Source organism: Taurulus bubalis, assembly GCF_910589615.1.
Source record: "Taurulus bubalis genome assembly, chromosome: 5".
NCBI lineage: Eukaryota > Metazoa > Chordata > Actinopteri > Perciformes > Cottidae > Taurulus > Taurulus bubalis.
The window spans coordinates 4,763,714-4,885,609 of NC_136593.1; the positions used below are offsets into that span (position 1 = coordinate 4,763,714).

Below are 121,896 nucleotides of genomic sequence, written 5' to 3' on the forward strand. Positions count from 1 at the left end.
GTGACCCATCGGATATCTGACGATTGATACGCGTCTGAAGGCAAGCGGCTAGTTTTCAGTGAAGCCAGCGGCTATCTTGACCAAAACCTAATTTTCCATACGCTGCATGTTGCCAGCAACTTGAGACTGGAGTTGAGACAACGCATTGTTTCACAAGTAGCCAGTTCACAAGATGGATTTCAAGCCATTCAAATGCTAAATTGTTGTCCGATGCTTTTGCAAAATTGATTTTTCATGATTGAGCCTTGCAGTTCCTGTCAAACCAAGGCTGTATTTCAAAGCATAGAATAACGTACTGCATACTCAATCTTTATATTCCGCTTATTTGGTTGACGCTTCAAGTAAAATCAACCAATACGTTTGTATATTGATCACGATGTTGGCCAGCTAGCTACCATTTAATATAATCTTCTCATTTACGAATGTAAATCAACAATACCTCTTCCAGTTTCATATGTTCTAGTATTATTGGAAAGGCAAATGAAAATTATGAAATATTTTGGTGTTAAGTATTTTTCTACGGTACATTATGCGAGCTGTGTTTTTCCTTCAAACTGCAACTGTGTTACTCTTGGTATGAATAGTTTGTTGTGTTGAATTGTGTTGTTACCTCCCAATCTGTAGTTGTTCTCCAACGTAGGTCACCAAGCCTCTTAATGCAGCCTCAAAGATGCAAGGATACATTTTGCTATGCTACTTTCTGGCCAGAAAATATGTTGTCACAGGGTAATGATCATGAAAATGTTCAGTATTTAGCAAAGTTGTCCTTTTTTTTTTTTTTTTTTATAATAATCCACAACACTGGACCAGATCGTGATGCTGAATTTGACCTCTAGGTGTCAACAGCAGCTCCACCAAAACTCGTAGGAGCAGCTTGTCACTAAAACGAGAATAGCTGGTCCACTTAAAGGTCAGCCCACCTTACCTGGGCCGAGGTCAACGTTATGGTCGTGGCTAACCCTCTTCAATTAAATCACCAGGTGGAAACCAAGATGGGGGAACTCTGCTTGGGTCTTGAAGAGTTGTAGCATTTATTCACCAACAGCCCGAACTCGATTGACTGAACACCGTTCACTAACGTTATGGCCCGCCAGGTCTGCAATACATTGGCACCCCCCACCAAAAAAACAAACAGGAAGTTTCTGGTAAACAAACAAACAAAACCTCCCCCCCATCAGCAATTTATTGTGACCTAGCTGACCTGTCTGAGCTTGTCCATACAGCCACTACTCTGTAGATCAGGGGTGTCAAACTCATGTTAGTGAAGGGGCCGCATGCTGCCCAATTTGATCTCAAGTGGGCCGGACCAGTAAAATCACAGCATATAAACGAATACATAATGACAATATTTCTCTATGTTTAAATCATTGGTGAAGGTTTTTGGATGATAAACCCTATTTTAAGGTATTTTTACAATAAACTAGAAACATAAAGACCAAAAATTCAGACATCAGCCCACTGTTTACCTGCCTGGGCTCTCCTCTGCAGATTCCCTCGCAGTTGAGCAATATTTATAGTAATGTCAGTGGTCTAATGAATTCTGACTCTGGGTCAATGTATAGCGTGCCCTAGGGCTGGGCGGTATGGCCAAAAATTCATATCACGGTATTTTGTAGAATTCTGGCGGTTTCACGGTTTATCACGGCATTTTTTTTTCCAAATAAACACATTAATTTATTGACGTTGAAAAGGGCCGTCACCGCCATCGTTATTCACCACTCGCTCGCAACTGGCCAGCAGCTGTCTTGATTGGTACATAGGGTGCTAACCTGGAGGGATTTAGGACCCAGGGGATTACCTTGATACTAGTGGCGCATGCGCGGCCGTAACGACTATTGTCATTCTTCAGCCAGCAGCAATAGTTAATGTTTACAGTCACAGATACATGTACAGCGGTCTGAGCTACTTACGTCTCACGGGTATAAGTTGACTCGGGGTGTGCAAGACATGACATCGCCAAAAGGCATGATGGGTAAAGCCCGCCCACTGTGCTGCACAGGAAAATGCTTCTTCCTTCACAAGAAAAGTCTTCCTGTGTGGGCGGTGCCATTTACCCAGCATGCCTTTTGGCGATGTCATTTTTTGCACACCCTGAGTCAAATGAGTTAACATGAGACGTAAGGAGCTCGGTCCGCTGCTCCTTCAGCTTCAAGCTGTGAACATTATATATTGTTGCTGCCAAACAGCGGTGACTGGTTTGACGGTATGTGAACAATTCATACCGTACGCACAACTGGGACTGGTGTACCGGTCGCACAGCCCTAGCGTGCCCGTTTATCAATCAGTGGTCAGTGGTTTGAGACCCAGCTTTCTTTCTTTTTTTCTGCAATTTTAACAATTATCCTGCGGGCCAGACTGGACCCCCTGGCGGGCCGGATCCGGCCCGCGGGCCGTATGTTTGACACCCCTGCTATAGATGGTAGCGTAGCAATCTACTATGCATACGTGTGGAATAAGTCCTCCAAGCGGACGGTATTTAACTGAACTACTACGTCTCTGCGATACCCAAGCTGGAAATGGCGCCATGGCGCACAGGTTCCTGAGGGAGGCTACTTTTTATTTTTCCTCAATATGTCATGACTGGCAAAACCGCACATTAACTCCTGAATTATGAAAATTAAGTTACTTGTTGGAAAATTGTTCCAGCACTCCTGGCTGGCTAACATACACATTCCTGTGAGAAGCAGCAGCTAAGAGGAAAGATAATTCTAACAGACTTTATAGGTTTGTATTAACACCAAGTGTTTTGTATCCACCGCCTTCCAGTACTTTGATCTATTAAATGGATAGTAATGGCTAATTTGGCACTCTAAGCTAACCGGTTTTGTTTAGTCTTGAGAAAAATAAACATTTCCATCATTACTTTTATGTTGTATAGTTTATGACACTTTTTATGACATACTACATTATGACTTTTTCATGACACACTATACTATGAACCTTTTATGACTTATTTTTATGACACACTATACTATGCATTTTTTTTTTATGACGTACTATATTATGACTTTTATGACATACAGTCATAGCACCGTTTCTGGCTTTTTATGACATACTAGGCTATGACTTTATAACGCACTACGTTATTGCTTTTATTTAAAGACCAAATTACCAAATAATAATGGTTAACTCTTCACTCTGAATTTACCGGGTGGGTCAGAATTAATATTTTCAACTATTACTTTTAGTACATTTGTACAGTTTGAGCCCAAAAAAAAACCCCATAATGCATCATTGTGGTTTATTTTCTTCCACTGATACGTGTGCGCACTTGAGAATACTTTGAGGTCAATTCTGGTTATCAACCATGTTATTTACTGGCATTTAAGATAGACTTTCACCCTGAAGTGGTTGCCCTGGCTAATTTTAGAATTGGGTCGAAATTAATGTTGATCGGTTGTCATTCGACGAACAGTTTGAGAGAGTCACGAGTACAATCAGACAATCGGATAGATTTCGGATTTGTCCGAAATTTGAATTTCGATCATGGCTGCCATCAAAAGATCCATCTTAAACTGTTGTGAAACAGCTGGGATTTTAAGTATATGTTAAACTAGGGCTGGGCGTTATACCGGTTGAACCGGTTTAAAATTTACATACAGTATGAATTTTTCTTGTACCGTCATACCGGTGGTGCATAGCCGTAACAACTGTTGTCGCTCTTCAGCAAGCAGCAACATTTATTGTTCACACCTCACCACTTAGCAGTCGAAGCTACTTACGTGTCATGGTTATAACTTTAGTCATGGTTATAATTTCCTAACAACCATTAATAACCCACAACTAACGCTTTAACAGGGTAAAACACCACGACACAACAGTTTGTGACAGACAATTAGTAACACTAATAATTTTACATTTATAAAATTACAACGCCGAACTGCATGCTGGGTACAGCTCGCCCACTATCACAACAACAAGAAACACCGTCGCTACATTAAAAAACAGAAAAGAGCGATGCAGGAGGAACAACGAGAGACCAAAGAAAAAAAACTACAACTAAACTTTGTTTTCACCTACATTCCCCTGGGTCCTAAGTCCCTCCATGTTTAGCTTCCTAGCACCCTCTATGTACCAACATACAAACAGCTGCTCACCACTCGCTGGCCAGTTGCGGGCGAGCAGAGAACGGCTTTTCGAGGTCAATGAATGAATGTGTTTACTACTGTGCAACCGCCAGAATCTTACAAAATACAGTGATATGAATTTTGGCCATACCACCCAGTCCTATGTTGAACTGCACATCGCAGAACAGGCGGACCATGTTTGTATCTTTTTTCCGTAGACTTGAAAGTGTACGTTGCCTTTCTCTCTCTCTTTAGGATGCCGTTGTTGGATTAAAAAGAGTTGTGTAAATCTTTACGTTTTGCTATCGTGAACATTTTGTCTGTTAACTAACAAACTCTGGCACAGAAATGTGAAGGAAATATTTGATGTTAGAAAGTGTCTCCATTGCATAGTTTGTCCACCAGAGAGAACCGACAAGTTTATTTGAACTGACCGATTAAACTGTGCTGACAACGTTTTAGTTTCTTTGTCCCTACACTCCAGCAAACGCATCACTTTGCCAGCTTTGTTAAGCTGTGCTTTGTCCTGTAATTACGCTTTGTGACTCGTGTCGAGGTTGTTTGTCTTTTAATAACCACCTTTTAACTGTTTTGGTCGCTGTGAAATTGTACTTGATTCAATGATCAGGAATGAACACCAGAAAAATAAACGTTGCCCAAAAACGACTTGAAAAAATCCAAAGCTGAACTTTTGTTGGACGATTTGTTTCCTTGAGTGCGTCGCAATTGATAGCTGCTTAGTGAAGTTGAAATAAGGGGTTATCTACGTTACCTTATCAGTTCACTACAAAACATAAACGTGGAGTCGGCTAGCTAGAGGGAGATTAGGAGGGAGATTTCATTTTCAGTAAATATCACTTTTTAAAACGTGTATTTTACTCGCAAGGGCTAGTACTACTCGCTAGGGCTGTAATGTCGCTTTGCTTTCATAAGCACTGCCTCGAGCAAATGCCTCTTGAAGCGATGTCTGACACTTTGGCTTCACTGATCCACTCGCACTGGCATGACTGGCTGACTGTCTCGAATCCGAGGACCGTAATCGCATGCACTCTTCGTATTCCAACACGTGCTTTCTGCTGAGGTAATGGAGTAAATTGCTAGTGTTGCCGCCAGATTCAATAACAGCGGCTCGACAAACTTTGCAATAAATCGTTTTCTGATCTACGTCGGATTTTTCAAAACCAAAAAACCTGCAAACGGCAGACGCAGCTCCTCTCTTGGGCACACATTGTATTGGTGCATCTCTGGTCTCTCGTTGTTCCTCCTGCGTCGCTCTTTTCCGTATTTTAATGTAGCGACGGAGTTTCTTCTTGTTGTGATAGTACCCAGCATGCAGTTCGGCGGTGTAATTTAAAAAAATTACAATTATTAGTGCTACAGATTGTTTGTCACAAACTGTTGTGGTGTTTTACCCTGTTAGTGTTAGTTGTGGGTTATTAATTGTTGTTATAACCATGACACGTAACACGAGTAGCTCCGACCGCTGAGGGTGAGCAATATATTTTGCTGCCTGCCGAAGAGTGACAACAGTTGTTACGGCTATGTATGCCGGTATATGAAAAATTCGTACCGTATGGGAAATTCAAACCGGTATACTGGTTGAGTTCTCTGCCAACATTAACTTGTTGTTGCATTATTCCTCGTTCAGTTTGACGTCATGCCGAACAATTTGTAAACGGTGTTGTGTTTTTTTACTGCGGAATTTTTTGTTTGCAGTGAAATTGCCTGAACCTTCCAGACTCCAGATCAATCGTATTATATCGTCTCAATATCGAGGTATTTGGTTTAAAATATCTTGTATATTTGATTTTCTCCATGTCAACCGTCCCTCGAGTGAACAAGATACTCAACTAGGCCTAACTACAACTTTTTAAAATGTCATATCAATTACGTGTCACCGGCAGCACTGATTTTAACACACACTTGGCTTTATTAAACATCCGGCTTCTGGCAGGCTAAGCATTGATTAATGAATTAATTATTGAGCACAATCTTGATTTTATGTCTTTAACTAAAACTTGGCCATAACAAGATAAAAGTGCTTATTGAGTCAACCTCTCCCAACAGCAGTTTTATTAAGACAAGAAGTAGAGTTGCCATTTTGTTTAATAATACTATGCAAGCAGATGCCTTATGGGAAATTTGCCTCTTTCGATTTGTTATATGTTGCTCTTCAGTTGAATTCCTCATGTCAAGCTGCAATCTAAGGGCCTGTGTCCACATTTTTTTTTTGAAGGCCAGCGTCTTTTTCCAATTGTTCCAAATGAGAAGAGAGGATAAGCGGCTGCCTAGAGAAAAGGCTCTGAGCGCTTCAAAATAAAAGTCCCTGAACTTCTCAGAAAAGCGATGATGACATCACTTTAGACACAGGCCCTTAAACGGCTTCGGGCCGCCTGAATACAGTACACCCGTTTCTGATTACTTTGTCAAGCTGCTGTCTATCATCTGCATGGACTTCTTAGTTATTGTTTGCGATTCTAAAATTCACGTTGACAATGTCCAGGACGGCAGCACTAAAGAACTATTGTATTCTGGATAACTCTGGACGGAATCGGCATGTGACGGAGCCCACACAGAGTAAGAGCCACACTGTGGACTTTGTCATCTCAAAGGGTCTCGACATCGGACTAAACGTGTGTGGTGGCTGATGGTACTCTTTGTGAGCATTGATGTGGGTTTTTTGGAAGACTATCTCTGTTCGCACAAATGATCAAATTATTCATTCAGGCTTTCTCTTCCTCACTTACCGTCTTTTGGGTCTCAGCCAACCGCTTTTTTCATATCCTCCATTTGTGGTTACTCAAAATTGCAGACGGTTGAGCCAATTGTCAGAGGGGTGTTTTTTTTTTTTTTGGGTATCTAATGAAATATTATGCTTCAATCCGAATTTGTTTGATTGGCTTTTCAAAAACAACATTTCGATGCAGACTTTTGAATGTCTCCAGCTTGCCCCAGCAAGTTATGCAGGTAATGTGGCAGTCTAGCAGCAATCTAACACCACCAAAACAACAACAACTATAATTTTAATTTAACCAAATAACGCAAAACGATATTCTCCAGATTTTTAAGCCTGCATTCTAGCGACAGCCATGGCACATGGCATACTGTTTTCACCTGGGCCCTATTCCTCGTACCTGGCTTACTGAGTTAGCCGGATAATTTTCAGGATAAGATGACACAGGTCAGGCTTTTCGGTTCTACGAAGCAAGTTTGGAAAAAATCACCATAGCAACACATCCAAATCCCTTAACCAAAAATGCCAGCTCCCTTCCTCAGAGATGAAGGAGTTATATTAGTTTTATAGGGAGAGAGTTCTTCCAGATCGCCAAGATCCATTCTCATATCATGATGACTTCCAGTACGAGCGCTATCGATTCTGCCGACAAGGAATCATTTATTTACGAGAGCTTCTCGAGCCGTCCATTGAACATCACACGGCGCAGCCGAGCATTGGCCGTCTCACAGACTGTATGCAGAGACTGGATCACAGCCTTGCGCTTTTTTGAGAGCGGTACATGTTTGCACAGTGTCGGCGATTCAGAGAACATCGGGAAAGCAGCTGCCGTGCTGTTCATAACGTTTCTTTAGTGCTTAAGAAATGTATGGATGTGTTGAAAGCACTCATGCTTATGACAGTGTTACTAGTACACCATACATATCATTATTGTAGAACATGATTAAGGTGGACTCATGATAAGAATACAGAGAATCACACACAATTTCTTTTCACTGCTTCAATTGAATTTCTGATTATGAATAATACATACATACTGATCCGCCCATACACATATTCAAACTCCTAGTTGTATGTTAATCTACACATACATGTGTATGTATGTATGTATGTATGTATGTATGTATGTATGTGTATATATAGTACATTATAATACAGTACATATATCCTCATAAGTATATATTAATTTGTATCAATTAGATTCTCTTTGGGCTTGTTTTTATCTACTTATTCTGAAAGCCTACTGCCAGCAGGCACATTTAAATAAATATAAATCTGATTGATTGCGGTGATGACACACTTAAATTTAGCCGATACATTTTCCCAACACTTAAGCATTTAACTCTTATTTTGCCATATTTTTCCCTCACAGCGGTGGTGTTAAGCTTTACACTTTGCCATGATTGTGCTCTTGACTTCCTCATATGCGTTCATGATCATCTCCTGCTCTGTACAATTGTGTTCCCCAAGGCTCCATTGTTGGGCCTCTTCTGTTCAACATATACATGCTCCCAAAATTGCGTGGCATTATTATGCAGACGACACACAGGTTTATATAAAGATATCACAAGGCGACTATGGTTCCTTTGCAATTACTGGATGTGCCAGAGAATACATTTGTCCACTCAAACAAAGATACCATTTTTATTTGTTCTCAGTTTCAACCTTAGCGGTAAAAGATCACAAACCAGTCCAGAAATGTTGGCGTAGTCTTGGACCTACATTTTAACATCCATATTAAGATGGATGCTGATGAATTTTCGATCACCTGAAGAAAGAATTTAACGACTGGCAGGTTCATGAAGCAGCACACTGAATTCAGAGTTGACAAATTCATACATTTATACAATTCGATATGTTCTTTTTGTGGGACTTACTGGGGAGAACATACCACGAAAACTATTTGCTCTCTTCCATACACTGTTATGCCACTAGCCCTTTCCTTTAATCATGTTTGGAGTTGTTTTCCACAACATAACGGTATCTTATCTCGTGCCTCTAAGTTTTGTTTCTTTGTCAATCCCTCCCATGCATTTTCCCAAGCTTTGCTGAATCTGAAGTAGTTCAGAACTCAGTTCTCTAACCGACCATTTGACTGAATGGGACAGTGTTCGCTTTATCTTTGTAGAATGGGGTTTATCATTTTGTCCATGTCACTCCCACATTTTGAACAAAAAATACAAGACATTGTGAAACACATCTTTCCTGTTTCTGTACCGCCATTTATTGTTTTGTAAGTCTGACTGAATTCTTTTGTTTAAGAATTTTACAGAACATGTTTGAAGATCACCATATTTTATCTCAAGCTGCCCATAAAACAACTAATCAGATGAGCCCTTTCTCTGCAATGGAAAAATATGCTTGAGCCGGCTATACCAGTGTTAGTACTGAGACTACAACGCCTCTCCACTTGACCCGGTAATGCCAACATACTGGTAGAGATGTACAATTACCAAATATGAAATTATGCTTCTTAGGGCAACAGACAGCCAGCGTCTGTATTTTCATTTGTCATGTGAATGGTTCCTGCTTTTTCCTAGATGTAGATCCTTTTTTGCGTTTATAGATACTCAACATTATAACAGATGTTTCTTCTTCAATACACCTCACTTACAATGTTATTATATTGAGATATTCATTACTTTATATAGTAACTTTGCTGTTTTAACTGCTGCTGCTCTAGAAACCATATTTAGTTTGTTTGAAATTTAAATAAATTCTAATCTTGCTGTGAATTTATTCAATATAGCAATTATTTAGTGCCGTAGAAGAGCAGAGTATTGATGAGATTAGCTCCTAGTAGTAATACAATCCTAAAGATAATTACCTGAAGCCCACTGTAGTTCTCCAGCACGCGTAGAAAGCACGTTGGTTGCTATCTGCAGCCTCTGAATCTTACACACTGTTCCTTCCAATGTTTTTGTTCATCTTCTGTTGTTTAGAAACGTCCGATTCCAAAATATCAGTGTAGCCTAATCTTTATCTGCAACTGTGCAGAAACATTCCCTAACGACTAGATGTGCAAAAAGAAGCTGTGCAGCATTTAACATGTTTAGAATTTGATTGTCAAGATTATGAACTAAGCTTCAAAGATGCAGACTATTCGATAGAGCCGTAGCCGTCACCACTGATTGGTAGCGAACGTTGTAGCATCGTCTGGTTAAAAAAAGATAAAAATTGCAGCCACATCCCCCACAATTCAGTCCATGTTTTCTGTGTCGCAGAAATCATAGGACCCCTACTGATACCAGGTGGGGATGGGAACTCTGCAATCTTCTGTTTGTGTGTGTGCGGTCCTTCTGTCTGTCTGGCAGCAGTATGGACACGTTGTGTGTTGCTGCCTCTGATTAATGGGCCTGATGTTCAATTGCAGAGTCGCCAGAGATCTTCTTGGCCTGCTTTTCTTCTGCAAGCTGCGCTGTCTTCTGCGTTGTTTGATCTGCAAAAGGAATAAATTAATTACTCGTGTTTTTTTTTCGGGGGGGGGGGGGGGGGTAGACACAGAGCAGTTTGTTACCTGATGAGCTAATATGTTATGATCATCTGCAGACTTTGTCTCGTCTACCAGGCAGCTAATTAGCATCTCCAGGTTCGCTAGTGTAGGTTTGTCTTGTTTTCTCTACAGTTGATGGCTTTCTGGAGCTTTAACCACATGAGAAGTTCCTTTGACCTCTGTTGGTCTGAAAACATACACCGTCTAAATATAACAAGTTCCCCCAGTAAAAATAAACAAGTAGCAATGGTGAGAAAAAAAATAAAATAATATTTTGCAGTTTCCGTCCCTCGAGGCTACCATGTCAAGTTTTTGTCTAGGATCCTAGGGCGTTGTTTCTGCGGTCTCAAAGGTCCTGGTTACCATGTTAGTTAACGAAGTGCGTTTTAGGTTGAGGGTACAAAGGTGTAAAACTGCTGCTGAACTGAGAGATGGTGCAGTTTTTAACGAGCCAGCTGGGGTCGTTCTCCCAGCAGATCGTGGAGCTTTATTGTTTCTTTATATTCACTGCTGTCTGCTGGTCCGGCTATAGGAGGTGTCGGACTACCCTGCTGCTGACGGTAAACTAGCTTCTCCCCCAAGCATTAATCTAGCAATTAAAGAAATCCCCAGCCTGTGTGTTCACAGCTGCTACAGTACATGGTCACGTTAACATTTTTATATTCAGGTGACTTAACAACATGTCACCTCAGAAGGTCTCGGCACCCAAAACCAGCGGAAATGATGATGGGAGAGAAATGTTGAGGAAAGACAAAAGATGAACCAAAACCGATTTGACACAATTAGCCTCAATCTGGCAGCCCTTTGGATTCAGTCATACTGCAGTAAAAATTGAAAATGCACATCATATGTAATTAAAGCAAATCATCTCCAGGAATCAATGGATCTCGCTTCTTCCAGTGACAGCAGTATCTCTGATGTGCATCATGGAGACGTTACCATGAGGACAGAAACATGGTCCACGAAAATATGTGAACGCCAATGCAAGAAGGACCTGTAGTAAACCAACTACGTGTGGAGGAACACGCACTGCTGTACTTAGTGCACAGACGGAAGAAAAAAGTAAAACAAACGTTTGGGTGCATGTCTGGATGAAGATGCAACGAAGTGTCATAAATATGCGTCTGCCTTCGCATTTATTTGAAAATATCTTCTTTTTTTTTTTAGGTAAATTCCTCCCCTTTTGAACAGAAAACGTTCTTCTATTTCTGTGATTCAGTTTAACCAAATGCTTTCTGTATTCCCGGCAGGACTAGAAACATGGCTGAGGCGGCGCGAGGTCCCGTGGTTTGCCGCCCATTGGCATTTGCCAATGAAGACCGGGCAGTTCACTCCTGGTCCCGGATCTCGTCAGCAGGGCACAACGTCCTCCTGGATGCCCTGAAGATCCTCAGCCCGATGTCCCGCGACCTCTCGAGCAGCGAGGAGCTGGTCACCTTCTTGAAGGAGCTGGGCGAGGAGGGCCACAAGCCCACCGTGCTGCGCAGCAAAGATGTGTACGGCTACCGCTCCTGCACGAACCAACCGCTGACCGCTGACATGCTGAAGCCGCAGAACCGGAACGTCAGACCCACCACCAAGAGGAAGGGAAGGAAGCCCCTGGTCAAGAAGAGAGAGGTGCACCCGTCCTGGAACGCCTATGAGAAGTGTAACCCCAAGATTCAAGGGGTCCGCCCTCCAGAGCTGCTGGTGGACCATCGTGCCATCGTCTGCAGCCGGACACCCAGTCGGACTGTAGAGATGTCGCAGGCGCTGGAAGTGCGGCCGTGCCTCAGACTCACCAACATTGAGGGCCTATCTGGCTTCCATACGGCGAGACTCCAGATCCACACTTCCTGGGACCCATCCTCTGAGGCACCCTCTGTTGCCTTTTCACAGCAGCAGCACCCTCCAACGCTTTCAGGAATACCTTTGCAGCCTTCTCAGAATGGTGGTGGGGCGCCCACCAAAGCCGTTGCCTTGTTCAGCCAGAAGAACCTGTCCTGCCCCATCCGACTGGACGGCGCCCTCATCGGAGATTCTGCACCGGTCTTCTACGCAAACGGACGGGCGTTCCCAGAGACTCACACCGAGCTCACCAGCAACGGCTGGAGGAGCAACGGCGTCCACCGAGATTGTCGGGGCCCCAAGGAACTTAACATACTGACCCGGCAGAGAAACGGCTGGAAGGACAAAAATAGTCTTAGGTGGAAAATTGTAAAAGTGGATGACTCTCGCTCTTTGGCTGAGGCCCGCAGAAAAGCTCAGAAGATCCTCCAGGTCAACCTGTCTCCAGTGATTCAGATCCAACCTCTCAACTATGTGCTGAGAGACTTCAGATACCAGAATAAATGACAATACCCCCACAACCATTGTTTCCTTTAGCAGATGTTAGTGTTTTACATCCATTAGGCTGTTCCTGGCTGAGCCCCAGTATTCATAACAGACGTCCGACATGGGTTTTTGGGATCTCTGCTGCGTGTTGGAGGTTGAGAAGTCAGAGTCCGTCTGTGGAGGTTCTGGTTCCTGACGGAGGCACTCGGGATTTAAAGGCATTTGAAGTCAGGTGTTGCTTTTCTCAGCAGGCTGGGAAATAACTATCGGCCGAATGCTGGTACATTTTCACGGTCTTCTTTAGTTTACACTATACAAAACTTCAACCAACCATCCTTCTGCTTTGAGTTGCTCGCCGATGTTGTGGATGTAGTTTAGGACACAGCATCCACTGTGACTGTTAGGTTAAAGGTGAATTTCCTGTCCTTCAACAAGACACTGGGCTTAAAAGAGTATTTATAACTAATTTGAAGTATGCCGCTGTTTGGTTGAAAAGTATTTTTTACTTGTAGCGCCGACAAACAGTGCCGCCAGTCTGCAGCGCCCAATTTTCCGCTGGAAAGAAGGAGAAAACCTTGTGGTGGGACCGGATGAGCTGGTTTCCAAAGCCTTCAGACGAGCAGACGTGGTGGTTGGTTGGTCGGTCCCAGCAAAACAAATGAACTAAACAAAAAGGGGCCGAGGGGAGGGGGGGGGGGAAGAGAAAAGTGTTTAGTTTCTCTTCCTTTTTTTGTATTTTTGTTGTGTTTCCACTGGAAATCAGGAAGGCTCTGAGAGGGAGCACAGCGGGGAATCAAACCCGTGGCCCACACGGAGATGGATTGATTTTGTTTGTCCATCACAAAGTGTTCCTTTTTGGTTTAGTTTATTCACACATGGAAACAAAAGACTTGGAGGATTTTCAACTGTTGGGTGATTTGATGACTTACAGTAACAAAACGCATCGATGAACTGCAGAAAACGGCGAGTACGGACGGGGACTTATTATTATTATTATTATTATATTATTATTACATACAATAATTCTGACTTCAATCTTCAGACCTAAGTTTTCTCGATCTCAGAATCTTATTTAGTTAATACTGCTGCTCCAGATTTTCTTTTGTTCAATACATATTTGTACTTCACAAGCAATCAACTGCCATTTGGAGACTTGATGCGAGACATTCGTTTGGCTGATTTAAGAAGAAAGAAATATTACAAATGTTTGTGGTGACATTTTGTACCTTGAGCTGCAGGGCTGTTTTTTCCGACCGGTTGAATTTGAAACTGCAGCAACAGAAAGTTGACCCTCCCATCAGTACTCGTCTAAGCTCTGTTGCGTCTATGGCAGGAATTGCACTTTAAGAGTGTGACAGTGCGTCATTGTCGCCCGTTTCCTGAACATAAGTCATTAATGTTCTTATTTCCTGCATCATGTCGAAAAGAATATGTGAAAAAAATATCAAAAAATGTGGTTTGACTTACATTGAGCCCACACTGGTTTTTGCAACAGGTGCTAACTTTGCGACGTTGGTGCTGAATTAAATGACTGGCACAAGAATGTCATCATGTTTCTGTTTTTTCTAGTTCAGATTAGAGCATTTAGAGGCTATGACTTCAAGTGAGTTATTTTCGGAGGGACTTGTAGCACTGTTGCCCTTTGCAGATTGGGATGAGCGTGCGAAAACCGCCGCGTGTGCTTTCCAAAGGGTTTCTACTGTGAGCAGCCACCTGAATCCGTTTTCATCTTATCATCCGTGTGGAACCCTTGTGAATTTCCCTAAAAAGTTTTGTTTGCGGTGTTTGACCACATTGCACGAGATAAACGTTTGGTTCGATCGCACAAAACGATGCTTTAAGCCAAAATCCTAGTCTTTTAGTCCTCGTGCTAGCTTGCGATGGAGATTTTAACTCATCTCAAGACCATTCAATGTGAATGAACGCTCTGGGGAAAGCCAGTAAAAGGGGACCTTTTTGGAAAAAAAAGATTTTATTTTATTTTTATTTTTTCAAGAAAAAGAAAAACCCAGATCTTTTCAGTCAAATGTAAAACGAATAAAAATGACCCATCAGGTCCGTGAATGACGGGACACTTTATTCCAAAACCACAAACAAGATGATTCCCTGTTTAGATGCTGTAGGTAGAAGCAACAAACCAAGTTTAAAGTGGAAATCTGTGCTTTCTGGTTCAAAGTCCATGCATCCTTCTGGAATAAGCGATCTGTTCCCCTGTTGACACTGAGGCCACATCAGTGTTTGGTCGGCTTTTTCTCTGTTCCTGTGAATCTTCCGTTCTGGAAGAGTCTTGGTTTGCTTGCGCCCCCCTCTGCGATCTGCCTACGCGGTCATGTTCATGCCCACCGACGATTCCCTTTTCTAGGTCTTCTATCTGTTAGTCTTGTTTGTGCTACACTTGTATAATATTGTATTTCCTACATGATCTTTGAAAACTCTTTTTGTTCAATAAAACTGATCTGAAAATAATTGTTTTGAGCAAATTTTAGTTTCATTACATTATTTTGATCATATTGTTCATGTTCTGAGACTCCTGAATCACAAAGCAACTATTGAGAATGATCCACATGTAAATTACTCGTTTCTTTTCCAATTCCGACTTCTTCTAAGAATTATAATTGACAGCGACTTTTGTCCAATGGAAAATTCAATTTTATGTTGTTTCTCAGAGAGATCAAAGACCGACTGGCAAAAGATTTAAAGACGGTCGTTCCAAATAAAAAATAAATTGCACGCAATCTGCCGCAGTTTGGGAAAATTCTGAGGTTAGAATTTCAACTGGAACGCCGCCGTAGCTCAAATTTCTAATTCCCAAGAAGTGCGATCCATTGCAAGTCGGAGGTCGATGGTTCAGAGTCTGTATCCTCGACTTCCAGCCTGAATGCTTCCCGGTGCGTCTGCTTTGGAAAACATGGCCACCTGCAGCAAAAGGAAGTCTCTGAGCTTCACAAGCCTCTACAGAGAGAACCTGCATCACTTCCCACAGCACCATTAGAGAAACACTTAATTTAATAACCGGAGAATCTTGTGGGGACACATTTCTGGAAATCTAATTTAAGACATTTCAAGGAAACCTTGTTAGAAGAGACTGGAGCTCAGTAGACGAGTAGCGCACTGCAAGCGCCGCCGGTCCGTTACACTTTTCCATGTCGGAGATCGTTTTTTTCATAAATTCCGGGTACGATGGATTGCAGCATAACCACTGAGGGGGCGGCGCTCCCTCAGAACTGGGAAGTTGGATTCTTCAAGTTCCCAGCTGGACGTTTCAAATGATTTCCGATGCTGAAAGTTGGGTCAACCTCAAAATCAAAGATGGCTACTTCTGTCATATTTGTTGTTGGACATGTTTTCTGCGTAAAATACCAGCGTTTTATCAACTGGTATTGCTATAAAATGACCTACGATGGAGGAACCCCCATCAAGGTTTCCAACTTGTAGTCCAGGAACACAATCAACTCGGGTGTGTTGATACCAACTCCAGTTTCCGAGGCAGTTGACACGCTGCAATAATTTAACAGGAAACAGACTTCAACATAGTTGTGTTTGCTCGGCCTGCCCGATTGGCCCAAAGTACAGATGATGTCACACATTATGATTGGCTGCGTGTGGGAGAGACTAAACTGACCCGCCCCTACTCGTCCGCTAATTGGCTAAAGTTAGCGTTTAGCAACAGCCTGGAAGGCTATAGGGCCTGTACCCTTCCAGGCTGTTGCTAAACGCTAACTTTAGCCTACAGGACGTCCTGAGAATTCTTGAAGCGAGTAATCAACTTTGTAGTTCAAGAATATTGGCAGTTTTTCAGACATTTTGAGTCGGGTGATTTATGCATCTATTGTCGGTGCCCGTCCTTCCTCCTCCGGATGCTTCCCCCCCGTCCCGTCCACATGATTAATAGTGAACACTCCCGTCCCACAGGAATCTTGGGAATCCCGTTATCAGCCTCTACTTTGTGTCCGATCTAGCGAGGAGTCGGAGTGGGAAGGTCACTCAGGAAAAGTAGGAAAGAAAGTAAACTAAATTTATCTCTACACCTAAATATGGAAATAAAAGAGTTAATAATGCACAAAGTTGAACGTAAAGGGATTAAACTCATGGATTACAAAACAATCTTCACAAACAAGTTGTGGAAATCTGGTTTTGAACGTCCACTTATCTGGCTGCTGAGTTATATTGTATATATTAATATTTTTATTTACACTTTTTTTAATACCTTTTTATATACTTGCTGTTCTTACCTGTTTACATGTTCATAGCCCATATATTTATTAGTCTACATCTACTTACGCATTTGCATTCATGTTTACTGTTTTTTTCCTTCTCTTTGCAATCAATGTACATTGTCTACCACAAATATATATATTTTATTTTGTTTTATTAAATAAAATAATTTAATAATTTAAATAATCTATTTGTTTGATAATTATTGGAGTGAGCCTGAGATCTACGTGTTTCACTGCCAACTACTTCCGCTTGGACTTGTAGTTCCGCCACATTACCGTTGGGGGCGATATTTCTCCCGCCCGTCTGCCGTCCGCCATTAAAATAAGACGTAGAAGAAGAAATGGTCCACGCGGAAGTGAAGCCAGGTGACGTTCATTAAAAACATGTGTGAATGCCTGAATTCACCAGTAATTTATTCAAGATCTGGTAAAAAGCAATCTGTAATCCTGCCTACTTTTTTTTTATTAAATTATTTATCCACTATTTCCTCACATAGTCATCGTTATCGAATGAAATAAAATAGTTTAGATTAATCGACCTGTGCTTTTAGTTCACTCAGGACCTGAGCTCCATAATGTTTCTTTGCTTCTGTTAATCAAAATATTATTATTTCAGTGCCTCGATTTAGCTTTGCGTAATGTTATTAAAGATATAAATCTCTTTTCACGCCCCCTGTGGTAGCCATTGAGATCAAATATAATGATAATCAAGACACCACTATGGGTATTAAATGGGTTCATTTATTTAAATGTTTGGGTGAACTGACCCTTAGTGGTGATATCATAATATTCTATTCAACTGTGTAAAAAAAAAAAAAAAAAGCACAGGCCATAATAAATCCTGCTTATGTAAAAATGTGTTTCCACAATCAACAAACCACGCGGCTGAGTTTGTGGACGCTGAGGCGTGACGTGTCGGAGCGCTGGGCTCTCTGCCTGGAGCAGGTGGAGAACCACATATCAAAGCCAAAGAGGAAATAAGTGACATTTCGGTGTGGAGAGGGGATGAGTGAAGCGAGATGCTCAGCTGGCTGCTTTTTGACCTTTTTGACTCGCAGCTGTTACATTTGATTCTAATGAGAGTCGCCGTACGGAAATGTCAACATATCCATTAGAAACTTCTCCTTTCATGTACGTCTGTGTCGTCTCGTCTCTCTCTTCCGAGTGATCAAAGTTTCCCCGCAGCAACGCTATACAAACAAATCCTGTGCGTCTCCCTTGCCACAATGATTTTCTGCCTAAATTGGGAATCCGGTTGAGTTTATTTTCAAAGCTACGGAGAATTTCTCTTTCTCTCTGAGACTGAGCTCATGGTCTGTGTTGTGTGTTGTAGATCAGAGGAGGAACAATGTCGGTGCCGTCCATTAGCTTGACTTAAAATGAAGACTATGCCGTCGTATGAAGTTTAGGTAGGCGGCCTCCTCCGGTTCTCAAAGGTGACGCCGATGAGGAAGTGTCCTAAGCTTGTATTCTCTCTAATGGCATGATGATCATTTAGTAAATTATGGTCCTGTTTACAGTAAAATAAGCCAAAAAGCAGGTATGCTTTAGGGCGGGGCTACTGTGATTGGCAGCTAGAAATATGGTCACCTCTGGTTGCAAAAACACAACATTCAATTCAGTTTATTTTGTATAGCCCAAAATCACAAATACAAATTTGCCTCTTAGTGCTTTACAGTCTGTACACATACGACATCCCTGTCCCGGGACCTCACATCGGATCAGGGAAAAACTCCTCCCAAAAATTGAAAAAAACCTTTCATGGGGAAAAAAGGAAAGAAACCTTGCAGCCAACATGGCGGTGGCTGTAATCCAAGTTGGCGACGCCCAAACACCGAACTCAAGGCTTCAAAACAGCAGTTCACAAACCAATGGGCGACGTCCCGATGACCACGCCCACTTCCTATATACGGTCTTTGGGTTCAGGTCTCAATTTTAGTTTCATGTGGACGTCTGTTGCCTTTTCAAAATTCTGACGCTCCGCTTGGAGTGGTGTCTTTGGTGATTGTTTGGCGACACCGGCCGTGGCTCCGTGTCCTCCACGATCACATTGTTCATATATGTTCACAATCTATAATTGTATCATCCTGCTTACTGTAATTGTACTCGGGCAGACGTGCAATAGATGTCATGTGTACACACTGAACGTAATACAATTACTGCATAGTCAATTTATGACAGACATAATACATATAAGGAGTAGTGATAGCAGAAATAATAAAAGAAAAATGATTACTACAAATAACAATAGCAGCAGAGGATTATAATAGAAGGTCCAGGCGTAACCGCTGCCTTTTCTTCTATTAGTCTCGTATAGTCGCCATCTTTCTCGGCTCATTTCCAGCAGTAGGAACTGACCCACGGTGGCGCCTGCATCACATCAGGAACGTCTGTGTTGAAAATCCTTTTGATGACATTGGTATCCCACACTGCCGAACACTGCCCAAACCTACAATGGAGGCGTTTGCCTTTTTTCTTGGTCCATCAAGTCCACCTGCACACACATTTGGAGATTCAAGCCAAACCCTGGACATCTGGCTCGGCTCCCTTCCTGGTACGAACCAGCAGTAATACTTTACCTGCAGTGAGACGCTTGACTGAGTCATGTTTGACTCAAAACAGGTCAAACTGGTGTTTTCTGTGACTTCAGTCCTCAGGAATGTTTGTTAGACGTCCTCGGTTAAGAGGTTAGGATTTTCTCACAACAGACCGGCTGTAGTCTCAATGCCGGCGATAACACTGGGGGCTTGTTTTGTTTCTCAGAACGTTCGGGGAAAACTGCACAAAGAGCAAAATAATGATCTTTAAGTAAATCAAATTCACCAAAAATGTGTCTGTATGCGTCCAGATTAGAGACGAAGCGATTGTCCCAGAACGTCTTGAGGAATAAATTCAACCGTCGGAAATTGTAAATGTTATTATATTACTATATATATATTATTTTCACCTTATTGACCTCTGTTGTGGTTATTTGCATAAAAACACCCAATATAAATGATTAGGAAATAAGTTATTGTATTTTGCAGCTTAGAGCTCGTGTCAGACAGTTAAACATGTGTTAAATACCTATTTTATATTGCTGTGAAAACATCTCCTTCAAGCAACTGCATTTATTAAAGTTTACAATTTTAACACATCACGATAAAGTCGTAATTTACCTTCGGCCGATGGAAATTAGAGCTTGAACGCATCATAATGTAACTCAATGCAGCCTCCGTTAGCCGGTTAGCTCCGTTGTCAGCAGAACTGTGCAGCGACATACTCTAGAGACGCTTTCACTGCTTCCACTCTGAGCAGCATGAATGGGAATGAATCTGATCCACGGCTCATTGTGGACGGCCGTCGCACCGCGACAACACGTGTGTAAATCTGACCAACACAAAATATGTAAGCGGTCGCCGGGTCACGGTCAATCGGCTGAATATCGCCCCGGTTTCGATCGGCAGCCGATCGATCGCTGCTTGATTGACCTCCAGATTGATCTTCAGGCGTGACCCCGCCGCGCTCGCCGAGTTCTGCCATTGGTCGTGTCTGGTGATTTGTATTTCAGTAAAAATAAATGAGCTCTCGGAGGTTTCATCGGGTGCAGTCAATCTAATCGCTGTCGATCAAATGTGTGCAAACCAACGCAGAGACCTGATCAGGAATGAGCCAGAGCTGACGGTTATTCAGGATACTGGATGGTTCTGGTGTCCGTGCCTGTTTTTGGAGGAACAGTGTCACTGTAGCTTTGATCTTTGGTATTGATCCGTATTCCGAGGCCGTGAAGTTCATGCTGACCCCATAAGGGCAGCAGACTTTTGGTGTTTGTCACCTGTGCAACAGGGTCACTGGTCAACTCGACACATGGAGCTGAAAGCAACACCTCTCTCTCTCCAGCAGATTCTGTAAAGTATTGACCTTAAGAAAAGATGCACCAATCCAATGTTTTCAGTCCTGATTGGGTTTTGGGTGCCGATCCGATGCCAGTGTTGAATCAATGAGCCGTGTTCCTCTCACAATACAATCTCATATCCATATCAGATCGTACATTCCTAAACTCAAGAACTTCCACATGTTTTGGCAGGAGGAGCTGAGATCTAAATTTAGTTCCTGGGTTCTAGCTCATGTTCGGAGAAACTATCCCGGCGGACTGTTGCCATGAATAATTTGGACATTAAACATTCGTTAGTATCAATAATTAACTATTTATCTAATTATCTGACTTCCGGACTGAGACCTAAATAGAGGTGTTGTGTGATCTTGAACGTGTTGAAACATTTGCCTACAGAGTGTCATGTGTCTCCCATGGGACCTTATTGGCGAAAGACACCAACATGGCAGTTACCTCGGATTGCTAGCTAGCTCGTTAGCTTAGCTTTACCGATCCACAAATGTAGCGTTACCTGATGTGTTTCATCGAGCTGCTATTTTCCTCAGGAAAGGAAACGCACCGTAGCTTCAGAGAGAGACGGTGTGTTGTCTTTCTAATCAGTTCTACAAAAAAATGCTACTTTAATGACGTTTGTCAATTCAAAAGAAGATTTAACTGAAAACACTCATCAGATTATCACCATCACTAATGACATAATACAAATACTTTCTCCAGTAATATCTGTTCCATGACACTGAACAAAAACATTACAAAGCTGTAGCTTCTAAAACCTTGATGGCTTACGTTTGTCTTCAGATGGAGATAAACGGGAATCCATACAAAATAAATGAGTCCTTTTACACTAAATCTTGGCAGGAAGTAAATGAACGAAACAAATATTTACAGCTGCGTCTCTCAGACATTTGAGATAAATGTAGTGAATCAATGAAGCGAACAGAAAACTCCACACGTCTCCAAACAGAAAATCTCTTGTGTGTTTTATATTCATTTCTGCTGTAGAACGTATAGCTGCTTTGAAAAAAGGTTAATGCGTCTCATTTATCTTCCTTTATCTTGAGGCCCGTCAGGAAGCTAACTACGCATTACTCTCTCGTCTTTATATTGATTCTAGCAGCAACACACGGCTGTTTGACCAATCAACGCTGTTCCTTCGGCACCAGGAACTAAGACGGAGGAACTAAATTCAGCCCCTGGTTCCTCTGATCAAGAGCGAAGTGAAGTTCCTCAAAAGGTTCCTGGTCTCCTGCCAAATGAGCTAGTAGTTCCTTTTTAAAGTCCCGGGGACTATTTGGTTAGAAAAGGGTCTTTGCAGAATGCCTCCACTCAACTTCTGTATGAACTAAACTGACTGACAGGAAGTCACGGACTCGCTGAGGCTTTGTTGTAACGATTAAAACGAGCAGCGGAGTAACGTAGAGGGAATGATTAACAACTTAGTGCTTCATCTACACTCCTGTCGCAGCGAAGGAAAGCACATCGCTATTTTGCTTTACTCATGTTATGTAGCATTGAAGCATGGTGGAACTGGCAAGCGAGCTAGCTGGCAGTTGGCTAGTTTAGCTAGCATGCTAAGTCCACCATGCTTTTATGCTACACTGGTTTTAGAATTACCCTAACAGCGGGCCGACGCTCCCTCCGCCTCACTCCTCGTTGCTCCGGAGAAGGACAGGCTGCCTCTCTGACCAGCCAGTCACCCGTCCGACATCACTGACGTGTGTCATCACCGTAGCGACTGACGACAATCGCCATTTTCCTTTGTGATTTGTACTAGGACCACAGAAAAGTTACGCAGATGCAGTAACCAGTAGTCCACATCAACAAGAACCTTTAGTCATTTAGTTATGACAAAACATGACAAAACAATCCAACAAAACTGCGGCACTAAAACGCTGCACACTCAAGAGCACGAGCCACGATCAGAAGGAACGATATTAATTATATAATAAAAACAACACCATAGACACTGTGGCGGTGGGGCTCAGCTGCAGAGGGTGTGGTTCAGGGAATAGGTGCCGGGATGAGGTGTAATCAGGCTCAGCTGGGGACTCTCTGTGTGTGTGTGTGTGTGTGTGTGTGTGTGTGTGTGTGTGTGTGTGTGTGTGTGTGTGTGTGTGAGGCCGTGAGCGGACACACCAGACAGCCAAGACTGTACAGCTGACATAAATAAAAGCTATTAAGAAACCTGAAAATCCTAGCGTGTTGCCCTTTGTGCTGCTCGGGTAACGGAGGTTCTTTACAGACACATTAACACAACGCTAGTGCAGATGTAAAAACACAACAAGCAGTTCACTCACCCATGCTGTTCACTTAAAGACAAAGTCCACCCTCCTCTCTTTGTTAACAAACAGTTCAATGACGCGGTTGTGAAGTTCATCGGTACGCTTCAGTTCCAGTAACAGGTCCTTGTCGATGGCCATGCACCAGTGAGGACAGTTGAGCCGCCCAGTTACTGTTTCTGGAATAAGTTTCCATGCGTTTTAGGGCTGAAAATGTCCGCTCGACAGTGGCAGTCGATATTGGGATTGTCACCGCCAAACATGCTGGATTCTCCTCCTCCTCCAGCCATTGAGTGTTAAAAAAACTACACCAAGAACACTAAAAATGTCATAACTCCTACTGAGTTCTGCTAGCAGCTAGCTAGCTTTCTGTTGACAAAAGTCACGCTGGCCCACTGACCAATCACAGCGCATGTTAATGCTGACGTACTTCCAGGCCTGGCACGTCAAAGAATACGCCCAGCATGTCAAACTAAAGATCTGATTGGTTGAAGACTATGACTATCAACGATAACGTCCCCATGTACTTTAATCTGCTACCTAGAAGGCCTCGGGCCGCTCTTCTTCCATAGAGACATAGAGGTGAAATCTGATTGGATAAGAGCGCTCCTTCAAACAAGCTGCACTGGAAGCAGCGCTGCAGGCTGGAAGCAGAGCAACAGAGGAAGACAGGAGCTGTGCAATGAGACAATGAGCTAATAGGGAAAAATAATTATAATAGATGTAGTGTATTTGTAAAAAAAAATGTAATTATAAAGTAAAAACTGAACCGCAGAGTTTTTGTTCCTACATTTTATTTGGATTTCTTTTAACATAGTGAGTGAGTGAGTGAATAGGAGTCAACAACAGGAGTCAACAACTCCACAACTGCGTGATTAAAAAAAATCGACTTCATTGTGCGCCAGTATCGTCAACATTCGAAAATAAACCGCACAAAGAGACCGACTCCTTTTTTTTTAAAGTGTGAACACAACATTGAAAATGAGCTCTTCGGTTTCCTCTCCACAGAAACCAGCTGTCACGTTCAGCTCTTTGAACTCGAGCGTCGGCTCGGGCCAAAACATCCGAGCCGATCGGGATGCGTCATCAAACAGGATGTCGACCGGTTTTAAATGAGGTCTGCTGCGGCGGCTTTCAGCCAGCCAGCCTGCAGCAGCAGCGGAGGTCAGGGTCTCCGATCTCCCCTCCCCTCCCCCGTATACTTCCCCCCACAGCGTCGCTTCTCAGTCAAAACCGTTCCCAAGCTGCTCTGCTCTGCCGGCAGCGCTGCCGCTCAGCTCTTTGTGTGTTGGGGGGAAGGGAGCTCAGCAGGCGAAGAAACAGCCGGAACGGTAACCTCCACGACTGCTCGCTCTCCATTTTGGAAAAAGGTTAACTCGTCACAGAAAAGTCTAATCTCAATACGGCTTCAGTGTGTAATCGCACCGCTTCATGTGTGCCGCACGGTCCGACCAATACAATCTGAGGGAGGAGGTCGGGCTGGTTTTTGTGTGTCTTGAAAGCAGAGAAGGAAAGCTATTTAAAGTGAAGGTCTTCAGAGAGTGGAAGCATTTGGGGTTTTTCGGTGCGAGCCAGCGGTAGACGCAGCAGAATAACAACGATCTCTCTTCCTGCCTGGAGATGCGAACGGGAGGAGGAAAGAGAAGGAAACCAACTGGCTCCTTCCATCATAAACAACATGGCTGCTTTCACACAGAAAACCTGAGTGTTGTTTAAAAAAAAAATATGTTAACGAAAGCCATTTGTTCTGTTTCGAAAGCCATGAGGAGAAACACGAGCGTGAACAGAACAGATGTGGAGGCCAACGGCACATTAAATACAATCAGAGGGAAGAGGGTCTCTGTGGTTAAATTAAAACTACAATAAAAATCTGTTCTGGCAGCAAAGAAATGGAGAAGCCAACAAAATAAAATGACTTCCTGTTTGTGTTTTAACAAATTAGCTGATTAGTCTTTGGCTTTAACAGCTGTTGAAGATTAAGAAAAACTGAACCCTGAAAACTCGTCCTGTCGACACCAACAAATCTTTTACTGATGCTGGCAGCGTCAGCGCGTCGTTGGATCCATCCCTTTGATCCTGACTGAAATGTCTCAACAACTGTTTGATGGATCGATGTGGAATTTGTACACATTCGTGGCGTCCAGAGGAGGACGCCAGGTGAATGTGTGATCCTTTGATGTTTTCTCTCTAGCGCCACCATGAGGTTTTTAGGTTTTGTAGAGAAGGTTTTGAGCAAGTGTTAGAAATGTATGCCAGATTTCACGGTAATCCTTTTTGTTCTGCTCCGGATCAATCGTAACCTTTAATGTCGCGCCGCCAAAAGGTCAATTTTGACGCTGACATACTATACTAAGACGTTTTTATGACCATTTGTTTTAATGACATACTATACTATGATGCCATTTGTTTTAATGGCACACTATGCTATGATGTGGGCGACTGTGGCTCAGTGGTTAGCATGCCCCTCTTTCAATCAGAGGATTGGTGGTTTGAACCCCAGCTCCGCAAGTCCATGTCGTTGTGTCCTTGAGCAAGACACTTAACCCCTAATTGCTCCCCGTTGCTGTGTCTACGGTGTATAGAGCAAACATGTAAGTCGCTTTGGATAAAAGCGTCAGCTAAATGAAATGTAATTTAATTTGTTTTAATGACACACTATGATGTCATTTGTTTTAATGACACACTATACTATGATGTTTTTATGACACAAGCAGTAGCTCAGGATGGCGTGGTACGTTGTGTTTGGCCCATTATTTGTGGGTTTATAGCATACAATACTATGACTGACATAAAAAAAGTAAACACATGACTTTTCTCAGTTTATTATGACAGAATGTACTAGGACTTCTGTTAATGGCTTTTATCACGCTAGTATACTATGACTTTTAGTTTCGGGGCATACTTTACGTTTAATATTTGAATACATTTTTTATGACTTTTTAATGACATTTTTATGGCAGCTATGTGTCCAGTCGGTTTTCTGAAGAGCAAACGATCAAAGCAAAACTAGGAGCTAAAAGAGGCTCAAACGCATCACAGAACCGTTTACCAGAAACCTTCCCATTGAGAGAAACATTTGATCCATTGCTGGTTTAAAAAATAAATTAAGCATCTGGGTTAAGTTAACTGACTTTTATTTCTTATTTGGATACAGATGATCTGAGAAAAAGTTGAACCATGTTAAAGCCAACGGGTTATTGTGGTATGTAAACAGACCGCTCCAGTCCTACTGGTCCAGGTCCAGAATCTTTGGAGGTTCTTCCGGTTCTTCTGGCTCCAGCCCCTGACCGGCGTCCTGTGGGAAAGCAACCGCACAAAGAGTATGTGGAGAGCTCGTCGTAAAGGGAATATTTACCCCGATTCATCCCCTTGAAGTGGACGCCAGATTTAAAGTTGGTCTGACCTCAGACCTTCATAGTTTCATAGAGGTTATGACCTCTAGGGATGAACATGAAAGCCAGACTAGGGTCTAAACTACAGACTGTGTTTGAAAGCTTGGAAATAAGCTGCTAAAAGACGGCAAAATACTCAAGTACCCTGTCAAGGCCCCGTGGTGAGAAGTACACATTTCCGTTAGCTAACTTATACTATGAACGGCGTGTTCCTACCGGTTACCGGTTGTCATCCCGTCTTATAGTTTTATAAACCGCTGTGCAGAGTCTCTGTTATTCAAACTGGACTTCATTGTGAATCGTACTGCGATCGCGTCCTCAGCGGTTTAGTTTGGGAAGCAGCTCAGACCTGAAGGTCTCCGATTGGTCGACTCACCCCAAACGGCTCGCTGAAGGCTCTGGAGCCGTTGTACAGAGGGTTGGGGATGGAGACCAACGTGGGCTTCGTCCTGCCGCCCGGCGCTCCGTCCTCATCCTCGTTCTGTCGCGGAGGGAAGAACAAATTAATCGGACATCAAGCATATTACAGTATTATATTTCAGTGTGTATGGAGGACATTCTAGGTTTATTTATTCATGTAACCAGAGACTAGAAAGCTCAATCAAGCTAAGAACAGAGATTCTGATGGAGCAATTTACCACTAAATATATATAAATTAGAACTTTACGATTCTTCAATCGGTGCGTTTACGTGCACAGACGTATCGGGGATACAGCTTCCTCCAGCGAGATGATTTATTTTTAAGTTATGTAAATGAAAACCAGCTTTCTGTAATCAGAGCAGGGGATTAACGAAACCAGATCTTCGCTGCTGTGTTTCTTGGTCATGTACAAATACGAGCGGCTCCTTTTACCGGCTCTTTACGAGGACGCTTTTATTAAAAATAAAACTTGAATATACAGCAACCAGGTTACTACGAATGTTCCATTTGCTTCTTCTCCGTTTTGGAGTTTATTGCTGTGAGATTCGTCTTTTACCGTTTTACACTGTGTTTGTGTGTGTGTGTGTGTGTGTGTGTGTGTGTGTGTGTGCGTCTGTCACCCTAAAGTAGTGGAAGCGGAAGGCGTCCGTCTTGTGTTTGAAGACGTAGTAGCCGAGTACAGCTACCACACACGCCAGCAACACCGACACCAAGATGGCCGACACTGTGCCGCTGGAGTGGGCGTGGCCTTGAGATGCATGATGGGGAATCTGGAGAGGAACGGTATGACAAACACACACAATGAGAACTACTTATATAAGAACATCACAGTAAACCTTTCGACCCTCACTGCTGGATACACACACACACACACACACACACACACACACACACACACACACACAGTCCAGCTCTAATGACACAACATCCGCTGCTCTGACGCAGAGACATGATTCTCTGTTTTTATGATTTTATTTTTTCACGACTTACTGTACTTTGACATTTTTATGGCCCGTGTGACTGTTTTTTCCTGTTGCCATGGAGACGTGACTGCTTCCCTTTCCCCGGAGGAAGATGAAAATTCAACCAATTAAAATTAATAATTTATGTTCACAGTCCAAATGGGGGAGGGGAGAGAAACCAGGCTGCTCCTCCCGATGACCGACTCTGGCAGCCATTTTGTTTTTCCTCACAGGAAGAAGAATGTGGAGGAAAATTAAGTCATCAAAGATGAAATGTTTCCAGGTTAGTAGTTTGGGTTTCGTTCACAGGAAAAGTGACATATTATACTATATTATATACACTATAGTATGACCTTGTTTCAGACGTTTTATGACATTTTATGTCTTGTATGGCCTCTTTAATTGTTTTTTTTAACATACTACGCTATTACTTTTTAAGATACTTTACTGATGCAAATTAAGTATGTTTTTGTTTGTTGTTGCTGTGTAATCTCGTTTGCATTGCTTCTATTGTTTTTCACCATATAAAGTACCATTTTTATGTATTCTATTTTATGTAATAATACATAAAAATGTGACTCAAAATTGTATTTCTTAGTATGTTTTAAAAAAAAAGAAAAAAAAGGAAAGACTTGACCAATCAGATTCAACTATTTAAATAAAGCTCCTTCAACAGACGTGTACACATTAAGAAGGGAGAGTATTCAGACACTGAGCTGTTGTTTTTAGCTTCTGCTGTGAGCTCAGACTGCAGTAAACTGTTGTTGGAGTCTGTGACCTTGAGCGATAACTAGAGACCATAAAGCTGCAGCTCTCTTTCTGGTTCATCCTCCAGGTTCCCGGTTGTCTCTACTCGTAAGGAATGTGCTGAAAATAAAAAATAAACATCTGTGGATATTTGGGAGTGTTTGTTTCAATCTGCAGTAAACCTGTGACAACAATGAAGGGTTTGAGTGAACGGGATTAAAATGTGTTTTCACAGTGATGCAAACCTTTTGTCCTAATAAAGTTTTATTTCAGGCACGTCAAGGAAAACATGTTAAAAGTAAAAAAAAAAAATTAAATGTACCCATCGACATCATTCAGAGAATTAATAAAAAATGCAAAAACACATGGACATTACTATTCTTAGACTCCACTGATGCACGGCAACGTGATAATTAATTGATTCATGAATTATGTCATTTAGTTTTTCCCCCCTGTTTTCTTTAGCTACAGCTCATCTGTGTGCGCTGTGACATCACAGCAGGATGTGACCTGTGTCAACATCCCGGTTACACTGGAGCTGAACTGTTGATTCAACGTGCAGCATTGCTTTGTAGTAACACGCTACTGACTTGTACACACTAGTTTTTAACCAGCTACTTGATCCACATACTGGAGAGCATGAAAGACAGAACAAAACGCGGGCGTGACTGTAAACAAAGACGATAGAACGACGCAATTTATGTAGTTGAATAAATGTCTTCGTCAAGAAGCAGAAAAGCGGACGGCGAGTGTTGGGTTCCGTCTCTTCAGAGAGGGAAATGGGAAGCCAAAGCACTCACTTAATGCTCAAGGAAAATAATCTTCAATTTGAAAGGACAAGCAGAGGAGATGGCAGGTTGGAGAAAACAGTCCGTTTTTAGTCGAGATCGGCGAGACTTCTCAAGCTGTTCATTAATTGTGAATGTTTTCAGAATGTACTTCAAGAATTGGAAATGTCATTTAGAGGTTAATATGCGACGCTTCAGCCCACTTGGGTTTAAACTAAAATGAGTAAAACTTGAGCGTCCCCACGTCAGCTTGTGGAGGAGGCGAGGAAGTAATAAAATTATTAATTATCTGAAGGCCTTAGATTAATCTGCTGTGATCTCGTCTTCATCATCATCTTCCTCTCCGTGTGTCCCCGCATCATGAATATTGATTGGGTTTTGATGTTATCTCAAACGCCACTGATTGAATCTTCATTTCCTGAAAAACTTCTGCCAAGAAACCAAAACGGAGCCATCTGCTCCTTGCCCACAGCTGTAGCTGTTGCCTAGCAACAACAGACGGGACGTTCCATTTGGAATCGGAGACGGGAGCGGTCGCCACGGCGCCCCCTAGCGGCCGCGATGGGAAACCGTGGCCGAGCTCACGATGAAGCAAACGCTTCATCTCGTCGTTTAGGAAAAAAAAAAAATAAATTTTTAAATGATGTATTCATAAATAAAACCCTGGATATTTAAATATATATAATTTATAAAAAAATAAATTCAATTTGATTAATTAATGATTTACTGAGGTGGAAGGAATTGACTTATTGATGTAAAGAGAAGGCAAAGAGAAGGCAATCGACAGATTAATGAGTTTCCTACTTTCTTAGATATTTTACAAACTACACAAATATTGGACAAATGTTTTGTACACTTCCTCTTCTGTTTTTTGAGCGGTGGAATCATTTACATTTAGACGGTAACATGTCTGTAATATTTCTCTCTTCATGATTCTGTTCCCGTCATCTCAATTTTGTTATTTTACTCTAACTATAAACGGTAACATGTATGCTAAGCTAACCTACCGTGTATAAATGAAAGATTGAATGACTTTGCGTTTCGGGACACGATTAAAATTTTGCCTGTTTTGTTTCCGTTGTGATTTTAAGTTTCGGCACGACAGTCCCCAGTATCAACGGTAGAAGTTGCCCATCATCAGCAGCTTTGGTTCAACCCCCTGAGGTCTGAGGTCATTTTCTTGATTTTACATAATTTCAAAAGGCCCTTGCATACGAGATACATAGTCATGTGTTATACCTCTTTATAATGAGGCACCGTTGTCCTAAGGTACAAGTGTAAAGAGATAATATGTCCCTAAAGCTGAATAATTGAAGCTTGACTTTTGAAATTCTGCAAACGTCAATTGTTTTTAGGTCTTGAGATTTCCTGAGCGCTCATTGGTTAGTTTCACACACAAAATGTCGACGGACACACGAATCGACAAATCACGGTGAAAGGTGGAGCTCGCTGTGTGAATCACGTTGGATCTCACGAAAACAAGGACGTAGAAGTGGAGAGTATTTCTGTGCTGGCGGAGCCTTGAGAGTTAAACCATGTTCCCTCACCGGTGCGGGGGGGGCCGTCAGCGGGGCCGCGATCACATGGATGATCCCGTTCACAGCAGGAATGTCCCACTCCAGCAGCATCCGCTGGTTCACCCGCTTCGAGTTCTGATCATTAAACAGAACAACGGAGAGACAAAGTCAATACACTTATGTCAATAACCATCGTCGATCGTTTACTTTTATTTCATGGACCTAAGAAGTAAATGTGTGTGTGTGTGTGTGTGTGTGTGTGTGTGTGTGTGTGTGACCTCGTTGTTGCCGTGGGTAACAGTCAGGTTGAATCCGAGCCTTGATATGATGACTTCCTGGTTTCTCAGATCCTTAAATGGTCGAATGCTGTGATTGGTTGAGATGTGATACTCGAGATCTCTACCAGAAAGAGTCTGAGAAAGAGACACACACACACACACACACACACACACACACACACACACACACACACACACAGATTAGATTTCAGTCACAGCTTCGTCCTGCTGGTATTTCGATTGAATTAATTTAGTTCTAAAGGTTAAAAACCTAATTAGGATCTTTTAGATAAAGGTTAACGTGTGTGTGTTGGTGTGGATCCGTCCATTTCTTGAAAATCCAAGCATTGATATTTGCTTCAATAAAATGTTGAAGTCCATGTTCTTTGTTTTTTGGATCAATATGAAATGAAAAATAAATAAATAAAACAAAACACGATAATGCACTCTACATCTAAAATGCTCTAAATATTAACCATAAAATAAAATACAATAATACTAATTACAGTATTTACAAATATCTATACAACAATATGTTTTATAAATAGTTAACTTATGTATTTTGGAATACCAACACAGGAGTCTGAGGACTGTTAGCAGCAGCTCAACATATTTTTGACACCTTAAAAAATAAATCTATATAAAAGAAAAGGACCGTTTGGCAGCAAGATAAAGCTGTGAAGATATTCTATTCTATATTCTGATTTTATTTTAGATGAACCTTACTTTTAGGTGGCGAAAAATATGTTTTAACTGCTGTCGCCAGTAACATTGTATCTGATTGAAGAACATAAAACATAATTTAATCTATAAAACTAACTCTCCAGCCATTTAATTGTCATTGAAAGTCTTAATATTGTTTTTGGGACTTTGACTGATTGCCAAATTCTGTTTATTGTTTTTAAACCGTACGTAATGTAATTGATGTTATTATTTCTTACTTATATATGTTTTTATCCTCTGTTGTGATTCCTTATTTCTAACTGTTGACCATTAAGTTAAGATACATATCAAGTCAATAACATAAAATACGTCTGACTTCTTGTTTAGGTTACTAGTTTTCTATTTATTAAAAATCCATAAAGTTAGTGAACTTGAGATCAAGTAAACTAAAAGTGTGACTAGTGTTGGTAATTTGTAATGTATTTAGTAATGAATAAGTAGTTATTGAAGGGTACATCACCTGGTTTGGACCGAAGCCGTCGTTATGAGGAACAAACAGCGTGACCTCAGACATCCTGTGAGACATGAACTGAACGAGCTGCTTGCCCTCCGAGGAGCGGCCGCTGTAGTCCAACAGCAACTACGGAGAGAGAGAGAGGACAGTCCAGTCAGTTAGAGTTACAACTGATTTCTCTCAAGGCTTCAAATCCAACCAATCAATATGTGATGCATGCTTATATTTTCTAAAACCCTTAAACTGTACAACTAATGTAAAACAAAAGTTCCATTTTCAATTTTGTCTCTTAACGAAAGTTAACTACATATTATATCATATATTTTTGTATTGATAATATAAAAGAAGCTGAATAAGATTATAGCTCGTCACAGCAGTTTGATAACTATATAACCACAAGTTCACCGGTTCTGTCTCATAGCTCCTTTTTTGTGCGGCGATAGTTTGGTCAACACTGAGCCTCCGTACCGACCGTATCAGCTGGAAGCAGCTGCCTTTTTCTTTTCATTAACTTGTTCTTCCAAAGCTCAGTTATCTCCAGGAGGTGAGGTCTGTGTTATCTGTAAGGTTTGATTAACAACGGGAGAGTCTGAAGAAGAAGGTCCTTCCTCTACCTCCAGCGCGTATTGATGGGGACCCGAAGGAGTGCTTCGTCAAAGTTGGTGCACTTTGGGAACGCGCAGCAAGTTTAAATAAACAATAACCAAGCCTCTGTGCAGCGGTGAGGTCGAGGTTTCAGGTCTGCAATTTGAAAATCTCACTCTTTGACGCCTCACAACAGTAGTATGAAAAAAACACCTGTTTGAACGGACGACAGCTGACGAATGAGCCGCTGATGGTGAAATATGAGTAAAACACCCGATCAGCTGATGCCAACACAACACTGTACTTAAGGTTATTTTATTAAGTTATAATGTTGTATTGTTTATCTTAATTTATCAAGTATTATTTATTGTTTATTTTCCATTAACTGCGGCATTCTGTCCCTGTTTTATGTGCATTCTATGTCTATGTATGTATTCATGAAATACAAACAAACTTTTATTATCATTATTACTATTATTATGACCACCCTGTAGGCTTTATTATTAATGACAGGAATGAAAATACTGATCCAAGTTATAATAATCCAGAATGATCTTTTTAGAACCAACTGGTCCCACTCACCTTGTAGAAGATGGAGAAGTTGCTGTACGTTGCGAGGACGCTGGTCAGGACGCCGTTACAGAAATCTCCGTTTCCAATGTAAGCGGCGGGACACTCACACGAAATATCTGCACACACACACAGACACACACACACACTTTTCAAATCTGATGTCTTTCGGACGTCAATATTCTGGAGAATTCGTCCAACAAACTGTGATCAGACTCGCTGCTTCACAAGAATACCATTTTTAAGAGCCCACATTTTTGACGAAGGATAAATAATTTGTTAATAAGTTATTTGTGAAGCCGGAACACTTAATATTCTATGGTTTCAACTTTTCAAATATGAGGATTTTCATTTTTCTAAATTTGGGAGTTTTTGTTTCTTATTTTCTTTTATTTCTTCTTAATTTCCTTCAGCTATTGAAGGTTTTCTCCATCAACATGAACAATGATAAAAACTTGCTAATACCTTCTGTCGCTAACAAAGTGTTGGGTTTCATAAATATATTGTCAATAAAGCAAACCAAATATCGCTGTAATATGAATGCTTTAAATTCCAATATGTCACCTAGAGCTCCGGGAACCTTTTCTTAGATATTAAAAGAAAAAACAGTTCATCCGTTAGTTGAAAGAATAAGTGACAGAATAAATGTATTATAGTAATTGTTAGCTGCAGCCCTGGATTATAAAGACAATGCAAACTGAATCCAGAGGGAGCTCTGTGACGCTCCAGCAGACTAAACAACAACAAATTAAAAACAACAAACGCCGTTCAGGAGCTGAAATCTCCAGCGACACAAACGACAGACGTGCCGCTGCAGTACCGTTGATCCTGTAGCAGTAGGCGTCGTACTTGCTGCTCTGGTCCACGGGCTCTTTGTAGATCACCAGGCCCACGTGGTTGTCTCCACACCGGAGCGAGGGGAAGCGGGTCGGGTAGCCCACCTTCCCCTCCTGCATCCAGCCGGCCACGCACAGATGCATCCCCAGCTGTCGGGACCAGAGAAGAACGAGTCATCGCGAGTACTGAGACAGGAAGTAACACCTAAGTAATACGAGCTGGAAGAGGTCGTTATAATGCGTTGGAGACGTCGGTGTGGCGTCGTGGTTCCATCAACAGGACCAGCACCTCGAGCCTGGAGCGTAAATCTGGCTTCATAGTTCAAACAGGGTTCATACACATTTTGACCAATGGATTTCCATGACTTTTCACCAAATTTTCATAACTTTTAAATTGGTTAATGTGTATGGGTTAACGCAGGGTTCATACATATTTTGACCGATGGATTTCCATGACTTTAAACGAAAGTTTCATGACCAAATATTTTGTGAAATCTCGGTGTAAACATGAAAAAGTGAGAAAATGTAGTATTTAAACTAACAATGAGAATTCCAAAGCATACAGTAAACCTTAAATGACCCAATTTTTTTTAGCGTCTTTCTTTTAAAAGCATATTATTATTTCAAACTCAGCGTAAATGAACGACATGAACACATGAATATAACATGTTTCCATGACTTTTCCAAAAAGGACTTTTTTCCCTGCCTGGAAATAACCATTTTATAATTTCATGACTTTTCCAGGTTTTCCACGACCCTAAGAACCCTGTTCAACATTTGAGGAAACATACTCCGCTTTTTTCCCTGTGAAAGGGTTTTTACTATCTTTACTGGGGGAGTTTTTCCTGATCCGATGTGAGGTCCCGGGACAGGGATGTCATGTGTACATATTGTAAAGCCCTCTGAGGCAAACTTGTTTGCTTTCTTTCTGTGAGTGAATAAGATCAAGACTCGTTTGCGTTCATGAGTTAATGGTTCAATAAACTGTTCATCGGGGTAAACAACCGTATTAAAGTAATTTCCTAAAACAGCTGAGCATTGTAGTTCAAACAGGAGTTAGTAGATCACAGAGGAACTCGCTGCTCTCACTCCCACAGCTGTTGAGGAGAGGAGCTGCTCTCTCTCTCTTTCTCATAAATATGCTGTATGTGTTTCCATGAGTGAGCTGTATTGATCTGGTCTGGGGTCTCTATGGAAACGCCTCCAGTAGGTGGGTCTACCTGCTGTGCGTCTCCGAGCTGTTTAAAGTTGACCAGCGTGGCGCCCTCGGCCTGGCAGGCGGCGTCGGCCTGACTGAAGTTCATCTTGTACTTCCCGTCTGGAGAGCGCAGGTGGAAAACTCCTGCTGTGTTGGCTGGACCACAAGAAACATTCACCGTTACCTCAGATCACTGCAGCGATTTTATCTCTACAAAACAAACTACTGAAATAAAAAAATTATAATAATTGCAACTGCTTGGAATGGATTAAACCACAGCAAAATAAAATCCTGGTTTCCCTCTTTTTATTAAAAACATACGTAATGAACTGAATATTACATATTCACCTAACACATAACTACAACACCTTGATCACTGAGCGCCAGGTAAGAATCACCTGTGGGCTTTAACGAGTTTAAAGGTTTCATATGGAGTCACGTTGTCGGTTTCTGTTTGTAAACACAGCATTACAAATTCCTCCTTTCTGACTCAACGAGCGAGCGAGACAGAGGCGGAGAAGAGAGAGAGAGAGAGGAAGAGAGAGATGAAGAGGAAGAGAGAGAGAGACAGAGGCGGAGAGAGAGATGAAGAGGAAGAGAGCTAGAGAAGAGAGGAAGAGAGAGGGAGAGAGAGAGAGCTAAGGAGGAAGAGAGAGAGAGACAGAGGCGGAGCGAGATGAAGAGGAAGAGAGAGTAAGAGAGAGAGAGAGAGGAAGAGAGAGATGAAGAGGAAGAGAGAGAGAGATGAAGAGGAAGAGAGCGAGAGAAGAGAGGAAGAGAGAGGGAGAGAGAGACAGAGACAGAGAGAGAGAGATGAAGAGGAAGAGAGAGAGAGACAGAGGCGGAGCGAGATGAAGAGGAAGAGAGAGTAAGAGAGAGAGAGAGGCGGAGAGAGAGAGATGAAGAGGAAGAGAGAGAGAGACAGAGGCAGAGAGAGAGATGAAGAGGAAGAGAGACAGAGGCGGAGAGAGAGATGAAGAGGAAGAGAGAGGAAGAGAGAGAGACAGAGGTGGAGAGAGACAGAGGCGGAGAGAGAGAGAAGAAGAGAGAGAGACAGAGGCGGAGAGAGAGAGAGAGATGAAGAGGAAGAGAGAGACAGAGGCGGAGAGAGAGAGAGATGAAGAGGAAGAGAGAGTAAGAGAGAGGCGGAGAGAGAGAGAGAGATGAAGAGGAAGAGAGAGACAGAGGCGGAGAGAGAGAGAGATGAAGAGGAAGAGAGAGTAAGAGAGAGGCGGAGAGAGAGAGAGATGAAGAGGAAGAGAGAGTAAGAGAGAGGCGGAGAGAGAGAGAGATGAAGAGGAAGAGAGAGTAAGAGAGAGGCGGAGAGAGAGAGAGAGATGAAGAGGAAGAGAGAGACAGAGGCGGAGAGAGAGAGAGATGAAGAGGAAGAGAGAGTAAGAGAGAGGCGGAGAGAGAGAGAGATGAAGAGGAAGAGAGAGTAAGAGAGAGGCGGAGAGAGAGAGAGATGAAGAGGAAGAGAGAGTAAGAGAGAGGCGGAGAGAGAGAGAGAGATGAAGAGGAAGAGAGAGAGAAGAGAGAGAGAGGAAGAGATGGTGGTCAAGCGAGCCAGAGAGTGAATGAAGAGAGGGACTGTCATTAGTAGCCGTGAATCAGAGGAATAAAGATTATTTTCTGATGGCTTCACAGCGGTTACGCTCTGAAGATTAAACGTCCACATCTTGAATAACGCGTCCCGAGGCGCGCTCTGCTGTGGCTCGTCTGTCTGGCCCGCGAGCCTCGGGACGAAATGGACCTGAAATGGAGGACGTACACCGACTACAGATACTATAGACTACAGATACTATAGAGTACATATTCTATAGGCTATAGATACTATAGACAACAGATACTATAGAGTACATATTCTATAGACTATAGATACTATAGACAACAGATACTATAGACTACAGATACTATAGAGTACATATTCTATAGACTATAGATACTATAGACAACAGATACTATAGACTACAGATAATATAGAGTACATATTCTATAGACTATAGATACTATAGACTACAGATACTATAGACTATAGATACTATAGAGTACATATTCTATAGACTATAGATACTATAGAGTACATATTCTATAGACACTATAGACTACAGATACTGTAGAGTGTAGACTACAGATACTATACACTATAGATTCTATAGAGTACATATTCTATAGACTATAGATACTATAGACAACAGATACTATAGAGTACATATTCTATAGACAATAGATACTATAGAGTACAGACTACAGATACTATAGACTATAGATACTATAGAGTACATATTCTATAGACTATAGACACTATAGACTACAGATACTGTAGAGTGTAGACTACAGATACTATACACTATAGATTCTATAGAGTACATATTCTATAGGCTAGAAATACTATAGACGATAGACTACTGATACTATAGGTACTATAGACTATAGATGCTATAGACTATAGATACTATAGACTACAGATACAGCCCTACATCAAAACATTCATCCCTTTAACGTATTCCATGTTTATCGAGCCCCACAAGGTCTTTAACAAGCTTTGGGCGTCACCTGCTGTATTTCAGCTGATTGCTTGTTGACGTTTGTTTACGAGTCCCAGAAAAAATTGCTTTCCAGAGCCAGAACTAATAAACAACGTTCTCCATAACATCCCCACGGTACCATGAACACTAAAAAAAGGGTCAACAGCTATCTTTGCCGACTGCAATGGAGCGGGATCGCGTGGCACGGTAATGACAAGTGGAATGAAAGTCAGTAAAGATGCGGCACCATGGTAATGCAGGTCCTTGCAGTTGGCCGCGGGGTCGCAGCCCCCGTTGTCCTCCAGGCAGCGGTCAACAGGGGGCACCGCCTTCTCCAGACACTGGACTCCGTTACCCAAGAACCCCGGCAGGCACTCGCACTTACGCTCGTTCTGGAGGAACCAGATCAGTGAGTGATCATCGGGTTAAATCAGGCGCTGACATGTCAGTGTTCCTGCTTCTCCCCGCTGTCAAACTAGCTGTTTCCAACCAGTATTAGTATGTTCATGTATAACGTATTTTAACCGTTACGTAATAAAGACACAAAAAACTGTATACGCCACAGTTAAAGTAAAAAAAAAATATATAATTATATTTCATATACATTTAGTAAAAATTACGATTATAAGCAGGATGACGATTTTATATTTTTTAACAGGTAATTAGTAATTGTCCGAAAATGCATGCTTAAAGTAACCCTCCCAGCTCTGCATATAAGACATAATGATAAGACACAAATATTTTATTAGTTGTATTTCTTCTCATTTTTCACTTTACGTTGTCTGTTTGCTCTACTTTCCTGTGACTTTATGCATTACTATTGCAAACAGATCAACACACACACACACACACACACACACACACACACACACACACACACACACACACACACACACACACACACACACACACACAAAAAAAAAATACATGTTCGCTGATCCCTGTCGTCATATTGTGCACATTCTCTAATAAAGTATATAAATTAAAAATTAAAAAAGACATAATAGTTCAACTTGTGTTAGTCTGCTGCAGGAAGATCTTCAGTCTAAAAAAATAATCCCTACCCCCAAAAAAAAACTGTCTTAATCCAGTGATGAAAAAAACTAAGATTTTAAAGAAAAGAAGAATAGTGTTTTACTCACTGGACCAGTGAACTCGCAGGTGGCGAAGTCACTGCAGCCGCCGTTCTGCTCTTCAATACACCTGCAATAATACACAGCTTACATTCATATAACATCTCTTTTGATAAAGACAAAGAAAGAAGAAACCTACGGGCCACGCTTACCTGTTGATGGGCTCGCAGGAGTAGCCGTCTCCTCGGTAACCACTGTGACAGGTGCAGTTGACGAGCAGCGCCGTCTGGTTACAGTCTGCGTTTTGGTGACAGCCGCCGTTGTACTCTGAGCAGAGGTCTGGAGCTGCAGTGTTCAATAATAATAATGATTATACCTTTAATTGTGTAGCTCATATTATGCGTGACAAACCAGAAAAACTAAAATATGACAACAATTCATCAGACCATAAATGAGACAATAATTACCTCACTACGCTGTGGGGAGATCTGAATATTCTGTTATTTCATGACATCGATTATTCCAAAATGGTCGACTCCATCTCAGAATTGGCCTCGCAAGATTAGAGCTGATTTAAAATTTCAATCATGAAATGCTGATTTATTTAACAAAATGGTTTTGGTAAGAAATGTCAATATTGACACACTTTAAACACCTGAAAGCTTCCCTCCCACACTCTTGTAACAGCACATTGCTACCGCAAGATTCACCAAGTTTAGTTAAGCACTGATGCTTAATTTCTAGTCCACAGAAAGAAAAGAAAAGGCCGATAGTGTTTACCTGAAATGAGCCAACTAGTTAATTTATTACCATCATGATGCTTTTTTTGGCTTGATGTATCCGTTACGCTGCTACCTGCTATTATGTTGCTATTATAATTAATATCATCAGGCTGACAAAAGGCAGCAGACATTCAGTTTCTTTGGCGGGTAAACGGTCGTCTGCGGTACACTCACGTGGCTCTGGATCGCAGAAGGTGCCGTTCCCCTGGAACCCAGATTTACACTGACACCCAGAACCCGGCACGCAGTCGGCCTGAGCGTGGCACTGCCGGCACTCCTCTGGGATCAAGTCTGGACAGACGGATTAACAAAAAAAATTCATCAAAAAAGAGAAATCAGAAAGGTAAACGGGGCTATAAAACCGTAAAATAATTAGATTAGTAAATTATTTAGCGAGAATCTTCAAAATGTTCTAAATGAATGAATTCATTCTGGGAGTAATAGAGGTTTGTACAATGATGATTCATGTTTCTGTGACAAACAATGTCTGTGAGATGCAGTCACAAATTTATTTGATGTGTTTTGTATTTGTTTTGGTGGGAGTTGCTGGTTCTCGCCAGTGTGACGTCTCCTGGTTCTGAATGTCTGTGTAAGTAGAACCTTTAAAAATGACACTGTACATTTTTTTTGTGGTTTTAAAAGATTTGTGTCTTCAGTAAGAACCAAAAGAAACACTGTTGGTTGTGGACTTTTCACAGGATTTGTCGTCAGTAAGAAAAATATAGAACACCACCAGTCGAAAACGTCCTGCACTTTCATTAATTGCAATCAGCTGCTTACATTCAGGAGGGAAACTCACCGATATTGATCTGGCAGTCATCTCCCTGCCAGCCCGAATTACAGGAACACTTTCCAGAACCTTCAATGCCTTCATCACACCTTCCATGCGACCCGCAGTTGCAGCCTGAAAGTGGAAAAACATGCTCAGCCTCCCAGACTGTGATCATTTAAAAAAGAATCTCACAATAAAGTTGTGCAGATGGAGGAGTTACGCAAGAGGTTCAGCAAGAGTCTGGTTACTTTTCCACACAGACAACGTTAGGCGATTGACAGTTGGAGCTCTTTGATGCTTTGATCGGCCTGAAACTTTCTTCGCTGAATTGTCAGTTAAGACGAGACAGAAGCGACCGTGTTTGAAAAACTTCGGAAAAGTCAAAAGGTAGAAGCCTGCCGACACAAAACATGAAGGTCGGCTTCAACTCCAAATCACAGAACTTCAAATTTCGTCTTGTGTGCTCTCAGCGAACGACGGCTTTTGAAACGTGAAGAAACATTCAGCAGTCGGTTCACTTTCTCATTCTGGATCAGTTTGGGATTAATTTAGTAACCGCAGCTTTGTTCCTCACTGCCTCTCGTTCACGCCTCCTGACTGGCGTCAACATTGAAAATTGATCGTTAAAAACAAAAACAACGTTGAAACCTGAACGGAAGACGATCGGCTGCTGTTCTGCTTCGAGACTCTTGAGTGCTGACAGCTGGCAGGTTTCTCCTGCGCTGGCAGCTCAACACCCAGCTGTGAGTGTTGATGCTCTGGTGACAGACTGCAGGAGAGCTGATGGGGGAAAGACTGTCTGCTGACCAGAATATAATTTAAGGGTTGCTGGTTGCTTTGAGGTGTGCGAGGGAGAAAAAAACACATTAACGAAGGACAGAGAAAGGTTCTCGTGTCCGTTGGGGTCTTATAGCCAGTGGGCGATTTGTTAATTTTGAACAGGGGTGATGGAGCTTCATAGGATCTAGTTTAGAGAATATTATAGATTCAAAACGGCAGTGACAGAAGGGCAGGATTTAGAGAATAAATTGCAGTTAAAAATCCTGCTTCAGCACCACGGACAGCGTCGGGGATTTATCGATACTCAGACCAGTTCGCCTGCTGATATTTCAGAGTCGTGGTCAGGGCCTCAGATTATAACTCACAATATATAACTAGAATAATATATTCAACTCCACAACCCGTCTACCCCGGCACTGAAAAGAAGGATGGCACCCTCCGTCATATCACCTAGTGCCCTTAGCGGCAGTCATAACCCTGCGTTAAGCGGTGACCTCGCCTGCTCATGAATGTGACAACACATCAAGGCCACTGAGGAACCACGCGGAGACAAGAAGTGTGAATTGGTAAGCGCTGCCTGCTTCATGTTTCTGAGATTGCTGACATTGAATATAACACTAAACCTTCTACTCACATCCATGGTTATAGATTGAGTAATAAAAAACAATTGAAATCTTTGTTACCTGACAGTAACTCTAATTTTATAAATAAGTGTTTCATGATGATATAATCTTCAACCGGTGAAAGTAGCAATTTTTTGGCCAATTCTTTCTAAGAACTATAACTTTATTTTTCTATCGTTCTAAGAACTATAACTGTCAACATACATAATTATTTCATAAAATGTTTATGTTAATCCAATAATCAAACAGTTTTCCAAACGTTTTAAGGTTGTTCCTCCACGGCGTATTCTGGACTCGTTACATGTTTTCTACACTCACACAGAAGAACTTCCATACCGACGACATGATGTGTGTGTGTGTGTTTGTGTGTGTGTGTTACTATGCACCGTGCGGACGGCACGTGTTAATTTGACTGGCAAAAGAATCATATATATGTGACCGATAAAGGATCAGTTTCAGTTGGGTTTGGATCTTGGAGAATCTGGGTATTAATCGACCTTTTAAAAGCAAAAACACGATGCAAAGAACTAAAATACATTCATATCTTATGATCATTTTGCTGAGAAAACTGCCCACATTACTTTATTCTGGTATATCACAAGCACAAAGTCTAACTTTTACTTTCAGTGGAAAACAAAACAGTGTCTTGTATTGGCTCTACCTGTGCAGTTGGGGCCATAGTGTGAGAAGGTACACAGTTCACAGGCTGCGCCTTTGAAGCCTTTGAAGCATTTACATCTTCCTGAAGCCTGCATGCCATCGTCGCAGGTACCGTGGTTACTACAAGGGGCCTCCAGGCCACCTGGACAAACTGAAAGAGGCGGAGTCAGTTGAGGACAAACAAAAGAGAAAAGGTGAGACGCAGAGTCAGTTGAGGACAAACAAAAGAGAAAAGGTGAGAGGCGGAGTCAGGTGAGGACAAACCAAATAGGAACAGGTGAGAGGCGGAGTCAGGTGAGGACAAACCAAAGAGACACACCGTCACTGTGCTCCAAACCAAACTGCTCTTCCTCATGGCTGACATTTTGATTTGTCAAACACAGGTGTAGCCAGTGGTGGAATGTAACGAAGTCAATGTACTCAAGTACTGTGCTTAAGTACACATTTGAGGTACTTTCCATGCATCTTTGTACTTCTCCCCCACTACATGTCAGAGGGAAATAATGTATTTTTTATCCCACTACATTTATCTATCTGTAGTTAGTTAACACATTTAGATTTTAGCACACAACACATATATGTTATTATAGTTTTAGTACAGCTGTGCAGTAAAACCTTACTTAAAGGTATAGTGTGAGCCCTTGCCAAAGGGAAAGCTCTGTATTTCTCATTATAACAGCGCTGTAGCGACATTCCTGCTCTGAGAACAACAGAAGAATGCAGATTGTTCTCAGATCATTTATAAACTTAACGCCGTTACATGAGCAACTAAGTCCCGTCAACCAACCTTGCTCACGCTCTTAGGCTTCTTCACAGTCTAGCAGCGTATTGCAGGTCTGTGACGAGGTGACAAGAGTGACTGATCCCAATTAAAGTGAAACTAGGTGTTGAAAGGATCAAAAAGAAAGCGATCGGCGACGAAAGAGCACAGCTAAAGGAGAAATCTATATTCAAGTGACCTGTCCTTTGTGCCACCCTTAAGACAACCTTTACATTAGTAATTCCACAAATAATGAGGCTCTGAGAATGAACACTGGAGAGTCCAGACATCTGGATTATATGAATGTCTGACAACAGGATCATCTTCCCTGTGTGGCTTCCTTACCTTGACAGTCTCGGCCGTAGTGGTTTTTGCAGCACTTTTTGACCCAGGAAGGAGACTGACAGACTCTCTTACAGCCCGCCATGCTGAACGGATTGTCCAAGGGGTACCAATGTGAGTGGCGCCGCCCGAGCGACGGGTGCCTGTTAAAACAAGGCTCCGTCTTTCCCTGGAAGAAGGCGGGACTTACAGTCATCTCGATGTATCGTACAAGCTGCGAATGTTCCGATTTGTTCTTTTATCAGATCTTACCGTGTCTTGGTGTTTGAAGCGGCAGGCTGGAGGGACGATGCAGTGTCCACAGCGAGCCTGAGACAGTTTAAGAAAGAAAGCTTCAGTCCAGCTTCTAGGACACAGATAAAGTCCTGACATCAAAATAATAGTCCCGGCAGTGTGGTGTCTGGATTGTAGCGGTAACTGTCATTTAACAAGCTTGTTAGCGCTGTCGCTGACGTGACTTCACAGTTTATTCAGAGGACACATGTATACCCCCGACTCCTGTCTCAAACCTGCCTGCAAAACATTTCTCTTTTGTAAATAACTATCTACTCTTGACAGAGAAAGTAAAATAAAAGCTAAAAAGTGACGATGGCTTCCTCCATTTTGAAAGATCAGCACTGCCAAGACATGAAGATTAACGCAGAATTAGTTCGGCCACACAAACAAATCCACACAGTAATTCCATTTACGCAGATTTGTGTGACCAGAGCTAATACTATAACTAATATCCCTAGTTTGCAGCTACACTGTAGCAGCACATTATGTATTAACTTGCAGTGTTTTGTACTTTCTGTCATTTGAATGTGTCTTAGCTTTGCTTTTGCTGTTGTTTCGCCAAAACTCCAAACATTCAAACATGTCCTAATCTCATCAGACTATTCAAGTAAAACAGGTAATAATAGTTTATACTACTAATAGTATTTAAGTAATAATTGTAGCACTCCTACAGAAGTGGTTCTGTTCTCCAGGCTGTCGCAGACCGCTCCCATGCCCGGTGGCTCCAGTAACTGGTCGATGCCGTAGGCAATGCCCTCTTTGAAGCTCAGGCAGCGTTCCACTACCCTGGCTGCATTCTCATTAAGCAATACAGCTCCCTGAAAACACACACACACACACACACACACACACACACACAAATCAATAACTTTTTAAGACGATCTGCCACAGAACCAGAACAGAATAAAACACATAAAGAGTTCCTCTGCTCTACATCTTTTTAAGCATGCCCGAAATCACAGCAGCTCCTTTGCTCAGTCCCCCACCCTCCACATATAACTTTGTTTGTTTTTGTTTTTTATGTGTTCTTCATTGTCAGACAGGTGGCACCTTGCATCAGTATGTGAATGACATGCAGCCTAAAAAACACTTTTAGTGGTCAAGAGCCTAGAAAAAAAGTGCTATTTTACTACATGTCCATTTAACATTTACTATTCCTATTTAGCAAAATGGGAGTTCAAACAGCATTTGGTTGCACAACCCTGTGGTACAATAATAATAATAGATGATCCTTGTAACCTTGAAGAAAAAAGAAATAGGAACTAAACAAGAACAGTGTGACGTTTACACCAGAATATACAACATGATGCAGTGAAGCAGTTTGTCTGTGTTATTACAGAAACATACTGTAATAACAATATAATAATATAGTTAGACAGTACAACATTTTAACATAATATAGTGTGATATTGTACAGTATAGTATAGTATGCAATATAAGATATAGTAGAAGGTACAATGTAATACTATAGCACAGCTGTATAATATAATTTAAAATGTAATATTGTATAGTAAATTATACCATAGTAAAGTATATTATGGTATAACGTAATATAATAATAATAATATTACCATAGTACAGTATATATTATTAAACAAGCCTGCTGTGTAAATCATCAATCAATTACAGTCTAAATCACTTCATTATAGCTCTTGGTTTATTGACATGAGTGTTTGTTGATAGCGACCATCGACCATCAGGAGTGTGTGTGTGTGCGTGTGTGTGTGTGTGTGTGAGTGATTTCTCACCACCAGGGTCTTGTCACAGTGGTACTTGATGGTGGATCCGTGCATGGTGCGGAATGTTGAGTATTTATCCGGCTGAGCGATACCCATCATCTAAAAACGCACACGCACACACACACACACACACACACACACACACACACACACACAGACACAGACACACACACACACACACTCATGATGCTGTCTTTCTAAAGCTACAACAGACTCTGTCTCTGCTCTTCATGCTTCACCTCCTCCTTTTGAAGAACAGTTTTAACAACTATTTTGATATCTGATTAATTATTTGAGTCTTGTTTGAGTCATCAACATTTACAGTTTTTTTTTCTTCTTATATCTTAAAGACGGATGTTCTAAATTGACATTTTTTGTGTTTGGAAATTGACATCTTGACTATTTTCAGATTTTTCTTTAATAGACAAAAGGGTTCATTTAAAAAAAATATTGAAACTAATAATAATGAATAACACACATTATAGTTCGTGACAGAACTACACAGGTGATTTTTTTTTTTTTTTAAATACTTGTTTTCCTTCTGGGCTGTAATGAACTTTTCATCCTTTCGGGGCCCGATTTAAAAAAAAAGAGGTTACGCTTGGAAGCCATCCTCCTACGGCCTTCTCCCTCCTCCTCCTCCTCCTCCTCTTCTTCCTCCTCCTCCTCCTCCTCCTCTTCCTACCTTGCTGTTGCGTATGATGTGAGCCTTCATTAAGGAAGCCACTTGGTCTCGGTGAGCGGGGTTGGAGAGCCAGTGCTGTCTTTCAGCTGGCAGGGAGTTGAGGGCCTTGTCTGTGGGCCAGAACACGGTGAACGGCTGATGGATGGACATCTGGAGCATGGGGAGTAACCCCACATCCTGCACAACGAGTGGACAGTAAAGATCACACAATCACATTGCACTACAACACAGAGGCTCCGCAGTCTGAGGACACAACATAACTGTTAACCAGAGGGAACTCAAGATAAATCTCAATATTTCAGCAAAAGGAAACTAACTAATAAAACAGCTATAAAATGATTTACTTCAGACAGACTGCCAGGCGGTGCTCTGGGTCAATAGGATTCCGGTAGTTGGTCCTCTGCTTGTGCAAATCTATTTGTGCGTTATATATTTGTCACATTTCCTGTGTGTAAAGGCCGTAAGTTGTAGTAACATTACGCGTTTTTGTGTTCTCGGCGAAAGAAAGAAGGTGAAACGTGAAGTGAAATTAAGGAGTTGGCATCCGGGAAGAGGTTGTAGGAGGTAGTGATAAAGGGAGGAAGAGATGTGTAAGTGGGGGAAGTGGATTCCAAAGTGACGGCAGAGGTAGTTGTAGGAGGTGGAGGAAGATGTAGAAGAAGATATCAAGCCAGGAGGTGCAGCATGTTTTTTTTTTAATGTTTACCTCCACAAGTTTGTAGAAGCGGCTGTAGCCATAAAACTCAGCTGCTGACGTGAAATTCATCTAAACAGAGAGAGAGAGAGAGATGGAGACGTCACGCTGGCTGTCTTTCAACCCTGATTGATCATCAATGGTTCATTTATTTGACGTAAACTCAACTTACCGTGTTAGACTGGAGAATCGGTTTGTCCTCCAGCCTGTATGGCGTCAGCAGCGTGTCGATGTGGTGAATGACTCCGTTAGAAGTGGTGTAATCACTCCTCACGATCCTCGATCGGTTGTTCACCCAGACTGAACCCTGCAGGAGAGGATGAGGCAGACAGGTAGGAGAGGTGGATCGTGAGACAGGTGAAGACATGGAGGCAGTTGGAGAAAAAGGGTTTTCAGCAATGTTTTGGAAGTTCACCTTCATCACATTCGCTCAAAGTTATATAAAGATATAGAGATTCAAAGCATGTCTAGGCTTTAAACGTGTTTAAGTTGGGCATTTTAAAATGAGAGTTTATGAGGATCGACTCGCTTTTAGAGCCTCAAGTGGCCATTTGAAGACCTGCAGTCTTTGGCACTTCCAAAAGGGTTTTTATCTTTCAGCCCCAGAAGTTGCCACTTAGGGGGGTCTTGACTAATAACGCTCACAATCATGTATTTCTTTGTGAGTTTTTTGTGATGTCGAGAGCAGTTTGGGCTCCGTGGCTGAAGGAGTTGGACAGACATGTTTGTACGATCGACTCCTGTCCTGTACTAACAGCACAGGATAACTTCTTCTGACTTTTAAAGTCAAAGTTTCACCAAAGTTTGACACCAAATATTTGCGCATATTCACATAACCTACCTGAGCAAATCCACTCATCATAGACATTTAAATTAACAGAATATGTTGCAAATCATCTCAAATACTGTTATGGCTTTATTTAGAAGAGCTGCCGTCCTCCACAAATAAATATGCATGTGTGTGTGTGTGTGTTACCTGCAGCAGACTGAAGTGCAGATTGTGTCCTGACGTAGCGACAACGAGTTTGGTGGTTTTGAGGTCACTCAAGGTCAAAACCTCACAGGAAACAATGTGGTAACGAATCAGGTCAGAGAGACGACCAGCCTGCTGCCATTTATCAACCTACACATGTACACACACGCACACGCGCACACACGCACACACACACACACACACACACGTCAATGAGGTAGATTTCATGCACTAGCAACCATAATCCAGTCTTATGACTCACACAAAAATTGACCTAATTATTAATTGATTATTAATGTGATTCTTCTTGTAAATGACGGTAGAGTTTTTCTCGGAAAGACAAGATAAACAAACAATCAAGATAAGTATGGCTATATCATTGTCATGACATTAGATCATTTAAAAACAGCAGATGTTGTACACACGGTGGAGTCTTTGTTTGTTTGCTCTACAGGGACGAAGACAGTAAACGGTCCATCGCCATGAAAACCACGAGTGTTGGATTTCTGAGGAGCACAAAGAAAACAAAGTGATCTCATGCGATGGTGGATCACGAAGGAAGTTCATAGAGGGGACGCTGAAAAGTTACATCAAATGCTTTTTATTTATTGTTAACTCTCCATTGTGCACAGATTGGCCAGCTGTTTTGTCCTGCAGTCGTATATTACAGACCATGTTTTTAATGAGCAGCATCAAATGAATAACTGGATGCAACGTTTTTATTGACTGTGTGGATTTCAGCATGACTCACCGATAACATTTGACGGAAGAAGACATTCTCTGTATTGCGGAACACCTCCTGTAAGACAGACAGACTTCCTGTGAGGGGGGAGGATGGGAGGACAGTTGTAGGACAGAGGCCAGGAGGAAGTCAGAAGTCATGTGACTCACATTGTTGGTGGTTCCCCGGCATTCGAGGCCATCGCCCACGTGGCCTCTGTAGCAGGTGCAGTTCCTCTGACCCTGACCCATGTACTCACAGCGAGCATGCACACTGCAGCCACCATTTCTCTGCACACACACACACACACACACACACACACACACACAAACAAACAAATGTAGCTTTCATTTCTGAAAAAAAGGACAGGCTTGGATGTTTCTGATTAGTTGAGTCATCAGTTAGTCTGTCTGCAACAAAGGTCTCGGCTCAATGCCGCACGAAGCAAACACTTCAAAAGTTAATAAAACATGCTCAGAGCAGCAGGTGGAGTTGAAGTGCGCTTTGACAATAGCCAATCACGTCAGCTCCTTGTTAACCATTTAAAAGCATGTCGCAGATCCATGAGCTGAGAGCTTCAATGGAGGAAACTGCAGGAGGAGTATCGTCCGTATTTGATATGCACAAACCGATCTAAAATGACAATTATACCTGTGCAATGGGGGCAATAACATGCAGTGCGTATTTTCTTCGCTCAATAATTAAATAGGTAGCAGCTAACTGTAATAATCCTGCTGCCACCACAGAATACATTTTGATTATCCAGATGAGCTGCGTTAAAGTTCAACACCCCAAAGGTGATCTCTGTAGTCCAAACGCTCTCCCTGTATAAACTGAGTGGACCAGCTCTCCGTCAGCTGATTTAAACAATCAATGAAGATACCCAACTGTGTGATCTGTTTTGTAAGAGCTGGTCTGCACCGGCAGAGATGCAAGTAAACAGGATTGTAATGACACAGAACAAAGTAGATGACTGCAAGAGAATCGGCAAAATGAGACATTAACATACCGTTCTGCAGGGGTTGACAGGGTAACAGAACCTCCCTGATCCTTGAAAGCCAATCCGACAACTGCAGGCCGTCTGGAGGCGATAACAGAGCAGACAGAGAAAACAGTCAAGTCAATAAAAGAGTCAATTACGAAATCCATCCGTTTCCTCCCCTCCCCTGTGAACAACAAATCAAATAACAATGTCTCCTTAACTCCAAATCACTTTTTTGAGCTGTAAACACATATATTGTTTCCGGAGGGAGGTGACTGTCATGAGAATATTGACATTTAAAATGCGTGTAAAACGTTCGTGAGCATGGAGATTGTGTATTAGATGTATTAGTGTGGATGTAGCTTTACTCGGCTTTACTTGGTCGGCTGTGTGAATGTATTTTCACTCAGTAAATCAACTTCAGAACTGAAGTTTACTTTAAAGAACGCCCCAGGCGCTATTGGACGAAAATGATACACTTCACCTGACCTGAACTGAACCGAGGCACTGAGGTACCATGATGCCTCAGTGCTGAATCAGTACGTGTCTCACCTTGTTGGGGCCTGTTCGGATGCAGTCTGCTGACTTGCTGCAGCCTCCATTGTTGACCAGACAACCGTCAACCTCTGTGAACACACAGCAGGTTGAGATACATTTTTATGACATCATGTGTAAAAAGAAAAGAAAATTGAGGGGGAACGCAAAACTTAATGCAAGAGAACACAAACAGATTCAGAGGCTCCATATTTAGAAACATTTAAGGCCTTAAATTAACAAAATGTAAGATATATATATATCGAGACTTTTCCAGGTCTTGGTAAGATGTCAGGAGGTTCAGGTGAGGGCTCAGTGGTCAGGACTACGTACCCAGACAGGCGACCCCGTCTCCAATGTACCCCTTTCCACAGGTACAGGTCCTCTCTCCTGCTGAGACCCTCAAGCAAACGGCAAATTTTGAACATCCACCGTTAGACCGGCTGCACAAATCCATCTCTGAGAGACACACAGACAGAAAAAGTGATCAGATTTGATATTTGTACAGGGTGTGTGTGTGTGTGTGTGTGTGTGTGTGTATTGTGTGCGTCTTTACCATTGCAGTAAGTTCCATTGCCTTCGTATCCAGCCACACACAGACATGCAGCAGCTGTACCCTTTGGTCCCGTTACACAGCTGCAGCAGAGGACACGTTTGATCAATACTTATGTTGATATATTCTAATGTATACATCGTATTCCTGCACCAAAGAGCTCCATTTAGTCCCAAACTATTTAAAACACATGAATGAGCCACACTGTTGCACTGGGTGACATGTTGTTTGATCATCATGAACACACAGACACACACACACACACACGCTTTAGAAAGAACAAAAGGAGGACTTACTTGGCGTTCTCGTCACATCCGCCTCCACAGGCGTCGTCCTTGATCTCTGAGACGCATCAGGCGATAGCAGGTTAGAGAACATATTGAGTTTGCTTACAATTTCACTGTGTGTGTGTCTTTCTTACCTATAGAGCAGGAAGCTCCTTTCCAACCTTTGTAACAAACACACTTGCCACTTCTTGCCAGACCGTCCTCACACTTCCCGTGGGTACACACACACTCTGCAAAACACACACATACACACACACGTTAACACCTTCCCAGAGCTCATGACCGTAAGTGAGGGGCGGAACGACGGCTCTGCCATCCGGTTCAGTTCCTTCTTCAACACAATCGCCCAGTTTAACGCCAAATGACGGGCAAACTCACAACGAATGGTTCTCTGCCAGTGAACTTGCACCCACTATTGTGCAAATGATAAAAACAGCGCAAACACCTCAATACATATTTTGCAGCTGAGTTACATTTTCACTGTTTTTGCATCCGATTGCGATCATCCATGTTGCAAAGTATAATATGTCAACCTGAGCCGGAGGTTTTAGAATGAGAGAGGTTCCATCTCAACCTTTAAGAGAGAGGAACGGGGGAATTGTGATCCCGAGATTTGTTAAAAGAGGGAGAGGGAAGAAACTATTTGTTTATTTTTACCGAATTCAAAATATGTGCAAATGAAAAGCACTGCAGCGCAGAGATGCTATTTCCTTAGCGGCGCGGTTCCAGTCGGGTGCTTTTTACCCGGTGCTCTTTTTGTCGTATTTGTGCCACAAAAGCTGCGCAACCTTTTTGTAAATTTTCCCCGTTCGGTTTCTTTGTTTCTGTCAGGATGAGTGTGTGTGTGTGTGTGTGCAAGTGTCTGTGTGCATGCGTGTGCGTTTGTGTGTGTGTGCGTGTGCGAGTGTCTGTATGTGCGTGTGTCTGTGTGCATGCGTGTGCGTTTGTGTGTGTGTGTGGGAGTGTCTGTGTGCATGCGTGTGTGTTTGTGTGTGTGTGCGCGAATGTCTGTGTGTGCGTGTGTCTGTGTGCGTGAGTGTGCTTGTGTGTGTGTGTGCGCGTGCGAGTGTCTGTGTGTGCGTGTGTCTGTGTGCGTGTGTGTGTGCGCGTGCGAGTGTCTGTGTGTGCGTGTGTCTGTGTGCGTGAGTGTGTTTGTGTGTGTGTGTGGGAGTGTCTGTGTGCATGCGTGTGCGTTTGTGTGTGTGTGCGCGCGTGCGAGTGTCTGTATGTGCGTGTGTCTGTGTGCATGCGTGTGCGTTTGTGTGTGTGTGTGGGAGTGTCTGTGTGCATGCGTGTGTGTTTGTGTGTGCGCGTGCGAGTGTCTGTGTGTGCGTGTGTCTGTGTGCATGCGTGTGCGTTTGTGTGTGTGTGTGGGAGTGTCTGTGTGCATGCGTGTGCATTTGTGTGTGTGCGTGCGCGTGCAAGTGTCTGTGTGTGTGTGTCTGTGTGCGTGAGTGTGTTTGGGTGTGTGTATGGGAGTGTCTGCGTGTGCGTTTGTGTGTGTGCGTGGGAGTGTCTGTGTGCATGCGTGTGCGTTTGTGTGTGTGTGTGTGAGTGTCTGTGTGCATGCGTGTGTGTTTGTGTGTGTGTGTGTGCGAGTGTCGTATGTGCGTGTGTCTGTGTGCATGCGTGTGCATTTGTGTGTGTGTGTGAGTGTCTGTGTGCATGCGTGTGTGTTTGTGTGTGTGTGTGTGTGTGCGCGTGCGAGTGTCTGTGTGTGCGTGTGTCTGTGTGCGTGAGTGTGTTTGGGTGTGTGCGCATGTGAGTGTGTGTGCGTGCGTCTGTGTGCGTGTTCGTGTGTCTGTGTGTGTATGCATGTGTGCGTGCGTGTTCGTGTGTCTGTGTGTATGCATGTGTGTGTGTACGTGTGTGTTTGTGTTTCTGTGCATGTGAGTGTGTGTGTGCGTGTGTCTGTGTGTGTATGCATGTGTGCGTGCGTGTTCGTGTGTCTGTGTGTATGCATGTGAGTGTGTGTGTGCGCGTGCGTGTGTGTTTGTGTGTGTCTGTGTGCGTGCGTGTTTGTGTGTATGTGCGTGTGTGCATGTGAGTGTGTGTATGCGTGTTCGTGTGTGTCTGTGTGTGTGTGTGTGTGCGTGTGTGTGTGTGTGTGTGTGTTCGTCTCACTGGAGGAGCAGTTGACTCCGTATCGGCCCGGCTCACAGTCCTCGCACGCGGTGCCGTGGAAACCCTCAAAGCAACGGCACTCCCCGTTGCCGTCGTTACCGTCCTGACACTCCCCGTGATTGGAGCACCAGCTGCCGACGCCTCCGGGGCATTTGAAGCACTCGTGGCCGTAGTAACCGGGGCAACAGGAGTGATCCTGCAGGACAGACATCAGACATCATGTTCATCATTATTATTATTATCATCATCATTATTATTATATTTATTATTAAGCTCTTTTCAGGACTGGAATCTGTAACAGATGTCTGTTTAAATTGTGGTTTTTGGCCTTAACAGGGCATCAGTCGACCATATTGGAAAGAGCCACAATTCTCTGATGTTTGTCAGCAGCTAACCCAGCTGGACAGTAATGATACCAACAAAGAAGAGTCTTTACAGTTTACATGACTGCCATACAAGAGTAATTAACATGCTAACAGTCCCACCGAGGTAGAGATGTCCTCTTACAGTAAAAGTACACTTTCAACAATCTGCATGAATATTTTATCGCAATCTTAAGTGACATACAACGTTCTGTGTCACAGTGTCACACTCGGATGAGAGCGGACGCTGGCGCACAGATGGCAGCCGCTTCTCCTTCCTTTTTTTATTATTAAATACAATTTATTAATATTTATTAATATTACAAACAAATGTAATAATGTGTTTGTTTTTTTAAAGATAAAATCATCAAATCAATCAAATTAAAAACAAATAATCTAAAACTAAAATTGGTTAAAAGTAGTTAGTTTAAGGTAATATAATATCATTTAATAAAACCATTATAAAATATAATACAAAATAATAAAGTCCGTATTTAAGTTTCATTTGAGGGTTGTATTAGTAATGCCCTGTATTTACCTGATTATGTGAAAGGATTCTCATTGAAAATGTCTGTTTAAAAAAATTAACACTACACACTAACACCAGCTAATTGTTGCCGGTATAGTGGTAGCATTTGCTTTCATTAGAGCAATAATATTAATACTAGTTTAAGTTCCATTAACAAAACCGTAGTCAAGAATATTTCAGGCCAGCTGGACTTGAGACAAAAGTCAAAACAAGAGTTGAAAACAGAGTCGACACCGAGTGAACAGTGACAGTAAGAAGAGTCTGTTCAGAGCCAGTTCTCACTACCCAACGCAAACTACAGCGCAGAGTAGTACTTATCACTGAGTACTCAGTAGTAGTTATAGTGGTAGAACTACAGTGCCAGTAGGAGATTAGCAGACCGTGGTTGTTCGAAGACATTTCGTGACACATCCTGGCACCGACTTCCTCCTGAATCCGACTCGCTTCCTGTATTTACAGTTGGATCGCATGTTGGCCGGAAACTGCTCTTTGATCTGCAGCAGAAACACAGCAGAAACCCAAACCGAGAGCTGTGACAGAACACAGGCACCTACAGACCGAAACACTGCACATCGACAAATACAACTCTGACTTCATCTCCAACCTGCTCAAAAAGTAAACATGCGACACGTGGAAACAGATTTCTTCTAGCTGCACAAGTTATTATGTTATTATGTCCACCTCCATGTGAACTGTAACAGTTTTCTTACTGGTTTGTAGCTATACATGCATCGAGGTGGTCCCTCACAGTCTGAGCACCTTCCCTGGAGACAAGGACAGAGAAGGAGGGACAGAGGGGTGAGAATGAACAATTTAGATGTAAAAAAGCAAAACAATTAGACATTCCCCAGCCAGTAAATACATTCATATCTGCTTTAAAAAGTAAAGTATAATGTGTTTGATAACAAATGTGATTCCGACAGCATCTTTCGTCCACAGCAGCTTTACTCCCTATAATAAAAACTTAACTCAAACTCAAAGCAGCGCAACAAACGTTAACTATGCGTCTCCTGATTTCCTGTTAATGACACCAGGTTGCAGCTAAAGAACCACACACATCAGCCTGGTGGGTTATAACTCTGTATGCTGCGTGTTTATGTGGCACACATCAGATTACAGCAGACTCAAAGACCCTGTGCATCAATCTCTCCTTTCCAATTTTCTTTTTGGCAAGTGGCATTTAATGTTTTATTTTTGAAAATGCATTGGTGTAAAACCCTCCTGTCACATCAATTATGATGCAACGTGATGTGAGATGCAGTCAAATTAAAACTGATACAGCGTCTGACGGATGTGGTCGCACGAAAACAGCTTCCACAGCATTTTTTATAATCCATTTATAAAACGGAGAGCTCCAGTGATGGATTATGATCGTCTGAGACACGTTCTAACCTTAAGTAAAATACTCTGTGACCTCTTTACAATAGTAATGTAGCGTCACCGCGACAATTCGTCAACTATTCTTTCAGAATGTCAGATCATTTCTTTTGTGAATTTTGATTTAATAGGTGCGCTAAGCATGGATAAGTGGTTGAAGGAGATGGACAGGACAGAAGGTAACGCTGTGACTTCAGATCTAGCTTGTGTGTTTTTCTCTGTAGCCATGTTGTCAAATGCAATATCATTTTTGTGACCGTGTAGCTTGGTTTCTGCTAAATACGCTGCAGAACAACATTGCCTGGTGGATGAATGATTATTTGTCATTAATAAATTATTGCTTTTTGTTGTTGCCGTGTGTTGTTTCTTAATAAAGCCTTGCCAGGTTCATGTAGTAACCGTTTCATAAAAGCAATAAGCCACTTGAGGCCGTGATTCACTGGGATTTTTCAACAGCTGAGGGGCACTGTAAGGCGCGACGCAGAGCGAAGTGACTTATTGCTTAATTATATCTTCATTCTGCAACATAACTGTTAAAAAAACAACACCAACTGCCTCTGGCTGCAGATAAGTGGTGATGCATCCACAACAATATGATTTTCTGGAGATAGCGGTTTCTTTATTTGTCGTCATACTCATCACCTCAGTGGTTTCAGAGCGATGAGAGCATTCACCTCACCCTCTGATCTATAGTCTCATTTTTCTGTCATTCTCTCCATTAATTCATTCATCCCCCTTTTCCATCCATCCGTCACTCCCTCCGTCCTTACGTTGACCTGCAGGTTGACCTGCTTGCTGCATCTGTTGCGTTGGGTTTTCAGGACCTGAGGGAGGACGATGATGACGCCGTTCTGCGTCTCAGTGAAAGTGCCGTTAAGAGGAACATCGTTCACAGCTGTCTGGAGGAAGAGAAGCAAGTCAGACTCTTCACTCTTCCTGACTGGTAAAGATGTAAACGTTAGAGGACCATATTTTGTGTTTGCATGTTTTAAACACATAAACGATAAATCTTTTATGTTTCACAAAAATTCTCATCTGTCAAATTACGCCGTGAGTTTTTCAGATTGATTTCCTTGTTTTCAGTCATCCATCGGTCTCAGTTCGCTTCTCTGACTAGAATTATCTCTAACTCTGAAGCTTTAATTTCAGTCCACGTTTTGGTATCATCACCTAATAATGCATGAAACTCTCGCTGGTGATCATTCATCATAGAATTACTGAAAAGCATTTTATTGACAATCACTGTTGTCATAAAATCAAACTCAGTAAAAAACATTGACCTTGTAAAAAGGGTAATAATAGTTTACTTGTGTCTATTTTGCGGTTCTTCAGCTGAATCGAATTCAACTTTGATCAAAAATAAATGTGTCTACAAGTCCACGGATGGATAATTTCTCTGCATTTTGATTTTCATAGAGATTAACTGAAACGTATGGCTGCCTGGAAAGAAATCAATCTCAACTTTTGAGCCGCGACACATTTTCTACAATAAAAACATCCTGCGGCACACCAAGAACCAAAAAAGGTATAAAATGTCACATTGCAGCATAATACAGCATATATGGTAGGTAATTATTTCGCTACCTACTAGCATGGAAGAGTAGTTAATAACTCGGCCAGCCACTATATTGCAGGCTCAGACGCTCAACAATGGAAAAGTATTTGCGGCAACTAAATAATATTTTTTGGGACAGATTAAGTGAAATTGGATATTTTCCCACGGCACACCTGACGATCTCTAACGGCGCACTGTGATTGAAAACACTGCTCTAATTAACAGACAAGTCTTCAGTGTTCTGTTGTGAAGAGCTTCTGGAAGGTTGGTCACATGACCGTCCAGCTGTTGTTACCTGGTTCTTGTCGTTTAAGTGGAACTGGACCTGGTAATCGCTGCCCAGCAGTGTGCTTTTCAACGTGCCGTCAGACAGGTGGTCAGGGAAGAGCAGCTCATTGAGAATCACGTGGTACTTCAACACATCAGAGTCCTGGACAAACAGACAGACCGAGGAAGTGGGTTTAAGAATAATCAATCTCAGAACCCTCGTCAAAATCATCATCGGACGATAGGAATCCCATATTGCATTTTGTCGTTCTGCCTCTTCATCTCTCAACGCAGACTGTTTCTCTGCATTCAACCAGAGACTGCTCCAACGTGATTGGTCAATACTACTGAGGCTACCAGAAAGCCTCCAATACTAACATCTTGTCCCGCTGTTGATAGAGATTAAAGAGCAATAGTTATAATATAATAGTGGCCCAAATCTCTGATGTCTGTTGTTGTGCTGATTGGTAACAGTGTTCATAGTTGGAGAAAACTACGGACCAATCAAAACTTAATTATGTGGAATTAAGAACGAGGACGTCTTCTTCATGAGCCACAGAAATGTCTGAGTGTGGATGAGATGTTTACAGTCAAGTTAAAGAAATAAATCAACGTATTTCCATCATTGACATAACCTATTGACCTATTGGCCTCATTCCATGGATACAATGAATAGATAGACATACTGAAAAAAAAGGGATATTGGGAAAAATGGGTTACATACGTAACACCGCATAGCCCTGATTTTATTTTCATAAATCAATGAATACACAATAGAGAACAGATCACTCCTTAGTTATACATTGTTTTTCTTTTTGTTTATTGTTTCATTCCGTTTCTTTTTGTTGTCTATTCTGTTTTTCACCTCTTGTTCTATATGTGTATAACTAATATGAGCATCATCAAAAAAGTCAATTGTCTGAAAAACATCTGTAAATGTCTGATTGATGCTTACTACCAATAAAAAAAGAATTAAAAAAAAAAGTTGTTGTTTGTGTTTGATTGACAGCAGCTGGCAGGCAGCCAGAATGTCGGTAACACCTTAGTGAACGAGAGACAAAGTAAACAAACCTGCTGCGTGGCCTTCATATCATGTGCAAACAGCCTGTTGTCAGTGGTATTGAACAGTCAGGACAAACCAGCTAAAGAGATTCATGCAGGTACGCATACATGCTGCTTAATGTGCTGCAGCTCAGCCGCTAACTCTGCACTTTTCCCATCTTAATGTTTATTTAGTAGCTTGTTCAACAAGCTGAGCTGCAGGACAAGACGTGTGTTGATGTTGGAAGTCAGGTGGGAAGGTGACTTTAGTAGGAAACAGTCTGTGGCTCTGCAACTGCTGTCTGGCTCAGTGTGACCATCTGATTTGACTGTGATAGAAAGCTAATGCTGCTGCTTTATGCAGATATGGTTCAGAATTAAGCGATTTGATTGGCTGTATAGAAACTTCTCAATTCACGTTGACGGAGAACTAACGGTATTTAAGGATCATCATGAAACCCAAAAAATATACATTTCTCTTTTTAGGTATCAGATCTTTTTCCTAAAAAGAGAACACGTGATTTAAAGAGCAAGCGTTCGTGCTGCAGCATCCAGTTTTATGTTATTTTGATCACAGTGGAGGGTTTTGCACGCCAGCACTGGCTCATGTGATCTGGACCTACCAGGAGGGAGGAGTTAGTCCTGCTGAGGTGCTGCCTGATGGCATCATCTGTTGGCAGCAGGAGCGTGAAATCTAACACACCCAGCTCACCTGACAGATTGTACATCTGTGAACAAAAAAAGATTCAAGATATTTGTATTGCCATATGCACAGATAACAGACAGTTACTCCGTACAATGAAAAACGTATTTTGCTAAGTCCTCCTTACACACAGAATTACAATAAACTAAAAAACAATTAGAATTAGAATTAAGAATACAAAATAACATTGCTAGAAATGCTAATACTATAATATATAAAATAAGGCACAACAATATGAAAACAGTATTGCGCAATCAGTATAGAGTTAGTGTATAAAGTGCACTCTGCATTGCTACAAATATATCAAGTATGTAGTACATACACACTGAAACATACAAAAAAACCTAATGAGGTTGAATTCAGACAGAGAAACAGGCGGACAGATATCCTACCAGAGCGTACTGTCTGAACAGAGTGAAGGAGGAGGAGGAGTTGAGGAAGGCCATCAGGTTGGGCGGCTCGGGGGGGAGATCTAAGAGGGATGGAGCCAGAAACTGCTCACACCCAAACAAACACAAAGACAGACTGAGTTTTAGTTCATTGAACCAAAAGGAACATTTTACCCACAAAATATCTTTTATATTGTATTTGAGGTCGAATTGAATTCTCTTGTAATCTACCTCCTGATCTAATGAATAGTCCTCTGCTGATGAAATACTTTGAACAATTATATCAAATGACAAATTCCTTCTCACTCAGAAATAAGGAAAACCTTTGAGGATAATGTTGTCTGACAGTTCAAACTAGCTCCACCATCGGTGAAGCGCTAAGAACCAGTATGTTGTTTTCTCCACTGAGCGTCCTGGTTGTAAAGACTCTTACCCGGTCTATGATGTGGATGTAGCCATTGATTGCAGGCAGGTTGTGTGTGAGGATGGAGGAGTCTCCAATGTGCAACACCTGAAACAAAACGACAACAGATAAATAAAGTGTGCAGTGTTTCCCATTCATTGATTTATTTGTGGCACTGTAACACTGATTGCCAAATTTAGATTTTCTACTTCATTAGTACCATATCTTTCCCTGATAATGCTACATTTTGAACAACAAATCTGTGTTGAAATGCGAAGGATGAGAGCTAGTTTACGTTAACTGTTAGCTGTTAGCAGCCGGTAAGCACAGGCCTGCACAGAGCTGACAGCTAAACTTTAACAGGAGGTGCCATTGAGTTGCATGATGACGCATTCAAATTTGATTTTCAAAAGGGTAAAGATTCTAAAATGATCATGATGTGTTCAAACATAATCTTGTAACATTTTGTTTTGTGTGAGAAACTTGAATAAATTGCAATATAAAATAGATAATAGAGCGGGAATTATGACCTGTTTAACTTAGTTACACAAACCAATAAGCAAATAGTTAGAAATAAGTGTATGTTGAAGTACATGGGAATTAATTTAATATCATTGACTTTAGTTTCTCTACCATTGGTGTCCTATTGGTATAAAGAATCAAGGAATTTCCCTTGCATTGGCCACGACTATCTAATTTCTGACCCCGGCAGATCCACCGTCACACAAGGAAACACTGCTGTGTGCCTATTTAACTCTGAACTAGGCCTGCAAATATATGAGGTGTGATAACTTTGACAGAGTACCAGACACTCTCAAATTACATGCAATTAATGTCTGATTTGCTGAGGCGGCAGGTCATTAGTGCACACATTTTTCTGAGCTCAGGAGGTCAGAAAATAACTATCCTGCTGCAAAGACATATTCAATCACAATCAGCGCTTCACAAAGGAACCCGGCACTAAGAACGACGTGGAGAATTTTACACACAAAACTGATCCTCGCAAATTGCACAAGTTTTCGTAAATCCACCAAAATGTGAAGTCTGTCTGTAACGACTCCCCCATTCTTACCCCGCTGCTGTTGCTGATCTCCCAGGAGGTGGAGGGGTTCAGGGTTGGCAGGCTGCTGCCCACCATTCTTTCCAGGTCTTCTAGAGAGTAGAGCCCTGGTATGATGAGGGCGCTGCAACCAGAGAGAGAGAGAGAAAAGGAAATGGTTACGACTTCACTGAATACAACTTGATCCTGGGATATTGTGACTGTGGCTTCAAGCCTAAATGATCTGTGTTTCATCCAGTTTAAAGCTTCACAGGTGAGAAGTGTCAAAAAAGTATTTACACCATGACACAGAAACTTCCTGATAATACGTCCCAGTGTTTCGTTAAACCAATACAACACAACAATAAAACTGTTGTTTTGAACATCTGATGATGTTATAAGATTAGCGACACACGTGAGCAACGTGTTGGCAAGGCGACTGACCGCAAGAAGTGAGGCATGTGGTGTCTGCTGGACCAGAAGGACTTCTGATCATTAGTCGTGTTCCTCATCGCTTCACTGGACGGAACCAAAATTGTGAAGTTCCCATCCAGGTCCTCAGAGAGGTGTCTGTACCTCTGACACACAGACACAGACACACAGACACACAGACACACACACACACACACACACACACACACACACACACACACACACACACACACACACACACACACACACAAATACAACTTCTATTATCTTTAGTGTTGAATCATTTGTTAAAACAATGACCAGTCATATTACTACAGTAAGTACATTGAAAGGAAAAGTTGTACAGCCTTTTTTATGGTTTTGGCTCATTTAACATACCAGCAGGCGGTTTCAGTTAATTTAGATTAGACTAAATAACTTTATTAATCCCCACCTAGTGATCTAGTTGTCTTTGTGTGAACGTAGTGTGATAGTTATGTTAGAACGACAGGATAAACCACACAGCACAAAACTTGAATAAGTGAGTAACTACAGCAAAGAGCAGTGAGTCTTTTTACACACCTGAGCTATCGAGGAGAAAATGGCCAGCTTCGGGTTCATGTCCAGCTCCTACAAACACACACACACACACACACACACACACACACACACACACACACACACACACACACACACACACACACCGTTATTGTAGTATTTAGTTTGTCTGTGAACTGTAGACGAATCTGGGTTGTAGAAGCAGCTTCTTATCTTTCCCTTCCTTCTATAAAAATGACAAACATCACAGGCGATCGAATCAGCTGCTGTTAATTCTAACAATAATAACTTGATGACAGGCCACACGGCTGCTGTCAGGTTTGTATGAGCTCTGCAAGTGTGTTTTCGTAGTTCCAACCAGACGTTTTCACATCAATTTCTGGAGTTGCATTCTACCAGTTTCACTTTCATTGATATCATATCAAGAATTGAAGCCAATTAAGCTAATAGTTTAGAACCAGGACCTCCATTATGCAGGTTGAACTGCATGTGTTAAATAAGGTGCGACAAAGTCAGTAGTATTTCAATGTGTCAGATACGTATTTAATTAACATTTTATATCTTCCGCTGCTACGTAAATGTAAGTAATGGACTTGGTATTGGCAGATAACCAATATTTAAGATTACATTTTGGGGCATTTAGCCTACATTTGACAAAGGAGTGTGAAAATGGGGCAGAGAGAGAGATGGGTATGACATGAAATAAACCTTAACAAGGCGCTCCCAGATGAACAATAAGGACTCTGAACCGGGGCCAAAAAAGAAGGTTTTGGGACACCCCCTATTAAGTGTCATACTGGTCCAAATACTCACATCCACCAGTGACCCGAAGCAGATGGATCCATCTCCAGCGTAGCCGTCAGGACAGGTACAGGTGTGAGCCCCACCATCCTTAGAGTAGACACACTTTGCCTGATAGAGTACGCAGCAGAAAGGAAACATGGGAAAAACTGAAGCCATTACACAACACTAATCAAATCTCTGTTCTCGTGTTTTTACAAATGAGTTTACACTCATAACCCAAGTTAACATGTTGCACAAGATTTTCTTCAGATGAAGAAGAATCAGAACTTAAATGTCTGCACGTCTGGAAATTGTATGCAAAAAATTCACAGATAAATGATGTTCAGGTAACTGTCTTGTCTGTCTTGTGAGGTCACAGTGACATTGTTCCACCTAATTCTAATCAGTTCATCCTCGAGTCCAGGTGGAGGTTTGTGCAGATGTAATGAACTTCCCTGCAGGCGTTCCTGAGAAATCACATTCACCAGAATGGGGTCACGGTGACCTTGACCTTTGAGTTTGAGAGGGAATTTCCCCAGCGGTGATAATGATGTGCAGCATTAATGCTTTGAGCACCACAAACGAGGTACCTCCATTAAGGTGGAGGCAGAACTCACATTGTACGTGTTTACTTTTGTTTGGACTCAAAGACGAGCGCTTGAAAAGTAATTTATTTGGAAAGTTTCAACAGGTTTGTGGTGCTTCTTTCAACGTGTCGTTTTGCTGGAGACGTGTTTCACAAATAGAGGTGACGAGTGTAAAGTTAGCATGACGCAACCTTTAAATCCTCAATGAATAATGTGTGTGTGTGTGTGTGTGTGTTTACCAGGTCATGGCAGCCTCCGTTCTTCTTGAGGCAGGGGTTAACGATGTCACACACAAAACCGTCCCCCATGTAACCTGTTTTACAAATACACTCACTCTGCAAACACACAGACGGATAAACAGACAAACAGTCAACAGACAGCTAACAGTCTTCCACAATATATACAGTCAGACAGCTATTAGTAACTAATTACTAAATGAATAGACAATAGAAGATGATGAGAATAAAATAGATCCATCCTTAATTGTTAGTAACTGACCTGTCCAGGTCCGATGTGGTTGCATTGGGCGTCGACGGCGCAGCCTCCGCGACTCTCCAGCTGACAGTTGTTGATCTCCACACACACTATGTCTTCCAACTTCCAACCCTCCATACACAAACACATCGATCTACCTGGACTCAGAAACACACACTGTGCCTGCAGAGAGGGAGGGAGAGAGAGGATGTGTTATAAAGTAGATACATCTTCAGTTTTATAAAGATTTCAGGTTAAATATTAAAGGGTTTGCAACCAACACACCACAGAAACTGGCAGTTTATCAATATTATATATTGGATATCTGCTGATTAATACATTATAAAAAGTCATTAAAGTCATTATAATGTTAATTGAGAAAAATAATTGCTCTGTAAAGAAGAGATTCATTTAAAAAGGAGAAGATTTGTATCTGTTTAAATGGGGTCACACAACTTAAATATTTTAGTTTTGCCATCATTGTTACCAGAACTACTGGGAGATGTATCAGACGCACAAAGAAAACTAATAATAATAATGCTGTCTTTCTAAAGCTACAACAGACCCTCCTTCTGCTCTTCACCATTCACCGCCTCAGTTTTAACAACTATTTTGATATCTGATTAATTATTTGAGTCTTGTTTGAGTCATCAGCATTTGCTGTTTTCTTTGTCTTATCTTAAAGACGGATGTTGTAAATGGACATTATTGTGTTTTGAACTGTTTGTTTGGAAAAGAAATCATCTTGGGTTTTGGAAAACTGTGATTGACATCTTGACTATTTTCAGATTTTTCTTTAATAGACAAAAGGGTTCATTCAGTAAGCAGTAAGTCTCACATTGGAGGGGCAGCCCCCACGCTCGCGCTCCAGACAGGGGTTGATGGAAGTACAGGAGTGACCGTCACCCTCATATCCATCCCGACAAAAACACCTGGTGCAACACACACAAACAAAGATCTTGATTAACAAACTCAGCAGCAGTGAAAGTTAAGTGTTGAGTGACTCGTGTTGTTCATCTGCCAAACACTGCTGACAGATTCTGTTTATTCTGATGAGAACCCCAGAAGAGTTGAGCGAGCAGCAGCGGTCCAGGAGCCTCCGGAGTGAGGATGACGCGGAACAAAAAGCTAGAGCTGCTATTTTTGGTGAGAACGACACAACCGGGTTTCTCTCCAACCGACAGTGTTGTTGTGGTGCTTGACAGGTCTGAGAGGAAAAGATGTGAGGTGGTTCCTAGACATCGCTTTGAGATATCTGCCTGGCAGGAAGAGAATCCTCCACCTTAAGGTTGAATAATTCAACATTTATGTTTACGTTAGCTCGCTTTAAGAGTGGGATGGAAACAAGACGCAGGCTCTACGTACGTTTGATAGTATCTTCTCATATATATCTTTTTTTCTTATGAATATTTCTTTGCAGTACTTGCTTTTATATCCATTTTTTTGTTGTTGTTATTCACCAGAACACGACAGCTGATTCCTAACATTAATCCCAGAGACCAGGGGTGTAAAGTGGGGGTAACTTCCAACCAAGTAACTTCTACCACCCTTCGTTCCAACCGCACCCATCTTCTAACTCTGCCTTCATTTTGATCTCAGCAACACACCTGTACAGTTTGGTGATGGCAAATCGGGTCAGGGGCGCAAAGTGGAGGGAACTATAGCTCCCTTTTCACTTCCTACCCACCCGCAGCTACCTGTTGTCACAATGTTGGTTTTGATTTAGTTTGCTTCCTGTTTTATTTTGAATTTCCCTGCCTCTTCACTTCACTTCCTGCCTTTGTATGTTTTCCCGCCCTTGTGATTGTCCCCTGATTGCATCCTCCTGTGTCTAATCACCTGCACCTCCCCAGTGTATTTAAACACTATGTCCCTGTCTGTCTGTTGGTTTGTCTGCTTTGTTCCCTGCTACCTGTATGTATCCCTTGTGCTTTTTTCAGATTTTCCTGGTTCATGTGAAATTGTTCCTGTTTTTTTTGGGGGGGGCAGTTACCCATTTTCAGAGCGTTTGTGTTGGACATTTATTTTTTATTTAAATTCAATGTATTTGTTCCCCGCGTCTATCTGCATTTGGGTCTATGACCTGTTGTCTTTTTTCCCCACCTGTAAGGTATTGTTGCTGCATGTGACGTTGTTGCACTGACAAAATCTGACAGAAACACAAACATCTGGCTAAGTATTCAAAACCGCTTCTGAATCAACACTGTCCGTCGTAATAATATTAGCAGTATCGTACTTGGTATGCAGTCCGCTGAGTTTGCAGTATGCGTCCATGTGACAGTGTTCCTTCAGTCCGTCAGAGTTGCACGCCATGGCCCTATTGTCACAGTTGTCTCCGGAGAATCCTTCCAAACAGGATCCTCTCCGACACACACCACCGCTGCCTGGACGGTTATCACACACACCGTGGACACAGCGACACTCTGCAGACACAAACACACATTATGTGAAAAGCTACTCAGTCACAGCAGTAGAACAATGTCCCACCAGGCTAAAAACACCTTGTTCACAATTTATTTTCGATATGCAGCCTCTTAGTCAGTTACAGACTGCTGTCAGATGTACACACCTCAACACTACACTTCAGGATGCAGTATTATAATCCAATGAAAATGTGGCAACAGGAGGTAAGACAATCATGGTCCCCAGAGGATGAATCCTACCGACTGTGGTGATCCCCTTATCTTTCCACTCGTGCCGCCATGAGGTTGATATTTATGGTTGACAACTTTTGGGTACATGAATTTAAGTAACTATGGTGATACTTTTTCTCTGGCTCCATCATTAGGTCAAAATTTCACTTTGGTTTATAACCAAATAACTGCAGACTTCCCATCAGCCTCGGCTGTACTTTGTGTTCATTGCTAATTAGTAAACGTCTGCAAGCTAACACGGTAAATCAAGATGTTTGGCATAGTAAAATATTGCACATGCTTATCAGCATGTTAGCATTGTTATTGTGAGCATGCTAGCATTTAGATCCTATCACACAATTTACTAAATAGTGCACTATACTTAGTGCCATTTAAGAGTGTGTACCTTTATCCACGATATAGTGGCCTTAAATATTCCACAATAGAAGGCAAGGCACTGCTGTCAGTGAAGAAACTTAAATGCTGATCGCTTCAACAGAAGTTGCTCTCTAAGTGAGGAGGAGATGTTACCTTCATCACAGTTTTCTCCATGCTTGAATGGATCTGTACAGATGTGGCAGGCGACACCCTTGAGGCCTGGCTGACAGCTGCACGAGCCGTTGCCATGGATCCCGTCAAAACACTGCATGTGGTGAAGAAAAGAAAACATAAATAAAAACATAAATGCAATAAATAATGCAACAGTAAAAGGAGCATTTTGCATGTCGCTCACCGTTCCTTTGTCGTAGCAGGGATGCTGGAATCCTCCAATACAGGGTTTACAGTCGGGACCATAGAAACCTTTACAGCACTGTTCGACCTGTCAATCAAACACACACGCACCAAAATTAAAACAGATAAGATATTCCTTTATTAGTCCCACAGTGGGGAAATTTGCAGGATTACTGCAGCAGACGGGTAAAGTGCACAAAAGAGACACATAGTGAAAATACAAAAAACAAGTAATATGAATAAACAGTAAAGAATCCACAATAACAATATATATATATATATATATATATATATGCAGAATAAAGTGTATTTATATTGTTTTAGATTCATACTATTTCACCATTTGACGACCTGAACAGTAAAACCATCGACTGTGTCAGTAGTAGTTCTTGACTGAACTTTTTAAATGTGGGTCAAATCAAATAATGTTTGGGTTTTTTGACATTGGTATTCAATGATATTTTTGTATTTTTTTATCTAAACAGTGAGATTAAAAATGTCCTTCACACAAGTGTCCCAGCCAAGACAGCACTTTGAACTCTGCAATAGAAATGGGCCGCCACTGCCCACATTGGTATTTTAGCTTCCTGTGATGCAAGTTAAAACACTTCAAACCCCTGAAACCTGTAGAACCTTCAGTAAAAGGTTATGCAAGTCAATAAACCACAATAGTTAATGAAGGTTATGAAACTGAAGGAAGACACAGTCAACACATCTTCTCGTTAGAAGGCGCCGTGACTTGAAGCCAAAACTAAGTCTCACCTTTTTGGTGGCGTTGCAAAATTTGGCGCAGCCTTTACTGAGCGTCGGCCTGAGGGGAGACGTGACGTAATCGCAGCCGATCTGATGACTGGCCTGGAGACGGACACACAGATGTGTTAACTCTCTGTCGTCCATTATCGAGGAAAAAAATATCGAGGAAACGTCTGCACACAATTTGCTGAACTGATTCACGTGGTTTAGCTGAGGTTTTAAAGCACCAATTCTGGAATATGGATCCGGCAATCGAAAAAACAAACAAACAGGGAATTATAATTCTTTGACAAAAACAATGTAATGCAGTTTTTAATTATCACACCAGGTAAATTAAAGCACAGACTCATATCTGGAAAATATCCTACATTCTGTGTTGAACCATATTCTTTACTTTTTGATTGCTACAGCTCCAAGTATTTTATTTATCTGACATCAATTATAACCTGTGCTTTTATTCAGTAGATATCAATAACACATTACATCACCATAACACTTTCTAACCCTCAACCCGTTTATTCATACGAAGTCTTATTGTTTCCATAAACACAACTTTACTGAATGCTCCTCCATGTATTCACCTGACACTTTATTACTCTCTGCGTAAGGCTTTCCGCATCAATATATTTGTTCTAACCCCCAGGGGGCTCTGTAGACGGGTATAGAATAGAAATGTTGCAGTAATAATGATGTGTTTTACCATTTCAGTGGTGCCATCTGGACATTCAGTCTCATAGAGATAACTGCAGTGAACACATGGACTCTGAAAACACACAAACACAGTCATCGTTCATCACAAGTCGAGCCTCGGATCAGTTTCAATAATAACTTTTCAGTAGAAACGTCTCTGCACTTTGAAATGCAAAAATGGTGCACAAATTATTAATTATTAAAAACCTATACCATTTTAACCCGACAAATGAAAACAATATAGCTGAACCAGAATTTGTTTTTCAATCTGACAATTTTGTGTGTAAAATATAAATTAGCATGCTAATGTTAGCCGCCGTTAGCTAGTCAGCGACTGTTGGGATCTTTATATTGCCTGTTGCCTCTGCCGTCTGTGTGTGTTGCTGTTTGTTTGTTTCTTAAGAGTTTGATTTTGGACTCTCTGCTCACCACGACGATTTTGCTCTCTGTGACATCACAGCGGTGCGGCAGGATGGGGAGGATGGAGGGCGGGTACAGAAACCCGTCAATCATATGGATGATCCCGTTGGACGCCACGATGTTTGTGCTCGTCAGATGGACGCCCTTTTCGCCCAGTAGGATCTCACCCTGGAGGAAGAAAGGGGGAGGGGAGGTTGTGTTAATTAAAACTGCTCATGTTTACTGCAAATTATTATTAGTCATGTTAAGAGAAACACTGTCAAAAGCAAATCAGAGACACTTACATTATTAGACACAGTGATGGTGACAATCTGATTGGCCATCGTCTGAATCTGCGGGAGAGCCGTTAACTCGTCGACTGTCAGCTACAGACAGAAAAAGAAAAGATTATTCACATAAATGTTTAGGGTTTTTTTGTCAAACATCATGCTGGACAGGACAAACAACAAGGATGCTGTAGATATTCTTAGTGCCTTAGAGGTGCTACATTTGTAATTTAGCACGTGAGTCCTTGTGTGTTTGACCCGCTGGCCAGCTAATGGCCGTTACTCTGCACTGCTCTCATATGGCGGTTACTGCTTATTCGTGCTTATTCGTGCCAGGCAGTCGCCATGTTGAGAGCTGTGTGGAGGCAATGCCTCAATCTTTATCATATGCTCTGAATTTGGAATTTTGCAACTTTAACAGCAGTGGAGCTAAAATATAAAGCTTGTACTAATGGTGGCCCTAAAGGAAAGATCATGGGATCAGTACATCTTAAGGGTTCATCCTCTGAAGAGCAGGAATGTGATGAGAAATATGACAGTTTGCCTATGAAGATTTGTATGAGGCCTGTTGTTAGATAACGAGATATCTTGCTGTGGACTAAAGTATTGGGCAGAACGTTATTTCTTTGTATGCCTTCTTCGCAAGCAGAGGACAAAAAGACAAAAAAAGGAAGAAAGAACCAAGTTTGAAACAGTGATGCGTGGGTTGAGGAGTTGTCTTACCACCGCCTGGGAGAAAATATGGTGTCTGAGAAGTTCCAAAAGTTTATATTTGGCCTTGAAAAAGAGAAGTATATCATGAACATGTCCTGCATTAGCATAATGATTGCTAAAAGAACTAACAATTGGTAACTGGGGTGGTAGAAATTATGTTAGGAAAATAAAAAGCTTTGGAAAGAGCTGCTATCGTCTTTTCATGGAATTCGGAGGTAACAGGAAATATAGACTAAAAGCAGACTCATCCTTTAAAGTTAGCTGCATGTTATCTACACTATTAACAAATACACTCAACAAATAAAAACGTAAATGCTAATTACACCTACATCGTGCAGCATGTATAAGATGCTGCCGTCTCTGGCTTTGTCCACAGCCTCGTTGGTGGGGACGAACACAGTCAGGGGACCAGGACCTCGCAAGGGGAGAGGCGACCCGCAGTTCTACGAGCACACACACACACACACACACACACACACACACACCATGTCTGAGAGCCAGAGATTAAGCATTGATTCCTAGACATGTAGAAATGTCTCAATTCCAAGATGCATCACGAGACGGATCGTTTTTATTCTTCCGCTTTAGCGCCGATCGGATGTTATTACAAGAGATGGTTTTACGGTTTCAATTACCACATCCGTTAGCAACCATTGAGCAGGAGGACGTAATCACATATGTGTAATCTCATATGAATATATTTGTAGTGTAGGGTGTGTGGTAGATGGCTCCTCTATGAGGAACAACACAAGTACAGAAGCATGTCAGTCATAGACTGTACACAAGAACATGGAACAACAATGGAACCATAATTTACTAAATGAACATCATGCTGTATTGAAGAAGATTTGAAACTAGAGATTGAGACATAAACTCATGTTTACAATGTTTACTGAGGGAATAAATCTAGAGAGAAGTAGAATCTTTTTCTCAGACTTCTAGAAAATCTGACTTTGCCCCCTGATGGTCAGTAGAGAGAATGCAGGTTTAAGACTCTTCCGCATTGCCTTCACTCGTCAGAACAGGAGGCTGCCGCCTGGTTTCAGTACACCAGCCGGTCGGCATACACAAGTACGACGCCGTTGTCAGGTAGACAAAGGTCAGCACTCTGCACCAGAGTTTAGATTTATGAATAGTTATCGCTGCAGGCCAATACGATGCTCAAAGGGAAATACTCACATCAGCTAGTGACAGGAAGCGGTTGTATTTTTCATCCTTCATCAAAATCTCTCTGATCGTCTTATCAGCGAACTGGACACGAGAAGAAGAAGAAGATGATCGAATGACCGACATTTGCTTTTATGGACTGCAATGTTTTAATGCAGTTGGCAAACAGGTTAGCAGGAAATCTAGTATACATTAAACTGGACAAATAAAACTACATATTAATGCATTAAGGGAGATTTTCTTTTGTTAAACAAAAATACTGAGCACCAGAAATGCTCAAACAGCATTTTGAGAATGTGAGAATGTGGTATTTTGTTTGTTTTAAGGTAATTTTCCATATTTTGGTGAGGTGCTCATTTCACTCACCTGTTCATCACGAGGAGACTTGTCAGAAAGCGTGTTTGTGATTGGCCGGTCGATGATGTGGATGATCCCATTGGCTGCTGGCAGGTCTTCCTGGATGACGTTGTACAGTCTGCTGGGGTTCTCCATCAGAATGAACCTCTACGTCAACCAGACAGAGATACAATCTGGGTTTATGCAGTTAAAAAATATGTGAATAAAACTAATAATACTACTACAACTGAGGGGCAGCAAACATTTTTGAAGTTCAGCAACTACTGTGAGTCTCTGAAACCACAGCCTAAACATAGAGGCATAGTACTTCAGTGTACTTTAGTTGGTTTCTGTTTTTTGAATGACGCATCACGCATGCTGACTCATGATTTCCTTGCCGTTGTTGTTTGTGGCTGTCGATCATGACATCAGCTGTTTTGATCAGCTGGTCTCTTCTTCTCTTCACACATAATCTGTTATTGATTAAAGCTCCGCCCTCTCTGACGCAACACAGACTAACAGGAAACAGCGTTTCATTGCTTATACCTGAGAGACACCGACACAGTAAGTAGGCAATATTCGTCTCAACACCAAAACTGCAGCAGGGAAAACTGGAATTACTGGCATACTGAATTCTTGCACTTTAACCTAGTGCCGATTTCACATAATGAACTGGGCGAGGCACTGAAGTGAGGTGAAAGTAACTTTCTAGCCTGACTGACTTTACTTTCGGCTTGCTGTGTTTTCAGTTTCACTCGGAGACAAAATGGCTTCCAGGTCGGACGAGAATCTCATCTGTCCTGTCTGCTGTGAAATCTTCAAATATCCTGTTGTTCTGTCGTGTAGCCACAGCTTCTGTATAGACTGTCTGAAGAGATGATGGAGAGAGGAACAGATACAAGAGTGTCCAGTTTGTAAGAGAAGATCAAAGAGGCATCCACCTCGTAACTTGGCCTTGAAGAACATGTGTGAGGCCTTTTTACTGGAGAGAGAGCAGATAGCTCCAGAGACTCTCTGCAGTCTGCACTCTGAGAAGCTCCGACTCTTCTGTCTGGACCATCAGGAGCCGGTGTGTCTCGTCTGCAGAGATTCAAGGAGACATACCGACCACAGATTCAAACCCATCGATGAAGCTGCTCAGGATATCAAAGAGGAGCTCCAGAGATCCCTGAAGCCCTTAAAGGAGAAACTGAAGCTCTGTGAACAAGTTAAAGGAAACTGTGATCAAACAGCAGAACACATGAAGGTCCAGGCCTGACGAGCAGAGAGAACGATTAAGGAGCAGATTCAGAAGCTTCACCAGTTTCTAGAGGAGGAAGAGGAGGCCAGGATCTCTGCTCTGAGGGAGGAAGAGGAGCAGAAGAGTCAGATGATGGAGGAGAAGATGGAGGCTCTGAGCAGAGAGATAGCAGCTCTTTCAGACACAGTCAGAGCCACAGAGGACGAGCTGAGAGCTGAAGACGTCTCATTCCTCAACAACTACAAGGCTGCAGTGGAACGAGTCCAGCAGCGCCCCCTGCTGGAGGATCCACAGCTGCTCTCTGGAGCTCTGATAGACGAGGCCAAACACCTGGGCAACCTGACCTTCAACATCTGGACCAAGATGAAGGACCTGGTCTCCTACACTCCTGTGGTTCTGGACCCGAACACAGCTGACCCAGAACTAGTCGTGTCCACAGATCTGACCAGTGTGAGATTTGGAAAACGACAACAGCTTCCAAAAAACCCAGAGAGGACCACATTTTCCTGCTCCCTCCTGGGCTCCGAAGGCCTCAACTCAGGGACTCACAGCTGGGACGTTGATGTTGGAAACAACACGGACTGGGAGCTGGGCGTGTTGGGAGAGGACACCCAAATGAACGGACGCCTACAGTCTGGATTGTGGAGAATTTTGCTCTCCAACGGTAAATTCACAGCGTTCTCCATGCCGAATCAAGAGAAAGATCTGCCGGTGATGAAGGAGCTCCAGAGGGTCAGAGTTCATCTGGACTTTGACGGAGGAAAACTGTCTTTCTCTGATCTTGATACCAACACACACATATACACCTTCACACACAAATTCAAGGGCACTATGTTTCCGTACATTTACAGTGAAGATCCCCTCCCGCTAAAGATCTTACCAGTGAAGATCACTGTGACGGTGGAAAAGTTGACCGTTTACCAAAGCATCTTTCCTCGTCTTTGGTGGTAAATAGGCAACTGGTTGCAATGCTGCATATTATGACAATGTTGGATGTACAGGATTATTGCAGCAATGTGATGAAATACTCTAATTTTATTTTAACAAGTTATTATGTGTGATTGGATACATTTTGGGAACATTGTGCAATGACTTGTGGTACTGATGTGGCAAATATTTTTTGCTGAAATCACAAAGAAATAAACTTTTCTTATCGCAAACAATGAAAAATCTTTGTCCGGCAGGATAAAACCAACCACTAAAACAGATTATATTGCACGTGTACACATGATTTACTGCAGTTAGATGGAAATTATATATATTTTTCATACTGAACTAGTGAAATAATACAGTGATGAAGGACGTTACACCTAAACCACACCCCCAGTTTATAATAATTACAATAATGATCAGGCAAGCCACAGGTTTACACATGTGACTGGTCTGATGAGTCAAAAGTATTAATACTTAAATGAACAATGCAAATGGGAATGGAAATGGGAATTTTATACTCATAGAACCTGTTAAAATCACAATTATTTTACTACTTAGTTTTTTCAACTTCCGTGCCGATAAAACAACTGAGTATGGGAACCAATATCAAAATAACGTGGCTTACCATGAGGAATATGAAGAAAAAAAAGGTTCTTTGTGTTGAACAAAATACTTCCGATGCCTTTAAAAATCAAAACATTTTAAATGCTTCGTGCTTAATTTTGTCTAAACGTTGCAAATTTATACGGTTTGTGTTTTTGGGCTATATAAATTAATTTGATTTGAAGATTATGAATACACACATTTTGACGGACACATTTCAGTGAGTTCAGGATATTAGATGCCCAGCCTCAGTCAAAAGCAAGTACCACTCGTGAGACACCACAGAGCTGAATCTGACGATGCTGAACATTTAGGCGCGATGACAAAGCTGAACGAGTTGTTATCAAGTTGACATTGTGTCTTTACTTTCTTTGTGTGATTCAGGAGGTTGGAACTGGATTATTAGTTCTGTAAATTGAGCGGCAGACGGTGGCATTAGTTAAAAATGTGTGTTCTGCAATGTTAACAGGATGAAATTAAAGGAAAAATATATATCTAATGAATTGCCGAAGCAGAAACCAAATCAATCTCTCTGATTTTCCTCTGTATTATTATGATTATGGGACCAATAAAAATGAAGTTAATGAACATCCTTGTGTCAGTTTGTACATGTATGCCTTGTGAGGATTCTCCCACCACCAGGACAACTGAAATATTTGTTCCATCTGCAGTTTGGCTGCTGAACATTCAAACTACGGTTTAATCATTTCAAGACTCTTCCAGTCAGTTCACTAGAACTAAACACTGTCCTCTGAAAAACTTGTAATACTTTACACTATATTGTCCTCTCGTTCAAAGAATGAATAACAGGGTTGTTGAGTTTTTGAGGAGGCGTTACCTTGTTGTCTTTGCTCCTCCACCTGGATCCTCCGTACAGGTTGAAGTCTCGTCCCTCCAGATCCTTGTAGAGGTGCTGACCCAGGATCAGGTGGTTTTTACACATCAGCTCCTCATTAACACCCTGTAGAGACATGTGTTGGTGAGTAAATATAATAATCTTCTTCTCAATTGTAATTTGTTAAAAGACATGTGTGCGCTCTCTTTTAAAAAATGTACAACGTGAAAAGGTGAAAAATGCTAAAAACTGGAAAATTAAACAAAGCTGCAAATAGTGAATGAAGAGAATCCAACAGAAGTCTAACTGATGCAACAACAAAAAAGACATTTCACTCAGAGCGAGGAAGGATTTGATTTGACATGCACCCTGGGGTGCACTTGGATACAGATTGGTGATGTAACCTGGGATGGATCAAAGTGTGTTTTGGGTCTTTTAACAGCAGGATTATTCAGAGGTCATGGATGACTCTTTCTGATCTGGAGCCATGTGGAGGCTTTTCTCAGGAGCCTCTGATGCGTCTCATTTTCTGTTTTTGTCACTTTCACTGCAGGAATATCAGTTGGCGTCGTCTCTGACTTCCTTTCCTCTCGCAAACGACTGCACACTGACACGCGCTAGCGTTAAGCACAAAACCAACGCAGATTAAAAGAAGTTCCTTACTTGTGACACATTTTTGTAAAAAAAAAAAGAAACATAAAAAAATGCCACAATTGTCACCAGCGTGAAGGCATGAATACATTATTGAATACATTATTCCCCGACACTTGGGCCCAGTGGGGGGTCAACATGGAGCCGGCGGGCCGCCAGACCTGCAACACACTGAGTAATTCAAAGCAATGTCTGCTCCGTCTCTGAGCAGCGGACATTCTCTAGATTGGAGAGGCTCGCAAAAAAAAGTGTGAAATAAAAAAAAAAGCATTATGGGTTTTAAATGCTTTGTAGTAATTTAGCAAAATCACAAAAATAATCTTTAAATCTTTGTGTTTTCTTGCTCAGGTGTGCTACCTTTGCAAGGTGAAAGATCGCCCGCAGTGTTGGCTTCCACGACACTCTTCTTATAGTATAAATAAAAACACACGTATTGGTGAACGTTTGCCGTCTGAGACATTTCTTCAGCGCTGCCACTTGGCCTATTAATTTGATCTCATCGAGAGGGAAACCTTTTAAAGTCCGATGTGCACATTTAACCTTTATAGTCTGCGGGTTTCCTTTTTACGGTTTCACATTCTTGCTTTAAACATCTAAAATGTCCAACTCAGGTTTCTATGGTTACCTCAGACTTCACAGGCAATGTGTGTCTGTGTGTGTGTGTGTATGCGTGCGTGTGTCTGTGTATGCGTGCGTGCATGCATGTGTGTGCCTGTGTGTGTGTGCGTGTGCGTCTGCCTGCATGTGTGTGTCTGTGTGTGTGCGTGCATGCGTGTGTGTGTGTCTGTGTGTATGTGTGTGCGTGCGTGCCTTCATGCATGCACATAAGTGCCTGCGTGTTTCTGTGTGTGTGTGGGTGTGTGTGTGTGTGTGTGTGTGCGTGTGTGTGCGTGCCTGCGTGTGTGTGTGGGCACCCATAGGCCGCACCCTCTTGATTTGTTCTAGTTTGCAGTGACCATCTGTCTCTGTTTTCACGCCGAGCTGAAAGTGTGTGCGTGAGATGTGACGGGACGGTCACGAGGCGACGACAGCGTGCGTGTAATACTAATGTGTTTACAGCCGACACTTCGTTTTGATCGGCCGACGGTATGTTGTCAGTATGTTTTGACGATTTAAGCTACAAATCGAGCTCCATTTTTGGGTCGACGTTGCGGTAAGTTCAGACGCGCAGCAGCAGACAGACGAGAGGCAGCAGGATGTCAGTCGCTTTCAGAGAAAACCTTCTGCACAGCGAGGCGTCAGAGAGAGACGGACAGGGAGTTATTTTTTTATTTTGAGCTCTTGATGGGTTTTGTTCCCACCTGAAACAACTCGGATTCACAACTCTTTAGAGCCAACGCTGAAATACTTTAAAGCATCATACATCTATAGTTTTAGTTACAATATCCAGGAGAATCATGTGTTTCTGTGTTAAGAAACATTAAGGAGATTATTTAAAAAAACACTTTGAAGCAGGAGAGACAGTCAGGTGGTTATCTAGACAGACAGACAGACAGACAGATAGACAGACAGACAGACAGGCGACCTACAGTCAGAGGCGCTTTCAACACGGGGATGAACGCTGTGAAGGGTCCGTTGTGACTCAGCAGCCGTGAACAGCCTTTCTCTGAAACACACGCAGACGTATACCAAAAGGTCAAAGGTCACAACAAAGAGTACAAACTCGCTCTAGGTAGCAGCAATTAGAAAAAGTGAATTCCTCTTGCGTTCACAATAACGTTCAAAATGTAGTTATGTGGTCTCACATTACTGCTCGTTTATTTAATGAATACACCTTTTGGCCGTTGTTGTGCATTCATAAATAGATTTGAGATGGAACTAGAGTTATATCCCTCCGCCAACCAGTCATGTTGCAGTGTACATTTGTATACATGTTGACCCAAAATGTCATCACTTCACTTTTTTAAATCTTATTAGAGATGTTGAAATTGTCATAATTGTCATATTCGTTCTTGAGTTATGGCCCAAACGTGTTGTGTGCAAGTGGACATTTGTATCAAATTTGAAGAAATTTGCTAAAATGTTATCGGATCAGCAGGAGAAAAAAAGGTGAGATGGGGTCAAAATATATAATACTATCTAAAATATAACTTCCAGATAAGCTTTGATCACGTTTGACGGCAATATTGATTACACAAGGCTGCAGACTATTTTCTTTCACTAATGTTCCACGTAAAATTATTTTAACTGCCTCCAAGTCAGAGTAAACCATCAAAAAAAACATATTTAAATTGATTAGGAAATACAAGATTGTGAAGAAAAGAAGTGTTAGGAAATTAAACAGATTCCCGTAGTAATATCAATCTTATATATAGGATCGCCGATGAACTTCTTCGGTCCGTTACACCACAAAGAGATTCACACCTCTAAAGAATAGCACAGTTCAGTATCACAAAAACATTTCGACAGTGAATTTGTGGTTCTTTTACCAAACATGGCGACGGCTCCGGTCAGATTTTCTCTCTGGCTCCCACTCCTGTCCAGTTCTATCAGCCGCTCCATCAGGGTACCATAGCAACGGTGTCCGTCACCAATCTCACCCGCCTCACACGTGCACCTGTGGGGTCGGGACAGTATAATACACGTAAACAGTCAGTTCACACCTGGAATAGAGACTTCTGATTGGATATCACTCCGACCCAAAGAAATATACGCAAATAAACATGTAACATCATTTCTGTCTGCAATGACCAAATACCTTGTTGTTTTTAACTAGTTTTTTTTCATGATTTTAATTTACTTACCTGTGCCGAGCAAATGGAGCATTTATGGAGCTATAGTATATTATTTATTTCACTATGGCGCTCTTCTCAGATGCATGTTACTCAACGCATGGTTGCCAGTTTGAGAGAGCAGACAGACAGACAGACAGACTGACCTGGCATGTCCATCCAGTTCAGTTTGACAGACAGCTGTGGGGTCGCAGGTGTCTGCTGAGCAGGCAGAGACCAGCCGACAACCAAACTCAGCGCTGCCACCTTCAGGGGACATGCCAAACATGCACTCGCAGCTGGACTGACAGACAGACATGTAGAAATACAGACAGACAGACAGACAGTCGGACAGACAGACAAAGACAGTGTGGGTAAACACAGTTTTAGAATTTAGCTCTGGTTTAAATTCTGGACACAAAAATTACTTGTGAATATTTGTTCTGACATCAACTCTCTGTGTTGTTGGTCTTGGTACTGATGGTGACTCTAGTTCAAGGACATGTCTTGTACTAGACCGGGTTCTGGTTCTGGTTCTGGAGGGACCCTCACCTTGTTGGGTCCTTTGAAGACACAGACGGTCGAGTTGATGGGACACCCGCCGTTGTTCTCGGAGCAAGGGTTTTTGGGTACGCAGATTTTGCCGTCGCCCTGGTAGCCCGGCTTGCAGACGCAGGTGACCCTTGACCCCTGTGAGGAGCACTGGGCGTTGACGTCACAATCCCTCGGTGAGCAAATACCTGATCCGGAATACAAACATCTAACTCAGTCCAGATGAGACTCTTTTATTTTTTATCCTCAAGACAAAAACAAACATTCACAAAACATTATTGTTTATTGAAATTATAATTAAAATAAAGAGTACTAGACCTGCTTCTAGTCTAGTTCTAGAGGGTAAGGAACAGAGAGTGAGACAAAGAAATCCGTTGTGGGTCAAGGTCTTGTTCTTGCCCTGGTTCGAGTTAATCTGACTATCGTCCTTTGCTGTAATGTTCTTCTAGACCAGTTTTTGCTATCTACAAAAATCTGAGGAAAATCTTTCAGGACTTTTGAGACGCCATCAAAATATAGTGTTCGGCACACAGAAAATAAAATTATTGGGTGGATGAGAAATAAACCACTATTCTGAGATCTGTGGAAAAATGTAAAGTTTGTCCTGAAGGTGGCGCCAGAGGAAAGGTCATGTTGTGCGATGGACATTTTACGTCATCACTCTGTAGACGCTTTTACAGTTTGTAAACAATGAAGACGAATGCAAGAGTGAGCACGCAGTTTGGCAACGAAAGTATGTCAGAGTCATACAATCTAAGGGCGGAGAGTATTAGCTTACAGTCGAATACAGTCTATATGTATTTGCTGGAGAAACCTAGCATTTATTTTGCTAAACCTAGCGATTAATTGATAGCATACAGTTTACTGCATACAACGACCTCATCTGTGGTCAAGTACAGAACGTCAAACAACGTGACATAGACTCATGAGTCTGACTTTATCGATTAAAAAAAAGGTCAACAAGATAAATAGATTGTGATCAAAGACTTAACCGGTGTTTCGCTTTAACGGGTGACTGTGTTACCTGCCAAATGTGTGGGGCAGAAGATGGGCAACACAAGGTCTATAGTCTTACTCACCTTACCTTTCAACAGGCTTTACATTGTCATGTAACATATTAAACAGATGAACCGGGAGACAAGAAATAGCATCATATAAAACTAATATATGGGAACCAAAACTTGAGAAATGACTACTGAGTTGTGTGTTTACTTGCGCATTTGCCCAGTTTCGTCTTCCTGTATCCGGGCAAACATTCACAGTCGGCGGCTTCTCCTTTACAGTACGAGTAGGGGCTGCAGCTACTGCACCTGCTACTCACTGCCAACAACACACAAAAAACAACAGCAGCTCACTATGGGAAACAATTAATCGTCACACGGAGCTAAAAACAAACTGGAGCAATAAATGCAATACGTGTCACAGTGTGTTCCACCAACAGAAACGCCACGGGGTAGAAAACCGTAATACTAAGCACAGTGTGTCTTATCTAGTATATTCTCTGATCAGACTGTTCCAGTTTTAAATAATAATTTTGCCAGTTTTAGACTGTAGTTTATTCAGCCAAAGCTTGTCTGAATAAAGAGACACGCTTGTGTTTTGGAAACAAAACTTTAGCTTCTTTAATGTCTCACCGTTCAAGAGGTGTAAATACAATATATTCCTAAAAAAACACACAACTGAATATCAATCAGAGCTCAGGCAGAACAGGACAGTCCTCGTTTATCTAAAGATACGAATATAGCATCATCTATCACTATGAAATTGTTATGTCAATGAAACCAAACATGATTTTTAGGTTGATAGGATATTTTCTGAGACTGACATTATTAGAGGGGAAAATTCAGCATAATGCATTCTCTATTTTGATATCTGTGAATGATATATGTTAGCCTGATAGCATGCAGTAATAGGGTTGTTAAATATGGTTTATATAATCTACTACAGTTTAATACGGCATGTCATGGTCCTACCTTGGTCACAGCGCTTCCCGGTGTACGGCGGCTGACACAAACACTCTCCATCACCTTCTGGACCTTTAGTACACACTCCATTCGCACAGTCACACTCTGTCCAGACAGACACGCAGACAGAGGACAGCTTTTCAAACAACAGTGGGACATTTTTGCAGCTGTTGACGAAACAATTTGAAGGTTGTTTTTTTTTTTGCCTCAGTATTTTTTCTTTTTATAGGCTTTAGAGTCTCATACAGGATGACATCAACCTACCTTTATCACACTTTTCTCCAAAGAAGTTTTCTTTCTTACACTCCTGACAGGCAAAACCAGAGTAGCCGTCCTAAAGAGAGGAAACCAAGACATCAACAATCTATACGACATTACATTTGTTTCCAAATCCACAACTTCACCAAAAGCAGAAACACATCAGACACACACAAAAACATCTAAATCTCCTGTCAGAGACGTAGAATGAGTTGAGCAGTGGTCGTTATTGTTAATGGCTATAGCTACTGTGCCCTTTAAATACAGAAACAATGGTATAGTAAGTTAAACACAGACAGGATACTGACATCACAGATGCAGGTCCCATTGCCGAGGTCTCCATCCAAACAGGTTCCGTGGAAGCTACAGGTCTTCCCAGACCAGCTAGGACAGGCTACAGACAGACAGGTGATACAGAGAGAGAGAGAGAGAGACAGGTGACAGGTACATTATCACTGTTCATTGTTTATGATACCATGTGTCTGAATCACATTTCTTGTCAATTTCAGTGCCTCTAATGGCCACTGCTACAAAAAAGCCATAATCATTTTAATAACATATATTTTTTTAATGAATGTGAAATGTAATTATATTCCTAATTGAGAACACCTGCACAGGTCTCTATACCTTAACTATTCAGGATAGTTTAGTGGAAGCAATGAGGGCATATAACGGCCAGTAATTTAAATTCACAGCACTGACGCAAAACTAGTGACGTTGACGTTACTTTAGATTAAGCTAAAAGCTAAAAGCTAAAAGCGACTTCTTTCGGAAACCGGTTAATTACAAGCTAACTAACCTTCTCTAAGCATAAATAAGTTATTAAAGTATCTTACTTGTTGTCGTACACACACAACTGACGGCACAAAAACAAAATAAGGCAACAGAAAGTCCCAATTAACTCGACCAGATGTTCTAACGTTTATTTTGTTCTACCTGTGAGACGAAAGGAGAGCTGCGCAGTCCCGTGGTCATAGCGGGACATGATTGGTGGAAAGGACTGACGCTCAATGAGTCAACCAATCAGAACTACAGAAAAACAGACGAGTCCCGCCTTCTTGGTAAGTGGCCGTTACTTTTCTCTTTTTAAATGTAGGACACTTGAAATATAGATTTTTAAAAGAGTATTATTTTCACCATCGATTTATCTGTTGATTATTTTAATTTCCAGATGGTCAAACTCCAAATATTGTGTTTTGTCTGAGGAACGGTCAAAAACCCAAATCATAGTTAGTTATATATCAATTTTCTGTCAGTCAACACAACATATTCAGCAATGATTAATTAAAATTCACAATTCACGTGCTTCTAAATACTATTTGGCTCTATATATTACAAAGATATTAAACACTTGATTAAAAGGAGCATGATTGGTTGACTGACCTCTTGCTCTTACCTCTTTAAATGCTTTAAATGTTCTCTGAAACTCTGTATACTGTGTGTAAAATGAGATGTGTGCCTGTTAGATCGTTAAATGAACATAACAAATACATATGATTATTTTCTACTAAAAACACAACAACATATTATCATGAATATATAGGATTATCACCGGAAATTAGTATTAAATGTATCCGCACCGCTATTAAGTTAAAGTTATCACTGTGACAACAGGTGCACAGTATAATTATTCATGTCATCTGTGGGTCTTTGCATGTATTTGATTGGCTAGTGTGACTCAATGACGTCAAGGTTCACCTTTTTAATCAGACACCAGAGACCACTGGCTCTACCTGAGGTATGTGTGTGTGCATGTGCGTGTGTGTGAGTGCGTGTGTGTGAGTGTGTGTGTGTGCGTGTGTGTGTGTGTGTGTGTGTGTGTGTCTTACAGAGACAAAGAGGTCCCCAGTGCTGTGGGCAGCATTGTGGCTGCATCAACCCCTTCGTACAGATGCGCTGACATCCATCCAACGCCATCTCCCTGCCGCCGATCTCCACCACGTAACTGCAGCACACAGTGAACATGCTTCATTCACATACTACTACTACCACTACTACAAACCCCACTTTGAACTACATTGAAGTGAAAACACAGCGTGCATCCTGGCACGTGTACCTGCAGTTGGTGGTGCCCCCGCTGCTGAAGCCTTGGGCGCAGCTGCTGTGAGCGGCACAAGAAGTGCAAGAGGTGTGCATGTCCACCCTCTGTGAGATATCACAGCGACCAGGAAGAGGAGTCTGAGGGTGCACAGGAGATTTATCTATTACAGTCTAATACAGCGACTGGATGAATGAGGGAAATCCTTTATTCGTGTGTCCCATGTGGGGTGCTCAGTCCACATGAGCTCACGAAATACTAACGATGCATGCGAGAGAAAACAAAGACAACATGTGACACTAAAGTATGTGTGTATTCATCATATTCATTTCACCAGTGGTTCACTATCATTGATGTATTCATGTGTCAGCAGTGTTTCAAAGTGGCAGCTAGTTGAGTTCATTTAAACTACTTTGTTTACTGTTGAGTATTTCAAATTATAAAAAATTATATTTTATTTATTGATCAAATGTTTTTGCATGTTAACTTTGAACCTGCAAAGTAACCAGTAGCTAAAGTTGTGTGAAAGTGACGTGAAAAGCACAATATTTCCCTTCAAGGGGTAGAAATATTAAATAGTGGAGTATAAACTGGAAGTATAAGTACCTTTAAACTGTACACAAACAGTACTTGAGTGAATGAAATTAGTCACTTTTCACATATAAAAACACACTTAAAACAACGTAAGTGGAGAATCCTTTTCAAAGCGTTTGTCTGTGTGAGAACCAGCAATGCAGATATTTGAGGAAATGTTTTAGTAGTGAGGGCAACTCCACAGACAGTGAATACTGGACAGAATGGGACACTACCACAGCTACCATGCTGGGTTTACTGGGATATGGATACATCTGATTCATACATGAAATATTTACTCCTCAAAATCAAACTCTTCTCATCAGAAAGTATGGAGAAAAAAAATCTTAAAAGTGTCAATCTTCTGATCAATTGAATGCCACAATGCAAAATATGTTTTAATGTGTATTTCCACATTAAAAATGTCTGTTGTTTGTTGATTAATTTAAATTCACTCAAGATGGCGAACAACTAATCGTACTGAAAACATCTTGGACGACAACCTGCTGCAGCCCCAGTTTCCCTGATCCCTTTCTCTGATCTATGTGGTCATGTGGTTGAATCAGATCAGATACAACTTTATCCATCCAGAGGGAAATTGCTGTGCAGCTGTTGCGCAATTCAAAATGTGAAGAGGGCCAATATGAAGACAGCTGAAGACAGATGTAATTTCGGTAAAAGTTGAATTTAGACAGCGATCCCTCTGTGACACCTGACTGGACAAACACACTGGGTTGTCACTGGTTTCCAGTTTGACAAACATAACTGCTATTCTGGAGATGACAAGTTTCTCTTTTTTCCCTGAATAAAGAAGAAGCAGAGCTTGCAGCTGCTGGATCAGTTTTAGTGGTTGTCAACAAGGTGCAAGTGTCTCTATTTGTGGAATTGAGTTCAGCTGCGTTGTTAAAGGAGCGCTCCATTCTGTGGCTCTCTGGAGCATCTGTCAAGTCTGAGAAACGAAATCACCCTGATGATGTCACAGTGACGTCATGGTGGGTTCTCTCAGCTCGGCTTCTATACTACAAATGAACAGAAAGCCAGGGTTCAGTTTGATGCAGAGAACTCGTGACACTTTTTTTTTACAGCATTCATGGTCCCCTGCCTTCTTCTCTGGTGCCATCAGCATGTCGACGTTTTCACTTATTCATCACTGACGACTTTTTGATGGACTGGCATCATGTTTTTGAGTGAAATGTTTTGACAGCTATCGGATACATTGCCATACAATTTGGTTCAGACACTCACAAATTCTTTGTTGACCATATAACTTTTTAATGAGCGCCACACCACAAAAGCATTTCAGCTTCCTTCAAAATGTGGTTCATGTTCAAATAAACTAATTACATCCCCTCAACTGTACTGGTGCTAATAAACAGAAAGTAAATATTTTTCTCGCTGAACATCAGCATGTTGTAACCCTGTGAGCATGTTAGCGTGCCGATATACTGGAAGCATCCGGATCAAAATGCTCTGTGCTTCAATGCAACCTCACAGAGAAGCTGGCATGACTATAGACTTTTTGTCTTTTTGAAACGTGACTAAAAGTCAGCATATCTCAACCTCTGCTGCTTTGATTCTTGTAATCGTCTCTTGCAAGTCCCCTAACTTTCCGACGGTACAATAATGAATCGCTAGTCAAGTAAGGTTGTATTATGTTTGGGCTTTTGTCAAGATTGTACTGTTATTGTACTTCAATTTATGCAAAACGGTTTGCCTGAGTCCACTCCATTCACAACTTTTGATTCATTCGGTGACCAAAAAGGACATTAGTTTTTGCACAAACACGAGCAAAACTATTCTGAAAAACGATTAGTGTATTTGCATTCATCAGAGAGTAAAGCAGCCCACTTGCCAGATAGCGATCTAAGCAGGTGATGTATTATCTCAGTGTCACAGAGGTGTGTTACCTGTTCTTGCAGTGAAGTTTGCAGGCAGAGCAGCAGCAGCAGCAGCAGCATGGCTGCAAAGTGTCACATCCAGGGGGGGAAAACAAATCCACCAACCCAGCGCCCTCCTCACTCAGTAAAAATATATATAAAAATCAGTGGAAAAAGTAGAGAATGTTTTCAGGCAGCGCCGGTTCTGTCAATCAGTTTTCTCCTCTTGTATCTAGTTTGACCCTCGAACACAACCGGCTCTGCTATCGACAGGAAAAACACACACATAACGACATCCTCTGTGCAGGAAAAACAAAACTATTAGAAAACAATAGACCTCTATTGCAACAATAATACGTGGACAAAACAAAAAAAAATGAAGTAACCTGCTGTTAATCGATGCAAAAACTGAGAAGTACTTGAAATATATAAAAACAGAGACGACAGGGTGGATCCAGGCAGTGTTGGGGTTATCTCATTTTAAGTCTGACGGACACAATAACTGTTATTTAGTAACTAACAAACGAATCATAACGAATTAACGCTCCGCTGAGCTCTGTCCGGCGAGGCCGAGAGGCTGGAAGGACTGCTGGCGTCACGTCTTTTCCTCTCTAATCTAGGAAGAGAACAGAAAAACTAAAAAAAACACAACAACAGAAAGTGGCAAAGTAGGAACCTCCCCGCAGAGGTCATCTCCTCCTTCTCCTCCTCCTCCTCCTCCTCCTCTTCCTCCTCCTCCTCCTGTAGTAGTGACTGCAGCATTAGTACGTGTAGTAGCAGTTACAGTAGCACGAGTCACAATGGTAGTAGTAACAGCAGTATTCTGTAGTATACTTGTAGTAATACACACCACACCCTTCTCTCACTGTCCAACCTGTATGATACTACAGATCGCCAGAAGAAGTACTCAGATCCTTCACTGAAGTAAAAGTAGAAATACTAGTCTAAAATACTCCATTCTTGTGTCAAAGTATATCAGCAAAATGTACTTAAAGTATCAAATGTAAAAGTACTCATTATGTAGAATCGGCCATTTCACAGTGTTATATTATTGCATAATATTATTCCATTTTTATTGCCAACGAATACATCATTTCAATGTTGTAATACTTTGTATACTACTGGGTAGATTAGAAGTACACAAGATTACAAGGAACTGCATCATATCCTAACATATAATGTATCATCTAAAAGTTTCTTGTGAAAAGTAACTTAGTAACATAATCTAAGTGTAAACACTTTGAGACATTGGAAGAGAGATAAAGAGAGAGGGAGAGAGAGAGAGAGAGAAAGAGAGAGAGAGAGAGAATGTGTGTGAGAAATCCTCTCTCTTCCTGACAGGAAGTTTTGGGCGGATTTCCCCGCCTGGTCGTCCCAGCGGAGCGCTGTGATTTTTGGACGGATTTCCTCGTCAGCTGACACAACTCCACGTCTGCTCCACAGAATGAAAAGGAGCAAATGCGTGAAGAGCTGAGTCTCTTTTCCTGTCTGAAATGTCGCTTGACTTTCAAGAACCGATGACAGACGCAGCAAGGTGAGTCTGGCCAGAGCGAAGGTCAAAAGGTCAAACTGCACGCACACAGAACAATAGCAGGAAGCAGGCAGACAATACACGGGTGCAGGACTCTGAGGTTTACTGCCTCGTTCACTTGCAAGGAGATTTTAATCAGCAGCGTTTGCTGTTTACTCGCCCCTGACAGCCGGTTTGAACCAACTTTATAGACATTAGTGAAAGCTCACAACAAATACACTGACTGTGTTTCTTATCTGAACTCACCAAGAAGAGCTTCTGTTATTTTCAGCCAATTTTGCCCAATTTAGTGCCACCAAAGAGGCAATGTGCTTCTACTCCTGACAATCATGCTGCCTGAAAAATAATGCTATTTAAATAAGTTTCAAATAAATTATAGTTGGACTAACATGGTCCACCTGCACATTTTTTTGTTATGGCCTTGAGAAAAGAAAAGGCATGAAATGTCATTTAAATATACATTTGATATGACGTATCCAAATGAGACCATCTTTATTAAGACAGTATTTTTGTAAGTGTCAACAATTTGAAGAGAAATTTGAGGAGAATTCAGTTTTATAGAATTACAACTGTTTTTTCCAAACATACATGGTAATGGTGTTACAGGTGAGGAGGAAACGTGCACAGAAATGACCCTCGTGCATGTTCACCTACACACAGTCTGCCATCTTTGCTATCTTAGCTTAGCATGTTAGCATGCTAACATTCCCTATTAGCAGTAAACACAAATGTCATCAGTTTTTATGGTGTGCATTTTATTTTTAGGGGGCTATCGATGTCATGCCGCTGAAAAAAATTATGCAAAATCAAAAACCCTGATTATGTTCTGTCAATGAGATAATGCTGCTGACGGGCTGATATTAAGCATTACCCTTGATATATTTTGTTTTGACTCCTGGGAAGTGGTCTCACTTCTGTGATGCCTTGAGACTGACTGATTAAATACAAGACAAGGGAATTAAGACACTGTGTGAAGGACACCGAGATACACACACACACACACACACACACACACACTCAGCTGACTCATGTAAAAAGTGAGAAAAACATGAATCAAGGAGCAAAGCGAGCGAGAGCGAGGGGCCAGAGGTCGTGGGTGTCTCTCGGCCCTTGTCCCGCTGACCGTCTAAACCTCCGATCAGCACTCTGAACCGGAACGCAGTCGAACAAACAAGAAAGAAACACGAAAGATAAGAGGAAGCGAGAAAGGGTTTACTATCAGTGTCACATCCCTCTGGTGTATCTCTGCTCCGACTGTTAATCAAAGGAATTTCACGAGATACGACAGAATACCCAGAACGCCTCACAGTACCATGAATACAGAGACTTTCTCTGCTTTCTACTTCACGGTTCTCAAACCAGGGAGAAAAAAATGTGCTTTAACTGAATTAACTAACAGTTTAATCTACAAGTAATATAAAAAAAAAAGTGCCTCACGCTCAACACTATAAATATGTTTTCTCCTCATTAACTCTCCTTCAAACCACATGCAAAACCTTCATTAATTTTTATTGTATAGTGTTGGCAGCTACATATATTGTATTCAATGCAATGCACTTACATTAATGTACTTCGGCAGCAGGACAAAACTAAACTACTGTGACATGACAAATAAAGAGGATTTATCCCAAATTCCACTTCGCAGGTAAAGATTTTGTCTAAACTAGTTTCTACCGGGAACTTAAAAGGTTTTCATTGACTGAAGTGAACACTTGACTAACATGAACTAAAGTTAAAGCTGTCAAACCTAACTGTTTACTTACCAAACCATATTTCCAGGTTGGACACAATCGTTCTGAACCCTGAATACATCTAGTTGCTGCACACCACCAGCTCATCCTTTGAATTAATGATCTTAATAACAGAAACTGTGTCAGAATATGCATCAGAATGTATAAAGCACACACAAGCTTATTGTTTTCATTCTAGTTAGTGCGGCACTTCATGAGAAAATAGTAAAAATGTCAAACTTTTCAATTCCGCAACATCAAAAACCGTTTCATGGCGAGCGGCTGAAAGAAAATATGTTGATGAATTTGATGGTGAGTTTAATTTATCAACACATTTTCTTTAAATTTGTTGTAAAATCCTGTCGTTTGTCATGAAACGATTCTATTTTGATGTTGCAGACTTTTTCTCACATTGAAAAGTTGGACATTTTTACTATTTTCTCATGAAGTATGAATGAAAACAACGAGCTCATGTGTGCTTTATACATTTTGATGCATATTCTGAGCGACTGATGGGACAAAAGGCCGATGTGAGAAGCACAAGATGTGCAGTGTCATTGTCATCAGCCTCTTTGTTCCAAACAGAAATCCTGTTTGGCTCCAATCTCTCTCTGCATGTGATGAAGTGCCCGACAACTGAATTAGCTTCTTCGTCACGGTTTCTTCTGGCAGCCGGGCCTGGAACAGAGATCCTTTCCTATTGGTCAGCTGACCTGCTGGCCCAGAGGATGCCAATCAGAGGTCAGCTGGCCGGTTTTGCTGATCACACTTCCTCGTACAGTATCTCTGCCCGCGGTCTGTTTCAGTGTCCCTCAAAAGGAAATCGGCCGAATTTAATGATGAGCGGCACCGACAGACAGGAAATAGAGGAAGTTGAAAGGTTGCGTTTCGTGCTGCTGAACCGCAGAGTCATCGAAATCTCCTCGAGTGTTGAGGGTGCTGAAGTGCTGACGGGAACTGTGTCTTTTTTTTGGTTTTAATGTTGGTGTTTTTTGGGAAACAAATGTTTCTGGACAGACAATAGGTCAAAAGTGCTCCCCAACATTCCCCAATTTCTAAATAAATAACTTGAAACGTCCCTATAATTAAGACCAAATTGCATAGGTCTTTCCAGGAAAGTTTTTATTTTGATTAGAAAATATTAGGGAATTACAAACGCCAAAAAAGTGTTTCACATCTAAATGCCGTTTCAAAGACCTCTCTGCCCTGCCAGGGACATTCTCTGGTGGAGAATTGTGAATCTTCAATTCAATTAGTCTAAATGTAGATTAACAAAAAAGGATAAAGTCTTAAAGTACTGGCATCAAGCTAAAAGGTTTTAACTGAATGTAAAAGTTGGTAAAAACCCTCCAGTTCAGAGAATGAATGAATATATATATATATATATATATATATATATATATATATATATATATATATATATATATATTACCCTTTTTAAATTGCTAAGCCTTCTACCGTGACTATTTTCCTAATGCCTTTTATGTATCAAGAACTTTGCATTGCCTTGCATTGTTTTAACGATCAACTGAACGCCTGCTAACTTATCCATGAGTTATAACTTATCAGAAGCCAAATCGGTACCCAGAGGTTCATGAGACCGTTGAAAAGTTGCCACGACTGCAATAATCTCCTTTTTTTAATGCCGACAATCACAAAGTAAACAGTAGAAGGCTCAACAAAGCAGGTCCCTGTAATAATAACAATGAAGATCCCTGAAGGACAGGGATCTTTAAACTTAATCTGCATCGGCATGGGGGATAAACTCACACGGTTGGCACACATTCTGCTGTAAGACACTAAGATTTCCCGATTTTAAAATGCATCATTAAATAGCTTCATTTTTTTATTTTTGCATGGCATCGGTTTTGGTCGGCGTTCCCGAAGACACACGGAGCGACTGGTGCTCAGTCTGCTCAACGGTCAGACCGGCCTTCTGGTTTAATTGCTGCGTCAGCTCGCCAGCGGGCAGACGGCGGTTCAAACCCCGCGGCTTCCAGAAGAATCAAACTGCTGTCGCAACACCAAACGGGATCGTCGCATGTGGAGTTTTCATTTTCACTTTAATTCAGTGGCATTCCCCAAAAACAAAAACATGAAACGTAGACAACAGTGGCGAGGGGGAGGGGTCCAACACTGTCTGGCTTCCCATTTGTCAATAATAATAATAATAATAATAATAATAATAAACGAAAAACACAACATACAATGAAATAAAACACACAAAAAAGTATAAAAAATAAACACTCAATGATAACGATAAACGTGAAAGTTCTTTTTGGAAATTCCATCAGAACTTTTAGTACAAAATCTGCTTCAGGATGAAAAACATCCATCTGTCCCAAAACATACTTGTATTAATATAATATTAATAAAAAGCTTCAATATACAGTTCAATAATACTGCTTCATTAATTACAATGTTCAAGGAATAAAATGTTCAGAGAGCAGATTGTGCCGAGCAGCGGGGTGTGTGTGTGTGTGTTCTACTTAAAACAACAGTCGAACATTTTTGGATATCCTCTTGTCACCGCAACCAAAATCCACCTGCGCAAACAAAAAAACGATTTTTGGTTTTAAAGCGCAACTTAACATAAATAACATGTAAATCAAACAGCTTTGGAGTTGTAGGAGAGTGGATTCTTTTCTTTTGATGACGCTATGCTAGCAGTTTCCCCTTGCTTCCAGTCTTTGTGCTAAGCTACGCAAACACATCCTGGACTTATATCTGTGTTGGACACACGTATGACAGCGAACAAGAGGATTTACCAGAAATGATAAACTGTTCTTTAAAGGTAGTTTTGAATAAAAACTAGTATAACTCCTGTGGACTGCCTGCAGCGCCCCCTGCTGTGCAACACCTACCTGTCTGCCTGCCTGCCTGTCTGTCTGTCAAGTCATCCAACAGAATCTGTAAATCTCCATGTGAGACACTTTCCAAGAAAGTTAAGTTGTGCCAGAAACTCCCATCATTTCGGCTCAGTGTGAGGTCACAGGTGTGTCATGGCAGTCTGGTGACACTAAACATTATGAAGACGCTTCCCGAGGCCCGTATGCTTCAAACATAGTGCTTATCGATCGTCTAACAGCGTCTGAAACAGACTCAGACAGCCGAGTGAGTGTCGTTTCCCCTTTTGACCGAGAGAAAAACATTAGTTTTTACTTTTGTATTAACATTTGATGCATTGTGACTCTTCTCAAAATAAAGACCAGATATAAATAAGGGTGACGAGCAGAGCATAAAGCTCAACAAAGTACGGCTGTGATGTGATGCAACTGGCGTTGAGGTGAGTAAGTATTTAAACTCTCTTCACAACCCTTTTCCTGTGACCAAGCAAGAGCGATGCTATGAATGCCTTCAAGAGAAGAGACTTGACTGAGCGTGTGCATCGTTATCCTAATTTGTCCGAGTCATCGACAGGCCGCCTTTTCGGTGTGACCTTTCGGAGCAGCTGGAAAGCGCGTTGCCCTCGGACGTGGTCACGCGTTTGTACGAACTACTTGGTTTAAAGCACATCGAGGCCTTTGAACAAGGAGCCGCAGCCCCGAATCCCGCGTGTAAATGACATCCCTCCGCCCGCCAACGACCATCAAAGTGGCGACCAGTCCTCCTCCGCCTGTCCAATCAGCCCGTGAGCTCCACGGGAAGCTCCCGGCTGCACAGCGCCTCCCACTGGCGCGCCAGGAGCGAGATCAGCCGCTCTCTGCTGTCGGCCTCAGGGACGAAGACGCACCATTGGACCTCGCCCTCGGCACCGCTGCTGGCTCCGCCCCCTCCGGGAGGGGCCTCCTCCCCCGCGGCGGCGAAGTGGTCCATGGTGAGGTGGCAGAGCAGGTCGGGACCCGGCAGGTCGTCGAACACCAGGGTCAGAGCCTGAGGGTACGTCTGGTAGCCCAGCAGGACCCGGTCCAGGTCCCGGATCCGCCGAGCCTCACGCAGCTGGTACCGCTCCCTGCAGGGGGACACGAAGATGAGGAAGAGGAGGAAGAGGAGGACTACCATACTGCTACATGAGCGACTCCTTTAAAAAAAAGTATTAGTATCCTATTATAAAAGTAAAGATAACAGACGCTTTAGAGCGCAAACATAAGAAATCATTCTAATCTGGACTTTAAAGCCGGGAGCTTTTTCATCGTCACGTCTCTTATTGGGGATGAAGGCTGATCGAGCCACATTTTTCAAATAGATATGCATCAGCTGCTTGACGCGCAATCATTTTTGGATTGTTACTGAGTTAAAGCGCAGTTTCAGTAAATGTTTTAGTGAAGCAGAAGATGTGTTGAGCCTCTGGGCTGAAAACTTTTGCTGCTTCTGTCTCACATTTCTCTCGGGTGGATTTCTGAAGAGCTGCATTTAGAATTTTAATAGTTTAGTTCATGGGGGTGATAACAAATCTGGTTTATATTTTCCTGCTGGAAAACAACCACAGTGACAAATATTATACAGCCACCTTTATCTGAACAGTAATTAAAATAGGTCTGGTAGTTGGGAAAACTACTGAGCAGAAGGCAAGGCAAGTGTATTTGTATAGCACATTTCAACAACAAGGTGATTCAAAGTGCTTCACAAAATAACATTAAAAGCATCAAAACATAATGCAGAAGAAAACCAGATTTAAAAACAATTAAGAACATTCATTAAAACCTTAAAAAAAAAAAAGTAAAAAAGCTAAAAAGTTGCGGTGCAGTTTAAGAAATAAAATGCAGTAGTGAGATGCAGAAATTGAGTAATATCCTTGAATCTGGTTAAATTAAAAGGCAACCGCAAACAGAAAAGTCTTCAATCTGGATTTAAAAAAGCTGAGGGTCTCAGCAGACCTGCAGCTTTCAGGGACCTTGTTCCTGACATGTGGAGCAGAAAAGATGAACGCTGCTTCTCTGTTTAGTTCCGACTCTTGGAACAGGAAGTAGACGGCAGAACGGAGGGCAATGGTCGCAAACGATTTAGTGTACAGGTCACCTTTTGAACTAAGAACGTATAAATCCACACGTTTCCTTTTCATCAACAAGAGATGCGCTTCAAGCTAACGAATGTGACACAACACAGATTCGTCGATCACCGGCGGCGATGTCAGACTGAATGATGAAGCGAAACAGGAATTAAATCGGAATAATAATAATGAATAATAACGGTTTCTCTGTTCCTTCTCACAGTGAGTGATTTCATGCTCCGCCTGAGGCTTCAGCGCGTATTGATTTCTGCTTCTTTTGCCTCATGTTCCCTGTGACTGAACTGTCTACACGTCACACACAAGTCAGTGTCTGCTCTTCTTCCTCTTTTCTGCAGCAGACAACCACAAACATGCGGGAACTGTTTTCTTTTTTTTTTGTTGCTTTCTCACAAATTACAACACTGCAGCGTTCAGAGGAGACGACATGTTTCACTGATTTCTCCTCTTTGTCGCCTTGTCTCCCAAACTTGAAGGTCGTCACTTGTGAAATATTCGGCTCTTAAGTGACTCCGCTGGAAAAAGTTGCATAATGTTTTTTAAATGTTGTGGTAAAGGAGGACGGGGCTTCCTGTGGGCTCACCTGGAGGGTGGTTCTTTGGCAAAATCCGGCAGAGGGTAGCTGACGTAGTCTTCGTCCAGTAGGAAGACGTCGGTGCTCGTCAGGATCAAAGTCCTGGGCTGGAGTACCGGAGACGGACCGGAGCCAGAAACAGAGGAGCGGCCTGAGAGAGCGGAGCCTTGGCTGGGGATTTGGACCTGGAGGAAAGAATAATAACAGTTTCATAATTAAAACAGCAAGCCTTAACAGAAGTAAATATAAGGACTGGAGCAGCTTAGACCTCACAGTTTGCATACAGAGCCAAGAGATCAGCAGAGGATGCCGTCTGCACTGCCCTCTACTGAGCCCTCGCACATCTTGAAGACAACGACGCCGAAGCCAGAACGCTTGTTTGTTGATTTCAGCTCAACACAATGTTCTCCATGAAATTGATTGGAAAACGAAACACTCTGGGCTTGAGTGCCTTCCTCTGCAACTGTTTATTACACTGTCTCACAAACAGACCCCGGGAGGTTCGGACTGGCAGCCTGAACATTCACACATTCAGCCGATACGGAGCAATACGATCATGTAGCTGCGTTTGTGTTGACATGACGACTTAAACTCCAATATTCACTCCTTCTAGCGCTGGTTTGGTATCCTTACTCCTGTAAAAATGTTAAACGTTAAAGTGATATTCAAAGCTAAATTACTGGCGCTTTCAATTAATAGTTCCACAATTTGAGAAATGTGATTATAAGCTGCTCGACTAGAAACAGTTAAAGCATGTTAACTCTCATAAAATCACAAAAAGGAAGAAGCCCTCACCTGGAAGACCAGCAGATACAGCAGGACGTTGAAGGAGCGCGAGGAAGAGGAGGCTGTGCTGGATGGAGCCTTCCTCTCTGCCACGATGAAGGTCAGGTCTCCCATCTCCTCCTCACTGGGATAAATAAACTTCACCCTGCTGCTGTGGACCAACTCGTAGTTCTGCATCTTACCTGCAGGGGGAGACAAAGATCACAGTTTTCTTTTCTGGATATTAATTTTTTATTATTATTATTTAAGGACTAGACACTCATATCTCTCTCCTGTGAGTACTGGACTGTAGTTTGACAAATTTGTAGATTCTTCTGTTTTAATATATGTATATTTACCATTTAAATAAACAATGTTCATGGTTCGTAAACATTTTGACCAATGGATTTCCATGACTTTAAACCAAATTTTCATGACCAAACATTTGTGAAATCTCGGTGTAAACGTGAGAAAGTGATAAAATGTAGTATTTAAACTAACAATGAGAATTCCAAAGCATACAGTAAACCTTAAATGACTCAAATGAATGAGAGACAGTAGTTTGATTAAAAGAATAAACATTTATATAGATGCCTGTATGTATGCCTGCTTATTTTTTTACCATCTTTCTTTTAAAAGCATATTAATTATTTCAAACTCGGCGTAAATGAACGTCATGAACAACGCATTTCCATGACTTTTCCAAAACTTTGGGGATTTGATTTTTTTCAAGGACTTTTCCAGGCCTGGAAATAACCATTTTAAAATCCAGGTTTTCCATGACCGTAAGAACCCTGCCATTACAGATTTGTATGTGTTCTGGCAGCCGACATTTTAATGGATGATCGGGTAGCAGTTGATGTCAAAACAGAAAATACATTTCCCCTGCGGCTCCCAGCACGGTCACCTGTGTTTGTGCTGGTGAACTGGGAGTAGAAGTCCTGATCCGACGGCTCCGGAGGAGGAAGCTGCTGCTGCTGCAGACTGAGAGCCGACATGAGCTCCTGAAGGAAGACGCCCGTCCCATAACTGTCCCTGCTGAGGCAGCACACGATGTGATCGGCAGAACGACCTGCAAACACACAGAGAGAGAGAGAGAGAGAGAGAGAGAGAGAGAGAGAGAGAGAGAGAATGGTTAGCTGGAATATCGGCATAAAGCAGCAGTTTGGTATAAATATTTATGATCCCTGAGAATACTGGAGACCAGGAGCGTCCATCCACTGACCTACAACTCTGAAGTACTGGTCGAACAGTCCCACGTTGACAGACAGCAGGTCAGACAGTCTGACGGACAGACAGCAGCACAGACAGACGTCTACATCTCCAGAGTCCATCGTGTCCAACACTGACAGAGGTAGAAAGATGAGATACAAAAAAAAGAAGCGATTTAACAAAGATGGAAGTCTCCAGAGACACTTGTGCCTCTTTGCTGTTGTTCTCTGCACAATGTTAAAAAGTGAACTATATTTATTCGGATCCTCCATTAGCTTAGCATTAGTCTTCCTGGGAAAAAAAGCAATTTTAATGTGCTTTTGTATCTCAAAGAAAGTAGAAATAATATTACAAACTATGGACATATATAATTACATGAATGCTTTTGTTACGTAAATTTAATAAGGGTTGGATGAAAATACTTTTTGGAAAACGTGCAAAAGTATGGCAACAGCTTCAACTGATTTATAGAGATGAGAGTTTTAGTACACGGTAGTACAAGTAGTACTAGCAGTAAGCTAAATTAAGATTTGTAGTTTAGGACTGTATACAATTAAATGTACTGGCAGACAGCTCAGGTGAAGATTGGACACTTAACACATATCACCATGAAACTACCACAGTTGGTTAATTACATTAAGACAAGTATTTATTTTATTACAAATGTTCTGAAATTGTATGTTTTATTATGTAAATGAGGCATTGTTTTATTAAATATTTGCTAACTTGCTTTCATTTCAGCAAAGTTTAAAATTCTTTCTTCATTTTGTTGACATATTTGAGTGGGAGGTTTTTAGATTTTAATATAATTGATCTTAAACGTAATTTTTTCTCACTCTGACTGAACCAATCACGTCCCTTCTTCCTACCTGAGTGGTGACCGAGTGTGGAGGCGGAGTCTTCTAACAGGAAGTAGATTGTGTCCGTGGAGAGCAGCAGACAGCAGGTGAGCTCAGACTCTGGAGACTTGTAGAGAACCACAGACAGCCACAGGACCTGTCTCACCTCCTCCGCCTCAGACTGACAAAAAAGTAAACAGAATTTCAAACAAACGGCATAAGATGCGTCTCTTTCTCTTCTCTGGCTTTGTTTACATAGCCGGGCTTTTTAGTTCATGTGAGCGCGCCCCTCGGGTTAGCTCAGGGCTGCATAATGATAATAATAAACCAACTCTTTGGGTTTTTCACTGACATTTTAAAACGTCACCTTGGGCTCCGGGGATTTGTGATCAACACTGTTTTACCATTTCCTGACATTCCAGAGAAAATAATCAAAAAAATAGCCTGTATATCAATCGATAATGAAGAACATACAGCATTAGATGAACAGTCAAACAGCTGCATCATGTGTGTGTGTGTGTGTGTGTGTGTGTGTGTGTGTCCTACCACGGCTATGTATCTGTGGAAGTAGGTCAGAAGCTGCTGTTCTCCGAGCCCAGCGAGGAGCTTCAGTCCTGGGGAGAGACCTGGGTTGAGGTGGGGCGACGGCTGGTTCTCCTCCACTTGGAGGCTGAGGAAGCTGAGGAAGAGGCGGAAGGAGAGAAATATCCACAATAAATCATCTCTCACGAGATGCTGTGGGGGAAGCGGATGCAACACGGTGCTCCCTGATGGTGTGCAAAGATAAAACATGAAGAGGCTCCTGAGGCACATTTATGAGGAAATGGATCACATCCTCATATTTCACTAAAATCTGAAAGTCTTAGATTTTGTTTGTCGAGTGGTTTTAGCAAGTAATCCTACATTATTCATTATGCATCAACATTATTCTGAGACGAGCAAATCTGGCTTTATGGGTTATCGCTGTAATTTATGTACCGAGATGTGATTAAATCAGCCCATAACATCAACAATGAAATTGTGTGGTGGAATTACAGCTTCATTGACGCCCATCAGGATTGCCTCTGCGTCATGGCTTGTTTTGTATAAATAAATGTCACATAAACTCACTGATACACGAGTGCCCAGATAAGATGGGTTCATTGTGTTTACAGAATTAGTACAGTATGAAACTGGAACATGCCGCGTGGCCTTAATCAAATTATACGTCTGATATTGGCACAAGAAGGAGAATGACATGAAGAGGAAGTAATCTGTGGTGGAGTGCTTTAGAAGTGCTTTAGAAGTCTACCTGGTGGTGCTGTTTGATTTCCTCGAGCTGGAACAGCAGCACTGGTCTCTGGATCTGTGACGGCCTGATAACAAATCCACAAGGAGGAGACGCGTCAAACAAACTGGGAGAAGAAACCAGCGAGGTCGTCACTAAATGAAACCATCAGCTGGGAGAAAACTCCCTCCTTGGCCTGAGCGTGTGAGCAGGTGGTGTGTCTTCACCTTGCTGTGGACCGGGTCTGCAGGGCAGGGCCACCATCTTCAGCCCCTCCAGGGAGCCTCTCCTCTGGCTCAGCAGCCCCAGGAAGGAGCTCCTGTTCTGGGCCAGAGGGAAGAGCAGCAGCAGCCTCTGACCGGCCAGCAGCAGCTCCACAGTGTGACTCCTCCTGGACGCGAAGCACAATGAGGAGAACGTTAAATGTTTGAGAATCACTTTTATCAGTCGGTTTTACAAAGACATGGAATATTTGAGTATTTAGTGTGTTTAATTTGATCAACCAGTAAACCTGATCAATAAAAAAAAGGGTAATTACCTATTTAAATAAATGTACATGTTTATGGTACACTAATAATCCCAAAGTAAAGTCAGCACCGAACGGTATTAATATATAAATGTTAAAATAGGCGACAAAAGTTGAAATTGTGAATTAGAATATGACATAAGAGCGAAGAGATGTTAGTATTGATGTCGGAATTCATTTAGTTTGGGTTTGAATATTGATGATCAGTTATGTATCAACATTGCACAAAGAACCAGTATTTATTCTGGGAACTTCAATTTCTCCTTATTCCACAAGCAAGCAACACTGGTACATTATTTTAGAGCAAAACATGAGCAATATCTAAACTTAAAGTTGTAAGCTGTCTAGTCATATTACTACTTATCACTAAATATAATAACACTACTTAATTAGCACGCTAAATAAAACAAACTGTTAAAAGGAAGATGCACATACTTTATGCTGAAAAAATTAAACTTCAAAAAAAGTTTGAAACTTGAAATCTGTTTGGCAAAACTACATAAACAAAGTATAATATCTGCAGACTGCAGAAAATCCATTCGACCAATCACAGCCGCTCTACCTGTGGGGGTGTTTGGGGTCGGGGCAGGAGGCGTTGCTGCTTCTGGGGTGAAGCACCACGGAGCCGAGGGGCACGCGGACCAGCCTGCACCAGGAGGAGGAGGAAGAGGAGGAGGAAGGGTGATGAAGGTCAGCGCTCCTCCTCTCTCTTTCTGCCAGCTCCCTGAAGTCCGTCTTCAGCACCCAGAGGTGTCTGTGGGTGAGGAAGAGGAGCGAGGGGAGGCTGGAGTCCTCTCTCTTGGAGAAGATGTCTGACAGGAGCGGGTGGGTGTCCGGGGCGGAGGAGGAAGAGGAGGAGAGGAGGAGGAAGGCAGGATAGCATCCCTGGGCTCCCTGACTCTCCTCCAGCTCCCAGGAGTTGATGAGCGATCGGGGGAAGAGCTGAGGAGTGTTGGGCTCCGGCTCCGCCTGAGACTTCGCAGCCTGGAAAAACAAGGAGGTTTTTAAATTTCCAGATCCGGACACAACAAACCTGATTCCTGCTGCACACGTGATTCCTGTGTCGATGCATCTTATACATGTTTAATAAGTAATACGTTCTGAACTGTTAGAAAGCTGCAATATATGAAACAGCATTTACTTTAACACCTTAGATATAGGAAATACCTACTGATGTCATCAAGACTAAAATAGGAATTGAACAGATTTTGACTTTGTTCAATTTAACCAATCAGTAAACTTAATCAATAAAAACAAAAGCCTGTTGTAAATAATATAAATATAAGTTTAAAAAAAAAAGCCTGTTGGGCAAAATTCTACAAAAAGTAAAAAGCTACATGTCTCTTCATAATACAGAAGAAATTCAAACTCTGTTTGACCCAATAACAGACTGAACTGTGTCAAATGATTTTTCCAATGAATTGGATCTTATTACGTTTAATTGTTTCTCTTTTAAGTCTTTACTCGAGACATGAAATGTCTGCAAATTAAATTTCAAAGTACTGAATATCACTGCTCCCGACTGGCAGAAAGCTGTTATACTTAAAACACCTAGGATATACTGTAGGAGATATCTACTGATGAAAGTTAATTACCGTAATTAATTAATAATTGAAATAGAAGCGGCCCTTTTTTATTTTTAGGGAGTCTAAAAGGCTCGTGTACCTGGATCAGCGCCGTCAGCTCGGTCCTGGTCTGCCGGAGCTGCTCGGCCTCTGAGAAGATGTACCAGCGGGTCGGGCCGGCGTGGAGGCCGAAGGCGAGGCAGCAGTCAGGGAGCTCGGCGCTGCTGGAGAGAACGAGGCGGGAGAACGGCAGCAGGAGGTCCACCTGCAGGCTGGAGAGCACCTCCTCCACAGGAGGACTCTGCTCCTGGGCTGAGGACAAGAGGACAGATCGCTCATAATATTAACAATAATGTCTGCAGAAGTTCTGCACAGTTTTTCTTTTAATAAATATTATTTTATAGAGTTTGCAAGCAATGTCGACATTGTTTGCTTTGTCGAAACCCCAAAGATGTCCTCATCCATTTAAAAAGATGAAATGAAGGAATGTTTTGCATTTTGAATGTTTTGAAAAATAAGACAAACAATGAATTGCTTATTAAAAAGAGCTTTTAAAAGTTTCAAGCTCCGTTCATCAACTTTTCTACGGCTTAAATATGACATATTAGAATGTTTTGTGCATTCTAAGACATATTTTTTGTCCTTTATCTTTGACCACAGTGGGTCATTACCGGTCATAACATATACTTTTACTTTGTCCTGCTGTTGGTGCATCAAGATTCTGCCATTTATGATGCGATTGTTAATTAGCAGCCACTGTGTATGAACTTTCACAGCGAGCCAAAGTTTATCGTCTGCTGTCGAGCTTTGTGATGAAGAGAAATACTTTTTGTTCATTCATCTCTTGGTTTCTGTCAAAGATGTCAAAAAACATTGTTGTTTTTCAACTATTAAAGCGAATGTTCACCCCAAAAATACATGTTTTTCCTCTCACTTTTATTGCTATTTATCCACCTAAATTGTCTTGGTTAGAGTTGCTCAATTCAATCCTTAAATGTCTGCCTTCTCTCCAATATAACGGGACTATAAAATTTCATAAATTGTTCAAAATGTGCCGCAGCAGAACATTTAAATAGTATTTTTGCTGCCCTTTCATGAACACAGGTCTCTGGTGAGGCAGGATTAGTTGACTGGATGACTTGCAGTAAACATATTAATCCTGCAACATTATGAACTCTGATTCATTCATTCAACAAAAAGGCTGATTTTGTGTTTACCTGCGACCTGATTGGTCGATGTGAAACCATCCGACAGGTACAGCAGGCCCAACAGCCCGTCTGTCAGCACGAGGCACGCCTCCTTCTGCTCCACCTCCTCCTTCACCTGAAGACAGTAGCACCACAGCACCCTGCTGACCTGCACCTCATCCTCCCCTGAACACAGCTCCCCCTGGTGGCCGGCGGGCTCCTCTGCAGGAGGAACGGCGAGCGACGTGGAGGAAGAAGAGCAGACCGACTCCTCGACAGAGTCATCCAGACCCATCTCGAAGTATCCGTCCCCGGAGCCTGGACTGGAATAATGAGCATTAAACAGTGGAGGAATCAAGAATTAGGGTTTTGTAATTTTAACATTATGCAAAGCTACAAACTTTTGTTTTATTTGACACATCATCATCATCGCAGAAAACGCTGTACAAACCCAAAAATCGGTGTGAATTTGACGGGATCAGAATCAGTGGGACCTTTAAGAAATCAGTTTTTAAGGGATCTCAGAGACCAGTGGGAGTTTTAAGGGCTCCAATAACTCACCAGGAATCCCAGAAACCATAAGACAATAACAGAGAGGCCAGAAACCAGGGTCAATTTTAGGAGACCTCAGAAACAATTGGGAATCCCAGAAACCAGGGAGAGAAATTGCTGATTAAATCACCTTGGACTTCCCACCTCGGTGTCCTCCACGTGGGACTCAACCTCTCTGGATTCAGACTTCTTCTCTTCCTCCCTCTCCTCCTCCTCCTCCTTATCTTCCTCCTCCGTGTCCCCCTTCTGCTCCTTCAGGATGGAGCTGAGACGCTGGGAGAGCTGGGTAATGAAGTCTTTGTTGGAGGAGGAGAGGGAGAGCAGGTGAGAAGGAAGTAGAGGAAACGAGGCTGCGCTGCAGGAGAAGCACGAGGTTTCAAGTGGTCTTGAGGCGGAAGAGCAGCAGACGCAACTGGAGGAGCAAAAGACAGGGATGAAGATGGCTTTATACTTTCCATGATGTCATGATTACAGAAGAAACTGCTTTTCAAATATTACATAATTTACTCGCATCAGTCGTCATATCAGCTCACAAACACACCTGCTATTAATTCATGAACTGCACTGCATTGTTATATTTATTGTTTCTGATTTTCATTATTTTGTTTTACTCGTGGGTCAATTAAAATCAATTAAAGTGAAATAAAAAAAAACAGAGCATGAGAGATTTGTGAGAAGGAGCAGCAGCACCCCCTGCTGGACACATCCTGAACGACATCTGATCAACTCTACTCTCAGTACATTCATTAAAATGTACAGTCAGTAATACTCAATACTGTGCTACTCTCAGAAAATATGTAAGAAAGTATTTGCGTTACTAAGATAAACTGACACCTCTACTTTGCCCTTTTTATTTTTCCTGTTTTAAGATATTGTCAATACTCCACATGAGACTCTTGACTGAAGTGTAGCTGAAGAAGTTTAGTTTCTGACGGTAGATCAACAGAAGCAAAAAGAAGTCTTGAAAGTAGCACTAGACGTGTTTTTTGTGGCTTTAAAGCTGGAGATGGCTGTATAGTATTACCGTCACTAGGCGAAAAGTTGAAAACCGGCGGGATATCTAATAGTTAATTAAAATAATGTTATCTGACACTGACCAGACGTTATTGGTAGTGATGGTAGGAGGAGCTCCACGGAGCGAGTGTTCAGACAGACTGACAGCAGCTGGTTGGACCTGCACACAAACACATGGAGCAACATTAGATCCCAGCTGAGACCAACACTATCAAGACATATTGTTCTGTTATAAACTGTTATGTTACACTCGGTGCGTCTCACCTGGGCGAGGTCGGCAGACGGGAGGTGTGTGTTAGTGTTGAAGCTTGCGGGGGGAGGAGCAGCGTCCACAGGGGGGAGGACGCTGCGGGGAACGGCGTCTTCTTCCTTGCTCGTCACTTCTGAAACAGGAGAGCGAACAGGTGAGTGACGCTGTGAGGCGAGGAGCACGCTCTTTAAATACAACCGTTTCTGTGCAGAGTATGTTTTAAATCAATCAAACCATATTTGGGATCAGAATAATGCAATTAATTGATGGCTGCAGCTTCTTAAATTCTGAATAACTGACGCTTTTCTTTGTTTGAACATAAGTTGAGTCGATATCTTTCTGTCTTTTCCGACAGTTTTACACACTCAGGCTGCAAAAGTGTATTAATATGTGTATCCTCTCTGCTCACCACCAGGGGGCGACTCCTCTGGTTGTATAGAAGTCTATATAAATGGCTCTACTTCTCTCTTGATTTATTCCCTTAGTAAACATTGTAAACATGAGTTTATGTCTCAATCTCTAGTTTAAAGTCTTCTTCAATGCAGCATGATGTTCATTTAGTAAATTATGGTCATTTAGAGTCAAACAGACCATAAAGCAGGGGATGCTTTAGGGCGGGGCTACAAGGTGATTGACAGGTTGATACCCGTCTGGTCTGAGAGTTGTCGTACTACGTAGCTGCACCGCTTGTGTCACTTAACATTTGAAGATATTTAAATGTTAAGTGTAATCGACTGTGAAAATCATTCTTGAAAATGAAAAGGCTTAAAAATTATCAATTATCGTTGAAGCTCTGGGCTTCAGTTGAAAACATATTCATGCATACTCAGTTCTGACAGAAATATATGATCATGCAAATTTTGTGTCAGAATTAATGGTGCAACCTGTGTGATTAATAAATGTAAACTTAGTACACGTTTATAAGACAGGAGGAGTTTTAAATTATGAAGCAACAGGCAACTGATCACGATTTTAAAAAAAACAGTGGAAAAAAAGCTGTTTTCCTCCCAGTCAGAGCCAAAAGAGAAGCGACTACAAGAGGAAATATAAAGCCGGGGAGATCTGGTTTAGAACGAGACGTTCTCTACGAGGAGGGACAGCAGCAGGTTAGACATTAAAGAGACATTTTACCGACTAAACTGGCAGATTTATAGATAACGATGATAATCACGAGTTGCAGCCCCAGCGAGTTTCACTCTCCAAACAAAGAGCAGAGAAACATCCTCGTCGGTCTGCCCGCCGCCTGACAGCAGACATCATTAGAAAACAAACAACCCCCCTCCCTCAGCTCTGCACAGCCTGATACATACATGATTACCTTGGCTGGGGCAGGCAGCCTGCTGGGCCGGGCAGGAAGAAGAGGAGGAGGAAGAAGAGGAGGAAGAGGTGACAGCAGGAGGAGCAACAGCAGAGGAGCAGCAGGAGGAAGAAGAGGGGGGAGAGGGGTGAGGAGGTGCAGCAGCAGCAGACAGCTTGGTCTCCTCACTGATCTGACGAGAGGAAGAGAGGGAAGCCTTCAGAGAGCAGCGGGCGATCGATCACATCCTAAAACCTGCAGCTCCATCAGCAGCAGAGAAACAGACGTCTGGGTTTCAAAGACATCTTACTGATTATTTGAGCTTTTCTACCGAGACGGTCCTGCTCTTTTTACATGGAAACAACAACAAATAATCCAGAAGCACTGCGGTTGTTGTAGAATTACTGATTATGCATGAGGTTGTGTTCATAATGTTTAAAGTAAACTCTGAAGTTTTAGAGCTAAAACTCGTCGTGACTCGTGCTTTTTTGTTGTTGTTTGTTTAAATATGCAAATATACAGAAATCTGTGAGCAAGCTGCAATCAATGATTTGCTTTTGTGAACCCTTTGATAATATGTGTGGACTAGTTGCCTTCTGCAGGAAGACTGTGTGATGTTTGTGTTCAGGAGACGTCACGCGGTCCAGACCGACACAGATTACTTCCTGTGTGCCTCCAGCAGGAATTTAGTTTGAGTTTTAAACATCCTGCATGAAAAATGCAGCTTAAATACTTTAATTCAAGTTATGTACTATGCATGGAAGTCAGACTATGTACAAAAACACACTCAGTAATGATCCTTTGTGAGGTCTTTTTTTTGTTTTGTTACAAAAGATAGAAAACGCAGAACTCTAAATATGGCAAAATGTGTCAAAAAAAAAAAAAAAAACCTAGACAATCAGAGATTCGGAGGCGGGACTAAGATTGGAGACGTCATTCCTAAACAGGTCTTCTGAAGGCTGGACACCCAAACAGGAAGTAAACGTGGACACATTTACAAATACCAATAAAGAGAAAACGTACAGGATCTCACACACACACACCTCATTGTGATTCCCTGATTTATTGTTTATCATTTTTATTACATCTGAACTCTGCTGCTGATGTGCTGATCTGTAGGTCATACACCTGGGATGGCGCTGGAGGATCTTACCTTCTTGTCGCCGCTGCTCATCCTGTCTTTGACTTCTTTGGCTTTCTGAATGGCTTTCAACACCTCCACCGTGTCCAGCTCCTTCTCCGTCGTCACTGTACCGTCCAGACAAACCTGAAGGCGCAGAGACAATAAGTATATATATATATAATATACACACAGTTAGGGTAGAATCAATAGTTTTAATAGCAGTAGCTGAAGACAGTGGCAGCAGTAATATTGAGACTAGAAGTACTGCCAGTAGAAGTATGAGCAGATCCTTTAGTAGCAGCAGCAGAAGTAGTACTCGTAGGGACAGTAATGTTAAAAGGATAGTTTTTAAGTGGGATATTAAGATTTATCCAGAATCAGCGTACTAAACTACAGCAGACGGCAGTTTGTAGAAACAGACAGAAGTACCTTCATAGGAGCAAGGCAATGCACTGCTGTGATGGGGCAGAGGCAAAACATCACTTAGACACCTCAAAAAAGCAGAAATCACATAAAACATCTATATCCTTTCAAGTGGAAGCTATATTTAGAATATTTTCACCGCTTTATCTCACCGTCTGACAGACCTTCAGACGAGGAACTGAAAGAGAAACGCATCTATTCTCTCTTCAAAGCCACCAGCCTCCAATAACAAAAACAATATGGATACGTTTCACTTTTAGTTCAGCTTTATGACGGCAACCATTCTAAATATAGAATATAATTGAACTGGCATCGTTCCTTTTATGTGAGCCTTTGTTTTGCTGCTGCTCCCGTCCACAGCAGTATGTTGTTTTGCTCCCTGTGCCGGTCCTTCTGTCTACAAACTGGTGGCGTGCGGACTCTGAATAAGTAACTCATACAACCTCACTGCCAAACCTCTGAACTGTCCCTTTAACATCAGCAACAGAGAGAGCAGTGTGGTGGTGTTGGTTGTTTACTTGTACCGTCGTAAAAAAAAAAAAACAGCCGAACAAGCAACAGAAACAGCAAAGCAAGAAAAACCTCTTGAAGCGCTTGGCTGCTGTAGAAGTAGAAGTAGTAGAAGTAGAAGTAGTACTAGTAGAGGAGTGGTGTACCTCTGCTGCACGGTCTCCAAACTGCGTCAGCACTTTGGTTCTGTAGTCTGGGATGATGCACATGGGGTTATTGGACAGGTTGAGCTTCTCCAGACACGGCAGAGATCCGATGTTCCTGATCTCCTCCAACTGGAAACAAACACACAACAAGTCACAAACAACACAAGTCCACTGACTCCCTCCTTAAATTCTGGATTTTTCCCCATGAGCCATGTCAGTCTTTATGTTGTTTCTCCTCAGTGTGGAATGGAGGATCAATAGTAGAGAGGTGAGAGAAAGATGAGTGGATGGTCAACACCCACGGGTTCCTTTAAAGTTACTACAGGGAACCTTTTAGTTATGTTGATTTTGGCAACAACTGAGGACGAAAGTGGTCGTGTTTCAGAGCACCAGAGTCCCTTTAGAACCTCTAATTTAACTGGAGCAGGTTCTGACAGTCTGCTCTGCCCATCCTCCCCTCCATCCGACCCGGTGGCACCGATGAAAAGCATTAAGAATAACTGTATAGAAAAAGCCAATCTTTTCTCTGATGGCCTCGATTACTTATGGAGGTTATTGAGAGGCTTCAGCATTAAATTGAGACCACTTCATAACCAGTTACAAGTTCCTCAAAGTAACTTTACGTAAGTATCAATTTATCTCCTTTTTTTGTATAAGCAAAATTATCGTTTCCTTTCTTTTAATCCCAAAAAAGGTTTAAAAGAAATTAAGCACGTACCTGTTGCACGATGAAGTATATAAAGAACGTTTCCCTGCATGTATTTACGCCACTTTGACCGCTGACTCACGCGGACGTTCCCGGCCGGGATTACCTGGGCCAGCTGGTTGTGGCTGAGGTCCAGGTTGACCAGCGAGTAGAGCTTGGTGAGGCCGGTCAGCTGGTCCAGCTGGTTGCCGGCCAGGCTCAGAGTCTTGATGTTGCCCAGCCGGGTGTGAGCAGCTTCCAGGACGCGCAGGCTGTTGTAGGACAGATCCACGTGGACCAGATTGTACAGGTGCTGCAAACACAGCGCAGATACTTCAATTCAATGTTCAATGTCAAACACTTTTCTCCTCTATGTTTAGTGCTCTTAGTAAACTGAATGTGTTTGGATTGTTGGACTAAACAGGACATAAGAAAACATCAACTTGGGCTCTTTGACTATTATTCTTCGTCACGCTGTCACATACCTGGAGGTTTTCCACTGTGGACAGCTGGTTGTGGCTCAAATCCAGAAACTCCACCTTACGAATCAGTTTCTGCAACAGAGAAAACGCGGCAATGCGATGTTGCGTGAAACTAGAGTCAGTCGGTATTTCTTCCCCCGACTTCCCTGTGGGGAAATAAAAATTAAAAACCAGGCACTGACTGCGTTTAAGCTTTGCAGCGCATGTCTCACCACTGAGCTGTCGATGGTGCTGATGCCGTTGTGGCTCATGTCCAGCGTGGTCAGGCTTTTCCATACGGGGATGACGGCGGTGACGGGGCAGCCAGACTCCGCCCCCTCCGCCTCCCACTGCGAGAACTCGCTCGCCTCCGGGACCAGGATCGACTGGAGGCGGCAGGAAATAAGACATGCATCAGGAGGCGACGTGCAAGGCACTGCGCGAACACTGCAGAGGAGTGTTCATTGGTAGTTTACCGTCATAGTTTCCGTGGAGTGGTGGATACTCAGAGTTGCCAGACTCGACCTCAGAGACGACAGACCTAGAATCTGCTGAGAGCTGCACTCGCTGATCTGAAGACGGAGAGAGACGGACGTTATCACACAAATATTGGCAGGTTTTCAGTATCCGTTTGAGGAATATACTAAGAGAACATGACATGATTACATAGTAAACTGAGCACCGATCTCTCAGATACATCATGGCATTTCATTGAACACCTAAACGAGCATTTGTTTTATCATAATGAAGTCAAGTCGCCTCCTCTGTTCGTGTTTTTACTTTTCTGTTAAGAGACGGGAGTGACAGCAAGTTGACCTTCAGGTTGGAAGCCTGCAAGCTCCTGCAATGTATGTTGACAACTCTACCCATGCTATTTCCTGTCCCCCCCACTGCTTCTGGCCACATCAGTGATGTGAAACAGCTGCAAAGCTGGTTCAGTGAACGCTGCTTAACATTTCGACCAATGGATTTCCATGACTTTAAACCAAATTTCCAAGACCAAACATTTTGTGAAATCTCAGTATATATATATATATATATATATATATATATATATATATATATATATATATATAAAAAGTGAGAAAATGTAGTATTTAAACTAACAATGAGAATTCCAAAGCATACAGTAAACCTTAAATGACACAAATGAATGAGAGACAATAGTTTAATTAAAAGAATAAACATTTATATAGATGCCAGGAATGTATGCCTGCTTATATTTTGAGCGTCTTTCTTTTAAAAGCATATTCATTATTTCAAACTCAGCGTAAATGAACGACATGAACACATGAATATAACACATTTACATGACTTTTCCAAAACTTTGGGTATTTAATTTTTTTCAAAAGACTTTTCCAGGCCTGGACATAACCATTTTAAAAGTCCATGACTTTTCCAGGTTTTCCATGACCGTAAGAACCCTGGGTTAAGTGTGGGCGAACACCATTTATGAAAGTAAGAGAGCAGACAAAAATCAACTAATTTTATAAGAATCGCAGATTTATATGTGGTGACAAAGTAGATGCACACAGAGCCATCACAAGTTCAGTGTTGGTGGACCAACAGACAACTGTCTTGCTAGTGCTGAACTCTGAGGAGATTGAAAGTCAAAAATGTAATAAATGATCATATTAGCCGTCTTGCACAGTCTAACTTTATACAACCCTGTGCCGTCTCATAAAATGTGCTCCTATGATCATGAGGTTTATGTGTGATATGAATGAGGCAGGAATTCTACATGTACAAGACATGCTTATGTCCCGGAGAGACAGACAGAGACACAGACAGACAGTTACCTCTATCTGGAGTAGTGATTTGAAAACGGACAGGTCGAAGGGGAGGCTGTTCTCCTGGATGTTACTGGTTCCCACTGGGCCTCTGGTCCCAGACATCTGACCAACACAAACAAAACCAGTGAGAACATTCAACGCGTCTGCTCCCGGAAGGAAAGTCTGGACACGGCAACTAAAACTACAACGACGGGGGGGATTTGAGTTCAACAAAGAGGGGCGGGACCTTGAGGTATCGCAGCCTGCAGGTGAAGTCCAGGATGTGTCCCAGGTCGGTTTTGGCGTCTCCGTTGCAGCAGGTGGGTTTGGCCAGACGCAGCTGCTGGGAGACGGAGTAGAGCTGCAGCGGACGGAGAGAAAACACCTCGCCAGCCTGCAGCAGCTGCTCACCTGCAGCACAACAAACACACAGCGGTCTGACTTCATCTGGACAAGCTACCGCTTCACAGAACAGCATCAACGGATCAGATGTCGACAATACCTGCAACATTCAGCAATTTTGCTTTTTATATAGCAGTCAAAATGTATTTCGTTGCATAAACATGAACTGTGACGACCAGGGAGAGACAAAACTTTAATTATTCCTTGCAACACATGATCAGCTCATAAAAAAAACAGTATTGATTATTTTGGACTTTTAAGAACCCCAAAAACTAAAAGAGAACAGTGCAGAGTCTAATGTGGAGAAACAGGATTTACTTAACAGGCTGCCGTTTCACAGGATGTTGTTACGCAATCAAAGAACCAACAACGTATTGCACATAACTTGCATCCACTATATCCGCCCCGTCTCAAGGTCAGATTCACAAAAGATATTGTGCACAGACATTACCGTTTCCAGCTGAGTGAAAGTTGTCCTTTTTGCAAATGGAGTGGAAAGAAATAATTTGTTCATTTTTTTTTCTCAAATACTTTAAAAGATGACATGTATCGGAGCTTTATTCATTTTTTTTTCGTCACACAACTGTCACTGCATCCCAAAATAAATGAGTTTGAGCGGAGCGTGCCGCTGCCTTTGCCTACGATTCATATTAGCATATTTAAATATGTACAGGGAGAGACTTTTAAATTGGCAGTGAACTACGGGATGTTTTTCACCCGTTGAATTACATATTTTTGCCTTATTTGTGCAGGTTTAGCGGCCACAAAAGAAGCGCATTCCTCTTGTGAAGTCGCCCCTCAGTTGAAATGTGTTTTTAATTCACTGACATTTGACTAAACCTGCCTCATTTACATCCTCGTGAATAAATGAATGCGTATTGTCCCTGATTAGCAAAGTAAAGAGCATTCTGGCTCACTGCACTTTACCTCTCAGCGTGACAAGTATACTGTCGTATTAACTAAAAGGGAGCGAGCCTCTGCAGCTACACACAGCGGAAACACACATCTACACTATAGGAGGCAACTGTTAGAAACACAAGATGAGAGGAAAGAGGTCAGAGGTCAGAGAGGAAGCTAACCTTTATGAAACAACTCCTCAGCCAGAGCTGCCGTGATGCCGTTGATCTCCTGAAAGAAATAAAAGACTTTGTTAAAACCTGGATTCATTTCATAATAACAAAAAGTGAAGCTGGAAGACGCAGTTAAATAATCGGATTTCTTCACTGCTCAGCAGACAGATGCACATGGTTCCAACTCTCTACAGTTGTTCATCACAATATCATAGTTATCTGCAGCTGAAAAATAAAAACAATGCAACTGTTTTACAACTCATCTACGACATCACATGTTGATCATTTCACATCACATGAGTGTTTGTTTTTTATAACTCTTCAGAGTCCTGAGGACTCAGAGAACACTGGTCTGTTGTTGCAGCGACGTCATGTGATCACACTCACTGACATTGACTATGTGGACGAGCCTCAACCACATAGCATCGTCGTTACCTTTCAGCCTTTGACATACCAAACACTTTTCTTGTGCTTTCACTTTCTTAACTCTTAACTCCGTCTTCTTGAGTTGAGCTTTGACCTGGTTTCAGTGTCGTAAAGGTTCTGTCACAGTATTTAACAAAAGACACCAGCTATTTACAAGAAAAGACATCTAGGTAATCTGTGAATTATTATTTAAATGTCTAAAATAGTTGTTTTTAATCTATAGAATGTCAACGTTTAAACCAAACAGAGAAAAGCAGTAAATCTTGCTTTTAAGCAGAAATGTTTTTTCATTTTTCTTTATAAAGTCTTCCAGCTTTATGGAAGAAGAACAATTAATTGCAGGAACTTTACCAAAAAATCTATTATCCAGCTACAAATAATAGTTTTTTCCCAGTTTGGTGTGGGACAACTTTACTGGTCTGCACAGAGCCCAGACATCAACCCCAGCCAACACCTTTGAGATGAACTGGGACGCCGACACGCCAGACCTGATCCCCCAACACCAGTGTTGGACATCACTGAGGTCTGCAGCCGCACTGAAGATCTGGTGGGAAACCAGAAGCCAGAAGGCCGTTCATAGCAGCAGATTAACGGCCTGGTTTGGAGTCACACGTCCAGCTCTAACGTCAGGCGTCCTGCCATCACGGCTGAAGCACCTGACCCCGTTTACCGTACACGTGCAGCGGTTGTCGGCTTGCAGCAGCCTCAGGTGAACTCACGTAGAGGTGGAAGTGCAGGAAGGAGGCGAGCGGAGTGGGCGTGGCCTGTGGGAACTGCAGCAGCAGCGTCTGCAGGTAGAGCTCCAGCTCCTTCTGCCGCCGCTCCACCAGACTCTTGGAGTTCTTCCCCAGCATCTTCTTTGGAGGAAGCAGCCCTCGGTCCACCTTCTTCTCTGCCGTCAACTGCAGGGAAACACACGTCGGGATTAAACATTAAGCTATTAAGCGTAAAACGCCAAAGCATTGTCCGGGTGCAGCTTCTCCAATGTGAATATTAAGCTGCCTTTCTATGTTTTAATTCATTGTAAACTGATTATTTTTGTGATTTGAACTGTTGGTCAGACAAACAATAAGCTTGAAGATGACTCTACCACTGGATAAACCATTTATTAAACTTACACCAATAAATAGTGATGTTTTCTTCACAGTCTGAAGCTCCTGCTTTCTTCTATTGCAGGTTTGAATTCAGAGACATTGAGATTCAGTACATTGGCCCTAAAATGTCATCTTGTGCATCTCTAATAACTATAAATAATTATGAATTACAATATTTAAATATGATTGATTGTGGGATTATGAAGTTGACTAATGAGCTGTTGTGCTTTGCAACATAAAACTAGACTATTAAAACATCCACTCAGTCAGAGACACCGATTCATGCCTCAAGCCCGTCACACCAAGCAGATTTAAGCCGACCTGCTCCGGTCCCTCACCTTCTCGTGGAGATCGTGGAAGTCACTGTAGCGGTGCTTCACAGTCCATCTGTGCTCTCCCTCCGACACCTCGATGATGTAGACCTGAAACAGCACAGCAGGACACTCAGGGATTACAAATATCTGCCCAAACTACGAGGATGCTCCAATAACCACATGACGAAAGATCGAATACCAACTCCTCCGGTATGCGACCAACTGTTATCAGATGAAGTTCCAAACGTAAGGCATGTGATGATGACACCTGAACATCACTGTGACAGCCCAATCCGATAAGGACGACCACAGGATGCGGGTGAAAGCCAGTTCCAGTAAGCAGATCATAAGATAACGTCCAAGGTCAATGGTGAGCCTTCAAATTCATCTTTTCATGTAAGTTTTTTAATGTTGGTTATTGTCAGATGCACAACAAAACCAAGAAGCAGTCCGTTGTTAGTATTCTTTTTCAAATGGCTTCATGTGCATCGAGTATGGAAGTCCATTTCTGACACTGATTGACACAAAAAAATTATGATTTTGTTTCTCAGAATTATGAGACAGGATCTACATTTTTTCTACACCATGGTTTCTTTGCTTTGCCCCACCCTCAGTCAGTCAGTATCTCATACTTATGAGATATTAAGTCATACTTATGAGATGCTAAGTCATACTTATGAGATGCTAAGTCATAATTATGAGATGCTAAGTCATAATTATGAGATAGCATCCTTATAGTTATGACTTACCAAGTCATTATAATGAGATACCATATAATTCTAATGACTTCCAGATCCTTATTTTTCATCACAGTGGTACTGGGCTATTCACCATACACACTGCATTTGAAACGTCCAGCTCCCTGCCTTCGTTTGCAATTCAAACTGCAAAGATAGCACTCATCAATATCTTACATGGATAGTTTATATAATTAAAAACACAGGCTCTCGGTCGCACAGGACCCTGGGAGAGGAGGACACCCCGGCCTTGTCCAACATAAAGGGTGCCGTCTGTTGCACCCTAACATATCACCCCCGGACCCTGACAGCTGAACAGAAAGCTGCAGTCTCATCTGACGTCACCTTTGGAGGAAACGTTAACGCTCAATCAGCACGACGTGCAGCAGCTAGCTAGCTTGTCGTTCTTGTCCGTTCAGCCTGAGGCGGATACAGACTGACAGACGGAGGAAAACAAAAGTATAATAACGTAACACTTTATTTAAGGAGCGATAAATAGCAAACCCCTTCAACATTAAGCTCCTGTCACGTTGACAAGAGCTGAAGCTAACGGTAGCTCCACACGAGCTAAGCGCGAGGAACCCGGATGTAGCTTACGGTGTAGTTTTCCACCAGCTCCGATCCAACGACGCACACCTGCCTCTCCGAAAGCTCTTCTGGAAAAGTGTCGGGTTCCATCTCGAGATCGGGACGAAGCGACTGTCGTCCGTCATCAAGTGATAAAACTCTGAATTTTCTAACGGCTTTCAGAGGATTCCCGGCTGATCTGCTCGGTTAGCCGCCTCCGGACGCCATGTTTGTTGTGATGCTGAACGAAGCAGCTGACTGCTTTCAAAATCCTGAAACTTTATGGATAGCTTTACTTTGACAGTTGACTGTTTTTTTTCATGACCACATTTGGCTCTCTGGCAATGACGTAATCATATCGGATTGAGTGTCTATAAAATATACATACACACACACACACACACACACACACACACACGACTGTCTCAGAAAATTAGAATATTGTGATAAAGTTCTTTATTTTCTGTAATGCAATTAAAAAAACAAAAATGTCATGCATTCTGGATTCATTACAAATCAACTGAAATATTACAAGCCTTTTATTGTTTTAATATTGCTGATTATGGCTTACAGCTTAAGAAAACTCAAAAATCCTGTCTCAAAAAATTAGAATATTTCCTCAGACCAAGTAAAAAAAAAAAGATTTATAACAGCAAAACAAAATCAAACATTTGAAAATGTCCATTAATGCACTCAGTACTTGGTTGGGAATCCTTTTGCACGGATTACTGCATCAATGCGGCGTGGCATGGAGGCAATCAGTCTGTGGCATTGCTGAGGTTGTATGGATGCCCAGGATGCTTCAATAGTGGCCTTAAGCCCATTTGCATTGTTGGGTCTGGTGTCTTTCAGCTTCTTCTTCACAATACCCCACAAATTCTCTATGGGGTTCAGGTCAGGGGAATTGGCAGGCCAATCGAGGACAGTAATGCCATGGTCAGTACACCAGTTACTGGTGGTTTTGGCACTGTGGGCAGGTGCCAGATCATGCTGGAAAATGAAATCCTCATCTCCATAGAGCTTTTCTGCAGACGGAAGCATGTAGTGCTCTAAAATCTCTTGGTACACAGCTGCATTTACTGTTGGTCCACAGTGGACCAACACCAGCAGCTGGCATGGCACCCCAAACCATCACTGACTGTGGGAACTTCACACTGGATTTCAAGCAACTTGGATTTTGCGCCTCTCCAGCCTTTTTCCAGACTCTGGCGCCTTGACTTCCAAATGAAATACAACACTTGCTTTCGTCTGAAAAGAAGACTTTGGACCACTCTGCAACTGTCCAGTGCTTCTTTTCCATAGCCCAAGTCAGACGCTTCTTCCGTTGTCTTGAGTTCAGAAGTGGCTTGACCATGGGAATACGGCTATTGTAGCCCAATTCCCGGACATGTCTGTGAACAGTGGCTTTTGATGCCTGGACTCCAGCTTCAGTCCACTGTCTTTGAAGCTCCCCCAAATTCTGGAAGCGACTCTTCTTCACAATGCTGTTAAGGCTGCGGGCATCTCTCTTGGTTGTGCAGCGTTTCCTGCCACATTTCCCCCTTCCAACAGACTTTTTGTGGATGTGCTTTGAAACTGCACTCTGTGAACAGCTTGCTCTTTGAGAAATTTCTTTTTGTGTCTTACCCTCCTGATGGAGGGTGTCAATGATGGTCCTCTGGACAGAAGTCAGATCAGCAGTCTTCCCCATACTTGTGATTTAGTTTACTGAACCAAGCTGAGTGTTTTTCAAGGCTCAGGAAACCCTTGCAGGTGTTTCGACTTAATTAGACGATTCAAGTGATTAGTTGAATACCCTACTAGTATACTTTTTCATGATATTCTAATTTTTTGAGATAGTATTTTTGAGTTTTCTTAAGCTGTAAGCCATAATCAGCAATATTAAAACAATAAAAGGCTTGCAATATTTCAGTTGATTTGTAATGAATCCAAAATGCATGACATTTTTGTTTTTTTAATTGCATTACAGAAAATAAAGAACTTTATCACAATATTCTAATTTTCTGAGACAGTCCTGTATATATATATATATATATATATATATATATATATATATATATACCTATGTTTTATAGACACCGATGGCAGAGCACTGTGTATTACATCGTTTTTTCAACCAAAAATGATTTTGTGCTGGTTAGCGAGTACTTGGCTGAAAAAATATTACGCTGGGGGTATTTCACTGAAAAAAGGTGAGAACCACTGTTCTCTACGCAAGATCATTTATAATGTAACTATACAGGCCCATATCAATATATATATATATATATATATATATATATATATATATATATATATATATATATATATATATATATATATATATAATAAACAAATATAGAAACAGGGTGCATTCTATTTGCTGATGAAGGCCATGAGATGTGGTTAGACCCCAAAGAAAGCTGAGACCTTGAGTTAAGTTTTTTTTTTTTTTTATCAAACTACTGTTCTTATGTTCTTATTCAATTTGGCTGATCTTTTTTTCTTACTGCTTTAACTCGAAAATAAATCATCAGATAAATCAAATTCAAAACAATAAAATTGAGTATGTCACATCATTAAAATACTTTAAGTTAATTTATAAAATGATTACTTACAGTGTTCCGTTGCTGAGAAATACAAAATGATTTTCCATATATGTATGTAGGCAATTTCTGTAAATTAGTAGTCCTGTCATTTCTTCAATTCCGTTTTTGATGGAGTAGTTTTTTCTTTTAACACATCAATGTGCACATACTCGGATCCTAACCGGTGTGGCCAATTTCTTCCTGAACTGTCATAAACTTACTACTCACAACTTGTTCACATTTTTTTTTAAAGGGAGAAAGCTCCTTATTCTAGTCAAAGTATCCAGTGTTATCGCCACAGTTGAGGCAATCTGCTTATCTAAATTTACAGGTGTGTGTGAGACGGTTTCTGATTCAGTGTGTAAGACAAACACAGTCATTAAAGGCAGAGGGGCGGGACTGATAGTCTTTTCATGAGAAAGACAAACAGGTTTCTCTGCATCATGGTGGGAAATACTTTCATTCATTTTATTCCCATGCAAATGTATACTTCACATCCTTCATTTTGTCTTCGTAAACAGTATCAAAGAACTCTGCCTCTGCCGGTGTTTGTTGTGTTTGTTGTTTTTTCCAGCCTCCAGCTATTCCTGAAACACAACATGCAAGGGCAGGAATTGTAACAAAATGATGCGTGAAATGCTCCTTACTGTAAATTATGCTTTTAATGTAATTTTGCTATATAGTATTAAGTCTGTAAACCAGTTAGTTGTACAAGCACTCCTAGAAAGTGTGCTTAGTTCTACGAATCACATGCAATAACAGAGGAATTGAAATAGTATTTTATTCATTGGAACTCACCTTTCCTGAGAAATTCAGACTTTGTCTGGTCCATGTGTCCGGGCCAAAACATCGAGTAGTTTGACATTTTGTTCAGCTTCATGTTCTTGAACATAGATCGGTCCACTATCTTCTCTATGGCCTCCGCCTCCAGAGATTTCCTCAAGAACCGAGCCATCCGGCCCACAGAGTCCTTCAGATCCTGCGCCACAGAGAAACAGAGACCGCCTCACATCGTTTGTTTTTGTATTCCTGTAAAAGCCTCAGGTGCATCAGAGACGGTTCAGGAGGCGCCACCACGCCCACTAAGGGAGACGGGAAGATGGAGCTCGTGGCGCCTCGTCTCCATCTTTGTGAGTGTGGGAGCACGCTAAACTAAGTTGGTAGAACCTACATTCATTCGTACACACAAAGATGCTTTACATAATCGATTTTTGTTGTTGTTGAAAATCTCACCGTTATCATCTCTTCATAGGAGATGTGCATCACGTTGCTTTGGTCTTCAGCATTCAGCCAGCTCTTCACGTGATCGAACCACGAGCCATAAGGAACTAGGAGGAAGAGAGAAAATCCATTTAAATCTTATTGCCAATGGCACACGGTTCAAGGCTACTACTCTTACTCTACTTACTCTTTTACAAAAGCGTTCATAAGTACACTTTACAAAGTCGGATTTAAAAAAAAGACACCTACGAGCTTGTAGGAGTCTAAAAATGCAAAAATATTCATTCACTTCTGTATATTAGTCCCTGAAAAATCAGAGTGCACCCAGACAGTCTTTTTCCCCTACTTCCTTGTTGCATTTTCGTCTCTGCAGGCTTCTGTGATGGTGGGAGGTTTCTTAGACTGAATCACACAAATGGTGAAAATACATAAAGCTTATAACTTATAACCGTTTTTTTTACTAAAGCTCCATGGTAACTCCCCAATGCTTCGTTTATTGTGATTTTTCCTTGAAGTATGGAGTTGGAAAAACTCGGGGGCAGCATCTTAATGAAATTATGCTCAGATCATGCTGGATGTTCATAGTTATGATCCAAATATGGTACAAAAGTGAGTTATTTGAAAAAAAAAAAAATTTTCATAACTAAAATCTCAAAAAAATGATGTAAAATATATATAAATAAAATAACTATTATAACTCATAGGGGGTTCATACGACTACTTGAAGAATGGGTACAGGGAACCCCAGAGCACCAGAACCCCACGTATGGGGGATCTGGGGTGAAAAAGGTTAAGTTTTATGGACAAATATGTTGTATCGAAATAAAATTGAGAACAACCTTTTCCTTCAAGAATAATTGTGTATATAAAAAAAGAAGAAGCCACACATCTAAATGGGGAGCGGGTCCTACCGCCATGTTTCTACAGTAGCCAAGAAGGGACAAACCAAACACTGGCTCTCTCTCGCCATTTGCTCGTTTTTACATCGTCTGAAGGTAGGGATGCATATAGAAACTCGCTAAAAACGGGCCTCAGTGCAAAATTATTCATTTTGTATTAATACTTTTAAAATGTTTTGGTGTACACCGACACATATGGAAAGGGTGGGGTCAGCAAAAGCACTATTTAATTGTATGTGTAGTAGGTTGGACTACAGGTTAGTTATATTAAAACAGCAGTAGTAAATGTTATGTAATGTTTTAACATGACTTGGAGATGTGTGTTAAATGTGTTTTGCCTCAGTTTGTAGCTAACGGTTCTGACGAACGTCCTAATGCTACCTAGCTAGCTCAGTCCGTGACCTTGAGTGTTACACCATAGCTTGTAAGAAGAGAATGTGTTTTAAAGGAGTGTTAGCCAGTATTCTTTTGTATATTATGTAAATTGCTAACGTTTTGATCTGTAATTGAGTTCAGAATAAATCCAGCTCTGAGCCTGAACATGAAGAATAAGTTGGTCCTCTCTCTGTCAATTCACAGTTACACCTACCGGCTACACAGTGCTACCTAGCCTGTGTAACCGTTTTGCTGCTGGTCCAGATTTCCCCTATGTCTGGTGCCGGTAACAGATGCAATCTGCAACACACCACTAGGTGCCACTAAATCGTACACACTGTTCCATTAAGTTGTCCCGCAACGCTGCCACTAAACAGCCCTGTGTCGGTGAGAGAAGCCTGCAGCGTAGTTACAGTTTATTAAGCGTATAGTTTGTTAAGCGCATTTACAGTTTGTTAAGCGCCTTGAGGTATTGACGCAGGCGTTGATGCGTTCCATCCGTATTGACTCGTATTTTCCCCTTTATTACGGAGAAGAAATGTTTTTTACATGCGTGATATCTAGCTAAACTTTTGTGAGATCCCAAAGAGCAGATTGTTTGTTTTAATTAAAGTATTTTTATTATTATCTCTAATCTGACAGTGATGATAACTGTGTCTTTAATAGTACAAGTACAGTGATGATAACGGAATCTTTGTTCACAGGGAGACTGTGGCTCAGTGGTGAGCAAGGTTGTCCTTCAATCAGAGAACTGGCGGTTTGATTCCTGGCTCCGCTAGCCCATATCGATGTGTCCTTGAGCAAGACCCTTAATTGCTCCGTAGCTGCGCCTACGGTGTATGAATGGTTGATCATCCTGATGTGGCACCTTGCAAGATAGCTCCTCGGGCTTTGAGTGATTGGAAGACTAGAAAAGCGCTATACAATATTACTGTGTCATAATTACTGTGTATTTATTAGTGCAGTGATGGTAACTGTGTCTGTATTAGTACAGTGATAATAACTGTCTTTATTAATATTAGTAGTCATGATAACTGTGTATTTATTAGTATTACTACAGTGATGGTAACTGTGTCTTTGACAGTATTACAGTTATCAAAAGTCTCTCCAGCTGTTAAAGTCGACTGACAGCGGATCCATCCTTACTTGTTGCTTAATTAAAGAATTTTAAAAAATGTTGCATGATGACGAAGTAAAATATAAAATAAAAAAACTGCTCACCAGACTTGGGGTACGTTGCAATGATGATATCATCTGGCCGAAAAGAAAACTCATTGAAGTACTTCAGGCAAACTCATTGAAGTACTTCAGGCTCTGCAGAGTGTGGAAATATGTTGGGATGTAGATCCCTTTGTAAACGGTGTATAACTCTGCCTCAGTCATGGCCAATGAGGAACAATTAGCAGATGCCTAGTAGTTAGTGTCAGCTGCTGTGAACTGTGGAGCTGGTGGCTTTTTTGGAGTCTTTATCTGTCGACTATACTGACACTCCTCCGATAAAAACCTGTTCAGGTGAGGGCTGTCGGTGGGGCGCATGACATTATAAAGACGTTTTTTAAAAGTTTCTGTAGACCAGCTGTCCGTGTTGTTGGAATAAAACTAAACATATTTGTCATCTTATACATTTGTCATCTAATTTTTCATTTTTTGCAAATAAACGACACAACCCACATGCACTCAATGCTAGGCAGCATATTGAGCAACTACACCAGTTTTGGAGAAAAGAAATGCAGATCTGTGCTGGACAAAAACACACACACCGACACTGGGACAATATAGAAGCAGCCTGATAACTAGAAAGGACTCAAGGACTCAAACTAGAAAGGACTCAAATATATGTATATATATATATATATATATATATATATATATATATATATATATATATATATATATATATATATATATATATATATATATACATATATATATGTATATATATATATATATATATATATATATATATATATATATATACATATATATATATATATGTATATATATATATATATATATATATATATATATATGTACATATATATATATATATATATATATATAAGGATATTAGAATATATATATGTAGCAGT

General features: G+C 41.8%; 3 protein-coding genes and 2 pseudogenes across 5 annotated transcripts; 2 read left to right on the plus strand and 3 right to left on the minus strand.

Annotated features, from left to right (window-relative positions):
- Positions 1 to 11,554: 11,554 nt before the first annotated feature.
- Positions 11,555 to 12,628, plus strand: ccdc71 (coiled-coil domain containing 71; the record flags this gene model as incomplete). The annotated part of the gene is made up of 1 exon (XM_079218250.1): positions 11,555 to 12,628. The coding sequence occupies one exon, from the start codon at positions 11,555 to 11,557 to the stop codon at positions 12,626 to 12,628; it is 1,074 nt and encodes a 357-aa protein (XP_079074376.1).
- Positions 12,629 to 26,097: 13,469 nt separating this feature from the next.
- On the minus strand, positions 26,098 to 85,838 carry stab1 (stabilin 1; the record flags this gene model as incomplete). Its single annotated transcript, XM_079218251.1, has 70 exons — positions 26,098 to 26,269; positions 26,743 to 26,847; positions 27,408 to 27,557; positions 30,832 to 30,936; positions 31,080 to 31,214; positions 32,263 to 32,382; positions 33,424 to 33,530; positions 34,232 to 34,397; positions 35,468 to 35,601; positions 38,221 to 38,365; positions 39,116 to 39,176; positions 39,259 to 39,391; positions 40,003 to 40,119; positions 40,628 to 40,732; positions 42,665 to 42,814; positions 43,769 to 43,934; positions 44,018 to 44,074; positions 44,713 to 44,859; positions 45,790 to 45,879; positions 46,466 to 46,642; positions 47,172 to 47,231; positions 47,332 to 47,466; positions 48,136 to 48,282; positions 48,558 to 48,638; positions 48,884 to 48,931; positions 49,024 to 49,143; positions 49,863 to 49,934; positions 50,388 to 50,461; positions 50,703 to 50,828; positions 50,926 to 51,005; positions 51,219 to 51,264; positions 51,344 to 51,439; positions 53,334 to 53,529; positions 54,605 to 54,718; positions 54,935 to 54,988; positions 56,372 to 56,500; positions 57,452 to 57,586; positions 59,088 to 59,192; positions 59,560 to 59,661; positions 59,990 to 60,067; positions 61,032 to 61,143; positions 61,443 to 61,576; positions 61,992 to 62,039; positions 62,781 to 62,879; positions 63,577 to 63,672; positions 63,836 to 63,994; positions 64,650 to 64,743; positions 66,048 to 66,234; positions 66,976 to 67,087; positions 67,178 to 67,264; positions 67,939 to 68,031; positions 68,630 to 68,692; positions 69,049 to 69,207; positions 69,324 to 69,404; positions 70,029 to 70,082; positions 70,349 to 70,462; positions 71,199 to 71,270; positions 71,553 to 71,690; positions 75,137 to 75,259; positions 77,314 to 77,390; positions 78,214 to 78,341; positions 78,663 to 78,799; positions 79,048 to 79,235; positions 80,260 to 80,367; positions 81,021 to 81,116; positions 81,276 to 81,345; positions 81,578 to 81,663; positions 83,099 to 83,214; positions 83,326 to 83,447; positions 85,788 to 85,838. The coding sequence occupies 70 exons, from the start codon at positions 85,836 to 85,838 to the stop codon at positions 26,201 to 26,203; spliced, it is 7,641 nt and encodes a 2,546-aa protein (XP_079074377.1). The 3' UTR covers positions 26,098 to 26,200.
- On the plus strand, positions 72,271 to 73,843 carry LOC306736398 (nuclear factor 7, ovary-like; annotated as a pseudogene). Its single transcript has one exon. The product of its transcript is annotated as a nuclear factor 7, ovary-like (transcript).
- A 6,565-nt stretch (positions 85,839 to 92,403) lies between the features above and the next one.
- Positions 92,404 to 114,855, minus strand: nisch (nischarin; the record flags this gene model as incomplete). Its single annotated transcript, XM_079218030.1, has 28 exons — positions 92,404 to 92,970; positions 94,550 to 94,725; positions 95,336 to 95,508; positions 96,213 to 96,377; positions 96,531 to 96,650; positions 97,387 to 97,537; positions 97,903 to 98,035; positions 98,648 to 98,695; positions 98,808 to 99,014; positions 99,712 to 100,133; positions 100,815 to 101,026; positions 101,932 to 102,224; positions 102,584 to 102,865; positions 103,551 to 103,627; positions 103,732 to 103,850; positions 105,036 to 105,207; positions 106,168 to 106,281; positions 107,217 to 107,345; positions 108,029 to 108,214; positions 108,387 to 108,455; positions 108,596 to 108,748; positions 108,839 to 108,934; positions 110,162 to 110,257; positions 110,382 to 110,545; positions 111,616 to 111,664; positions 112,752 to 112,934; positions 113,465 to 113,548; positions 114,775 to 114,855. The coding sequence occupies 28 exons, from the start codon at positions 114,853 to 114,855 to the stop codon at positions 92,643 to 92,645; spliced, it is 4,482 nt and encodes a 1,493-aa protein (XP_079074156.1). The 3' UTR covers positions 92,404 to 92,642.
- A 3,240-nt stretch (positions 114,856 to 118,095) lies between these two features.
- Positions 118,096 to 121,189, minus strand: LOC306736599 (sulfotransferase 2B1-like; annotated as a pseudogene). The gene is made up of 3 exons: positions 121,028 to 121,189; positions 118,545 to 118,639; positions 118,096 to 118,290 (listed from the first exon to the last, which is right to left on the minus strand). The product of its transcript is annotated as a sulfotransferase 2B1-like (transcript).
- Between the last annotated feature and the right edge of the window lie 707 nt (positions 121,190 to 121,896).